Source organism: Trachurus trachurus (assembly GCF_905171665.1).
Source record: "Trachurus trachurus genome assembly, chromosome: 17".
In the NCBI taxonomy this organism is placed as follows: domain Eukaryota; kingdom Metazoa; phylum Chordata; class Actinopteri; order Carangiformes; family Carangidae; genus Trachurus; species Trachurus trachurus.
In genome coordinates this window covers 27968943-28113121 of record NC_139900.1, presented here as the reverse complement: position 1 = coordinate 28113121, position 144179 = coordinate 27968943, and the positions used below count along the sequence as shown (strand labels likewise).

The 144179-nt window shown below is 41.8% G+C and overlaps 6 protein-coding genes and 1 long non-coding RNA gene across 8 annotated transcripts; 4 read left to right on the top strand and 3 right to left on the bottom strand.

Annotated features, from left to right (window-relative positions):
- Positions 1 to 45203: 45203 nt before the first annotated feature.
- Positions 45204 to 57503, bottom strand: LOC311000498 (WW domain-containing adapter protein with coiled-coil-like). The gene is made up of 13 exons (XM_083991226.1): positions 57200 to 57503; positions 56722 to 56755; positions 55851 to 56040; positions 55394 to 55485; positions 53860 to 53969; positions 53577 to 53674; positions 53161 to 53436; positions 48948 to 49064; positions 48482 to 48630; positions 48166 to 48257; positions 47012 to 47195; positions 46730 to 46857; positions 45204 to 46639 (listed from the first exon to the last, which is right to left on the bottom strand). Exons 1-13 carry the CDS (start codon positions 57238 to 57240, stop codon positions 46570 to 46572), a joined length of 1581 nt encoding a protein of 526 aa, XP_083847352.1. The 5' UTR covers positions 57241 to 57503; the 3' UTR covers positions 45204 to 46569.
- Positions 57504 to 60830: 3327 nt separating this feature from the next.
- LOC311001229 (MAGUK p55 subfamily member 7-like) lies at positions 60831 to 86447 on the top strand (the record flags this gene model as incomplete). The annotated part of the gene is made up of 18 exons (XM_083992256.1): positions 60831 to 60853; positions 61570 to 61595; positions 61929 to 62047; positions 62575 to 62652; positions 64155 to 64235; positions 68712 to 68846; positions 71820 to 71901; positions 72036 to 72121; positions 72988 to 73065; positions 73637 to 73833; positions 73935 to 73993; positions 74677 to 74721; positions 80191 to 80364; positions 82151 to 82231; positions 82345 to 82438; positions 83225 to 83333; positions 84443 to 84586; positions 86217 to 86447. The coding sequence occupies 18 exons, from the start codon at positions 60831 to 60833 to the stop codon at positions 86445 to 86447; spliced, it is 1842 nt and encodes a 613-aa protein (XP_083848382.1).
- Positions 86448 to 90746: 4299 nt separating this feature from the next.
- LOC311000338 (homeobox protein Mohawk-like) lies at positions 90747 to 97611 on the top strand (the record flags this gene model as incomplete). Its single annotated transcript, XM_083991018.1, has 6 exons — positions 90747 to 90976; positions 91596 to 91755; positions 91826 to 91979; positions 92093 to 92431; positions 96919 to 96952; positions 97266 to 97611. 6 exons carry the CDS (start codon positions 90747 to 90749, stop codon positions 97609 to 97611), a joined length of 1263 nt encoding a protein of 420 aa, XP_083847144.1.
- A 2199-nt stretch (positions 97612 to 99810) lies between these two features.
- On the bottom strand, positions 99811 to 104672 carry LOC311000656 (ras-related protein Rab-18-B). Its single transcript, XM_083991396.1, has 7 exons — positions 104468 to 104672; positions 104037 to 104092; positions 103840 to 103901; positions 102882 to 102954; positions 102532 to 102650; positions 102147 to 102213; positions 99811 to 101413 (listed from the first exon to the last, which is right to left on the bottom strand). Exons 1-7 carry the CDS (start codon positions 104533 to 104535, stop codon positions 101241 to 101243), a joined length of 618 nt encoding a protein of 205 aa, XP_083847522.1. The 5' UTR covers positions 104536 to 104672; the 3' UTR covers positions 99811 to 101240.
- Positions 104673 to 105972: 1300 nt separating this feature from the next.
- ptchd3b (patched domain containing 3b) lies at positions 105973 to 111314 on the top strand (the record flags this gene model as incomplete). Its single annotated transcript, XM_083990670.1, has 4 exons — positions 105973 to 106692; positions 106768 to 106889; positions 107038 to 107183; positions 109786 to 111314. 4 exons carry the CDS (start codon positions 105973 to 105975, stop codon positions 111312 to 111314), a joined length of 2517 nt encoding a protein of 838 aa, XP_083846796.1.
- A 539-nt stretch (positions 111315 to 111853) lies between these two features.
- On the bottom strand, positions 111854 to 124034 carry LOC311000952 (ATP-dependent zinc metalloprotease YME1L1-like). 2 transcript variants are annotated; one of them, XM_083991875.1, is made up of 18 exons: positions 123855 to 124034; positions 123183 to 123317; positions 121739 to 121916; positions 118519 to 118617; positions 118205 to 118314; positions 117683 to 117830; positions 117505 to 117588; positions 117012 to 117185; positions 116727 to 116879; positions 116468 to 116600; positions 115970 to 116032; positions 115655 to 115767; positions 115402 to 115557; positions 115094 to 115245; positions 114868 to 114994; positions 114649 to 114722; positions 114450 to 114536; positions 111854 to 114333 (listed from the first exon to the last, which is right to left on the bottom strand). In XM_083991875.1, the coding sequence occupies exons 1-18, from the start codon at positions 123885 to 123887 to the stop codon at positions 114190 to 114192; spliced, it is 2163 nt and encodes a 720-aa protein (XP_083848001.1). In that variant the 5' UTR covers positions 123888 to 124034; the 3' UTR covers positions 111854 to 114189. The 2 variants fall into 2 exon arrangements, with proteins under 2 accessions (XP_083848001.1, XP_083848002.1); XM_083991876.1 differs by having other exon boundaries at positions 117012 to 117164.
- Positions 124035 to 126944: 2910 nt separating this feature from the next.
- LOC311000340 lies at positions 126945 to 132000 on the top strand. Its single transcript, XR_014596082.1, has 3 exons — positions 126945 to 127016; positions 127690 to 127855; positions 131895 to 132000. It is a non-coding gene; the product is annotated as an uncharacterized lncRNA (long non-coding RNA).
- Positions 132001 to 144179: the final 12179 nt, after the last annotated feature.

Genomic DNA, 144179 nt, shown 5'->3' with positions numbered 1-144179 from the left:
GAATCAACTTCCACTGCTCATCATTTAGGCAAAGTGCACAACTGTTCATTTGTGAAAGGAACTTGAGCTGTGATTATAGTTTTGGATTATTCAATCAGTCCACAGTTGTCCGCTGCGCTCTCTCTGAGCTTTACGACAGTGGTGCTTTTTTTTTTTTTTTTAAGAGGTGAGTCACCTGACGTCAGCACTAAGTTCCTGTTGATTGGAGGAAAGTAGCCACACCTGTCCTCTCATCGGTGAATCTGTGATCAATCTCTGTGGTCTACTGATGAGAGATTAAGTTACACCTGGCTTGACAAAGCCTCTGCTCCTCAGCCTGGCTCGGCGTTAGTGCAACCAATTAAGCCAGGATGCTCCGACCAGACTAGGGCCTTATCCACACGAGCCCGGGTATTTTTGAAACCGGAGTTTTGCTCCGCGTCCACACCAGTGGTGTAATAAAAACACTCTGTACACACGCAACCGTGGAATCCGCTACCAAGTGACGCAATGCACGTGTGGAAGGCTGTTTTAACCAATCAAAATACAGTGGAAACCGCTTATGGATCAAAAGGCTTGGGACGGAATCATTTCTATACAAATGCTGTTTAAATAATTTGTTATCAAGAAATCCGCTTATAGTGTTCATTTTTGGTCATTTTATGGATGAAAACATGCGCAAAAACAATTTAAAAACTACGTGTTATTATAGCTTTATGTCACAGACTCCAAGTCCAACAATTAAATATTAATTAATTTAATAAAAATGTAGCCTATTTATTTTATTTTCGGTGGTGTCCCTTTGACGTGCACTGCTGCAGCAGCCTGCACATGTTGCTGCACTGTGTCTTGACTCTTGTGCTGTGTGTTGTTGTGCGCTGTGTTGTTGTGCTGTGTGCGTCACATGGCTGCTGAGCCACATGACTGTCTGTCGGTGCGGCGCAACTCTGGCTGTTGTGTTGTCTGTCAAAACATGGATGAATGAAACATATCCACTTTATACCGACCGCGGACGTCACGGATACATTTTCGGCTTTTGGCTCGTTCGTTCCTCATCTCCGCATAGGCTCTTTATCACTGCATGACAGCAGCGCGACCCCCCCCCCCCCCGTCGTACCCGGGACATAGGCTATTGCCTGTTCATTCATGAAAATCATCCCGAAAAACTCTCAATCAAACAAGGTGGGGAATAAGAAACTGCAGCGCTACTGTAGTAGTTCTGTAATTTTAAAAACAGCTGATCTGTAGCGTCACTTGTTACTGTAAATGATGCTGTGTGGAAAACCAGCTGTGGTCTGTGATTGAGGGTGAGTTTGGAGCTGACAAGAGGATCGCCCTGACGACCGTTTCCTTATATTTTTCTCATCGAAAAACTATACAAATAGTCTATTTAGAAAAAAAAAAAAAAAAGTGATAAAAATCCACTTTGTCACCTCCATTTTTGCGAGCTCACCTGCAAACCGCTGCAAACAGCCTCTGCAGCTGGCAGTGTTTACATCAGCACGTGTGCAGCTATGACGTAAACGAGTAAAACAATCACGGTTGCAGTGTCCACACGCACCCGGTGAAACCAACCCCGGCCCAAAACCCCACCCTGGACTCCGGTTTCAAAAAACCACGGTTTCAGGTTTCCAAAAGCACGGTTGCGTGTGGACAGGACATACAACCGGGAACATATGTTCACGGTTTCAAAAATACCCGGGCTCGTGTGGACTAGGCATCGGTCAAGCTCGCGCTTGCTCAGTTATCCTGGATTTCTTTATTCTACTTTTGTGCAATAGCCCCCAGGGTAGAGGCTATACAGCGCTAGAAGCATGCTGGAAAACAACAACAACATTGTAGTTACTGCACTTTGCCGTAGCATTACCTGTGTATTTATTTAAGGAAATCTGGCAGCAGAGCGCAGTAGTATAGTAAAAATTTAGGGGTCAAATATAAAATCTGTGGTCATATATTTAATTGCATAAATATTACTTCATGAAAACCTGTCAAATCTGTGTATTTTCACTAATCTACCTACAACACATTTGGAAGGCAAATCAAAAAACTTTAAAGCCATTTTTCTCAGTTTCACTGTCGGTCTGGCTTAGCAGGGCAGCATGCTAATCCTGTGTTAATTAGACTCACCTGGCACACGCCCTCAATTTACGAGGAGTTGGCATAAGAACACACCTGCGAACAATTCTGAGGCTTACGAACGCGTTGATGAATCTGACGTAGGGTTTTCTTAAGGAACTTCTTAAGAACAACTTAAGAAAGAATCTAAGAAGATTCTTAAGAAGATATTGGTGAATGAGGCCCAAATTCTCTCCAAGTCAAAAAGGAAATGCAGCGTGTTTGTAGCGGTCACAGTATCTACTTTCTAGATCCTATGGAGTTCGGCGCTCACAGCTCTCAGCACCCTCGGCTGCCATCTGTTCAACTTTTAGAACCGCACGGTGCTCGTCATTGTGGGCGGCTGTGGCTCAGGAGGTAGAGCGGAAGGTCGGTGGTTCGATTCCCGGCTCCCCCAGACTGCATGTCGAAGTGTCCTTGGGCAAGACACTGAACCCACACTTGCCCTCCGATGTATCACTGGATCTATGAATGTGTGTGAATGATTAGTTTCCAAATCAAGAAGGGACATATGTTACCGACAACAACACAACCGGAGACATGGTTTATATTACGACCCACACTCATTTTGAAGGTAGGCCAACCTCAGGGTCCATGTTGAAAGCTGCTGCTAATGCTATTTTGCATTTCTCACACTCACTGTAGTGTTTACATTAGCTAAACAACGAGGCAGGAACACGGAAGTGTCAGAGGTGGTTAGTTTAGTTGGGGGTCTGTGAATTATGTAAGGTTTAGTAAACAGTATTGAAATAGTACTGATCCCACCACATGTGTTCAAATGTAGAGATTGTTTGACAAACATCCAGCCAAATATGTTTTCTCATGAGTCATAGAGTGAAACTGTGATATATAAGAACTGAAAATTAACTACATCAAATAAAAACAAATTTCAAATGAATAATATGAGACTCATTTCCTCATAATTTGTGCAGACAATGTACTGCAATATAGGCTATATGCCAAATGCCAAAAAGTTCAACTTCAACAAACTTCACCTATTAAATAAGTATTGTCTCTGAATTGTATTTATTCGACAACAGCATAAATAAGCAATAAGAAATCTAATTGTTTTCTAAATGTTTTCAGCAGCTGAACAGGTCGGTGAAAGCATGTTTGCTAGTTCCTTCATTTCCCCCGCAGTGATCTCTCTGCCACTGAATTATAATGACTTTTCATTGAAACATTCAACTCCGGTGGCCTTAAATAACAATCAACAGAAAGGAGTGAAGCGTATTGATTGATGTTATTGTAAAACTAACATTGCTCAATCAGAACTAAATTCAGGATTCATGTTGAGTTTTATTATGTAGCTCCAGCAATTTTCAAATCTGTGTTGAACCTGTTTTTCATGCATCGCCCCGGTTGCACCCTGTAGAGTGCACATGAAGGCTGCAGTGACCATGGGTTTAGATCTGACCTGTGGCCCTTTGCTCTCCCTGACTTTTTTGTCTCTTTCCGCTATTGAATAATAATAAAAAGACAAAATATCCTCCCAAAAAAACTTAAAACAAATAAAAGAAATTGCTTTTCATGGCTGCAGACTATGAATGGTAGAGAGCAGCTTTCTCTTGCTGTCTTGTTTCTGTCGGTCTGTTGAGGTTTTAAGATCCCTGGTGGGACACAGCTGTCATGTGCAATTCTGGATGTGAAATAAGTGTCTCTGCTTGTCAGTTAGTATAAAGCTTTCTCCAAGAAGGCTACCTGACTGTATTGTTAATTTTATTTTTTATACCAGTGAGTGAATGAGGTGATGTGAATGATGGTAACAAATGTCCTCTCTATTGTTGTCCTCCTTGCTGTTTTGCCTTTGGTCTTTTGCTTTTCTTTGTTTCTCAAGCTCCTTTTTTTTCATTCTTTTACTGTCGCCATTTGTTTTGCCATAAGCGCTCATAATTCTTCTAGTTTGTCTCTTCAAGCCAGATGGGTGTCTTGCTATTCAGCCCCTCGCTGTTTTCTCCTCTGTTCATTTGTGTGGTTTGTCTCCTGTCTCCAAGTGTTTAGAGAGGAGATTTGCTCTAAGGCTTCTCGGCCGTGACATCCTCTCGATACACACCATGGTTAAAGAGCAATGGGAGCTGTTACACCTTCTGAGTATCAAGTATTTTTATCCCTTTCCTTATTTTTTTTACATTTTGCCCCTTCATCAATCTGTGCTCAATACCCTACAATTCTCACTCAAAAACTGAATTTCAGAAATGTTAGAAACTTCAATTTAAAACTCAAGGCTGTAGTTGCTGCCAATTGCGCTTATGAAATAAAGGGAATCCACAAAAATCTTGAGAGCATCTTGACAGTTTATAGGCAAAAAATGTCTGAACTTTTAAGGAGAAACTTTAAACTGTTTTTGAAGTTGTGTTTTCCCTTTATTTGGACAGCCCACAGAGAGAGAGAGGAAAATAAGGGAGAGAGAGAGAATGGGGACTGCAGGTTGGATTCAAACTGCTGAGTTTATAGGGTTTGGACTGTGTGGTGTATCTCCACCAGGTGAAACACCGGGGCATCGCTTGTTTCAACTTTTTAATCACGATTGATTTTTCAGTTTGTTTCGTCTCTCATTATGTTAGGAACTTCTTTACTGTCCTTTATTGCTCTACAAAGAGTTCCTCTGTTTCATCTCTACTTCAGTGAACTTTCATGGCCCTTTGATTAAAATGCCTGCACCCGAAGAACAGACACAAACACCTCTGGTTGGAGTCTGACTGGGAACCTTTGTTAAATGTTTTCCGCCCTGTTTCCTGCCCTTTTCCGGCCGGCTATAAAGTCTGTAAGGATGCCCAAAAATCGTCTTCCTTCAGAGACTTCACTTTCACTTTGCCTAAAATATAGTGATGCTATTTTACTCAAGGTGATATTTTTAGTCCCAGCAGCAACATATTCTCAGTGTGATCTTTGCAGAAAGCCATCTTGAGCTGTCAGTGACTCAGTCTTTTGGTTCATTGTTAAAACACTGCTGCTGCTCAGTATCAAAGCTCTTAGTCTGCCTCATCCTTTCCCCAATTTACAACTACTCTAACTCCAATTGAAATGAGGTGTTTAGCGGAAAAATATGAAATGCCTTGTTCGCGGAAATTTGATTACTCAGGTGCATTTGTAATCTGTATTTACTACAGTTGAGAATGTATAAGTTTTAGCTAAGTAACCACACACATGGACTGTCAGCGAAAGTGCAACATTTACAGCTCATACCCTACTCGCACAGACCCGTCTTTGCATTATGTCTTCAGTGAAAACTGCAGCTGTTTGTATTTGTAGGTGGCTTTCCAGCCTGTAAATTCATTTATAATTCAACTCACCTTTAATACCCCTAGGCTAAAATCTCTCATCATCACTCTGTCCCAGATGATGCCTCTAGATGGTAAATATCTAGTCTAGACATTCTGTACCGTGTGCTGCCGTCAGACATATTTTCTAACTCCAAATTAATTTGTCCAATCCACTTTGAACTGAAAGGACAAAGTAATAATTTCAAACTTTATCTTCAGACATAAAATTGTGGTCCAAAAGCATACCCACACTTGGCTTCCAAACAAACCCCCAAATCCCCAAGCTGAAAGCATCGCAGAAATCAAACTGAAAACCCCATTCAGCTCCTGAAATAACCTCTCCCACTCAATTCCATATACTAAAGCCAGGGTTTGAACAACAAGAAAAAAGATGAAAACATCTTATAAAGTACCTCCAATCATCTCTGTTTACTTAATAAATAATACATCCAGTTTATATTAGTTTTGCCAATGCATGTAGCCTACTGCGCAATAAAATCAATATCATCCTGCAGTATGGGTGCAAATAAACAGACTCTGTATTTTTGACACAATAGTGAGAGGCTAGATAAGATAAACACACTGGTGCAATCACATTATCTTTATAGCACCTTTAACTCATTGAGTGCCGCGCTCCTTTCCAAAGTTTTAGTCAAGTGTACCGGCAATTTAGACCATTTTTGACTTTTTATGTAGAGCCACAGTGTATTCTATATTATTGCCACCAACACATACTGTGGCTCAATTGAAAGGTTTACCTTAATGCTTCAAGTGGCCACAAACCGTTTGTTTCTACGTGCCTCTGTTCCTGAGAAAAGTCAAGCTAAACATGGCTGGGTTTCACCAAAATCCCTCCTTTTTTTCTAGAAAAGGAGATACAGCGTCTTTTATGAAAGGTGCGCTGTTTGTGTCTGTCGCTCTTCTGACACTCGCATTTCTGGATCAAAGGGCTCGTATAAGATAAATATATACAACAGTTGTTGTTCTATTCACAAAACCACCATCGGGGGCGGGGGGGGCGCCACTAAACAACAATAACACAGACGCACCGTGCCGTGTCACAGCTTCTCCCCGCGGAGCGTGAGGGTCAGTCGGCCACCGCGGCTCGCGAATACCGGTCCCGCCGGTGGTCGCGGTCCTTCTGTGGTACGGGTCGGTGATGCCGGTCTGCTTTGACCCAGAGACCATCAGATTTTACCGCGGGGGGACTTTGGGGAGGACACGGTGTTGCTCCAGCTGAAGACCGGGCGGACTGTCGGCTGAGAGCTTCCTGGTTCAGCTCCGAGCAGCTGGAGCAGCAGCGCGGGTGAGAGCAGAGCAGCTGCGCTGCATCTGCATGCAGAACTCGTTTGCAGAAGCCGAGTTATGATAAAAACTTCCAGATCATGAGCTGTCATGTGACTTTGATCGTCATCTATTTCAGTTCTCCTCGTCGTAGAGTCCCCAAATTTACATATAATGTGTATTAAAGTGTCTATTTTCATAATTTAAAAAAAAAGCAAAAAACGTAAAATTACGTTTTCGGCACAACGCATGGGAACGAAAAACGAGAAATTACGTGGTTGGCACTCAATGAGTTAATGAAATCCTGACATAAATACACAACTAAATACATTGATTAACTGTTAAATATTGATTTTAGATTCATCCATAAGAAGCGTTTCAGGTAGTTGTAGATCTGAAGGTTAGGATTATAACTGTTGGGCAGAAGTGGAGCTAAACAACTTGCTCATTCTGGTCCTATGCTGTCTCTTACAAGGAGTGTTTCAGAACAGGTGGTTAAGAGGATGCGCAGGTTCAACAGTAATCCTTTGGCCTCAGTTCACCCTCAGTCAGCAGCAAGTGTCTGTTGTTAAAGAAAAAGAGTAAAAGTTTGGAGTAATCCTTCTCCATGTTGTTAAAATGAATTCACTCCTGCAGCCATTATCAATTTAATGTAAGAGGAATTATGCAGGATTTTTACCTTAACTGTGCCACATTTTAACCTTAATTAAACAGCTACATAGTTGTGATGGTTAAGTAAATGAACTGTAACTTGTTACGAGGGAGTGTCTCTTGGGCAAAAACCAAAATTGCAAGATCACCACCTCTGCCCGTGTGTGGCACTGCAACTCAAACGTGCCCCGTAACCCGTTATCTCTTGTTTATGACAGATAAGACTACACAAATATACACGTTGTAACATTGTATATGATACATAACGTTATCCACCACTCCATGGATTGATTTCTTGACAGCTTTGTTGAAAACAAATGCACATGGCCTGTAGGAGGGTTAGCAAAACAGAGGAAAAGCGGCTGAACTTGCATAGTTCCTCTTTAACTTCATGAGCAGTGTAGGCTACAAGATATAAGTGGCAGCGCTGAATGGTAATAAAATTGACCAACAATAATTAATACCAACATTAAAAAGGTACCTCCTACCTGAAGGCACATTTGTTGAACATCAGAAAATGTGTGTGTCGTGTTGTTCCCTATCAAATGAATGCTAACTGGCACTTAAAAAGTGACCACACTTGCAAAGTTTCCCTTTAAAAACATACAGAAAAATGTATTATTATTATTAAAGTTATGTATGTTATCATACACATTCCCACGTGCCAGTTTTGAGTGCCCCAACCCTAACCCACATAATATAATAAAAGCAGATTGTAATCCCAGTTCAATTAAATGCAACTCCATTTGCGTGAAAGGATGAACTTGAGGGTGAGGCAAGGCAAGGCAGGCAAGGCAATTTTATTTGTATAGCCAAACAAACAGTTTGTCTCAAAGGGCTTTACATGGCATCGTAACAACATCCTCTGTCCTTAGACCCTCACATCGACTGAGGAAAAACTCCATAGGAAACCCTTTTAACAGGGAAAAATCAGAGAAACCTCAGGGTGAGCAACAGAGGAGGGGTCCCTCACCCAGGACGGACAGACGTGCAATAGATGTTGTTACAGACAAGAAAACAGTTTACAGTTTATGTCACAGAATATGCGAAATATGGAAATGTTAGCAAGAGTTGATGAAGGCAGCCTCTGGTGAGGGGGGGGGCTGGCCAGCAGGATTGGTGATAGGCCTATTTCACAAGATTCTGAAGTGACGTCATACAGGCTAAATCTACATCCGGTCCGGTCAGCTGCGGCTAGAGCGATTGACAGAGTGGCAACACTTTTCATTCAACCAAACTAATACGACCGCCACAAAAGATTTCATCAGTGAGACTAACATTAATCTCCTAAAAAAAGTTTAACCAGTCAGCGGTAAACCTCTAAAAACCTGTGGATAAAGTTACCTGGATGTAGCTACGAGCATCTGCCTACTAGCCCCCGGTCGCTGCTCCCTTTGCATTTCTCCCAAAACAAGCACATTTCCTAACAGGCAATATCTGGATAAACTGACAACAGGCTGCGGATTTAACGGCGATGTTCTCGCATTAAAGAATATTAAAACTTTTAGCAGCTTTACTGCTATGACTGTCAGTTGCTGCTGAACGGCGATAGCGATGCTAATTTGTTAGCCCGTCGTTAGCATTAAGCTAGCGGACTTTATGCTTAGTAGTGGTACTGGCTGTGTGTGGTTTGAAGGTTGTTTCAAATAATGTGGGTTTGAGTGAACATCTTTGATGATTAAATACATATTGCCGCTTAATATGTTTTATGTATGGCATTATTACAGTAGGCTAATGATTAGCCGCTAATCTTCCATTTGGACAGTGACAAATAAAACCTTGAAGCAAGAAGATTTTGTTGGAGAACTGACATTGATATAGGCTACAGTAATTCAGTAACGGTTGTAAACCAGTGTACGGTTTAGTTTTAATATTTTGCCGTTCAAAAGCAAGCTAAACAAAGTCTTTTCCATCATCTCTACCCTGCTAGAAAAACCAGCATGGAAATGATGCTGGTCTATGCTGTTTGTTTGTTTTTTAGCAGTAGCCAAAACCCACTTCTTTCTCAGGTCTTTCTTTCGGAAACTCATGGAAATGCAAGTATGGCTGTTTTTATTTGTACACTGAGGTACGCAGCAGAAGCTTTTATTTTTGGATTCAGCCATTGCGCTTCCGCGACCGGAAGTAGTTTTACCCTGTAACGGAAACCGGAAGTACCTAAACCCGGAAGTCGTGAAATAGGCCTATTGGTTTGCTGAGATTGTGTCTATAGATCTGATTGGTTATGGAACACCTGAAGTCAACTGATTATGAGTTGTGTGTGGTGAGAGAGGGACAAAACGAGTGAATTGTGATTGACAGTGGAATAGACTTGCTGATTGAACACAAGCAATTGTACAGGGAGGTTATTATTTGGCGAGCCTGTCCAATTATCTGCAAGATATCTTTGAAGGCCATGGCGTGTAAGTCTCTGTTACACACACATCTGGTCATCGCCGGTGCTTTACCCTGAATAAACAGGAGAAGAAAAGGGAAGAGAGGATGTTTCTGTTCAGTTTTTATATTGTGGATTAACCAAGGGGAAATGAGCTGAGGGTCTGTGTTGACCATACATCCATCCCAGTGTCTATGTATTGTGTATTGTGTTGTGCATGTTCAAGAACCCATCAAAGAGAGTACACAGAAGACGACATATGACAGCGTAATTATATTTTAGCCTTAAGGCTGAAAGAGTTGCCCATACTCCTCCTTCTTCCAGGTTTGTTGTTTAGTTTATAATTTGATCAATCAAGCACAAATTATGTTGGGATTGGAGACCATGTAAACAAACTAAAATACTGAAGTAAATAACTAAAATATCCATCCATCCCCTCTACGTATTTGGGCCCTGTTCATAGAAGCAGCAGTATAAACCAGGAAGTCTAGACATCCTTAACTCAAGCCACGTCGTCCAGCTCTTCCTGGGGAGTCTCAAGATGTTCCTAGGTCAGCTGTGACCTGTCGTCCTTCCAGTATCCTTTCTAACTGAAAACCCACATCTGGCCTCCTCCTCCTCGATGCTATAGGGAGCAGCAGTTACTTAAATCCTGCAGAGTATGGAGGATTCAAATGCACATAGACATTTTGAACACAAAGCAGGTACAGGCTACAGGCGAAATGGTTAAAGTGTGATGACAAGCTTGGGATTTGAGTGACACTGACAAACAGGCAAGGAGAGGGAAGCAGGCTGGTTACCTGCTGTGGGCCGTCACTGGGGAATGAGGAGCTGCTGGGTGTTGGAGTCAAGTCACTTGTACTGGCAGCAAAGTCTGAGGGCATTGTGTGGATGGATAGAAAATGGCAAGGACTGATGGAAGGACATGAGAGGTTTGAGGACAGGGGGACAAAATGTGTCTCATGACAGCTCCTTTCTGTCTGCGGTTGTCTACAAGGACAACAACAAACACTTAATTTGGCTACATGGATTTAAAGTCTCATTTGGACTCTAAAGCCTCACCTTCAGGTTCAGACTTTCAGACTTGAATGACTTGATGTTACCTTAAAGCTATAGTGTGTAACTCCTATCGCCCCCTAGAGGATTTCTGCGTTATTGATACGGCCGGCACCTCAATATGGCGTATGGCCCCGTGTAACCGCCCCCCACGCCCCCCACACACCTCTACCGTTTGTCACTCTTTTTCTCCGCCAACAGACCTTCTGCCAAACAGGAAGGCCTTTTATTTTTAGTAGGATCCACTTCTGAACCTCTTGTTGCTTCTAGCAGCGCTCTCCTCCCCCCTCCCTTCTCATTGTCAGGTAAAACCGATACTGCGTTCCAGGCAGGCTGTTGAACCCGTAAGTTACAGCTTCAAGTCATGACTTTGTAGCTTTCCAGGTAACCCGTAACTCATGTTTTTCCGACCTGTTACCCGTGAAAGTGCACTTTAAAGGGATAGTTCACCCTAGAATGATATTTCGCTCATTATCTACTCACCCTCATGTTGACTAAGGGCTGGAAGAATTATCAGAGTCCACCGTCCCTTCTCTGAGTTACAGGGGGTCTCGGCGTAGCAGTGCATTTCAATGCAACGGTTGCAAAGGGACACCGGAGCTCTTCGTAAAAAAACACACACAAAAAAACATCCAAATACCTCCATGATGCTCGTATGTAATGTCCGTCTTGTGCTGAAGCCCCAAATTGCGTAATTGTCCCGAAAAAAATTAAATAAGTCTATATTTTAAGCTTGTTTGTAGCGGAAGCTTCTCGAAGCTCCTCTTCCGTCCAAATCTCGCGTGATTCGCAGTAACCACACTGACGCGACGCCGGCGCAAATCACGCGAGATTTGGACGGACCAGGAAGAGGAGCTTCGAGAAGCTTCCGCTACAAACAAGCTTAAAATATAGACTTATTTAATTTTTTTCGGGACAATTACGCAATTTGGGGCTTCAGCACAAGACGGACATACGAGCATCATGGAGGTATTTGGATGTTTTTTTGTGTGTTTTTTTTTACGAAGAGCTCTGGTGTCCCTTTGCAACCGTTGCATTGAAATGCACTGCTACGCCGAGACCCCCTGTAACTCAGAGAAGGGACGGTGGACTCTGATAATTCTTCCAGCCCTTAGTCAACATGAGGGTGAGTAGATAATGAGCGAAATATCATTCTAGGGTGAACTATCCCTTTAACGGCTGTCAAACTCGTAACTTCCGACCTGTGAACTCGTACCAGATCGAACTGGTACAAGTTCACAGGTCGGAAAACACGAGTTACGGGTTGCCTGGAACGCACCATTATTTCCTGTGTGCCAGCGTGGGAATGTCACCAACGTCACCAAATACAAAAATACGGCGAGGTGTTAGAGGAGCAGAACGGCTTAATCAGCGTTGTATCATCTCCTCTTGTAGTGGCTTGGGTGAAACGGATACAGACACGTAGAAGTTACGCACTATAGCTTTAATCTGCTGCACAGCGCTCAATGCAGGGCACATCTGGAGAGACAGCTGCGCTAGTTGAACCATGTTACCAGAGAAAATATACTCTTCACATCTTGATTGTACGTCCATGACAATTACAAACAAAATCTGGGACGAGGCACAATCTCAGGCAGGCTTCAACTCCCACTGGGAACATGCATACAGATGCAAGCGTCTCTCACTGTGGTTAAACGTACACATAAACCAATACATCCTCAAGACTAGGCTGAAACGCATGCAGAGGCAGGAAACTTTTAGCATTGCATTTGCCATCTATCTACAGTAGTACAATTAATTATTCATATATATACACCACACTTATCCTTATAGGGTCACTGGGGACTGGAGCCAATCCCAGCTGACATCTGGTGAGGGCAGACAGGTCTATCTGACAGGCTGCATATTCATAAACAAGTTTACAGTGAATCCCAGCATCAAGTTACAGTAACACACTGAACCTGTAGCTATCAGCGTCTCCTGTGGGTCTATTGATATATAAAATATCCAAAATATTCAACTTAATCTCAACTTAATCTCAACTGTAAGGATTCAGTCTTTGCTTCTGGTGATGCCTCAGGCTGGGTGGTCCTGGAAACCTGCCAGTATTATCAGAAGCTCATGGTATTCTTTGATTTCCCCGACTATTTAATCCCTGCGGCAGTGTAATGTTTTAAAGTTAATACTGCTCTTAAAACTCTATATTAGTTCTACAACTTGTCTTTGTTCAGTGTAGGTCCTTTGGAGGATTCAGAAAACCCACAGAGGTGTCTGTTCTCCACTCCCTAAATAAACCTAAGAGCACAGTGAGAGTATAATAGACTGCTGAGCAGCAATATGAAAGCGTGCGTCCTGATGCAAGGGGACAAGCCGGAGCTGTAGGTGTAACGATGTGCGTCCTTGGAGACTGGGAGAGTGTGTTAGTCATATAGCCTGCATCACAAACAGCCCCATGCCAGTCTGACAGGTGAGACGTGAGATTGATGGCGTCTTTTAACTCTCAAAGAAAGTCACTGAGGGCTTTGGTGATTGGCCCAGAGACTCAAGGCCACAGAGTTCTTTTACAAGTCAAAGGTGAGATGAGGCTGGGAATATAAAGAGAAAATCAATTGGAAATCAACTTTGAACTTGAGCTTCTCCTGCACTGTGTACAAGTACATGCAGGGCATCGCATGATGTTGTTGGTTTTTATCTGACGATGGAGAGGCCAGTTTGCATGAAACAAAGAGCCACTAAAGGGCAGTCCATGTGATGTGGTTACGCAGCGATCAGTGCTGACGCCGCACAGTGAAGACGCTTCTGTGCTCCGTTATGTTTGCATCTGCTCCTCTTCACTTTCCTCCCAAGACGAATAGACAGCCTTGAAAGTGCCCATAGGTACAAGTATGAATGGGAGCGTGACTCATTGTCTGTCCACCTGTATAAGCCCTGTGATGGACATGACCTGTCTCCTGAGGAGGAATAAATATAGATAGATATATTATATAGATATAGATATATATATATATATAGATGGATAGATAGATAGATAGATAGATAGATAGATAGATAGATAGATAGATAGATAGATAGATAGATAGATAGATAGATAGATAGATAGATAGATAGATAGATAGATAGACTTTCTATTCAAAGTGTCTTTGATAACACACATTGCTCTATGCATACACTTTGTAACTTGTGTGGAGTCAGCGTCACAACAGGAAATGACAGAGGACGCCTGGATGAAACATTGTGTCGCTGTGTAATTTGTCAAAGTCTGATACCGTCCTTGTCTGTGGAAGGTATTCGCTGCTGGGCGGCAACAAGGCATCAAAAGATATTAGGCTCTGATGTCTGTAGCCATTCTCTGTGCCTTGAAAATCGAACTCAGAACCAGTGCAGTTCATTTAGAAAAGCTGAACTGGTTTTATTTTGGCTGCTTTTCTCCTTTACTCCTCGATGGTATATCATGAAGATGTTATTAAATGTTTCAGTCACTTTATTGTTGTTTCATGAAACACGAGCGCCGTGCCCTTCAAAGCCCCCCGCTTGAACTGAAACAACCTGAGAGGCAGCGGGAGTCAACAGCCAACTTCCATCAGATTTGCTGGCGCCTTTTTGAAACACAGCTCGTGCCAGGGAATAATGTCTGTGGGCTTTGGCTGTTAGTGAAGGCCTCTCTGGATGTGTGAAGCTCATAGATCCTGCAGCTGATGAGCACATGGGTGTCAGGAGGAGGCAGTTTCCTGGGATTTATACGCCGGCTGTCTGGCAGATGAGGCCTGGCTGAGACTGGGTGAGGGCGGCAGTGTTGTTTCAGATGTCACAGCTGTTTGTTCACACTGGTTCAAGATGGGAATCGCGTGTCCTTCTACCTGTACACACTTAACATTCTGTAAACAAAGATATACATACACGACTACAACGTTACCCATACACCACGACCTCAGAGTGAACAAATTTCACTGCTACAGTACCATGAATAAGTGCAGTTAAAAACATTTTATTTAGTCTTATCAACATTACCCCAACTAAATCTATAGGTTTTCTAATATGTAGAATTAATTATTATTTTATGTATGGATTTTATCTTTACTTCGTCTTGGCTGATGGAGTGTATGCAGTGGCTTTGACGTCAAGCATCCACTGACATTTTATTTGGCTGCAAATATCGGGGCATTTTTCTGTGTCTATGTAGACAGTCGTTCAATCTTTGAAAAATGAAAGAACAAAAAAAGCTGTCTGGCTTTTCTTTCTGGTTTTTGTGTCTGACGTGAGAGCAGTGTTGGCATGAGAATTTTTTTTTTTTTTAATGTTTATTCTGATTGGGTATTGCAAGCTGAATGGAGTCCAAGCGGAGATAGTATTTCTACATTAACAATGGATCTCATGATTGATGAATGTGAAAGTCTGTTTTAGTGACAAACCCATATAAAACCTTTTCACAAACAGTTGCTTATTTACATTTCCAGCAGATGCAGGAACATGAGTTTTCATTTTGCTGTCATGTTTTTGGCTGTCTGACAAATGTAAGACTAATATTCAGTTGTGTTTTTTTTTCTGTCCACCAGCTCCAGAGGGTATTATTTGCTAAATGCTGTGCGACATTCACCAGCTAGTCACTTTGAATTTTACTTAACTTTGCCTGTCTGCCATTTGGTGCTGGGCACGTTGTGTATTCTTCCTTTTATAGTCATCTCTACTGGAAATAGCTGCCTGCTGATGAGAGCACTGAACCAGAGCAGTTACATTTACCGGAGAAGACGGAAAGCTACGAGCTTAAGGACATGATAGATCTCCGAGGAGTTACAGAGATTTGCACAGTTGGGTGATATTTGTCTGCTGCTAAAATTTACATAAAGTAATAACAAGACCCTCTGCTTAAAGGAGCTGTTTCTAAGTTCTATATCTAAGTGATATTGCGACACAACCAGTGTTAGCATTAACAGCTGTACCTCACAGTGTAGAAGAAGTATTCAGATCCATTCCTTAACTCACCAGTTTCCTCATAGGAGAAAAGCATTCACCCAGACTGTATGCATAGCTCTAGTCAGTGTGAAATAACTACTAAAAAGGAGGGTTTTTAGAGGAAAATAATGCAGTGTCATGTCTCATCCTGCTTCTTGAGTCATGGTTCATGTTTGTTCCACTTTCTGTTTTATTTTCCTCTCCCTTGTGTATTTAGTCCGTGTGCTCCCAGTCTCCTATGCCGGTCTTTGTACCACTGTGTCAAATGTTCCAGCCATTTTTCCAAGTCTGTATTGGGAAAAATGGCTTTGCCTGTTCCCTGACGTGATCACCCATGTACCAAAAGTTTTTTGTGTGTGAGTTGTATGTCCCTCTACTCTTTACCAGCCCGGTCATGCTGAAAATAAGGAGATACCACATAAGATATGGTATATGATTGAATAGAAACATAAATAAATTCAATGATTTAAAAGGTCTTGAGTTTAAAAAACTATCAACAATTTCTGCTGCCCTCACATCTGTTCCACAGACGTGAACAGTAATAAAGCTGTTTCACAATGGTTTTTCTTTCTTGTTCAATTAAGTTATTAAGATGAACACTTTTATGACTACAGTGCAGTCTCGGGCCTGGCTGTCATTTATGATCACTGTAATATTAAAAACCAAGGGGAGAGGTGTAGAGAACAGTGTGCAATGATGATGATGGTGGCTGGTGGGAAGAGAAGCTGAGCTGTGGGACCCACGTGATGGATGGGATTCTGTAGCCAGAGGAGAGGAGTCCTGCAGGTCCATGGTGTCATGTTTGTTGTCCAAAGGAAATGAATCCTTCTCCTGCTGCAGTGCTACAATCACTGACCAGAGACCAGGGGTCCTGGTGGGATGGTGTGGAGCTGACAGCGTCTCTGGCTTAGCCCCAAACCATGTCCACGTGTTAGTAGGGGAGGTGAGTGGAGGAGGCATCAGGCTGGGGATGGGAGGCAGCTCAAGCTACTTTAGCATGACAGGGAGCAGTGGCATCAGATATGACTAGTGTAATCTTACCTCTGGCATTTTAATATTACTACACTAGTGCAGGAATCAAAGTGAAAGGAGATGATCCATGCTCGGCCCTGAAGTGCATCTAAATTAGGTGATATTCCTTTTTCTCTCAAAGCCTCATCAGTGCTATTTACAACTCATACATTTAACACTTCAATATTACAGCTCCTTTCATATACTATTTTCTCTATTATCCATCCCCGATCCCGGTTTATGAGCTTGCCATTTAGGGATGCTATAATCTTAAAATAGTATGGCGCTGTCCTGAGGGTGAGATTGGCCTTTTCATCTCCTGGTTATGTCCAATCAAAGCACATATAAAATGTAGTATCATCCTAAGACACTCCTAAGACAGCACACCTTAAAATAAATGCAGTATTGCTAGAGGGATGAATCTCTGTAGAATAGCATTGCTGATATATAAAATAATAGGTGAGTTCACATAAAGGTTCAGTTTACCTCAGTTATCAGTTGTAAAGTTTCTTCTGTGACTCCACACTGAGTTTTCCAAAGTTTGTTGATGTCATTAAAGGGATAGTTCACCCAAAATTGAAATTGCACTCATTATCTACTCACCCTCATGTGGACTAAGGGCTGGGAGAAGTTTCAGAGTCCTCCGTGGCTTCTCTGAGTTACAGGGGGTCTCGGCGTAGCAGTGCATGTCCATATAACGGTTGCAAATGGATACCAACTGTCTTTGTAACAAAAATACACACCAAAAAACATCCAAATACCTCCATGCTGCTCATATGTAATGTCCGTCTTGTATTGAAGCCCCGAAATGCGAAATTGTCCCGGAAAAAATTAAATAAGTCTATATTTCAAGCTTATTTTGTAGAAGCCACAGAGGACTCTGAAACTTCTCCCAGCCCTTAGTCCACATGAGGGTGAGTAGATAATGAGTGTAATTTCAATTTTGGGTGAACTATCCCTTTAAGGTTATCAGGGCAGTGTCGTTCTTACATCTTGTGCATATAACTACAATGAAGAAACATGCCTCCAGTAATAAATGAATCCATGGTTACGTTTTGTTGCCAGGCGACATCTAGTGGCCGTAGTAATTATGACAGAGCGGAGGAGGAAGTGTGGTGACGTAGTAAAGAACGAATGTTTATGTTGTTCTGCAAAGTTAACAGTAATTTATTGTAACCATTACAACAATGGTCATTTAATGTTGTGGAAGTAGTTTTCTTTGTAACCCAAATCATTTTTCCACATATTATATATATATACCCAAACCTAACAAATCAATACAATTATTATAAGCATGATAATGAAGGTAGAAATCTGCATGCTTGTTATTGTGACCATGGCGATGTCTGATACGTGCTGCCGTAGGGCCACTTTTTCAGGAGACACTTCTGTGAGTAATGGCTAAAAACAGCCTCTGGTTGTTGAGGCTGGAGCTCTTGTTGACTCCAAGAGAGTGACCTACACTTCAATCCTGTGTCCTGTGTAGTCATTATGTTCCTGCACTACTAAACTATTTCCCAAGTTACATTTATGGTGCCAGCATAACTGCTGGCAAGGTCATGTTCAGAGGCAAGATTTTATTTTTTATATTTCTGAATGACTTGATGAGTGAACGAGTTCACTTCCACAGTCCTGGGATTAGTTGCGAGCAGCAAAGCAGTTTGACTCATTTTAGAGAAAAATGGCGGTTTTGATCAAATGTAAATAAAGTTGTGTATGCCACTGCATGTGGACTTTTTCTGCATTACGTAACTCCAGCATATAACAAATGTTTTAGATGTGTTCAGAACAAATTTGTTTATCTAATATATTCATAATGACATTTGCATGTTGCAAAATATGAATGAATGAATGAATGAATGAATGAATGAATTATTTTTATTATTGTGTCATGCATGCTTTATTATGCCCAGCCCGCATGGGCTTATAAGACACCAAGAAAACAAACAGGCACAGAGCACATTATCAACACATCAAAAAAAAAAAAAAAAAAAGAGGTTCAAAACCATTATCTGAAAAATGAAAGAAATGAGGCGCGGTGCGTGGCGCAGTGGTTAGAGTGGCCGCCCCATGTAGAGGCTGCAGTCCTCAACGCAGTCGTCCCCGGTTCGAATCCCGCGTTGGGTGGACATTCCCCCTCTCTGCTTCCCCCTTTCCTGTCTATCTCACTGTGCTGTCAAATAAAGGCAAAAAGGCCAAAAAATATATATATATACTTTTAAAAAAAAGAAAGAAAGAAATGGAAAACAATGCCAAGGTTCAAGGGAAATCATCAAAAATTAATTAAACACATTTTCCTGTCTTCTTTTCCAGGCTTTAGAAATAAAACTAGCAGTCTGGAATTAAACAACCACTCCAGCTTCTGCTCATCAGAGCACCAAAACATTTCAGGGTTTTGTCCACAGATTTCATGAAATAATACCTCTCAAATCATACTTTGTACAATATAAAAGGAAATGAGACTCACTTTCTACTTTATCTAACTCACACATTTCACATATTCTATTCTCCTCTGGAATGATTTTTAAATCGATCAACCTCAATGGCCAGAGGAAGAATACCAGATCTCAGCTGTGCAACTAAAGATCTTTGACTTCTCTATAAACGTATGTAAATGACCATTACCCTCTCTCTCCCTGAACCTGTACCATATTAATTCCCTTTAAAATGTTTATGTTGAAACACCGCGGCAGATTTGTCGGTGCTGATGCTCCTGAATGCAACTTGGCACAGAGCGAGGACTGAAGCTGCTGCTGCTCGGCAGACATGCTGCTCACGTTACAACTCCTGTGTAGACACTTCTTCCTCTAATTTGGCAATTTCAGTGCTCTCACTGAGCTGATGAGATTTGTTCAGGATGTTCTTTCTTCTAATGTCACAGTGACAACAAAAGCAGCTTACTCCACCACCGGATGACACTCCCACATGTAGATGACAAAACAATCACCGTAATCATCACAGTCTGAGAGGTTCGGCATTAATGAAGTTTGTGAGAAGACCTTTCCATAAAAAGTGGGCTGCACTTTATTTCTGAGTGAAGTTTAGCTTTATTTACACAAATTATTCTCTTTTATTCTTCATTTAAAAGGCAGAATCACTGTCACTTGAGATGGTGAAGGGATTACACCGTGATCCACTGAGTTTTTGATGGCATACTAGAAAACTGAACAATCTGTAGCCACTCCCTTGGCTGGACAAATTGGGGTTTAAACTAGTTTAATAGTCAGAGAGGTTCTGCAGGTCAATCTATGACAAACACTGAAACAGTGAAAAAGAAAAAAAACACACACACTGTATGTTTTGGGGAACTCACAAGGATGCTACAGAGATTTTATTTCAAGTGGGTTGATGGAAGGTCTTGAAAATCAATGTGAGGTGGTTAAATTTCCCCTGGGTGGAGCAGGGGAGTGCTGCTCATCAAGTAACTAACAACCACAGGGCCCAAATGAATACCACAGAATTACTTGGAGAAAATGAGAGCTTCTCCAACTGTGCATGCCGCCCAAATGTGAGCCAGTAATGACTACACACAGGAAAAGTGTGAACCACATTCGCATCTCTGGCCTGCAGGGCTTCCAGCGATGGAGGTAAATGAGATGCTTGATGCCTGAGTCAAATGAAGGTCAGGGGAGTGGATTCCAAATTCAGCAGCTGCTGTGGTGTAGTTGCTATAGGTGAAGAAAATGGCACTTCATTTGCACGCAGAGCTCTCATTCCTGAAACATAAAAAAAAAAAAAACACATTTTTAGCTGCTCCAGGACTGTTTCTGGGGTCACTTTCCAGTTGTCCGGCTGCCTCTCTAGCTCCCTCTCTCTTTCTCTCTCTTTGATTGACTCTCGTTCTTACTCCCCTCCTTCCTTCCTGTCCTGTCCGGTCTGTACTGGATAAATGAAAGCCCATCAAGAAGATATCAAGATAAACATAAAAGTAGTCTGAGGTTGACAAGAAAATAAGAGTCATCCATCATGGGCCTTGGCTACTTACACAACATGTCAGAGGAGCCCATGGGTTCTCAACACCCTGCCTGGCTTGCTTTAATTCAGGACACTGAACCGGATCACCACATCAGACAGCTGGACAGCAAGCAAGATAGAACCAAAAAAAAAATCTTATGTGTGGTGTTTTTTGTAAACATTTTTGACCAGTTTGGGATGCAGGAGAGCATCTCAAGTTTCATTATTTTAGAGACAACAGAGAAGAAAGTCTTCATCTTCATATCAGACATCTGGAATCTTCACCATCCGTCTTCCTCCAGGTTTCCCCTGACACCTGTGACGTCAGGTTGAAAACTCAGCCCTAATGACCCATTTGACATGCACGGGTGAATAAAAATCGCAGGACTACATCATTCTGTGTCCATTCCTTTGTCATAGATAAGCTAATGTTTATACAGTTTTGTCCTCTTTTGTAATGGACACCACCGTCCTGATAAATGCCACACCACTGAAGCCCTGTTCATGACTTAATCTCACTTTTTAACCGGTTATAAATCATTCTCTATAACATTACCACATGGTTCTGTTCTGTTGCAGTATGAGTCAATAGAAACAAAAGACAATTACACCATTTCAGACAAATCAATTTAGGGTCAATGACACAAATCCATTAAGAAGGTAATGATGCAGTATATAGGGTTTGGCTACCTGTGAGTTTGCGTTGATATGCAGAGGCCATTAAAAAGGGGGATGACTTTGCCCCAAGCATCGCAAAGTCACGTTTATGAATTATTTCCATTAAGTCGATACTTCATTATGTTAACGCTGCCACTGTGGACATGGTCAGCACGTATGGCTCCAGTGAGTGGTGTTGAGCCTCAGATCATGAATTAAAGTAGATATAAGAAAGAGGTGGATGCAGCACAGAGTCAGCTGCTTTATATTCTGACTAAACAAAAATAGCTTCATCTGCACAGGGACGGTCACCAGTCCAGATCCAAACATCTGGCTGTGACTTAAAAATATCTCCAAATGAAGTATCTTAGTGTGTACTAAAGGAAGACGGTGGACAGGGACAAAATTAAAGGCTCCTATAAAAAGAGGCTGAAAAAGAGTGGGAACAATTGCTAATTAATACTAAACACAGCATGCAGGTACATGGTGGCAGCTATAATCCTATTATATCCTCTGTCAGGGTTGTGGGAAACTGGACCCAAAGGCAAAGAACTCAAAGTAACAGGCAACAAAAGATATTTATTAAAAGATGAACAAAAGGTCTTCTTAGTATAAAATAACAAAGTACCAACAAAAAGGGTCAACGGGCCTTTAATTCTTCATTCACATGGTTGCAGACAGCAAACCAGATGTCATTTTCGTGGCCAAGACGGTAAAACTTGGGGGAGGCTGGATCAAATGTTTTAACTTTTACTGTTCACCGTAAAAGTAAACAATCCGCCATCCATCCCCATAGCAACATATTGTCACGTGTGCTATTGCTGTTGTGCCGTTCTGCTGGACCTTTTGTTTGTTTTTCGCATTCCGTCCTGTGGTTGCAGTCTGTTTACTGTCTCCCATGTAAACGCAGCATGTCCCGGACATAGACTGTAAAAAGAATGGACGTAGCACCCGTGACGTCACCCATTGGTTTTGGGGAGTCGTTTTTGTGACTCAAATATGGCGGCCTGAACAGTGCCATGTTGGATTTACCGGCCGAGAACCCGCCCACTGGCCTCCAAGCAGCTGTCTCCGGACCGCTCCGGACCTGTCATTCAACGTTTCCGCGCCCTAATTGGCCAGAGTTTTAACCTAATAACAGTAAAACGGTAGAGTTTAAAAAAAATTCACCCCCCTCAGAGTGTGTGCGGGGGTAGAAACTATCGATTGGGACCAAAAAACGTTCTGACACCAGGCTTTGATCATGTTTATTGAGGATGTAAAGTTGGCGATTTTAACATGGGGGTCTAGGAGAATGCTGCCTTCTGACACCAGCCCCCAGAAGTGAGCTTCACTTCTCAGACCGACAACTGCCCCCTTGGTCCCGGACTGACACAAAGTACATCAGAAAAATCCTGCATCAGCCCACTACTGATTGGTCAGCCTGTGGGCTGAATGAAGTTAGCCCAAACGGTCAGCAAATGATGAGGGTGGGACATGGTCCCTGTCAATCATCTACACTCAGAAAATGAGTGAAAGCAGACTCGGCGCACTCAGGATGCATAAAATTAGCCCATGAGATATCATGTGTTTTTCTTGAAACTATTTAGTGCTGTTGCCACTTCAGGTTTCACTAAAACTTCTAACATTTTTTGTATGTTATTTAGACAATAACTTTCTCATATTTTGTTGTGTAATGCAGGGAGGGCATTTATACCAGCCATCACTAGACAAAACCCAACACATGGACGATAGACGATCCAACAAAGACAAAGGGAGAACACTGAGGCTAAAACAGAAGTATGCGATCCGGTGATTTTGGCTAACTTCTGGTCAGCAGATGGAGTTAGCAGTCCCCGCCCTCGTCCATACGTCACCACATTCACATGCATCCCTTGGCTGCACACACAGAGAGGACCGCCCCTTTATGCCGTTCTCTCTCCTCATTGGATAAAGGTTGTAGGATACAAGGAAAGTTTTCTCCTCGGCTTACAGCAGAGCAGAGTGACTGACAGACCCTCTGACTTTAATTATTGATGAATGAAAACATGAGTCTGTCTTGCGCCGGTCAAAGAATTTCACGGTGTGCGCGGAGGCTCATAAATGTAGTGTGAAAACAACGCTTTTCCAAAACTCCTCGTTGTCCCTTTAAGCCTATGGTGCATGTTCTACTAAAATAACCAGAACTTGCCAGTTTTCAAAGGTTTTGGTTTGTTATAAACTTCAGATAATTTTGATCATGTACTTTTCTATGAAAGTGACATTTTGCAAATAGTTAAAGTTAAAGCTATGATCAAAATATGTTGAAATTTGTTCAATTTGACTGCATCACCCACCTTACTTCGGCCAGAGTCAGAGCGGGTGGGCCGTCACAAGATGGCCGCCTGTGAGTCACGTCTGCACGTAGTCCAATCCACTGCCTTGGTCCTGGCTGCAATACTGTTAAACACAAGGTAGCAGCCTGGGTCACGGCACTTTGAGCAAAGTTGATTCAGATTAATTACATAATCAACTTCCTACACCCACACCGCGATCCCAAATATCAGGTATTTTATTATCTGCCCAGACTGCTGTAACTTTGGTCATTATTTCCACACAGTCAGTTTTCTAATGGACCTTCACCATGGTGCCAGATGTGGTTACTACAGCGATTTGTGACATAGGCTATTTGTGAGTCTCATATTTCCTCTTTGCAAAAGAAATATCCAACAAATGAATATGCTATGGTATGTGATTCACTCAGGGTCTGAGGTAACATAAGGGTATGTGCTCTAAGTTTTTGGGCTGTAGAAGTGATTCAGCAGACACATAGCTGTAGAGAGACCTTAGGCAGTCAGGAGATAATGGCAGATGAGAGCTGAAATGCAATATGGGTCATTTGTTTGACAGTAAATTAAGCCCTTAAAGCCCCTTAGGGTTTCATTAGTGAGTTCAACAAACCACTTTATCCAGTTATTCAGGAAACTTTGGTATCCTTTACTTCAGCTAGAGAGCAAGGTAACAGTTTTAAAACACTCCATTAAGGTTTACTCAAGTATACAAATGTGTAAGTTGGACCTCTACAGAACTACACTGCCCAGGTCAGACTGTAGAACCTTTACTTGGGACCTCTGGAGAAGCTGGTAGAACGAGCACAATGGGGTCTGCAGCAGCTCAATAACGTTAAATGAAAATCTCATCCTCACTCCTAATATTGACACTGGTGACATCCACTATTTGCTTTTCAGTCTGAATACACACAAGCTAGCAGCTTTGATGCCGGTCTCTGATGGCTTTTGGGCACCTGGAGATTACTCCACAGGGAACAGAAAGTCCTCGAGCTGCAGCCCAGGAACAGACAGAACGTTGAAGAACATGATTAAAATGCAGGTAAACACAGTGTCTGAAACTTGAAAAGTTCCTATAATTGGAAAAGGTCAGGAGGTAAGGATCTAAGGAAAGCCTAAGCATGAACCATATCCATCTCTGTTCATCTACGAGTCTAAGGAATCATAGTAATTAAAGTTCCTCTCTAATTGGACTACTTAAGTTTACAAATCCTGTGATGGACAGGTCAGGATAATGAGCCCAAATAAAAAGTAGAGGCAGAGGAAGGTTACTCCCATCGTGATTCTTTGGCAGTGGACAAAAGACTTCTCGCCACTGGCACTAAAGGATCTTGGCAGAGATACACTGTCACCTTTTAACCCCAGCTCTGTTCTACCCTCAAAACATTAAGCATTTGTCTTGTCTCCCCAATTCACAAATACTTACAGTCCTGTTAGGTAACAACAAGATCAGTCACATTTGCCATCACAACGCACCCTGAGAACTGATAATAATGACATTGCCTCCAGGGACACGGAGCAGCAGTCCTGCTTGACAGTCATGTGAAGATAACCTGGCTTGTTGCCACATTTGTCCAGCCCATCACACATGGGCTGAGAAAAAGCCTTAAGGACTAACACCGAGTTCATGGGGTGAGCACATGCTTGAGTACAGCTCGGCTCACTCCAACCCTGCAGTTCAGCTACAACCATGATAATCCTAAAACCACAGCAAGGGCCTACAGTGCCATTCATCACTGCCAGGTTGCCGGCCACAACACATTAGTTAGGAATCGTTCGCCCTTCCACACCAATACTCACCACTAAGGACAACACAAGCAGTGGTCTATAGTAGTCCAACTGCACTGTACACACTCACAAACTATGGTGTAAAGGGGGCACAGGTAACACACTGCTTTCTCTATTAGTGTTCCGCTTAAAGCTGATATGTCCTCATCACGATAAAAACTAGAGTTACTCATATTGTTTCCACACCGGCATGCAAATCACCTGACCGCATCCTGTCAGGAGAAACAATTGATGACTAAGCAAGCCATGCATTCATGTGTAATTAAAAATCCAACATAATTAGTTAAGAGGCAGGTTTGAATTAATCAGGCCTAATTAATCAACCTTTTTCCTTATTTGTCTGTTTGCTCCAAAAGAGATTTTGGTGTGTAAGCTTATTCAGCGGGCCAAGCAAATGAAAGGATGAAGATATATGACTTTTATTATCTATTGTGATTTCAAATAATGCATCACAAAGGAGCACGTGGCACTTTAAATAAAGGCGGGTTAAAGGTGATGCTGTGTAATTACAGTGATCATTAAATGAGGTGGAAGCTACACTTCTTTTTTCTTCGCGCCTGCATGGGCAGTGATCTGAGCGAAAGGAGAGAAAGGGTAGAAAACCTGCAGCACTCGCATTTTCACTTGATATCATTTCAAGTTCTTTTCTTCTTTTTTCCCGTTGTAATTAATTATCTTCAGTAAATTAGGTGGAGGATGGCGTGTGAGACTGAAACAGCATGTTTGGGACCTTCCTGTCTGTCTGCAGGAGGAAGCTTGAGGTCCATCAACTGTAACTGTGCTGATTAAAACAAAACCCAACCAATTACAGCAGAGAAAATGACTCTGACAATAAAATCTGATTTGCTGTCATTAACTGGTGCAGAGTTGGCGTGAAGCAAACATACACTGAATTCATCTAAATCTCCGCATCCAGCAGGCCACGTACATACAGTGTGAGTAATTACCCACGATGCACTGCTTACCAGCTAATAAAGTTTTAAGTTCAATCATCAGAAGGAAAATAAATCTGAGAATAGCAATAAAACAAATGGCATGTGTGTAATAAAAGCGGGTCACTGTGATAATAATTTATCGTAAATTAGTCCCACCGAGCGTGTTGGCTTTCAGTGTTTTCAGCCAACAACGAATGAATGAACAAACGGGACAAATTAATTAACTGTTTCAATTATAAATATGTGATGTGGCAATGTGCCAGCAAAGATTCTTGTGCAGCAAATTCAGATTTCCATTGCATCAAATGAGACGACTAAGGATATGTGGACTGAGGCTGTTGGAAAAACAGGTTAAACAATAGTGGCTTATAATTGACTCCATTTTTGCAACAGTGCCAAATGACTGCACGGGAGTCAAAACATGGGCCTAGACTGGAAACAACATCTTGGCTTTATCTGTGAATTTTTTAAACCCTGTCTCCTACCATCATGTTTCTATGCAACAGCAATGGCTTCAGACACATGTTTATTTACATTTCACCAAAGTGCTTTTGTTCCAGCTCGCCCTCTCCCTGTTGAATACGCTGCCAGTCACTCATTCTAAAGAACAGTTTCATCTGCACATAATTGAGCCGGTGATTATGTTTGCTGTTACAGTTTAGTTTCATTTTTTTAGTGTATAGCCTAAAAGAAATTTCAAGGAGACAGATCTGGAAGTGTTGTATGCCCGCAGAAGCTAAATTACATTTAGTATGAGGATACAAGACAGCTTCCAGCTTATTTCACACTGGTTTTTGTGTACCGACTTTCTGCTTTGCAGATACAGTAGAGAATGCTGAATCGCATCTTGCCACTGGCTCTAAAGGGTTTTTTTTGTTTGTGTAATTAAAGCTCTTCTAGGTGTTTAAAATCTCAGCCTCTAATCTGTGATACTGTAATTACAAACAAACCATATCTCTTTATGTTCCCTTTATACCATTCCAGGTGTGGAACAGCCTTGTTAGCCTTGTAAGAAAATGTGTGATGCATTCAGTTGCATAATAGCATTTAATATGTATGTCAGTTTAAAAGCTGCAGTGGGCCCAACTCAGTGGGTGGCATCCTACTCTGAACCTGGAGCTGCAAGTCCTCCATAAATGAAATAGTTTATGGAGCATCTAGACGCTCCATGAGTCATTATTATGTTTAACACATGACTGTCAACTATTTCATGGGATTGGTGGCAAGTATAATAATGTTTCATGTATAATGCCCTGTGATTTACAACATGTCCAGGCTGCTAATAAGAACAGCTAGCAACTGACTCTCATTATTACCCTGCAGAGGCTTTTTCATTAGTTTGGCTCAAGTGAGACATTTACAAGAGACTGACGTCCAATTAAAACAAATACCTGGTTAATCTGCGGTGATATTTTCTAAACTTGACAAGGATTGATTTGTCCCACTGATGATGCTTTAGGGACCATTGCTTGTTTACTGCCCTTAAACTTGCATTGTGGGAGCATTTGAGTCATTTCTACGCAATATTTTTCACAAAATAAATCGACACTAAACTTGAATTGCCTCCTGGCTGTGGTAGAAAATATTAATATTAGAGCTCAGCATGAAAACAACAAATCGAGTGTCTGCCTGGAGAACATGGACGTGGACCACTTAGCAGCTACACCCATATGCTTTTAACATGAGTTGCTGCATGGATTTATATTCAACATGTGGACACAAACACAGCTTGAAATGATGCTCAAGTTTCTCTGTCTCTGTTAGAAATATACAGTAACACAACCGCAGGTGGACAAAAATCACTTCAGTGCTAATCATTAATTAACACCCATTATTCTTATAGTTTTTTTTCCCTTCACTGTTACTTTGATATGCACTGTAATTATTGCTTCACCATACAGCACAATCAAAAGCACTACTCAGTCTGATCAATATGCATTCAATTGCTCTTATTATGCTCAGACATGTTGCTCACTACAAATGACTTTCCTGTGTGCATGGGCATTTATTTTTATTGATGCACATTTGGCAGAAACACACAGAAGTGGCCTCAGCGCCAGTCGTAGCACAACTAGGATTGTCTTCCATGGGCAGCCACAGACAGGATTAGTTATAATGAGGACCTGTAGGGATACGTTACAGAGGTGGACAGAGTAAATCACTCCTCGCGGTGATGCCCTTTTTATTTATTCAGCACCACAGTGTTGAGGCTGAGGAGATGAGCTGTATTACTCCTCAGGTCTCTGAGTAAAGAATGAAGAGTCTTGGGCAGGGGATATGAAGATGCTGTTTAGCACAGTTGTCTTTTCACTGTTGTACAAATCCAGGGTCTTAGCCCTGCAGTGTCTCTCGGGTTGTTCACAGTTTGTAAGTCGCTACAACTCACTGTAAGAGAAGATTGTGAGTGAATATTTTAAGAAATGACAATATGGTTGTTGTTTTTTTGCACATATGGTGTGTTCATATATTGAAGGCATTTATTTTAGTCCCAGATTCTCCTATGTTGTTATTGGTATTTCTATCAAATGAACACACAGAGCTGGAGAAGCCAACATCTGCAGGCAGGGGATGGTGGGATCTTATGAGTAAGTGCTGCAATTGAGCAACCAGACCATTTTTTATGTGTTGGGTGTACGTTCTAAGGCTATAAGGTAGATTTAGAAGAGCATCCATCCAGGATTTACCTTGAGCCTTTGATTCATTTTGGGAGGAAGGTTTGTTACACGACATGAATACAGAACTAAAAACAGGCTGTCATTGGTTGCCAGACAGATTTACAGTGTTATTTACACTCTCTGGCTTTTCAAGAGACGGGGACACTGATGTTTCTTTCATATCATCAAAATGGATTAGGAAATTACACTGAAATGGAAATTCCTTTTCAGCTGTTTCCAGACAATTTAGGCCCAGTGTGCATCAGGGGAAGTGATCTGCTAAACAAGGGGAAATAGAAAAGAAAGCAAAACTAAACAGAAGGGACAGGCAACCACTTCTCCTTCTCTTTCCTCTTCACTTCCGTTCACATGTGCACATTTGTTTTACAGGGCTCCAAGCTGAAGGGAGATCAATACTTAATTTAGTTCCACATCCGGCCATCTTTACAAACTTCTTTTGATTATCGGTGTATTATTCCAACAGTGCAATTCCTCTCCTCCGAAATTACAGCTGCAGAAAACTTTTTGTTTTGTTTTGTCTAGCCCAATTTTTGATCTTCTGTCATCTTTATCTCTGTGCCCAACAGACTGAAGGGTTGTTTTCAGCTGTGTCAGTGTGGTCAGATCTCTTTGTGAGTGCAAGCAGGTGTCCTGTGGCTGCAGTATTTCATTTCACACTATATTGTCAATCGTTTCTAGAGGTGCAGAACAGTTGAAGGGAATCGTATTTAAACACTGGCATATTCTTGAGTCAGATCCTCAGCTCAGAGATGTATTTAAAGAGCAACCCCTCACAGTTTTCAAAAGGGGCAGAAACCTGAGAGACCGCCTTGTACATTCTTATTTAGGCCTATGTCCCTCTCAAGCAAGACCAGCTCAAACTGTGTTAGCTTAGCACCCATTTCAGATGGATGTAAATGCAAATATCCAGAGCGCTGTGACAGCTTTAAACATCCTCACACAGGCAAATAGATCCCTATCAAAGGTATTATATCATGCAATACAAACTCAGTTATCTACTTGATTACTTGTGCATGTGGTAAATCACATGTGGTTAAAACAAGTAGAGCACTAATTGACTTGTATTGCAGAACACATACGTAAGCACAATCAGGTGTAGGAATATGAATAATCCAGTAGCAGCTGAGGCCAACCACCCTATCTCCTCTTTTAAATACTTTAGTATTGAACATGTATCCCTGCCACCTAGAGGAGGTAACCTTGATCTCTTACATTCTTGACTTGAGATGCTACCTGTGTGTCTCTGTAAAAGTGTGCTTTTCAGATAAATATTTATTGGATATTTGGATTGTTATTTATGATGACTCTTCCAAGAGCCGATGTTTTAACTTCTCTAAATATCTATGAGTAATTTGTAGATATATTTTTTGTATTGCACTTGTACCAATTAGCTGATTGCCAGTAATGGGCTGATTACCTTCACTTACTTCACACCTGGGTGTGTATGTGATGATTGTAACCACCCTCAGGTGCCTTGTTATGAGAGCCAGCCCTATATAAACACCACATGGCATAGAGTCTGTAAAATCTGAAGAAGGCCTCAGGGCCGAAACGTCATTTTCATATTAAAAGATTCTTGCATATGGAGCCAAGAGTGTGCTACACTTATTTATTTTTCAGTTTACACTTTCAGTGTTTCAAAAGAACCATTGGTGTGTGTTACCTCCCTCTCCACACTATATCGTCAAAACAAAAAAGATGAAGGCAGGTTGTGTATAAGTGATCAGATCTTCACAAAGCCTCCTAGCACAGTAACACACAAACACTTTTATACCAGCAGACCACTCACACTTTGTTGTTCAAATGTCCATAGAGTGACAAGAACGACCGGTGAGGAAGTGCAGTCTCTCCTCTGTCCCGTCAGTCACAGAGACTCCAACAATAGACCCAACAAAAGTCCTCTTTCTTTTTAAAATTGCCTTAAAGCTTCCCTCTCATTCACTGAGATTTATTTTGTCCAGTCACGCTGATGTCGGCAGGTCAAAGGTCAACCACAACTTCAGAAGTAACTCCACACTGTGATAAGTGTTTTGTTGTTCTGCTAAGTGTTCCTCGCAATCAAACTGACTTCGCCTGGCTATTGTTGTGCGAGCCTGTAATTTGGCATCAGGACTGGATGCTAATTCCACTCTGAATGAGACTGCTGGTGTGGCAGCTCCACAGACACATCACAGTGAATCAGCATTTAGCATTGTGTTGTGAAAGCACATGCATCCACACAGACACACAAAAAGCAAAAATTGAGAGATAATTATTGAGCCCTTCACTTTTATTTCCACCTGTGCCCTCGGTGCAGCTTTGCCAGAGTATGAATCACCAATCTAATTCAAATCTAAAGGGACACAAGCCAGCAGGGCCAGCGACTCTCATGAGTCTGTCATCAATACAGCCTGCACAGGCTCCTGGCTGGCTAACCCAAACCAGCTGCCAAGACTTTTTAGAGATATATTTATCCTTAACAGTTTTGGGCTGTTTCTCCAAGAATTACATTTTACAAACCAGGAGAGAAAGAGGAAGTAAAGAGGAGGTAAAGTGAGGGCAGGGGTAAAGATGGAGGACAAGAACTTGAACAAAGAAGAGGAAAAGTAAAGCACAGCTGCTCCATGTAGTATGGTCAAAACTTTTGATTGAGGCTTAAAACAAGCCATCTGTTCAGAGAACTTTCAACCAAACCGTTTATGTTTGACGATCTCTCACCGCTAAACTCTCTTCAATCACATTGAACTGCACTCAATCCCAAATCCAGGATACAAGAAATCAGCTGTAGGACTTCAATCATCCCAGAGAGAGATGGAAATCAAACTAGTGTAAAGTGGGAGGGAAGCTGCTGATTGGACAGCTCATTGATATTTATTTATGTGGTGACATAATAATTCTAAATGATCAACATTTTTAAAATTTTCAGCATTAATAAAGTGTTTATAAAAGTAGGCTGTGTAATATTTGAGAAAGAAGATCACACTCACTTGCAGATTAAAAAAAAGAAGAAAATTTCAACAGTAAATCACAACCCCATAGTTACTGTTGTCATGTTTAGCCTCTGTTCTTGTGTTGCAGTTTATAGTGACAGATTCATTACTCAAAACATGTAACCATTTTGAAAATAGTGGTTTGGTGATTTCAGAAAAGGAAACACAAAACTGATTTTCCATTCCTGGCAAGTTGCTGTTGATTTTAAACACTCATAAGTTTCATTAGCTGCCGTTTAATGTTTCCAGTTCACTGTTTAAAACAAGGATCTCAATGTGCACAATACTGTGGAAAGCTAGATGTAAACAGAGCTTACATAACCTTATAGAATTAGTTGTTTATTACTTTCTACTCTTGGCCCTTTGTGAGAAACTTGAACCTAAAAATTGAGTCTGTCCACTATACTATCTAAATTAGCTGGATATGCCAATGATTACTTATTCAAAAGCACAATATTTAATCCTCTCCCTGTACTTCAGCCAGAAATAAGTTTAACCCATAGAGCCATCCAAACTCTCTGAATGGGTTATAGCTCTTTGCACAGCAGCAACACTGATTCAGCTATAGAAATCCAAAGCTCAGCAGCGTCACTGTGCAATGCAATGCAAACACATTGGTCCCAGTTCATGCTTTATAGTAGAAAAGGAGCCATTAGTGAGGCAGCATAGTCTTGACTGTTTTAGCATCCTCCCAACAAAGTAAAACCATTCTTAGTTACACTAAGCAACTTTCGAGCCCCATGAGCTGCGCAAAAGTGCTGTTACTATTTAAAACAATAACAATTTCGCTATGCAATTATCCCCGAGCTAATTGGCCATTGTTCTCAGAGGGCTAATTGATCTGGTCTAATGGTGCTCCAAGCTGTCTGAGAATTTCTCAGCTATTTATTGTTATTAAGCATTAACATTTACAGTCCAGCTGAGGGGACAATGTCACACCATTTCCAGATCCATTAATGCACCTCTGCCGAATATTGTCAGCTCAGGGCATTTTTTAAATGACTTAAAACTGTAATTAGTTTATTGCTCCTCATTGAGTATTGGATGGGTCAGCTGTTATTGAAAACAGGTCTTACAGTACATTTAAAGCACTTACATAGTGAACTAATACAGGGAATAAGTTAGATATTATTTAGTACCAACAGGAATATACAGGAGCCATTTGAAGAGGTTAATCCATGAAGAGTAAGATAAAGCACAATCATTAAAAACCAAATGCACATGACCTTACCACAGCTTTGATGGTTAGGAAAATGCCACACATCTCTCCTACAATAAATCACACCCACTATTTTTCACTGAGGTGGTCAAAGCCTCCTCTGGTCAGAGAGACCACCCAGCAGCTGTCCACAGGCCCGTCCTCTTTAAGGTTCAACGGTCTGAGGGCACTTTTCTATTCCATGGGAAGCAGTTGCTCTTCTTTTAATGTTAGACAAGTAGATTAGAATATGCAAATGTAAATGTGAAGGTTGGCTCATGTAGGCTGGAGGAAAACACATCTTTATAAATCTCTATAAACAAATGTATAAATACTCATCTCCTTCCTTCCAATCCTATTCACACACTAACATGATAGATAGTCAGGGGAAGTGAACACGCTTTGTTTTTCCTGCCTTGTGTTGGAGACCTTGTGTTGGAGGAAAGACCAAGAGGAGGAATATCATTAGGTTTGTAAAACAGGCCTATCCTGTGAGCAGAGGAGACAAATGGGTCAGAGGATTACATTGTTCATTTTAATGCTCTCATCTAAACTCACACACCCCCAACAGTTCAAGCCCGTACATCTAGACTAATGTGACTTACCCCTATTTTGTTTCTCCAGCTTCCTCCAGCAGAGCAGAGGTGATGCCACCCTCTGACTTGTACTCTGCTGTATGGAAGCCTGACTCAGGACCCAAATGTGCATTCCTTGCATCCTTTTCTTTTTATTAAATCCAAGCCACTGGTGGCTGTGTTTGGCAGCCTCACTAACTTCCATAATGTTCTTAATTTGTACATTTTGATGAGCTGCTGCCAGAAGCCCAGACCGCGAATCCTCCAGCGTGAGCGAGGTGCTAATGGGTGTGATCCATATCCACAGCACATGCAGCACCAGCCTTTCCAGCCCCACTGTTCAGCTTTCTTTAAAACACTATACCTCTTTCTATTCACTGGGATGTCCTTGGAGATTTGTGCAGCAAACCAAAGAACATAAAAAAGCAACAATATTCTCATGATGACCTTTTAATGTATTTTATCTCCTATCTAGAAAACCCATAAGGATTATCATTCTACCCTAAGAAAAAGATTTCAAAAATAATTCCACATTCATTGCTCCTTTATAATGTCATTTAAGCCTGAATTTCTTCTCTGGATTCAAGCCAGACATCACTTTTGCCAATGAGTATGTGTTGGATTCACACTTGAGCCACAGCAGCCCATGAGGGATGGAACCTCTTCAGTAGGTTTGACCACTGACTAACAGCACTCCCCTGTGGTGAGTCTGTATTGTTACAGTTTCCAAGAGTCATAATACGACTGAAAAGTTGGATATCATACACAATTATATACTTTACCCATTTCCAGTGTATGTATTATAGATTTGTATTTATGTGTGGATGATATGTATTCTGTACCTGCAGACAACCAAGACTGCGACAGATGTCTAAGTGAGGTTTATATCAGGTCACATTTGCCTTTTTTTTGCAAATGCATCTCACCTCTGTGATTTCATGCGCTCCAGGTAATGCAACACAACACAACGCAATCATTCTGTGCAATTTTGGTTTGGGACAAAAAGTCATCAATTCTCAAACGATGAGCCGTCAGTGTTTAGACAGACAGATATCAGATGTCCTTGGGCTGGAAAACATGGTCTAGATTAGTCTGGGAAATAGAAGGAAACAAATAAAAAAGATGCAGGGAGGCAATACCAACAAACTGTTACTGCACCCGTTGTAATTTGGAGGTGCTTCACCTCTGCAGAGTTGTGATTTGAATAGTTTTCACTGGGAAATGATACCTCCATCATGATCCTGCAGCGATCGTTCACTGATTTGAGTGCGTTTCTCTTGAGACTCTGCTGTGAAATATGGCCTCACAAAACCCTCTCACCTCTACATGTATTTACAAGTAATCATTGTGATCTCAAAGTCAGAATAAACATGGTGTCCAATCTTAGTGATGTGACTATTCAAACCACCGCACCACTGTGCTGCTGCCCAGAATAACAATTCAGCAACCTTGATATAAATCATTTCTCATTAGTGCTCAGTAATGAATCATGAACTTAATGACAGCTTCCAACTCAAACCAATGAGAGGAGCACGGACAGAAAATCCATCCATTGTCTACACTGCTTATTCGGCCAGGGTCCTGGTGGGGCTGGAGCCAATCCCAGCTGACATACAGTAGGCATGGGGGGGTTACACCGTGGACAGATCTCCATAAAGAGATGTGCAACACACACACACACACACACATCCTACACACACCCACACAGACACTAGTCTGGCTAACACCAGACCTCATCTCAATGTAGATAAATTGCGTGCAAGGCAGCATGGGTATACCCAGGCTACACAGACACAGGGAAAACAAGCAAACTCCACTCCAGGCCCAGGAATCAAACCCAGAACCTTCTTGCTGGGCGGTGAGGGTGCTAATCACCTTTCTACCATGCCGCCCCCCAGACAAAAACCTCTCTTATCCCTCCTGTTGTCCACCTGGGTCAAGGAAGGAAGGAAGGAAGGCAGGAAGGACAAAGGAAAAGAAGGAAGGAAGGAAGGAAGGAAGGAAGGAAGAAAGGAAGGAAGGAAGGAAGGAAGGAAGGAAGGAAGGAAGGAAGGAAGGAAGGAAGGAAGGAAGGAAGGAAGGAAGGAAGGAAGGAAGGAAGGAAAGATGGTAGGACAGAAGGAAGGGGAAAAGGAGGGAAAGATAGATGGAGGGAGGGAAAAGATTGGGTCAAAAAGGAAGGAAGAAGGATGGAAGGAAGGGAGGGAGGGAAAAGGGATTGTGGAAAGAAGGAAGGGGAAAAGGAAGGAAAGAAAGATGGAGGGAGGGGACAGATTTGTTCAAAGAAGGAAGGAAAGAAAGATGGGGGGTCAATTGGATCAAAAGAGGAAGGAAGAAGAAGTAAGGACGAAGGGAAGGAAGGAAGGAAGGAAGGGGAAAAGGATTGTGTAAAGAAGGAAGGGAGAAAGGAAGGAAAGAAGGAAGGATGGAGGAAGGGAACAAATTGGGTCAATTTGACCTAGAAAGACAACATGACTGTTGTAACTTTGACAGAAAACTCAGGGGGTTGAAAACAAGAGAACATGCTCAGCGCCTTTTAGTAAACTCTTCATAGTATTGATACATCCCATCTTACTGTAATACAAGACCATGAGGCTTATGTGAACACATTTTCAATAAGTTTCACTGTCAATGCCTCTGTTATATATGGAGGCTAAGGTGGCCTCTGGGCTTTGAGGGGGCCTGTGACATTAAATCACAAGATAGGATTTATGGCTTAGCAACATACTGTATTTGCAACAGGACTCCCAACCCCCCCACCTGCAACCATCAATCCAACAAGTGTCGGCCTAACCATTCTGATATGATTTTTTTTTTTTTTTTTTTAAACCTTTATTTTACCAGGCAAGAATTGCTAAGAATACATTCTTATTAAGGCAATGGCCTGGTAGGAGGTGAAAGACCTCCTAAGGGGAAGGGAGAGGGGGAGTATAACATATGATGCTGATATAATGTAGAAATGGACATCAAAGCTGTTGTTAAAGCAGAAGTAAGCGGAATATTTGTGTTAATATAAGTCTTAAATAGTTCTATCTTCCGAAAGCAATCACTTATATAGAGTGTCTGGTCTGAAACACGGGTCTGTCAGTCACTCTGCTCTGCTGTAAGCCGAGGAGAAAACTTTCCTTGTATCCTACAACCTTTATCCAATGAGGAGAGAGAACGGCATAAAGGGGCGGTCCTCTCTGTGTGTGCAGCCAAGGGATGCGCGTGAATGTGGTGACGTAGGGACGAGGGCGGGGACTGCTAACTCCATCTGCTGACAGGAAGTTAGCCAAAACGACCGGATCACTTACTTCTGCTTTAAGTGCTAAAGCCTTTACAGCAAGGGTGCTTCATTTAGAGATCCGGCATAATGAGACATGTCCCAGTCACACATCACACATCAGCGACAGGCTAAATGATGCAAACTTGAAAAGGCACTGGCCACCAGCTCTCTCATTTATCAAAAGTTTTACAAAGTCAACCAAAGCTAACCCTCCCTCCATGTTGAGTTGGGTTTGAGAGGAGATTGGTCACTCTAATGTAAGCCCTCTGGCTGTGATGATGAGAGAGGAGTGGTAGGGAGTCAATGATGTCGGGGGGTGTAAATGGTCAGTGGAGGGGTGAAGAGGATGACAAGGACGGAGGGGAAAGAGTGGGCAACGGATAGAGGGAGAACAGGATGAGGAAAAAATAGGTGTTGGGTGGAGGGTGGGGGGGTGATTAAAGGCAGAGTGGAGTAAAGGTGGGGTGGAGAGGGAGCAGGGCTAATTGAAGATGGGTAAATAGAGAAACTGGGCTAATGGTTGGGCCGTCGGCTGGTTCACTTGAATCGGGTGGTGGTGGAAGTTGGGGGGGGGGGGGGGGGGGGCACTATAAATAAATGGGTGACAGCAATAAATATAGTATGACAGGTAATCAGCGCAGTTACCCATGTCCCCCAAGGACACTGCTAGCAAAAGGGGTCATAGGACATGTTGGCATGCCCGACGTCTCACACACTCCCTGAGTGATGAGCAGCTGATTGAGGATCAGCGTGTGAGGAGACGTTACAAAAAATCCCCAGAAGGGAACAAAGTGAGCCGAGAGGAAGGTAAGAGCAGATGAAGATGACCTAACCTGTGTTGTATGCTGCAAGCGCAGAGGGATCGAAGGTAGCAGCCGTGGGATCTATCAATCACCTGCTGAGGAGATATATTGGTTGTTATATAAGGTGACAGTGATCAAGCCTATCAGGCTGTAAGGGATGATATAAAGTGCGATGTTTCCAAGCTGCCTCAAGGGCAAAGAGGGCAATATCTTGTCCAGAGTCCCTGTGACAGAATTTCAAATCCCTGCTGATGTGTAAAAAAAAAAAAAAAAAAAACTTTTTTTTCTATATGAAATATTAATATAACATAAGAGCTCCATTTAACAAAAGTGAAAATGAAAAGTCTCATATCAGTAAGTGCTCATTGCTTCTGTAGTAACAAGCTTCTCCACATATCATCAAACACAGTTAACATGATCAGGGTAACTTTAATTACTGTAAACACTGGGGTCATTTTAATCATAAATTCATTGTATCAATTTGTGTTCCTTATCAACTGCAAGATTTTTTAATTATTGTATTATTATTCAGTGTTACGTAATTGAGTATGTTACATACTCTCATATTCATTTGCAACGCTTTATTGTTTTACATACATGGTGTATGTTGTGTAGGTGTATCTCCTCGAGTACTGCTTTTGTGTGACACAAGTAGTATGAACTGTCCTGCTGTCAGTGGTGATTATAGGAAAGAAACTGAATTGTGGTCTGTTTTGTCGCCCACAGACCAAAGAGCCTGGAGAAGAGGACTGAACAAGAAATCACGTGTAAGCGCTGCTGTTGCCGAGAGGGAGAGCCAGTAAAACCCCAGGAGGATGAAAAAAAGGAGGAGGCCATGGAAGCTACGGAGGGAGATGAACAAGCAGTCAAAGAGATTGTGTCTAGGAGGTAAAAGGGGACGTAGGAGCAGCTGAACTATTCCCCCTGAACAGAGGTATGCTGTCACCCAAGGTGCTTTGTGGGACACTTTCAGGAATCACTCATAAATGCTAGTACTAAGCAGAACTCAACAATGCACATGCAGCGTGTCCAGGTCCACTTCTCTCGTACTGGAAAAGTCTGAGTCTCTCCTGACAGACTCTCTGCTAGGAATTCTAGGCCCCCTGAAAGAATACTAAAGTGGACCCCTACCTGCTGACTTTTCCAGTTTGTTTTCTTAGACTATGTATGTATTATCATTTTTTATTTAGTCTACTTTGTTTTGATGCTAATGCAGCATTACTATGAGTATCAGTCAGGGTCTTATGCAGAATAAATCAGTCATACAAAGATTAGACTACTGGGGTTTTTTGTGGGCCCTACTGGGCGCTGGGCCCCTAGAATTATCACCACCTTTCTCCCCTATACAACGGCCCTGGTTAAAGGAGACATATTATGCCCCTTTTCCAAAAAGTTAAAATAGTTCCCAGGTGTCTTTAAGACATGTCTGTGACATGCTTTGGTCAAAATCCCCCAAGGATCAAACATCACAGCTCTTTTCATCCTCTCAAAACAGAGCTGTTCAGAACGGCTGCTTTCAGTGCCTGTCCCTTTAAATGCAAATTAACCATTGCTTGCCCCGCCCCACCCCTTCTACCGGTACCGATTAGAGGCTGACATTTTCTCGGGACTCCCGCGGGACACGGGATTCACACGGGAATCCCGTGATTCGGGAGTCAATTTATTTTTAATCACGTGATTGGGACGTGACGGGAAAAAATTTAAACGGGAATGAACGGGACCGGGAGTCAAAGCGCGACATTCAAAGAAGCACAGGCCAGGCAGTAGGCTACGTTAAGAACCCGGATTGTGCACTCAAAATGGTCCAAAAGTTAAGTGTATGGACTGATGTAGGCTCCGTGTCTGTCAACACAATCGTTTACATGACGACTGTGTTCTAAAATATAAAAAAATGGGAACAGGACCGGATAAGGAGTGATTTATTCAGGATTTGAACGGGACAGGATTATTTTTTGACTTTGTCACGGGACCAGTACGGGACGGGAATTTTTTTTGTGGGACAGGACGGGATTGAAAAAACACTCCCGTGTCAGCCTCTAGTACCGATACCCGCAGGTAGGAGTGGTGTTATGCAAATTCGAAAGGTAATGACACCATTGTATGCCAACCGAGGGAACAGCTCAAAAAACCACGTGGATTTCAAGGGAGCCTGCAAATGACAGAAATACAAGACAAAAAGGAAGAGGATGCATAAACCTCCCCTCCTAGTCTGAGATGAACTAGATAACAGAGCAGCAGAATGCACAGAGTTCAGAGACAGAAAGACCAACACAGTCATGTGGCTTCACCGCATGAGAAATTATGATTTATAATTTATTTCAAGGATGGGAGCATGTCCACATGGTTTTCTAGAGAACCTTTGAAAGTTGTGCTGTGCATTGGGTTTCCTCCTGTAACTGTTGCTATCGATATACATGCCCACCTCTGCAACGACTCAACAATGAGAATGTAAATTGTTGAGGAATGGCAGATCAGACTTGGCATCAGGGATACATGCACACTGTGGGTGAGGTTTGGCTGCAGATCTGTGAATGTATCACACCGACTGAGATTCGTAATCAGCAAAAGGAGGAATATATCTGACTCCATTTAGCCTACATACACAGTGGGAGGGTTCAAAAACATCTATGACTCAATAATCAACAACTGACTCTCTCAATTATACTTTTTGGAAACCCTGTTTTCTTACTACCTCATGTAAGACCTACCTCTTAAAACGAATGGCCCCATTCACTAAGGTCCGATCAGATGAGTCACAGATGATATTAAGAAATGAGGAGAATGTTTGACTGTATTTACTCCTTTGCTAGCGACACAGCTAAAAAGAGAACTGTTGGAAATTGGTTAATGGGAGCAGCACAGTGCGATTTCTAGTACAATCTGTGCCTTCTGGAAATACTGTAGAATCTATGAGGGAAAATGAAGCTGTTCTACATTTTGTAAGCTCTGCACAAAAGCAGAAGACTAGAAGAAAGTCCAGGTGCAGGCTCCTGTATGCAAATTGTAGTAAAAGAAAACAGGGGAAATTATGATTACACAAGGGTGTATAAAAAAAGATTTATTGTCTTAAAATCTCTTCAAATCGCACTTACTGACCAGTGCAAAAGTAGAGAAACTTTCTTTTCTTTGATAGGAGCTGTACCTTGCAGTCAGATCTAATCATCATGACATAAAACATGAATCTTTCAAGTGACATTGCTGATGCTCACTCTTCCAGTTCATTGAAATTAAAAAGATCCAAGATGACAACATAGGATGCACATGAAACACTTTCAACAAGTGGAACCATTAAAGCTATCAACCACAGAGCAATACCTCTCATGTGAAGAACTGAGTTTCCTTGATACATGGAAAACAAACACTTCATTGCACATACTTTATGTTGAAAACATACGTTAACTGTATGCAAGAATGTATAGAGAAGTAGTTTTAAATAAAAGTATAGTAGTAGACGTGATCTTAAAGTATTATTTTGTCAGTCAGTTCACTGAATTTGTTAGAATTTCCAGAAACAGTAGTGATATTGAATTATTTAATCCTTGAAAGACTTTTCATAGGGATTTCTTCAAATCATAGAAGTCCTTAGGAAAACACAGCCGCTTATTTCAGGATAGCACTGCTTATTGAAAGTGATGCTAATGCTCTTAACCCCTCAAAATGGAACTCCATTTAATTCCATTGTATTACCATAATGACCAAAACCTCAGAGGCCAGTGTCTTCAAAACTGGACACAAGATATAAGATTCAATTTAATTATTACAATGTGCACAGAAAAAAATACAACTATAGTGTGACTTCATGCTCTTTACTTTATGCTACTTAAAAAAAAAAAAGTTATATAAATGAATTAATAAATAATCAAGTCATAAAAATTAACTAATTTCAGTGATGTATTTAATAAAGTGGCTACTGAGTGGATGTTGCTTGTGCTTACGATCACTTGTACTAAGTTGAATCTAAGTTCACAGTGCACACAACAGGTTTTGGATTACAGCTTCCTGATTTTATTTTTTTATATAAACTGGGAATGCCACTATTACTACCATGTAATATATCAGGAGTTGTGGACGCAGCTGGATAAACTGAGGCTCTAACACAACAGCTCCACACAGTGGCAAAATGAAGACTTCACTGATCCATCCACTGCCCATAGCGCTCATTTGTGCAGGGTGATAGGGGGCTTTATACGGTGAGGGCAGGAACACCCTGTGCCAACATATAAGGCCTCTCTTTCTGAGTTGTATTATATTTGTGTTAATAATCTGCAATGTAATGTATTAGACAAAAGCTATAATCTATATGAGAAACAATGGATAGGAGATTAGGAGCAAACCTACATTTAGAAAAGTTGGTCAAATTAAAGAAGATTATTGTACGGAACCATATTTGATGTTAAAGGGATAGTTCACCCAAAATTAAAATTTCACTCATTATCTACTCACCCTCATGTCTACTAAGGGCTGGGAGAAGTTTCAGAGTCCTCTGTGGCTTCTCTGAGTTACAGGGGGTCTCGGCATAGCAGTGCATGTCAATATGACGGTTGCAAATGGATACCAACTGTCTTCGTAACAAAAAGACACACCAAAAAACATCCAAATACCTCCATGCTGCTCCTATGTAATGTCCGTCTTGTATTGAAGCCCCGAAATGCAAAATTGTCCCGGAAAAAATTAAATAAGTCTATATTTCAAGCTTGTTTTGTAGCGGAAGCTTCTCGAAGCTCCTCTTCCCGGTTCGTCAAATTTGGACAAACTGGGAAGAGGACAGATCCTGGTTCGTCCAAATTTGACGAACCAGGAAGAGGAGCTTCCGCTACAAACAAGCTTGAAATATAGACTTATTTAATTTTTTTCGGGACAATTTTGCATTTCGGGGCTTCAATACAAGACGGACATTACATACGAGCAGCATGGAGGTATTTGGATGTTTTTTGGTGTGTCTTTTTGTTAACCACGGATAACTCTGAAACTTCTCCCAGCCCTTAGTCGACATGAGGGTGAGTAGATAATGAGTGAAATTTCAATTTTGGGTGAACTATCCCTTTAAATTTGAGGAGGGGACGGAGGTCCCTGCGTGCACAGCTGAGATCTGGCACCTTGCTTTTAGCAATTGAAGTAGGGAGGTTTTACCAGAAGAGCAGTGTTATTATTGCTGAAGATGAGTTACATTTCCTGTTTCACTGTCCTTTGATGAACTGAGACAGCTCAGATGAAGAACCCAGATTTATTCTGGATGTTTGAGCATGATGTATTGGGGAGTGTATCTATGATCCTCGGGTCCTATGTTCCCCGATCGGGGAATTAAAGACCCTCTTTTTGAAAAAGGGTCCTATGTTCCCCGGTCGCAATACATACTGGGGAACAAAGGACCTTTTTTCTGAAAAAGGGTCCTATGTTCCCCGCTGTTGCTGGTTGATGGACTCTCTCTATCTGGCCTGTCTAGCCTCCACCTGGGGCCTGTTGTTCGAAAGTAGAATAAAGATATCCAGGATAAGTGTAAAAGCCAGGTTGGACAAAGTCTCATAAGTCCATCCTGGCTTAGTTGGTTGTTGGAACGCCGAGCCAGGCTGAGGAGCAGCGGCTTTGTCAAGCCAGGTGTAACTTATTCTCTCGTCAGTAGACCACAGAGATTGATCACAGATTCACTGATGAGAGGACAGGTGTGGCCACTTTCCTCCAATCAACAGCGGATCTTGACGTAAGTTGACACACCTCTTAGAAAAAAAAAAAAAAAGCACCGCTGCTGTTGTAAAGCTCAGAGAGAGCGCAGCGGACAACTGTGGACTGATTGAATGTGGAAGTAGCCTAATCCAAAATTATAATCACAATTTAAGTTCCTTTCACAAATTAACAGCTGTGCACTTTGCCTTAGTGATGAGCAGTGGAAGTTGATACATTGCACAAATCTCTTATCATCTAAAGTAAAGTTCATACAGCACAAATACAAGTGGCCAAAAGTGCAACAGGTGAAAATTAATTAAATATAAGAACATTATGCAGTCAGATGCTTCAATAAATTGCCGATAACAATGTTCAGATGAGGTGTATAAATTATTTGGAAGGTGCCTGCTCAAACAATTGTATTCTTGTTTTCTTCCCTCAACCAATATTCGGCCAATATACTGTATTTTGTAACATATTTTATAATAATAAAATAAATCTATTGCTATTTTTGCTCCATTGCTTTTTATGAGAAGCCATGTAGTACTAGTGGTCATAGAAAATATCATAGATGGTTTGTATTGTCTCAAGAACAGTGTGCACAATTCTGTGCTAATGTGTTTTACAGATTTCACAAACCGTCAGACATCTTTATGCCCTGCATTTGAAGAAGCAGGCAGCGCTGGCAGATGCAATGATTCAGTGTGAGAAGCACATGAATAGCCCTAATTATGAAAAAAAGAAAAGAAAAAAAAACCTAATACATATTGTAAATGTTTCATTTTATTTGATTATTGTAAATGTATTTAGTTTGTTTAGAAATCAGGCCAATATGTAGGGTACATAAGAACATAACTGTATGAAACACATTGATTTCTGATCAGAGTGGCTGCTGACTTCACAGATAAAGACAACAGAATCAACTTAGCCTGGCTGTTAGCCTGGTCTGGAGCAGGCTAGCTGCAGAGAATAAATCACCATAGTAACTTGACCAGGATAAAGGTATCCAGCTTTCGAACAACCGACTTGAGGCTAAATTCAGCCAGGATAACCAACATATCCCGGCTTAATCCCTTATCTAGGTTTCGAACAACAGGCCCCTGGTCTTTTTACTAAACTTAACCAATTCCTTTCTTTATTGCCTAAACCTAACCAATGGGACAATTCCACTTCTCACTCAAAGTCACAACTCAACTTCTCACTCAAAAATAGGCAAAAATATGCCAAGTCACAACTCCATTTCCAGGTATGGGTACAAAAATTGCATGTTCCACGGGTCCTTTTGGGGAAAAGCGGGGAACATAGGGTCCTACGCATACCACATGGACCTATTAGATTTATATAACACAGGTCCACTTGACTCAAGTTTCATTCAGCCTTCTGCTTTTGTTCAGGCTGCATTTTCCATGTGTCCTGAGCAGCAACAGGGTTTTAAATCAGAGCCAGAGTTTAGACAACTGTTACCATCTTGTGGACATAGAAGGAACTGTACTCCAGCATCTAAATCTAAATCTACAGATACTGCCTCAATTCTTCTTCATGATTGAAAACATTCAAGTCATACAGTAGTGTCACAGAATATGGGCCCCAATCCATGAGGCCCTTGGAGACACAAATAAAAAGAAAATGAATAATTCATAATCTAGTCAAGGCACAGCTCACATAAAACTTTAAATAAAAGTCAAGCGGGGGGGTGGTATAATATTTTATTTTCATATTTTATGGAATACAAAGCCCCCGTCCCCACCCCCACCCCCAAAAAGTGTGCACATCAGATCTGGTGGAAACTATTTAAGGACGAGGAAAAGAATAGCAGAGAGACAAAGGAACTGACTTACTGAGTGTGGAGGTGTACGACTGCAGTTTAATGTGATGTTTTCATATAAAAAGTATACCCTCTCATCATACTTTAAAAAAGTAGTCTGGTTGAAAGAAGGGCTGCAGCCACGTCAGCTAAACATAAACAAAAACAAAAGTGAATTTCCTTGTTGAAAAAATAAAACATCTTTCCATCGATCTTTTTGTCATTATGACTACCAGGACGTAATCAACAATGTGCAACAATAATTTAGCCATACATGACTGTTAATTCAGTCAGTTTTCTATTCTTTTACACAATCTCTTGCTAAGCTGCACAAAAAAGGAATGAAATATTTCCCCAATCGGAATTGGGAGAGAAACAAAATGCTGACAATTATACAAAAGAAAAAAGACAAATAGAAGGGATAAGAAAATGGCCAGCAGGGCTACGAGTGAATACAACCTCATATGTACTAGCAGCCAACCTAGGTCCAATAATGTAGGCTTTTTCAAGATGGCTTTGAAACACCTGGAGTGTGTTTGTCATAACTAACCATGACTCCCCAGTGAATTTCTATCACTGGAATGAAGGTTCTTGTCGACTGGGACGAAATAACTGAAGCACATTTGAGTAAAGGTCTTGTCAAAGGGTCTTCGCTAATCTCATGACATGATGTGTAAAACCAACCAGCTCGAAGACACACTGGGATGGCGAAACCACTGACGAGTATAGTGAATAAAAAATAACATCAGTAACATCACTGCCATTGAATCCATACATTTCATTGCATGACAAAGTCTGTTTCAGAAATCGGGGAACCGAACAAGTTTGTTGGCCCCTCCCCCTCCCACCCCCGAGAACTGTCTCACGTTGATTATGAGATGAATTATTTTTAGTTCACTTTTCCGAGAATGAATCTTTTCCTGACTACTACACATCAAAACACACCAGAAAACAAGTTAACCCAATACAATACACACAATCCAAGGTTCACAGTCCATAAAAGGTGCTGTTTGAAAAGAGCCTCAGGTCCTTTAAGTCCACTTGGTTAAAGTGTCCAACTCAGTGAACTGTCAGTTTCACCATTCAGCGAGAGGATGTCATGTGGTGGACATTGGAAAAACAAGTTTTAAAAAAAAAAGTAAAGAAAAGAAAAAGACACGTTCAGGATGATGGAGCTTCACCTTGTCAGCCGCTGTCTTCTAACAGCTTTTCTCTGTTGCTATTACAGGGAGAAATAAACAGGCTGTAGCAGCTTGCTGTCCATGTCTATTCCTCTTTAATATCAATATTTTAATCCATCCATCTAAATCATTTCGTCTCTGCTCAGGTTGTTCACACCATGTAGGAGTTCTGATTCTTCAGCTTGTCCAGCTCTTTGCTCTGCTGCCTCAGAAACAGGATTCTATGGATGGGGAGGAAGAAAAAGTATGAATGAATGCGTGTGTGTTGTTATCAGTTGATGTGTATGCAAAAGTGTGAACATTTGCCTCACCTCTGTTCCCTCAGCGTGGCCTGGATTTCACACACTCGGACCAGGGAGCGCAGGTTTTTCATCTCGGTACAGATCTCGGACATGTACAAGCTGCCCATGTTGTGGATGTCCTCGTGTAACCGAGCCGCCTGACGGGAAGACATGAGAGCTTTTTGATGAGTCACAAGCACAGATTTTCAACTTCCTTCATTGTATCATTAACACCAACTTGACTGTGAATCTGTGACTTTGATATAAACAAAACTCAACCACGATTCATAGTGCTCCTGTACTGAGCTGTACCTGTTTCTCCGTGTTCTCTGAAGGCCATCCTTGGATATGTCTGATGAGCGTCTCATCAAAATGAGCTGCCAAGGTGGGAGTGAAGGAGCCGGGGGTTTCAGCCTGGGACTGGCTGCTGCTGTTGGAGGGGGCATGGGGCAAGGCAGCACCGGACATGTTTGATCCCGCGCATAGAATCTCCTGGCTGTTGGAGCAAGACAACGATTTAAACTGTGTTGAAGGTGGAAATAAAATCCAGTAGCATTTTTTCTTGACAGTGGGACACATTATTCTGTCAACACCACTCATTTGTTCTCATTTATCAATAGCTCTGAAAAATACTAACACTTCCCATTCTTATTTATCATGCGTAATTAAAGGATAATTACCGTTTTCTACAATCTGGACCTTATTTTTTAGCATAAAATACGACCATTTACTCACCCAGATAACTTTGGTGTCATTACAAGTCGTTCCGACGAAATTAGATCCAACTCATTGATTTCACCAAGATTTTGTTATGATACACTAGTGCTATTCCCCTCTGAGTCCGGGGTTAGCTGTTATCAACATCCTGGGTCTGTAGGTTGACCTACTGACCTGGATGATGTCATCTCTGAGCGCTGCCCGGCTCATTCTGATAATAATCATTCTGCTTCGGCATTCAGGTCCATTTTTATCTCAACTAGCCGGAGCCTTAGTGAGTCCAGGTTGAGGAGAGGAAGCCTGTGGAAGCTGAACTTCATCCAGCTGCTCATTTTGTTCTGACAAGTCAGAAACACGCAGAAACGAACTGTAGCATTAGTGGTAGCAACAAGCGGTCGGAGATGACATCATCCAGGTCAGAGGTCAGTAGGTCAACCTACAGACCCCGGATGTTGATAACAGCTAACCCCGGACTCAGAGGGGAATAGCACTAGCCTATCATCACAAAATATTGGTGAAATGAACGAGTTTCGTGGCAGATAATGTGTTATTTAGAGGCTGCATTCTGCTGCCCTGTAGACTCACATTATACGGATATACACGGCTCTCGGCTGGAGCTAATTTCGTCGGAACGACTTTTAAGACTTGAAAGGTGATACAAAATATTTTTGGACGAATGATGTACCAAGTTCAAAAATCAATAAAGATATGCGTAAAAAAGTGGATTTCAAGTGATTTTGAATTCGAACCTTCTCTGCTGGAGAGTTCTGGGGTCTTCTGGTCGCTTCTCTGCGCTCTGAGACAAGGAGACGGATCCTTGTTTCCCTGAAGACATACTGCCCTGAAGAGAGAAGGAACAACAGCAGGGCATGAGGGAGGGCAACGGCTCGTGTTTGAAAGTTGGAAAGATAAGATGTCACAGACGAGGGCCGCCATAACAAAGTGCAGAAGATAGAGAGAAAAGAGAAAAAAGAGGCCATGAGTCATGGGCAACAGGAAGCGCCCCCCCCCCCCCCCCCCCCCCCCTCCACTTTTCAAAGCTGACTTTTTGATTGCGCTGCTCACCCTGGTTTGTGAGGATGTGATGCTGCCAGGATGCACGCCCAGAAGAGATTTCTGGTTGCTCTGGGGCGTGCCGTTCCGTGGTGAGACGTATGGCCGTGGTGATGACGCATCAGATGTCAGAGAGACGGGAGACTGACTGGAGTGCTGGGCTACAGAGACACAGGGATGAAGACATCAGTGATATGAAGGAATCAGCTTACACACATGTATAAAGTGTGGCCTCAATTCCAGCAATTAACTTTTTGCAAATAGCTAGAGGTGATCTAAAAACCATTAGAACCACACACGCAGTTAACTTGTACAAAGTGCTGAATTTTAAGCGAGGCGAGGTCAAGGTTAGGTTCAAAACTGTTGTTTGTTTGTTTTTTAAGAACTTGGTGGGGGCATGGGGGAGAGCAGGACCCTTAATAACAAACAGAAAATTAGTTTGTGTAGCAGATGGTGAGAAACAGCGAGGAGGCCATACCTTGGTTGGAGTGCTGAGCAGCTGAGAGCAGAGCAGTGACGTTGAAAGCAGGTCCAGCAGTGAGGAGTTTATGAAGCACAGATCGCAAGGAAGCTTGGGTGACAGCAGCTGCCAAGACTGGAGGAGGAGGGGGGGAGGGGGGAGGAAATGTACACACACACACACACACACACACACACACAAGTGAGCAAAGACACGAAACAGGTGAATTGATGAACACAAACACACACACACAGTTAAGTGAGAAAACACAGTTGCGATAAGAATCAATTTGGTGGAAAGAAAAATCATTTCATGTAAAAGTCATTTTTACCAGTGATCAACAGGAAGAAGTTGGGAGGTTAAACAACGAGCAAACACTCATGTCAGGTTCACAGAGAAAGAACAGCAAGAGAATCACCACAGATGACAGCTGCGTGCCCGGTTACCAGCAGGAGAACGCCCCAGAGATAAAGGGATGGAGAGAGACATAGTAATCAACATAATCAATAATCAAAACTCCCATACAGAGAGATGAAGCCCTGACATTATGGGCCCTATTTTCCTGGCGCAACTCAGGGGGGCGCAGCGAGGCGAGCCCTGGCGCAGCTGGCGCAGTGGCATTTTCCTCCAGTCCATCAACGTGTGCAGCGGATTCGGTAAATTGGCAGACTGCTGTGCGCCGAGATGGGAGTGGTCGCGCAGCAGGGGGAGGTGTCGACAGATTCACCTTGGCGCAGTGACAATTTGTTGCCGATAGACCGCGCGGAGAGTGCGCCGAAAGCTCGCCAGCTCCAACCTGGTCTAATCTCAGCGCAAGGCGCAGCGCAGCCAGCGGACTGGTATTTTGACTGTCCAGCTCGCAGTGCGCACACATCACCAAGACCTCACAGGCAGGTTTCCACAGTTCCAGGCACATTTAAATGCAATTAATAATAATAATTAATAATAATAATAATAATCACAATAACCCTATCTGAATCAGCACATACAAGTATATCTATATCGATTGTCCCGTCACACTGATGACAGATCAAAGGCTGTCGACACGCGTAATGGAAACTCAACCTGACTGAATTAACACAGATGAAACCAGGGAGGGACTGCATGGGACAAAAAAGCAGCCGTGGATGTCCCAAGAGCAGGTGTTGACACTACTTCTCTCCTCCCTCTATGCCATTTGCGCCGGTGGGAGGGAAGTAGGCGGGATGCGCCCCACTGCGCTTCGAAGGAAAATTGCAAACTGCTCCTGGACACGCCTCGTTGGCAAAGCGAAGGCGAGGCGCAGGCCTGATCCGCTGCACCTGCGCTAGTTTACGAAAATAGAGCCCTATGTCCCAGCTAGCCTCTGGTAACTAACTACATTACTTAGCATTCCTTTCATTAGCCCTGATGAAAACCATGAAGCATGATCCTGGAGTAAATGGTCCACGTTCAATCACAAACCACAATCCACTACAGCAGCTTCTACAGGAAACTGAACCCTTTGTCATTTCAACGATCCTTCCATAAAATTATGTGCGTACATGGGTGTGCGTGTTTAGATGACTTGATTTTGTCCACATGTATAGTCTTTTTTTAACGTTAAAGTCATAATCTTTGGCTGATGTGCTCCTCATGACATACTGCGGCACTTTTTCTTTTAGCTTCAGGTTTAGTCATCAGGACATTGTTGAATAAAGCAGAATCCAGAGGTTCTGGTTTCACTTCACTGACTCTCTATTGGTACAACTATGAAATTAAACTTCCATCTTCCAACACCCGTTTTTAGATAATAAAAATAAAAACTTAATGTTGAAGATGATACAACAGACTCTGAGTCTCCCTGAGATACCACTGACCTAGAGAAAACAGAAAGCTCATCTTTAAGCATTTTCTCTTGTAAAACTGAAAAATGACATGATCTACTGCAAAAACCAGGCAAATCCCATTTTTATGCAGTTTGTCAGTCACATCCTGTCAAGGCTTCATGTCAGCAGAAAAATATGGACTTTTTTAGTTGGCGCAACATGTATCTTAGCCATGATGCTGATGTTGCCGGCAGCAGGCTGCTTCAAATAACAAATCTGGTAGCTGATGCTGCATACTCATATTTTGCTACACAATTGGTTTTTGTCTGGTTTCAATATGAGGCTAGTTTATTATTGTACTGTCCTAGAAATTGAGAATCGCAGAAAGCTTTTTGTCCATCTTTCAATTCAAGCAGGGTCTAAAAGGGCCCAAAAGAAAGTGCAGTGAATTTCAATGTTATTTGGACAAAGCCATCACAGCTCACTACATCAAGAATAATGAAGGAGAGTTTAGGATCATTAGGGTTTTCTCAGATTGGCATCAATCAGACTGTTGTCTATTGAATCCCTCATTATCTGTGGCAGCAGTATCTCTCTGCTGCTTGGGACGCCTCTGTGTCTTGCTTGGCAAGAGCGCATACCACATGGACCTAGACCTAATTACAGTTGCCATGGGTTCAGGTCCAACCCACAGCCCTTTGCTGCATGTCAGCCCCTCTCTCTGCCTGACTTTCCTGTCCATCTCTCACTGCTATATCTGAATAAAAGCAAAAAGGCCCCTAGAAATTATCTTATAAGGAAAGAACTCTTCATTGCTTGACAGATGATTCAGTCCACAGCCCCTTTGCACTTTAGAATCTCCTCAAGTTTAAATTGGCATGACAAACCTTTTGCCAAAAAGATAAAGCTTTATATGGATTTGAAGATACTCTCTAGCATACAAACAATCCCTAAAGGAACCGGTGCTACACTATGACCCTTTCCATCCAAAAAAATGACCGAGATTGTGAACATTGATCAGTGTTTCCCCCAGAAAATGTGTTAGTTAAGGTGGTGTCTGTCCTGTTGGCGGGGGGTGGGGGGGGGGTCGGTGCGCCGTATTAAGTTTCGCTTTCACCATGCGCGCTGCTGTTATGCATGTGTGCTTCTCTGTGGTGTGTAGAGCAGGGGTCTTCAACGTTTTCCAGGCCAAGGACCCCCAAACTGATGGAGAGATGGAGCGGGGACCCCCTACTTATTGTATAAAATTGTGTTTTATATTTAACTGGTCCTGTAGTGCCATACAGGGCCGTTGTATAGGGGAGAAAGGTGATGATCATTATAGGGGCCCAGCGCCCAGTAGGGCCCACAAAAACCCCAGTAGTCTAATCTTTGTATGACTGAATTATTCTGCATAAGACCCTGACTGATACTCATAGTAATGCTGCATTAGCATCAAAACAAAGTAGGCTAAATAAGAAATGATAATAGATACGTAAAAGTGGAAAAGTCAGGGGGCAGGGTCCCACTTTAGTATACTTTCAGGGGGCCCAGGATTCCTAGCAACGGCCCTGGTGCCATATGCCAAAAGTACCATGTTATGAACTATAAATCACGCTTTTTTTAGGAGTTTGGCTGGTCATGGGACTTTTCGCAGGGACTTACATAAAAAACATATGCCATGCCATCTATGATCACAACAGGTCACAACTACGCTCGTGGTAACTGAACGCTGCTACTACACCAATGAAAGAATTACTAAACCATAAAAAGACAGAGAAAACAAAGCAGTGTTTCCCCTACTTAGTTTTTTTCTCTGGCTTTTTATGCATTTATTTTGAAAGGGCAGCTGGAGAGAGACGGGGACGCGGAGAGAAAGTGAGAGGGGGGATTGACACGCAGCGATGGGACTGTCGGAGGGTCGCTGCAGCGGCCGTGCTCTACCAAGACATATGACGCTCGCGACTCACCCCAATCGTCAGCACCGCGGTCACCGGGGCTGATTCTGAGAACTTTTACACCGGGCGCGCCGTGTCATGTCTCGGTTCCACGGAGCGTTTCAGTGACGGCCTGACGCTGCTGCATTGTTGCTGCGCTATGAGCAGACGTGACGGCGCGCGTTAATGTCACCGTCCTGTGTGTGTGTGCTGTGAATATCGCTACATTTTTATTTTTTTAAGACGTTAGTTTAGGCGGCAGCTCTTTGTTGTTAAGGCGGCCGCCTTAACAAGAAAGCGCTGCGGGAAACCCTGATTGATTATAGAAACACAAGTGTGAGGTGGAACCACCAACTAGCAGCATTAGTGCAATGCAGCAGCCTCTTCTGTGTTGTTTTGTTATACAGGAGCGCACATTGTACTAAAAAGCTCCACAAAACCATTATAAAAGGAAAGACACCATAGAAGAAAACAGTATGTGTGGAAGTGGAGGAAATTTCAAGCTCATGTCGTCTATTGCCTTCTCACCCTCATTGAGCTTAGCCATGTCCATGCTGCCGTTATTCATCTGCAGAGTTGCCTGCAGGGCTGGGAGGAGCTGATGTAGGAGGGCCGGGTCCTGCAGCAGTGCTGGGGACGGGGACTGGACAGACTGGAGCAACTGCCCCGTAGAGGAGGAAGAGGAGGACATGGAGGAGGGCGTGGAACCTAAAGCGCCAGAGGCAGAATTTAGGTTCTGAGCAGAAGAGGAAGAGGAGGAATGGCCAGCGTTGGATGCTGTGGACTGGTCCCCTGATGTGGTCTCTGAAGAGAAACAGACCAGAAGAACACAGTATTATTCTGAGCGTGTACGATCAGAGAACCTTCTCTGGGTCAGAGGTTAAATAACCTTACAGGCTACGTAAACCTTGACGACAACGCTTTCACAGCTGAGTCTTATTTACTTGTCGTGGCTTTGTCCTGCAAGGCCTCTTGTCTGTAGTCCATGTCCCTTGGGAAACTGTTTGCCGGCATCTTGACTGAGTCTTTCTGTCGTTGTTCCCTGAAGGAGATTAAACAGAATATGTAAAAGTGAAAAATGTGCTGGAGGCAAACTGCAGTTGAACTTGCTACATCCAGATACAACTGGTGATCTTGAAATACAAGAGAATGCTCTGCATGAGAATGAGGCCCTCCATTAGTTTTTCCAGTGCACATATGGTGTAATGTCATTTCAAGTAAGCTTGCCTCTCCAACAGGTCCTTGGGCTTCTCCCACTGGGAGACCTCCGTCCTACAGTTGTAGTAGTACTTCTTGCCGGAGGAGCTGATGTGCTCTGTCCAGTCATCAGCTGGGTCCTGGTGGTGGACAGGGGACAGGGTGTGAGACGTAAGGTTAAGGAATCAGCAACACTTCACTGAAGGCAGATCACGCAGCTCAAGCTAATTTTGTTTCCAAATATAATTACAACTTGAGAGTAAAAGAGTTCATATGGATAGTAGAGTACACAAGCCCATGTTCCTCTTTGTGGAAAATATTCCATACTGGAAGTGTTTTTCAGTCCATATGGGAACTGGCATGTTTAATATTAATGGTCATTGCAACGACTGCAGGAAGGGTACAGTTTGCCTTATTCATTTTCTCCTCATCGACAATTGTACAGATCTCTCTTGACTAAAAAAATATCCAAACTTAATAAACATAGAAGATTAAAACAACTTCTACTACTGCAAGCAGAAAATGGATGTGATTAGACACTTTACAGACCAACAATAAGGTTTTTAACTGCATGAATTACAGCTAAACAATTTTACATGACCCCATACAAAAGCAATTGTGGCTCTACATATTGTAATTAAGGAAACAATATTATATTTTGAGTTAGTAACTCAAATGTTATAAATCGAAGTATCCATCCTTTGTGGTTAACACTGATTCATGTCAATAATGATACGTGTGGTTCACCGCCCTCAGTTTGTATGAATGTACAGAATTGCTTAGTTAACAAAAGAGGCTGTAGGTTTGACTGTGCACAACTCAAAAAAACCCTCTGCAACTAAACAGGAACAAATTGGAACAATTACGACAACGTGAAGCATAGCAGAGATGGATACCAAAGTATCATTAGCTGGCTCATGTGTGCAAAGTATAAAACAAACATGAGGACTTAAGAGGAAACATAGCTGTGATGTGGTTGTGCCTCAGAGTCTCTTCCTGTGTTCCTCTGTGGATTAATATTCCTCACATCTCTCACACAGTGCACAAAAGTAACCACAGAAAATATTCCATCTGGCTACATATTTCTAATTAAACCAAGTTGTGTAGACATAAGTTTATATGAATGAACATTTTTGTTTTGTTAATCAGTCAGGACTTACCACTCTTCGCCGTCTACTGACATCAAAATAATAACAGCAGATAAAGGTATAAATCAGAAACAGCATCTGTTTACAATAACATGTTGATCCCAGATGTAGTGTCAGTCAGTGTCAAACTACACAATCCTAAATGTTGTGTATTGGCTTTATTGCTCAGGACCGAGTACTCAGTGTCTCCCTCAGCAGTGCAAATGACAAATCCTTTTACAAAAAAAGTCTAAAATCTAATCAGATCATTTACTCTATAGAGGGAGCCTGTTACAGTTCTATCATGCATTGTTGTCGAGTAACAAGAACAAGAGTTGCCTCTACATAATGTCCCTCACCATGCTCCACAGCATGATGCCAAATTCTACAGGAAATGCAAAGGGTATATCATCAGATAATGCTGGACACCATCTTACCCTGTCTGCAGGTTTGTTCTGGGTTGGATGTGAGTCAGAGCCATGGTGGGAGCTGTTGTTGTGAGAGTTCTCCTGAGGAGAGCTGCTGGTCCCTGCAAAAACATCCATTATCAGGTAACTGAAAATACACAATGTTCTGCAGAGAAGTAAAATCTCAGTGACAATCACAGCCACACAATGATAAACATTTTTCATTGCCCCTTATTGCTTTGGGTTTGCATTGTTTACATTTGTGCATAAATAGTTATATTGTGGTATTCAGACAGTCACATGAGAAAACAATACAAGTCAAAAGAGTGCACAGGAGACCAACACAAAAGGAATGTCAAAATTAATCTTTGAAAGTGCTTGGAAAGGTTTCACAGAACCAAGATACCAAGATATTTTCCTAATCATAGCCCCTTTTGATAAAACTTCAAACTGCATGCATACATAAGACCACCAAATCCAGGCATACCATTTTTTCCTCTAATTGTGTGAGAGGTCTTTGCCTTGCCATGCCCAGCACTGTCCCCATGTCTGCTGACAGGACTTTCGTCAGAGCGTCGCAGCATCTTGTAAGGGGGCGTGGGGTCCGATGAGCCATCACGCACCTTGTCGTAGCGGTGAAGGCTGCTGGACTGGCTCTTTGGTTGAGATTTATGGGTCTGCAAAGAATTGACACAATCATTAATCTGGAAGATATATTGCATTACGGTAAACAGGCCTCATCAAAGAAATGCTAGGCCACAAACTAACAGCACAGTGAAAACAAAGCTTATCTCCTCAAAAATCATGTGGTTGGAGTAGCTGAATTTAACATCCTGAGAGTCATGTAGCAGGAGATGTTAAGATGTCAACAAGATTAGGTATTTTAAGATTATGTGACCAGAAGAAAAACCAATAATAGCTGGCTGTCCCTGGCTTCTTTAGAGGAAAGGATTTGCTTTGTAAAACAAACGTACATTTCTGTTAGGACAGTTTACACAAACTTCTAAACTTCAAATATCATTACACGTAAGGGCTGGATGTGGTGGGCTACTTGTTGTGTGCTGCTCTTTATTGTTTAGTTTTAAATAATAATAATAATAATAATAATAATAATAATAATAATAATATAAATTATTCAAGTTAATTTCAAGGCCAAGCTTACCCAACATTTCTAGCACATAACATAACTGTTACAACGTAACTTATGAGTGGGTTTTAATCACAGCGTTATTAAGTGACAATATGGACAATCTGCAGATGTCGGCTTGGTACTTTACCAGAATAACCAGAAACCCTGAAAGGCGACGTTAATTAAGAGTATTGACAGCTCGCCGTTAACTAATCATGACATAGCCTACCTGATAGGATTGTGAATCCCTTCTGTCGTTGCACCTGTGGAGAACAAATGGCATTGTTAGACAATTTGAACTTTCAGAGTTGGCGAAGGTTAGTTTTCCAACCTTAGCAACGCACTTTGTGGTGTATTTTAACGTTAGTTAGCCTATTAGCTGCCGTTAGCTACGTTAGCTTGATTTGGCACCTTAGCAACAGCTGTCTTGCTCTTCGCGTCACTTGCTAAACAATATCTTTTATTTTTTTGTAACCTAAATTATCTGCCGTGTGTACACAGGGTTTGTCATTTAGCTAATATTACGTTGACGTTGGGTAATCTAACTACTGAAGACATCCGGAACAGCTAATTGCAACCAAATTGCTAGCCGGTAGCGCTAATTGCTAACGGCTACAAGAAGCCACGGATAACCTCATCTACGGATAAATAAACCCGTTAAAACGTGAGCGGTATTTCTAAAATGTTAACGCCTGTGCTTGATTTACCCATCGCTGACTCTTGTTGGTTTCCTTGCATACATCACCATCAAGGCCGTGGTGATGTGTGTGTGTGTGTGTGAGGGGGAACCGTGGCCTCCTGTCTCTCACAGTTCTCTTTTCTTCAGCTTCCTGATGCCTGGACCCGGTCTGCCCGACAACACTGATACCTACAAGCCGTGCACCGAGCACCAGCACTGCATAGCGGGTGGTCTTTACTAAAAACCACCCTCAGTGCATCACCTGGCATGTAGTTACAGTATATGCTTGGCTCAGCCGATGTAGCTCGGCAGAAAGCAGCGAAGGCAGGAGGAAGCGGAGACGACGGAATCGTAGATAATGTTTAGCTAGAAAAGTGACTTCCGTTTTGACCTTTCAAATTAAAGGTACAATTCTCGACTACGCCTCGATGTACAGAGTAAAGAAATGAACCACAAAGAAGGAAAAACTCGACATATGAGTAAATATATCACGAAATTGGAAGGACAATTGTGTCAGGTAGTCATGTGCCAGAAAACAGGTTGACCGTCGTTGGAGAATATTAAATAGTACTGAAAGTTACAAGTTACAAGGCGTATCTATTTGAACAGTTACAAAAAATGTCAAATTACCAATTATTCCAGTGAAACTTAGATCATATTGAAGGTGATTTATATGATGACATTATATATCATCTCCCTTCTGTTGTTATGAGTGAAATAATTTCAAGGAAAAGCATAACGAAAACAATTCACTGTCTTAGCTCGGCATTTCGGCTATTGTTTTGAAACAAGAAAGCTTTATTTCCGGTATTAGCCTAGCTGTCTCTGGATAACGTGACGCAGCTGGAAACGAAGCTAGTTGGTGCTGAGGACTCCTCCTCCGACTTCACATCTCGTTGGCTGGCCTTTTTCTGAGACACACCCACGATCTGTCCGCTCCGGTGCTGCACCCTACACCAGTCTATGACCCTACATCAATGGCATGAGCACTTTGCCCTCCGTTAACAGCATGTCTGAAACCAGATAATTCCCTCGAGACAATCACTGTAACCAGTGGCGAAAGTTGTCTGCTACGGGCCCTAATGCAAAAAAAAAAATTGCGGGCCCTATAATAATAACGGGGGGGGGGGGGGGGGGGGGGTTAGGCTGTAGTATAGGCTACTCCAGGCCTGTGTGGAGCGCTACAGCGCCACACACATAAACACTAAAGACAGAGAAGAAGACGGGAAGTCCCCCGCTGTATTCAAACTCAGACATGGGATTAAATGTTGACAGGGAGTTGTGTCAGAGTAAATATCACTGATGATTAAACAGGTGTGATTCAGCCGGCAGTCGGCCGTTGTTGTTACGTCCAGAGACTGTGCAGCTGCTGCAGCAGTGTGTGTGTGTCTCACGGTGCGTTCATCAGGTTACATGACATCGTTTCAGAAAAAAAATCAATTTTGGGCGTCCGGACGGATACGCTGAGGCGGCGTTTTCAGATTTTCCCACTCTGGGACATGTTTTAAAAAATACCGTTTTCACCCCCTGAAAACGCCGTCCGCCTGGACGCGATGCCGATCTGATAGAAGTATTTATCCAGATTCAAAAAAGCCGAATCCATCTGGACCGGGGCCCTGAGTGAGTGACAGCGCTGTCCGCTGTCTCGGTGCTGAACATGTCACTGCTCGTCAGAGAGAAAGAGACAGGGAGAGACGGTCAGGGACGGCGCTGCGCCGCCGCGCTGCCGACAACAGGAGAACTGTCCTGTCACGCGCGCATGTTCATAATCCAGAATAACGTTAACGAATTACAGTAATGATGTAAAAGCCAAGATGATTTAATACAGTAGCCTATACCATCAATTAAAACTTTTTTTTATTTTTTTTTATGTTTTATTATTATTATTATTTTTTTTTTACCGTTCACCGCGGGCCTTTTTTGGCCACGGGCCCTAATGCAACGGCATTACTTGCATTAATGGTACTTTCGCCACTGACTGTAACGTAGATAATTCCCTCGAGACACTGTAACGTTATTGTACCGTGTGCTGTAACTTACTGTGTTGGTGTGTGAACTATAAATGGCACCTGGAAGAGATGCTCAGTGGTATGGTGGAGCAGGTTTGTTGCAGGACATTATAGTAGATGTTCTCACTCACGTAAACCGATAGCGAGTGGAGGACATGGCTGCCTGCCATGAGTCATGTTTCAGTGTTGAACTCATGATTATAAAATGATAGGCTAATCAGTAACATTTCATATACTAGCACCACCACCACCCTTCATGCTGCAGTGCATCCTGTACACATTGCCTTTTTGCCAGTGGAACTTTCCAGTAATATATAATAACCATGAATGATGATAGCTTTATTTATCTGTGTGTGTGTTTAACAGCAAATATATCTCAGGAGTCTCTTATTAATGAATTGGCCTCAGCTGTGGCTCTGCTGAAGGCCAGAGGTTGCCACAGTAACTTGAGGGGTTACTACTACGACTGACAGAACCAAGTCAGAGAGAGAAAGCAAAAAAAGCAGGGAAAGAGTGATTTTTTTGCTCCAGCAATGGTCTCACATTTAGGCTTCTGTGTGAGAGATGTTGTTTGTCTACAACTGTGGGAAAATTCACATATGTAGAGTATAATTTGTGGCCAGGGGCAGTGTGTAAAGAAAAATGTCAGACAGTTTCAGACAAATTTGAACACTCTAGCCAATGATGTTACGCTTACTCTAGCCTTAACATTCCTTGCAATGCCCGCCCCATCATAATAAATATTATAATGAAATTCTCTAAAAATGATCATAATGATTGATCAGAAAATGAATTAATTGAAACATTGATAACCACATGCATCTAGACTTTTGCCTTCATTTTAAAGTTTCAGTTCAGGCTCTATAGGTGAAAGTATGCTGAAGCAGAAGACATTTGAAAATGTCCCTTTTTTTCCTTCTTTTCACCTCCTCCCATTCATTCTCTATGGGAAATTTTGTGCAACATAAATGCAAACATTTTTTCATACTGGCTCAGTTCAGAACACATGCTTCTCTGGCCAGTGTACATGGAACAACACAAACATTTCCACAGCACATGATAGCACATTGTTCCCTAAATATTAGGGTTAGTTACAGGGGCCAGAGGTCAGACTGATACTTCAAAGCTCCTGTGTGTATTGCTTTGCACAGGGTCATGTCCCTGATCAATCCAATAAACATGGCAGGCCTAACTGTATTTCTATTGCATCAGGCATTTGCATTAGTCCAACTATCACTTCCTGTGATTTTTGAGGACAGTGCACCCCCTCAACAAACATTTTGATCTTACAACACAAAATACCCGAACCACCATCAAAAGATGTGCTTTGGTCTTTTAAACAAAGAAAAGACAGACTAAAAGAAAATGTACTGAAACAATGCAACAGCACTGGATCAAATCAGCGTGAATAATTATGCCGTGACATTCATACATGGAAAGTGAACTGCTATTGGCTAACATCATGCCCCATGCTCTTTGATTGCTGTATTGATTACCTGCTGGCTTGATTTAGGTCAGACCTGACATATATTGACTGAATAAGAGACGGTCTCTTTTACCATCCGGCCAGTCGAACACTAAATAACTTCTCTCTACAAGTGGATGTTCAAATGCAGCTCTTACTCTAAGCAATATGGTCTGCTGGGCCTAATGGAATGGACTGTCTCTGGTGAGTGCAGTTTAACTTGCATGGTTCATTGTTTTCCCAAAACATTTGCATTAATTCTTTATCATATTTTTTTTCTTATTTCACCAACAACTGAAACACTGAAGTAATGTCAGTGAAACACAAATATCAGCGTGCATGTCGTCCTCTAGCTGTGCTACAGGAGGGATACTGGACAGTAGTTATTTACAGACCTTCATTCAACAAGGGCATTTATTTTAAACAGCATGAGCTTTACTAATATTACTAAAACAAATTTGCATATTTGCACAAAGTGGCTGCATTATCTTATACCAATCAAAATATTTATATCTCAGTGCTTAAGATTAAGAGATATCCAGAATTTATCCTGGAGAAGTTATGATTTTAACTTTTGTTTGATGTGATACTATGTAATGACCAATCAAGAAGATTCTTTGTGTCATTAAGAAAGTGATCTCTGAATTCTATTGATTAAACATTGCCTGATTTTCATAATTTACTACCCTGACCAGGCACAGTGGAACATGGATTACTGTAATGTTGAAATATCTCATACCAGCATTAGGGGGCAGTAATATCTCACATACTATTCTTATATACTAAAAACACTAATAATTTCTGTCACTTTGCCACACTCCAGTCTCTCTCACAACTCATAAAGCAAAGGCAATCTGAGGCATGAATGTGCAAGTACGAATTTATTGAACTGTAACTGTTTGTTTCTTTTTTCAGAGTGAGTAGGATGCTGAGTCGAACCGAACACAGAGGTACAGTTTGTCCAAGGTCACAGGTCTGATTCACAACATACTGTATGTGAATGTCATAGTCGATACAAAGAACACAATAGTTTTTTATTTGTCTTATCCTGCTCTAAGGGATAAGATGTCTGAAAAAAACAACTCAGATGACTGGAAGAAAGTCTCCCCCAAGGGAGTTTTTTTCATCGGATCCTCATTTTAACCATATACCTCTCTCTTTGGATTCTCAACCTCACTTCACAACCTTTGAAATGAGTTCTATAGCTCAGATACAGAGTAGGTGAGCCACTCACTGATGTGGTGTACTGTATGTGTGGGTGTGTTCTCCTCCTCCCCCTCCAGGCGTGTGCAGGCTGCTTTCATCAGTGATGTCTGGAACAGAGTCTCATACAGACAGAGAGGAGGACTACAGGTTCCTCCACAGCATGTTGATGGAGAAGAAGCTTCACCTGCTCTTCAAGGTGAATAGACAGTACTTCCACTCCAGGTTACATCCTTGTCCCTTTTTGCTAAGTATAAGTCTTCCATTTAAACTGTGGGTAAGAGAAAAACATCAAAAGTAATAGTTCATTGTTACAATATTGGGTGATACAGGCAAAGGCTGTACTGGGAATTTAGATAACATAATAAAAATAAGCAAAATTTCTCAAGATATAACACATGACAATTATAAAAAAAAAAGTATAACACATAGAATTGAAATGCAGTAATGTCAAAATATCAGAGTAAAAGAAAATGTAAATATTCAAATTAAAGTACAAGTATTTCAAATTGTCTGATCACACATGAAAATATGAATCTATTTTCAGCCCTGGTGTAATCTTCTAACTAAGATTCTATTTTCTCATTATAAACAAAGATATTTCTCCTGATTAGCAGTAGTAGTAGTAGTAACACTATTTGGATCAGCACTAGAAGTAGAAGCTGCATTAACTGACTTTTTTGCCATGGAGAGAGCCTTTATTATGATTCTTTACTGACATGACAGATCCACGAGCGACTGAAGCGTTTTGAGAAGCGAAGCCCCATCCCCGTCCAAGAACACGCAGCAAGTCTGGCCTCAGATGTAAGCCACTCTCCAAACAGCTTTTGCAGATAGACACACCGCAGAGGATGACAGTTTGACAGCAGAGGGAACAGGGAAGATTTTTCACTGTTTAAACTGTTTCCTCTGTTATACAGATGACTTTCCTGTCACACAGAAGCACGAGTACATCATACGTTCCTACTCATGTGTCCTGAGTTATGAAATGTTATCTCAAGCTCTGTCACCTCAGATATCATCACTTAAAAGGGAGTTTTCTTAAGCAGATATCATTGTATGACTGTTTGCCAGGAGTTAGGTCACTAAGGACAGTTCTAAGCAAAAGGCTGCTAAAACCATTTTTGTGTGTAGTCTAATGTTTCAGGCTGGAGGAATACAATTAATTTCAGTTTTAAGATGAAGTGACAGAGAGTACTGTCACTAGAGTTCTATGACTCCCAATGATATGACCAGTGTCTACTCCCCCCAGATATGATTCATATTTCATATACAAGTCTTCTTCATTCGTGCCACCAACCAATAGCTCTTTTACTTTCCCTCATCCCCCTAACTCCTTTGTTCCATTTAAATCATCTCCCACCTTCATTTCCTGGTTTTTCCCTATGTTGTTCCTGGACAAAGTGCAAAACAAGGATGTTCTTTTTACACTTTTCCCTTACTCTGTGCTTCCATCTCCCCTCCATCAACAAACCGCACTCCCCTTTCATTATCTTTATTCTTCCTGCGCTCTGTCTTCATTCTTCTCCATTTGCTTTCCTTTATCTTCTCCCTATACCCTTCATACTTTAATTCCTGCCATGTTTCCATAATGTCTATCTACCCCTATCCCTTTCCCCATACTTCTCTTCATCTCCCTCCCTTCACTAGCTTTGCTTCAGATTCGGTTCGACAGCCACTCTCCGCCTGGCTTAAATCATCAGGACCTACTGGAAGGGCCAAACCATGGGTCTGTTTCCCCTCAGAGAGGCTTCTGTTTGCTCACAGTGGAAACTAATGACCTTCATGCATTGTGTCTCTGGAGTGTGCCGCGACATCTTGAAGCAGTAGAAGTCATTACAGTAATATGCTTGACAAGACGGGCGACTGCACACAGTCATTCGCCGCCTCTCCACTTGCTGCTGACGGTCAAGGCTGCTCTGTTTTAGCTGTCGCCGCAGCTGTCGTGTAGCCTTGAACATTCGGGAGCTTTTCTTTTTTTTCCAGCGGTGACTAAAAGACACGCAACCAGAACAGACAAATAGTTAACAGCAAGTTAAGGAAAAGCAAGTTGGAGGTGAACAGGGCCATGTGAAAGTGCAGGCCATAAGAAATAATAACAGTACCGATGATGATGTGTCACTGGAGTCTGAATCAAGATAAGTTTTACTAACCAGTTTCACAACCACTGTCTCTGTTCTTTCTTTGCCTCTCTTGGCTACTGCAGCGTAGACTAGAACCAACCTCACTCAGGCCATGATATAAATGTATACCTCTAATTATAAAAAATATATCCTGCCTCTCTTTCTCCTTTTGTCTGCCTCCAGTTGGCGGAAGAGCTGATATATCAAGGCTGGAGAGATGAAATCAAAGAACTGGTTGCCCTCTTTTCCAAACCCCACTTTAAGGTAAGGAGCATGTGTGTAGCGACCTACAACTTTTCCTTACCACATAATTTGTTCAGTCAGCTCACATTATTCATACTGAGGAAACAAACTAAAAGAAAATAGATTAACATGGTGGAAAATACACTTGTTTGCTTTTTTGGCAGCGTTAGTAGAGGAAGACTGATGGAATATGAAGCTAACTCACTTGCCAGTTAGCTTAGCTCAGAACAAAGGGTGGGAGGAAGCAGTTACAGTATAGCCTAGCTTATCACCCAGTCTTTGTATTAGGTAAAACCATAGACTCTAAAGGTCAAATAATCAAATCTTTTTACTAAACTTAACCAACTCCTTTCTTTTTTTTTTCTTTTCATTGTCTAAACCCAACCAATGGGACAATTACAACTCTCACTCAAAGTCACAACTCAACTTCTCACTCAAGAATAGGCAAAAATTTGCCAAGTCACTAGTGCCCTGCACAGGCCTGGAATCTGGGCCCGAGTCCGGCCCTGGCCCGAGGGGGTGGAGCCTCGGCCCGGCTCGGCCTGACAGGTTTTCAGAATTCTCAGGCCCGAACCAGAATCAAGCCTGACTTTTTTTTTTTTTTTTTTTTAAACCTCCCCTCCCATAACAAACTCTAGGCTATTAATGTTGCAGCCATTAAAATAGTTTAACTGGACATTTCAGCGTGGCATATTTTGATTGAAAGGATTAAAGCAGAAGTAAGCGGAATGTTTGTGTTAATATAAGTCTTAAATAGTTATATCTTCCGACAGCAATCACTTACATAGAGTGTTTGGTCTGAAACACGGGTCTGTCAGTCACTCTGCTCTGCTGTAAGCCGAGGAGAAAACTTTCCTTGTATCCTACAACCTTTATCCAATGAGGAGAGAGAACGGCATGAAGGGCTGTGTGTGCAGCCAAGGGATGCGCGTGAATGTGGTGACGTAGGGACGAGGACCAATAGATCCATGACGAGGGCGGGGGCTGCTAACTCCATCTGCTGACAAGAAGTTAGCCAAAACGACCGGATCGCTTACTTCTGCTTTAAGTTCAATATGGATTTATTGAATTATTGAAGTGACTGAGCGCGATGCAGCTGCAGCAGCGTCGGCTCGTCTTCAGTGGTTGTGATGAGTTTAATCTTACTCCAGTACTGAGCCTTTCCCCTGGTGTTGTCCACTGTCTGTAAATCTTTTTATTTATGTTGTCCATGTTGGTGTCGGGACGCGGGAGTGGGATCGGTGTATTGTGATGCGAGACGAGTGACAGTGATGTGAGTGACGTGCAGCGGGGAGGGAGGGGGCAGCGTGGCGTGCTGCGTTCAAGTGTCGCCGTTTAAATTGGTTTAAGTTTAAAACAAAAACACATCTTTCATATTGGCAGGTTTAAAAAAAAAAAAAAAAACGAGCCCGGCCCGTGTCCGAGGACCAAGGTAATGATGTGTTAATTGGCCCGAGCCCGGCCCTCGGGCTTCGGGCTGCAGTGCAGGGCTCTACAAGTCACTCACAACTCCACTTCCAGGTATGGGTGCAAAAATTGTATGTTCCCCGGGTCCTTTTGGGGAAAAGTGGGGAACAACAACCCTTTTTCTAAAAAAGGGTTCTATGTTTGTTCCCCGCTTCCATACAAAGTGGGGAACATAGGGATGATCCCGATGGACTCTCTCTACTTATCTGGACTCTCTCTCTATCTGGCCTGTCTAGCCTCTACCTGGTCTTTTTTACTAAACTTAAAGGGATAGTTCACCCAAAATTCAAATTTCACTCATTATCTACTCACCCTCATGTCGACTAAGGACTGGGAGAAGTTTCAGAGTCCTCCGTGCCTTCTCGGAGTTACGGGGGGGGTCCGCGCAGCAGTATTTGTTCATATAATGGTGGGGCTTCAATACAAGACGGACATTACATACGAGCAGCATGGAGGTATATGGATGTTTTTTGGTGTGTCTTTTTGGACGAAGAAAAGTGAGCACCATTCACAACCATTATATGGACAAATACTGCTGCGCGGACCCCCCCCGTAACTCCGGGAAGGCACGGAGGACTCTGAAAATTCTCCCAGCCCTTAGTCAACATGAAGGTGAGTAGATAACTATCCCTTTAACCAACTCCTTTCTTCATTGTCTAAACCCAACCAATGGGACAATTCCACTTCTCGCTCAAAGTCAACTTCTCATTCAAAAATAGGCAAAAATATGCCAAGTCACAACTCCACTTCCAGGTATGGGTACAACAATTGCATGTTCCCTGGGTCCTTTTGGGGAAAAGCGGGGAACATAGGACCCTTTTTCTAAAAAAGGGTTCTACTGTATGTTCCCCGGTCCCATACAAAGTGTGGAATATAGGACCCAGGGAACATACTGTAGGGATGATCCCAACCTGCCTTAGCTTAGCTTCTTTTAGCATAAAGACAGGGAGAGAGGGGGAGGCAATTAGCTCCTCTCTGTCTAAAAGTAAACACCGGAGAAAAACACAATCTATTACCAGATGCAGTGTTATGTATACAGTAAGTTTTAGAGGTGTCTGTTACCTTGGGAGCTGTTTCCCATGAACAAACATGATGAACTCTGAGAAAGCAATTAAAGAGTGTTTCTTGACATGTTGAACTATTCCCTTAAGTGACTTCTTCATCTTACAGTACTGACACACGCACACATAAACAATCTCTAAAATATATTTTCTTTCATCACTGAAGCATGTTCTATAATTGCCGTTCACATGGACCACTTCTGAAGCAAGAACGTAATCCAGTCAGAAGATATTGTTTCGCCGCCTTCTACTCTAGTGCCTCATTCTAAAAGGATCATTAACAATCAGATAAACCCACTTATGAATAATGTGGATGCATGTTCAGTCATTTTTCTTAACACTGAACCAACACTGGGAGTGTAATCTGAGAGCCTAATTTCCATGCAGTCATGCTTCACCTCACCTATTCTGAAGCTGTTCAGCAGTTCAAGTGAACACCGAGCTTACTCACACATCAAAAGGCTTACAACATTTGTTTCCTACAGTCGCCTCTTATATGGGTCAGACAAAGTGACAAATTAATCCAACTGTAAATTTTATTTAATTAGATTTCACCTCATCACTCTGCTCACTGAGAGGTGCTGACATCTATTAACCACACTGGCATGGCAGCTAATCTACTCCCTAGTCATGTTTATTAGTGTTCACTCATGTAGAGGCCCAGACTACTCAAATGCATGTTTCCTTATTTCAGATCTGCTGACAGTCGTATTTCAGACACACACACACAGTCTATGGTTTTCCAACGAGCTGCAGAATTTGTGGCTATTCTTAATGAGGAGCCGAAGCCAGATGAGAACTAACAGGTTTGTTTAAACAGTTGTAATGACCTGTTTGTTCTTGGCCCCAACGCAGGAGCTCACACATACTTATGAGAGACACTGGGTATAATATTCTGTAAATGAATGTTTGTTTTTTGAAAACCTGTCTCTGAAAGTGGCCAGAGACACATTGCTCACGCGCTGGCAGCTTCTGAGCAGAGCAACTGTTGATGTACGATGGGATAACAAGTAGACTAACTGACAGATGGATTGGCTGATTGTTAAAATTAAGTTGATGAACAGATGTTTCCCCTCTTCTCATTCTTTCTTATTACAGTAAATTCTCTATTTTCGGACCTGCACTTTGTGAGGGCCCACAGCAAGAGATTAACATTTATCCAGAATATTGTTTTTCTGCAAACAAACCTCGGCTTTTCACACTGCCAGCATTAACAAAAAATGGACTTGAATGAACTCTCTGGCCATTGATAGTGACTCATAGATCAATTCACAGTCTGGCGCAGGAAAGGGAGGATTTTTTTTTTTCAAAGACATTTGTGATGCTTGATCTGAACCAGTGTAAGTGCAGGCAGAGCGGCTGTAAGTGATGTGGGGGGTTGCTCTCAGGTGGCCCGCCGGCTGGCAACGTGTTTCACACTGAATCAAATTTGGCAAGTTGGCACGGGCAGAACTGAAGGTTCAACCATGAGGAAAGTGCTGTATTTGGATGCAGTCACTGTAGTGAGTGCAGGCAGGCCAGACTGACTCGTTGGAATTTTTGCACCGCCTCATTCACAACCAAGTCACCTTTAATGAGTCAACAGGGACCGGTTGCATTTTTGTTTGAGTGTAGACCCTTAAACTACCTCTAACCAAACACATTTAAAAATGCTGGACTAACTTGTGTCAGTAAAACTGTAGTGACAGTGGTTAGCATTCATCTAGAGTTGAGGACATGAAACATATGCACACATGACATGTGAAGTGATTACACTGGCATGTGTTCACTGTGCTTGACAGCCAACAAGCCAATTTCCATTTTGTTTGGAGTACATCCTGGTCTTCCTCACCCACTGCTGTTCTCTCCATTCAAAATAAGATGTATTAAATGAGACTAGTCGGGCGCACCGCATCCGCTCACAGCAACTACAATTCACAATGACATACCTGGATCCAGAGCAGCCACTGTGTTTGTGTTTCCCTCACAGAGCCTCCTGTGTGTCCACGACGCTGTAGCTCAGAGAGACTTTGAACCGACTCTGCCGCCAATACCTAATGATGTCCTGGAGGAGGAGGAGGATTCAGTCAAAATTGTCAGTCTGGTCAAAACCAAAGAACCACTGGTCAGTAAACAAGTCTTTGTGCTTCAAAGAAAAAGGTGAAATATGTTTTACATCCATTCATTGCCTTGTTCTGGGTGTGTTGCTTGCTCAGTGTTTGGTTTAGCTTAGTTTAGCTTACTTAAGATGTTCAGCTGTAGAGATGTAGGCTACTTAAACATGTTATTAAATAAACTTCAGATGTGTTGGTGGACCATCTTTTCCTCAGATCTTTTGACAGACATGCTAACTGTTCCCCTTTTGTTTCGATCATGCTAATCTACAGGGGCGGGTCCAGAGTAGTTTCTGGTGGGGGGCACAAGGGGTAACAACAGTGAATCTGGGGGGGCCGCCCAAAAGTAACAAAAATGAAGGCTGCCATTGACCGCTCTCTTGAATGTTTATATTGTACAGTTACACACTGTTTACATGTCTTCATCTTGCTTTTATTGGCCACATTGAATCTTTCACCTTGTAAGGAAGATGCCTATGACCTTTCCATTTTCCACTTGTAAATATTAAAATTATAACCAATCAATAATCAACTCTATCTTGTAAATAAGAAGTCTTAGCAGAATAAGCAACACAATAAATTCTCAAAGTGAACATCAATATCTTATACTCTTAACCAGTAGTTAGAGCTCAGCTCTGTACAAACATCTCAGTGTTTTGTGTAAGAGTCAGTCAGTTATGCAGATTAACAGGACAAGCATTACTCAAATGGTCAAATTGAGAACAATAACAATCTTACACAATTGTCTTTATTTCCTACACAGAACACTGGGATGTTTGCTGTACAGTGTTGAGCCTTAGTCAGAAGTTAGTGCTTATAGCTCTTTACAGTGAACATAGCAGTGGGAAAGAGCTTTACACAATGACTGACATTGCCACAAGTCAATGACCATTGGGGGGGGGCACACGGGGTGGCCAATCAGATTGCGGGGGGGGGGGGCAGGAATAAAAATGACAGTGGTATTATTCTTCTCAGCCCACACTCTCATCAAGAGAGCAAATTCACATCTTTACCACAACCTTTTATTTCACAAAAGATATTTAAAGAAAAAATAGTTGCATTATACACTAAAATGTTATGTTGTTAACCCCTGTTAAATCTGTTGTCACACATAATGACCCAGAAATAGCAGTTGTCCTGACTGTAAACATTAGACTATAAACTTTTCTTGTAAAGGCTCTGAGGAGACAGCTGTACTTGGCTTTATGTAAACCTGTTTCTACTTTGGTCTACCTGGCCTCACAATGCACATGAAACAAACATCAGCATTTAACTTAAGACAACCATGTAACAGGGTAAATGCCCCTAAAAAATTGTAATTTGTACAATCACAACAAGTGACATACATGAGCAGTTCAAAGGAATACACCAAACATAGCAAAGCTGAACATATATCTGCGGGCTGAATTTATGACATGTTGACGTATAGTGAGCCCACAAAAGCCGTGTATGCCAAGGCGTAGCAGAGGGAAAGCTCCTGGAATGACAGGAAACATAAGGAAAGGTTCCTGCAGCCGCCTGGATCACCTTTGCCTCTGGGCTGCTGCTCACTTTCTTCAACCAGGAATTTACAGAGTCAATTCTTCCACATCTTTGTTGCCATATATCTGCTGTGACGCACAACATAGTTTCTGCATTATTGTGTTTGAGTGTGTGTGTGTGTGTGTGTGTGTGTGTGTGTGTGTGTGTGTGTGTGTGTGTGTGTGTGTGTGTGTGTGTGTGTGTGTGTGTGTGTGTGTGTGTGTGTGTGTGTGTGTGTGTGTGTGTTTGCTGCATGTACAACGTATGCACTGCAAAATGTATTTTCTCTTAATGGGGTCCTTTTGAATTTAAAGGGATTGGGATAATTTCTTTTCCGTTTCTGATGTAAATCAGCTCGTTTCAAGGTCTTTAATCATGACTCACTTTCTTTATACCACCAGAATGATCTGTCTAAATCCACCTTGGTCCAAGCCATTGTCACTTATTTGTGGAAATTTCCTGGATCAAGTGAAACTGCACTTAAAGCTCATGAAACTACAAAGAGCCTATACCTCCGCCAAGGCTGCAAAATCCTCTAAATTTGTTATTTTAACAATACATTTTTTTCAGATTTGCATTTGGATGAAGATCCACTGTAAAATACATATAGTGATGGACAGCTGAGGGCTACATGTGCCAGAGTTTGTCTGTTCAAGTAGGCCTGGTGTTTCATTAGAAAATACCTGGAATACAAAAAAAAATGCTTTCACATGGAAAGTTAAAATTCCTTTTAGGAAATTCTGGATCCACATAAAAAACAAACGAGCATTTGTTTCTTAACCTGTGTGCTTTTACCAAATTTCAGTGAAATCTGTTGACAGGTTTTTGAGAAGTCCCACAAACTAAAAGACAAAAACCAAAAAACAGTTGGAAGAAGTCAGCCAATATTTTTTATGAAAAATATGATTTTAGGGCAAAATATGAGAACAATTAACTTAATGATGACATTTCTTTGCAGCGTGTGTGTGCTTGTGTATTTGTGGTTGCGCATTCTTAAAAGAGAATGTGCTTATGACCAATAATAAAGAACATACTTTTGTATTGATCCCAAAACTAGATTGGAAGGGGACTGACCTTTTTCTGACTTGGTCTCTTTGATCGATCCAGCATGTTCCTGTTTTCCAGACAACAGGGTTACACCCGAGCGTGAGCTGATTGTAGTCAGCTACATAAGATGCTCTTTCCATTGCGATTTGCACCACATCAGTAACATCTGTTGAAAATAATGCTGATTTGGATAACCTTTTCCAGCGCTTTGTGTGTTACATGAAGGCAGCTGGCTAAATGGTCCCGTCTCAATACAAATAACCCTCGCTGGAATGAAGGGACTCTGAATAAGAAGCTTGTCTGGGCTGTAATAAAAGCAACATGTTGTTTTCACTCTCCATCGCTTGACCTCTTTGCCTCTGTGCATCTCTTCTGTTTCTCCATCACTCTTTCTGTCACTAATCACCATCCGCAAGGGGGCAACAATTAAGAGGGATAAAGCCACTGGAGCTATTGTGGTAGCGAGGATCATGAGGGGAGGTGCAGCTGATAAAAGTGGTAAGCTGATGAACTCATCACAGTTGTGCCCTCTACGCCCAATCCCCTACATCTGTGTTACAGTCATGTGATGTTGGTCTGTAGTGAATGGATGTCACAGAGAAGAGTATGGTATGATTTTCCATGTGTTGAAGGGCTGATCCATGAAGGAGATGAGCTGAAAGAGGTGAATGGGATCTCACTGGAGCACAGGAAGCCAAAGGAGATCCTTCCTCTACTGGTTAGTTTCACCTCTGCTGCTCAGTCCTCTTGTTGTTGTTTTCTTCAGCATAAATTGTTCTGTTTCATTCTGCCCTGTAGCTCTCATCATCTTCTCTTTTATTTTCAGCAGTGTTACTGAAAGGATAAGACTGGTCCTGTTTTATATTTACTGCTATTGTTAACAAATCTCACGCAAAGACAAAAAAAAAAAAAAACCGCTCCATCTCTGTGGCCCTAAGCTAGGTCCTAGTTGTTACTACTTAGGAAGGAAATCGGAGGCGGGGGTCCCAAATATCTTGTTTCATTTTTATTTTTAATCCACATTTGGTGTGTTGTTAAGCACCCACAGGATAGCATATTTGGAGACAAGTCAAATGAAGCTGTATTCCCCATGTTCATACTGTAGTGATGCATAGTTCAGCCGTGAGGCTCAGTGACAACAATGGGCCTCTTTACACAGAGGAATGAGCTGCATCAGGCTTTAGTTACAAAGGCAAATCTTCCTTACTGGAATCAGATGATTGTTGGTCTCAGTTTTGTTCACTGGCTTGTTGACAGTGAGAAAAACAAACTGCCCGTCCCTCTCCTCCAAACCAACATGAAGGTACACACAGGAGAGAGCTACCATAGTTATTCTTTAAATTATTTCTAGGGCAATTTCTCCTCTGTTGGACACCAAGAAGAACAAGATGAGAGACAGCTCTAAAACTGCTATAGTTGTCTATTTAAACAGGCTAGCAATTTCCCATATTTCCATAACTCTTTATGCTGAGATAAATTAAGATAACTTGGTAATTGTAGCTTCATATTTATTGTACAGACAAGAAAAAGACAGAAAATTGTGGTATTTCCTTATTAATCTTTAATGTCACTGCTTTTGCGCAGGCCTGTTCTCAGGGTGACATTACATTCAAGATCGTTCCCGCCTCCTCAAAGGATGAAATGTCAAGTCATAAGAAGAAGGTAGAGTAAATATTAACTAAACTGTGTGTTTTTATGTTTGCATGCAGCCCAGCTGCATGGGGAACGCTCCACCTGTTTTCAGTAAGAAGGGATGAAATCAGTGTATTCTAGTGTATTTGGTTATTTTTTTGAGTTTTGGCCACAGTGCTGTCACTACATCAGTGTGATTGTCCAGAAGTACAGATCAGGCAGTCAAGGATAAGATTTTTATCATATAAAGACTTTATCTATCATTTTATACTCAAGCCATCTGCTCGGCTGGATCCACTCGATTACAATAAATCTATACACCTTACATAGAAACTTTCAAGTTCTACCTTCTGTACTTAGAAAGATGGGGCGGGTGTCCAAGCTGGAAACTGTTTAGAGTGAGTGACTATTATGTAATGGATTAAGACAAATTATGTCCAGTGATTGTGGTCATTTGTCAGAAGTGACACCAACATAATTTGAAGACACAACAGAGAATGATGTCCTTATGTACAGGATTCATAAAGCTGCAGTAGAAAAAAGAGTAGAATATGCATTTTCTGTAATATGCATTACACATTTAATGATTTTCTCACCTCAGCTCTTTGTACGGGCTCTTTTTGCCTACGACCCGAGTGAGGATCCCGCTGTCCCATGCAAGGATGCAGCAGTTTCCTTCAAAAGGGGCGACGTCCTCCAGATCGTCAGCCTGGAGGATGACACCTGGTGGCAGGCCTGTCACCTCGGAGACGGCAGCAGTCGGGCCGGCCTCATCCCCTCACAGCAGCTACATGAGAGGTGCTCCTTTTACGACACTTTCACAACAACACTCTCATGTAGTATGAAGTCATTCTGATGAAATCCTGTGACGATGCCTTGTTTTATCTGGTTTCTTACAGGAGAGTTGCACTACAGCGACCCAAAGCTCTGTTCAAGCCTCGACGAGTTAAACCACCAGGTGCTGAGCCAACATTTATCCATAAACTCACCACACCTGAAAAGAATAAAAACCCTTTTAACACTTTCCAATAAACACATTAGAGCTGGTTCAGTGTTAAGCGGAGAGGTGACAGGTCAAGGTCAGGGGTCAGCTCTGCCGTCCTCCTGTAGTACTCACACCCTTTGTTTTCTCCACATGCTCCACAGATGAGGGGGAAGGTACTGTCTGTTTAAATTTGCGTTTGAAAACTTACCATCACAATGATTGACATAATATAATATGCATGTATATTTAAGGTTTTGGTTTTGGTTTTCTAAAGATTTAAAGAGGTCTTTTAGCCAAAGATAATAATCACGTAATTCTCCCCACATCATATTTCCAAAATGGAGAGGATTTCTGTGAAATGTTCCTTTGTTGTAACCAAGCAGGTTTAAAGTGTCTGGCCTCCTACAATGTGATTTAGTTTTTCACTAGCAATCACTTTGTATGGGTAAAGTAGTTATTAATACTTCTAAATTGTGGATATCATATCTAAATAAAACTATTATTAGAATTTCCAAAGAAAAATATTAGGACATTTGGGTCAGAACATATGTTAATACTTTGAGTCTGAAATTTCAGAGCCATGCACATGTCATCTCCGTGTGGTTTGAATCCACAATTTCCTCACTCTTTCCTCTTCTCTCTTCCTGTTTTTCCAGTCGTGGAGGATGTAGACTACGGAGCTATAACAGGGATCCACATTGGTGAGATGTTTGACTTCTTTCACTCATATTCCACAGACACTAGAAAAGGGACCAGTATGATACAAGACAATACACCTCGAATAGCAATCTACAGCTCGCAACAATATGCATTGAATATGTATTTTAAAACAGATGGAGAAAAATCAGCAAGAACGGACACCCCAGATATATTTATCCTACAGACCGGTTCATGTGATGATGTAGTTTTGTGGTTTGGAGATTTAGGGGGAAGGACTAGAACAGCAAATGTGGTTTTAGCTTTCCCATTTATCCCATTTGTCTTGATCTCATGGATTGGACATGATGTGCTCGTGTGTATTTGCCTGTGTGCATTTGAGCAGTGCAGGATGTTCATACGGGGGTGTGCACTTATGGCTGATTGTAAAAGGGCTCCTTGGGTCTATACAAGGCAAGGTAATTACAGATGTTGCATTATATCAGTTCTAAGAGTCATGTGCATTTAATAATGTGCATTTCATCTTATCTCAGGCCAGGTTCCACCTGAGGACGTGGTTCAGACTCTGTTTCCTCTTTGTCTGCCATGTAAAGCCTTATTGATGCTGCATGACCGCATGACTGCATGCAGTGTAATCAGAGAGAGTGAAAGAGAAGCAACACAGAGGAGTATCACAGACACACAAGTGAAGACATGGTAAAGAGGGTAAACCCAAGTTAACTCACTTGTCCTTAGCTAACACCATTTTGGGAAATGTGTTTTCTCAAGAGCCACACTGCTATCATACTGTATGTCCTTTACATATAAAGTTCAGTGAAGAGAAGCTGAGTAAAACCTGCTTGGAAAGATGCTAAATGTTGCTAGATGACATCATACGCAAATACTGCTACAACTCAGTACTTCACACTCGTGACTCATTTTTATGGAAGTATACTGTAGCTAAGGTCATCCAAGAAGTCACTAGATTTCTGTCACTGGGTCTGCTAAATCTAGCAACAAAGTCACTACGTTGGCAACACTGAGTCAGTTGGCTTAGATTAGCATAGCAAGGCTGGAAGCACCTAATGTCCTGTAAATCCCAACTTCTTGTCTTTTGGACTTTGGTTTTATATGGATTAAACTAAGGTCCAGTGGTTAGCACTGTTGCCTCACAGAGAGAGGCCTTTCTGTGTGGAGCTTGTATGTTCCCCTCTGTGTGTGTGTGTGTGTGTGTGTGTGTGTGTGTGTGTGTGTGTGTGTGTGTGTGTGTGTGTGTGTGTGTGTGTGTGTGTGTGTGTGTGTGTGTGTGTGTGTGTGTGTGTGTGTGTGTGTTCTCTCCGGCTTCTCCAGCTTCCTCACACAGTTCACCCTGATTAGAGGTGTATTGTATGTACAATGGATGGATGAATGGATGGATTAAACAGGTATGTGATGGCCAAAATAGACTTGGAGGTGCTATGCTATTATTCCCCTTGTTTAGGTTTAGGTTTATTTGTTTAGCACAAAAAAATGCGTATAACGCTGCGCAAGGAGGGAACGAAGTCCTTGCGAACTTGTACAAGGTTCCACCCTTGTCAATAATACAAGCAGACAACATACATGAGCTAAACAAAAACTTAAAGGCCCCATGCTGTGCACTTTTCTCTGCGTTTATTTACCTGCTGATATCCCTAACAAGATGTATCATTGGTTTTGAGTACCTGTGATCTGCTTAATATCGTTTCTATTGCCCCTTTCTGTTGCCTCTTTCTGGAGCTCTAGCAGGCACAGGTCATTTGGCCAATCAGAAGAGAGAATGAGAACCTCTCCTCTGATACAAATTGAAAAAAAAACAACTGGTCACGGTGGGCGGAGTTACCTTGTGTGTGACATCACAGAAAGGAGGAGGTGCTATCTGCTCGTCTTGAAGAGAATGTTCCTACAAATGGGCGGTGTGTGTCTCTCCGTTTATGACCAATTTGATGCATGGGGCAGTATATACGTGGCCCAGAGACCTCCCCAAGCACGAAAAAACAACCAAAATCACATTTTTCATGCCATGGGGCCTTTAAGACAAAAGATCAGTAGCAGCAGGAATCATGGTAGGACTTGAAGCAAATAACAGCAAAAAAAATATGTGACAAAAGCAGAACAATGACAGAAAATATAGTTAAAGAGCGAGTAGGGAAAGATAATTAGGTTCCCGTGGAAAGTAAAACATTTCTTCAGATTCTTTAAAAAAAATGCAATGGGAGGAGATGGACCTCAGTGACAAGTTTAGTTCAGTCCAAAGCTTGGGGCCTCTATAAGTAATGTTGAATTGATGACTTGATGTTCGGGAAGACGGTAAAAATAAGCTGTTATTACTAAGCCTCGTTTGACAGGAATGAATATCTGTAGTCGGAATAAAGAAATTATGAAAAGTAATAGGCAGATCTTGTTTCCTGTTAATAAAGTTATGGATGAAGAGGCATGTTTGATAGGCATTCACCTTATCAATAGATAAGAGTCACATATCTAGTCAAGTGGGAGATCAGTCTCAGATTGTTGTGTTGGGAGTGTACACCTACCTTTATAAACTAGCTAGCTAACTCTGCCAACCACATTACTGTACATAGCTACTGTATAACTACAGTTGACAGTTAGCTTCTGGGTCACAGATGTTTGGATAGAAGCTAGCTAGCTGTGTAGCAAAACTAGTGTCAAAGTTGGAAGTATATCTGGATATGAGTTGGCAAAAAAATATATTTTTACATATCCAAAGAATGTAGTTGAAACCTGATTTGATGTAATTGATTAAAATCCATTGAAGTCCTTGTCATAGTGTCCAAAGGATTGTCATTTAGTTGCTAAAGAAGATGTAAGCTCTGTTTCACATGGCCTTCATGGGACAGATAACAGGGTGGTGTCAATGTTTTTGTCGTCCTCGTGACAAAAGAAGTGAATAGGTGTATTTCTTTAAATGGTCTCTGTGCTTATGAAAGAAAGATGTGGCCACTCTCCACTTATCTCTCCTCTCACCCTTACCTCATGCTGTCTAGTAAGCAGAAATATCTTGTGGCATCTCCAGAAATGGTTTTTCGGCTGAGAGCATTTACAGTAACAGATAAGGATCCCCCTGCCAGAATTAATTGAGATTGTACTTTACAGGATGTTTTCCTCTAGACCTTATTTCACTGTAGGAAAGACGATTTCTCGTTTGCTGCGCAGCATGAAGTATGCATTACCCTTTCACATTTATGAGTGAAATCATCAGTTTAAATCCCATGTAAACAAAACTTTAAATATAGAGGCATGTTTCTTAGAATGAAGCCCATAGAGGAAATGGACAGATATGCTTACAAAGTGAAATTGCAGCTGACGTCAAAGAAAGCCTGGCACCATCACTTAGCTGCAGTTAACATCATGAAAGAGAGCGAGGCTGCCAAGCTGGGCCAGACCACAGCCACATGGCAGACACTGGATGTCAGACGGCCTACAAGCCACACATGACAGACTGAGTTGTTGTCTCTCTACTGAGATTTGTGCTGTTCAGGAAAGTGTTGGACTCCAGACTTTGGGTGGCAGTGTTGATGGCTACTTAAATGGTGTTGCACTCCTCTATTAGTCTCTTATTCCTTTATAGCTCTCCCTTCTGTCGTGTTCCTTGTTGTAATCTGGATATATGATTATTTTTAATAATGTCTAAATGATGCCCATGATCAAATTTGACTGTGATGGGGATAAATATGGGTTTTAGTATTCTTCCTCCTCCTGTCTTTCTCACGGGGTGACAGACAAAACGAATATGTGCTCTTCAAGCTACACTGATCTATGTGGATCAAATGAGGTGAAAGAGGTCTCTGATAGCAGGACCCTGATGTTTTCCTAAATGAACAAACTGTTTTGGTTCACTCTCACTGCTCTAATCATTTTCATTTCCAGCCACTAACTGTTATTTGCCCACAATCCAATGGCAGACAGAGAAAATTAGCAGCTAGCTGGTGAATTTAGCAGAGCCTTAAAGGGATAGTTCACTCAAAATTTAAATTTCACTCATTATCTACTCACCCTCAGTTTAGTTTAGTTTAAGTTTAGTTTAATAAGTTTATTTGTATCAGGGACAATGTACAAAATAACATTAGTCTCGAGATGAGACGAGATGCCTTGTACCGGATTTAGCTTACTAGCTACTTTCCATCCGTAGTCCCTGTTCGACTAAGGGCTGGGAGAAGTTTCAGAGTCCTCCGTGCCTTCTCTGGGTTACAGCGGGGCCGTGCAGCACTGACCAGACGGTGCAGCACGAGATTTGCTGACGCCGGCGCAAATCGTGCGAGATTTGGACGGACCAGGAAGAGGAGCTTCCGCTACAAACAAGCTTGAAATATAGACTTATTTCATTTTTTTCTGAACAATTTTGCATTTCGGGACTTCAATACAAGACGGACATTACATACGAGCACTATGGAGGTATTTGGATGTTTTTTGGTGTGTCTTTTTGTTACAAAGAAAAGTGGTATCCATTCGCAACCGTCATATGGACAAGCACTGCTACGCCGAGACCCCCTGTAACTCAGAGAAGCCACGGAGGACTCTGAAACTTCTCCCAGCCCTTAGACGACATGAAGGTGAGTAAATAATGAGTGCAATTTGAATTTTGGGTGAGCTATTCTTTTAAAGGAGTCATCACCTGTTTGTTTATTTTTTACGTATCTAGTCCCCCTTGAATTGCTTTGAATCAATTCTTAAAACTTAGATTTCAACAATGAGACCAACATTTATCTCCTAAAAAGAATTTTACTAGCCGGCGGTAAACCTCTACAAACTTGCCGTTAAGTTAATTAGCGATCGTTTTCTCCCCCGGCATTACGACATAGTTTGGCCGGCTAACGAGCTCTGCAGACAGGTTGCTGAGGAGCCACTGCTGTGGTGGAGCTTCACTTCTCCCAACGTCGGAGCAAACTTCTAAACAGCCGTCATTTGGATAAACTAACCGCACATTGGGGATCTAAACCCTTACTTTCTCTCGAATTAAAAAATATTAAAACTTAATAAAATATATAAATAAATAAATAAAACAACAAGTAATGGCAGTGGCGTGGAAGTCGGGGTTGTGGAAGAGAGGTGGGTTTATGAAAGCAGGCTCCACGGTGACGTCACCGTAGGAGCAGAATCAAAATCTTGTAATTTTGCGGTGTGCAGCCTCATGAGCTACTCTGGCTTAAACAAAGAGCCCAAACCAAAAAACCCAGCCACTTTCAAACTCCAGATTTTCAGGCAAGTTTCCACTGAGGTCCAACACCAATATACATGTTTTAAAAAAATTTGATGTGATTTCCGGGTGATGACTCCTTTAAACAGCTTACAAACCATGTATTCATTGGTGGAGTCTAAGATACGAGCTAAAAAAGAGTGAACAAAGAGCATATATTGATCAGGTGGCCAGAAGTGTGACCCCAAATGAGTTACATTGTTGTTTTGTACCTTGACATGTACTGTAGATGCTGATCGATGCTTACTAATAACACACAGAGACGTCCACTCAGCAGTCTAAGGCCTCTCTGTCCCTTCCCCAGCTGGGTTAAGAAGGAGTTTCCGACTTGGCAGAAAGAGCAGCAGGGCCAGAGAAGCGGCTCGGTCCAGGAGATGGAGTGCAGGGGTACACGGCTCGCTCCGCCCCCCAACCTACATAGAGGTTGTCCCCTACCACAGAGACGCCAAGGACAGACACCGCCTGGTCGTTCTAGTTGGTATGTATGAGCTAAACATGAGGCTGTATAAACAGACAGGTTCCCATGTTGCTTGGAGGGGTTTTAAATCACAATGCTGACTACTTAGAGATATTTTACTTTGCTGTGAATTAGTCTAACATTGCTCTATACAAAGTAGTTACTGTGGTAACACATACACACAGAGGTCACTTGTCTTCTGCTTTATGTTACCCCGCTGTTTTTTCTTTGTCCATATAAAAAAAAACTCAAAATAAGGTGATACTATTCAGTAACAGGACAGTATTATTAAAGCTGTTGTTGATCAAAAGAAAAAGTAATGCATTGATGAAGATTTATGTTCTTACTCCTGAGTGCAGGAACAATCCTTTCCCATCAGAACCACGTAAACACTGTCAGAAATATCCAAGTCAGAATATATTGTGTTCTCTTAAGTTACCTAGTGGCCCACCCCAGATTCACTTCTCTGCCAACCCTGCAGGCCTGCTCTATGTATTTTTGAGCTATATTTCTCCCCTGGGACGTTCACATTGAGCCCCGCTGTGGGTCTTTTTAATGTCATATTACGATACAACTGTAGGTCATCTGTGACTGAGGGGAACAGAGGAAAGATGAGAAGAGGAGAGATGGAAGAAGAGGGGAAAAAACAGAAGTGGAAGGCAGAGAAAAAAAAGAGAGACACAATGAATTGAAGAGGTGCAAAAACAAAACCAGATAGCAAAGAGATAAATGATAAATGAATGGAGAAAAAGGGATGAGTGGATTGTGAATAAGATCCTTCATAATGTCAGCCAAGTGCTCCATCATCAAACTGGAACAGTTAAGACAGCTTGGATTTAGATTTAGACCTCTTTAATTGAGTTGGACCTTCCCCCAACTCTGGATTACGTTTTACTGTCTGCTGTGTAGGCCCTTCATTGACCGGAGGTCATCATTAAGAATATATAGCTTATTGGCAATGAGAGTTATAGACAGGAAAACCAAAACCTGGATTGCTAAAACAGGACCAGCTGGATAATGTTTGACCAGGTTGGAAATATATCCGTTTTTGTTTGCATTGCATGCGCACTTAGAGTGAAACAATAGACAGTTATGCCCCGGGAAAGTTGGTGAAAGTGACTGTCAGCCACTTTAAGCCCCGCAGAACTGTTGAGAAAAAAAGGTCAGAGGAAAGTATCCACAGAGACTGGTGATGCTCCTCTCCAGTTCTGTGGAGCAGCTGTGGAACACATTAGCAGTGTAAGAGCGGAGAGTCTATAAACTTGATATTTTGTAATGTATCGAGCTCATGCAACGCAGTGATGGAAAAGGCAGGTATGTCAGGAATCCTACTTTCAGACAGCGCTCCATTAGAGTCTGATGCAATCTGGGGCTGGAGAAACCTGCACTAGAAGAAAATCCCAGATGCTGGAGTGTGTGTGTGCGTGTGTGTGTGTGTGTGTGTATGTGTGCGTGCGTGCGCTTCATCCTGTGCATCCTACACTATAGTGACACTGATACTGTGTGGCTTTGCAGATGTCACCTTTAGATGTGATGCTATGGATTTTCCAGAGGGTATAGGTGCGTTAACTGTTCGATAGAGAGACACAGACAGAGAGAGAGCGAGGCTGGTTTTCAAAGTGAAATCAGTCTGAAATCAGAGCTCTGTCTGTCTGACTCTGTCCTCCTCTGATGATAAAGACAGATGTGTCACCAGATCACTAAGCCTATTTAATGCTGGACTTGTCGTGAGGAAAACATTAGTACACAGTGATATTGGAAATGAATATCCACATACAGAACACAGTGTTTTGATCTTTGCCTTCAGGGCCCAGCGGCGTTGGCGTCAATGAGCTGAAGAGGAGGCTCCTGATCTCCGACCCCGACCGCTATGGCGTCACTGTACCGTGTAAGACGGACGACTTCAAGTTTCACAACTGACACCTTTTATCTACCTGCATGTTAAACGTTTCCTCACCTTCTCAAAGCCGACCTCAGCCTCCCAACTCGTTCTTCTTTCAGACACCACCCGTGAGAAGAGGAGCCAGGAGACTGAAGGGATGGATTATCACTTTGTATCAATTCACATGTTTGAAGAGGACATTCTCAACCATAGGTAGTCCACATGCAGGTGTCGCTCTTGAGGTTTTCATTCCCATGATGTCAAAAGGAGCTCCTCCGTGTGTTTCAGTCTCTCTCTGTTCATGAGAGTGATGTCCACCATTTCTACTGCTGTGTCTTTAAAGGGATAGTTCACCCAAAATTCAAATTTCACTCATTATCTACTCACCCTCATGTCGACTTAGAGCTGTGAGAATTTTCAGAGTCCTCTGTGTCTTCTCAGAGTTACGGGGGGGGGGGGGGGCAGTATTTGTCCATATAATGGTTGTGAATGGTGCTCACTTTTCTTTGTCCAAAAAGACACACCAAAAAACATCCAAATACCTCCATATTGCTCGTCTGTAATGTCCCTCTGGTATTGAAGCCCCAACATGATTGTTCCGCCGGTCGCACTGACACAGGAAGAGCAGTGAACCGAGACACTGGGAGCTTCCGCTACAAACAAGCTTAAAACATAGACTTATTTAATTTTTTTCTGATCAATTTCTCATGTCGGGGCTTCAATACAAGAGGGACATTACAGACGAGCAGTATGGAGGTATTTGGACGTTTTTTGGTGTGTCTTTTTGGACAAAGAAAGTTGGTATCCATTGACAACCATTATAAGGACAAATACTGCTGCGTGGACCCCCCTGTAACTCTGAGAAGGAACGGAGGACTCTGAAAATTCTCACAGCTCTTAGTTGACATGACGGTGAGTAGATAATGAGTGAAATTTGAATTTTGGGTGAACTATCCCTTTAACATGTTGTCCCTTCTGTCAATGTCCTCCTGCCTCTAGGTTTATGGAGTATGGGAGATACCGAGGTCATTACTATGGAACAAGTCTAGACTCTGTGCACAGAGTGATGGCTGAAGGCAAGGTGTGCCTCCTGGATGTACATCCCAGTGTGAGTATTATGCCAGTTTGTGTTTACATAGTCAACTGAATTTGGTTTGTGACCCAAAATCATTCACACTGGCGATTCATACCAACGCTAGAAACAATCGCCTGTTCAGTAATGAAAATTTACAGCTTTTCCTCACATGACCTGTTGATGTTTTAATACGTTTCCAAAGTCCCATGTGTCGCCACCACGGGGTTTTAGTTCCTGGCAGTGATGCTTCCTGCTTGGCCTCCAGTGAACACAGTGGTGGGAAGCCAGTGAGGGATCACGTGATACTGCTTTGTCACAGTGTCTGTGCTGTGGCTGATGGAGAATTAGGACACATGTGGACATAGGAGACAAAATTGGAATTAAAGTGAGATTCCCACTGGAGGCTGTTGATATGCTACATGTTGTTGCCTGTGCACCATTTATACAATCTGGAATATAATCCCTCATGATTCAGACCGTGAAGGCTGACATCAATTTTGCTGCAATCTACAGCGCAAAACTCTGATATCCAGTTGCACCATTTACGGTAATACAACATTTTACCACATTTACACCATATGCGAACCAGGGCTTTCCTGCCAAAAGGCCAATCTTCTATATTATTTTATTCTTTCAAAGGTCCCATTTTGTATAAAGTGAACTTTTTTGATTATACAGCAGGTCAGGGTTCTGTATTAATATAGTTGATATTGACAAAGTGTCCATCTTTACGATTTCGTCACCCTCAATTGTGCCCCCAGCATGGCCTGTCTGGACTCAGTGTTCTTCAGGATTTGGTTTCTTTGAGTATTTACTCGAGATCTGTTATATTTCATAAGAAAACAGCCAGCCAATGGCAGGACAGTCTTGGAGCCTCAGCCTCCTCTCTGATTGGCTCACTGACCTGTTGCTGCTTGAGCTCCAGAGAGAAGCCTGAGAGAGGAGATGTGCTGGACGATGGTTTTTGTTACTAAAAATCACAAATATATCTTGTAAATTATATCAAAACTTCAAACAAAATGGTGGAGAAGTATAACATATGGGGCATTTAATGTGTGTCTGTAATGTTTAGACAGCTCATCATGTTACTATGAATAACTGTCTTCATCTATTCCCCTCCCTTTCCATTTGTGTCATTACAGAAAATAAAGCACGTGTACACATCTGAATTCAAACCATACGTGGTGTTTGTGAAACCCCCGTGTATCGAGGAGCTGCGTCTCACCAGGCGGAGAGCGAAATTCATCTCAGATGAAGAGGACACAAACGCAGTGAGGATATTTTCAGTAAGAGAAACCACAACACAAACACACACATTCCACCTGGCACCATGTGAAAAGTCTGATGCTGGATCCATGTCTTGTAACACACAGGGCGGTGTGAGGTCAAACGCCCAACCCACAGACATGCACACACCTACACTCACTTACTCATGCACACACCTTGCCTTACACGTGGCTGGTTTGTATTTAAAGGGATAGTTCACCCAAAATTGAAATTTCACTCATTATCTGCTCACCCTCATGTGGACTAAGGGCTGGGAGAAGTTTCAGAGTCCTCCGTGCCTTCTCTGAGTTACAGGGGGTCTCGGCGTAGCAGTGCATGTCCATATAACGGTTGCAAATGGATACCAACTGTCTTCGTAACAAAAAGACACACCAAAAAACATCCAAATACCTCCATGCTGCTCGTATGTAATGTCCGTCTTGTATTGAAGCCCCGAAATGCGAAATTGTTCAGAAAAAAATTAAATGAGTCTATTTTTCAAGCTTCTCGAAGCTCCTCTTCCCGGTTCGTCAAATTTGGACGAACTGGGAAGAGAACAGACCCTGGTTCGTCCAAATTTGAACTAGACTTATTTAATTTTTTTCGGGACAATTTCACATTTCGGGGCTTCAATACAAGACGGACATTACATACGAGCAGCATGGAGGTATTTGGATGTTTTTTGGTGTTTCCTTTTGTTACGAAGACAGTTGGTATCCATTTGCAACCGTTATATGGACATGCACTGCTACGCCGAGACCCCCTGTAACTCAGAGAAGGCACGGAGGACTCTGAAACTTCTCCCAGCCCTTAGTCGACATGAGGGTGAGTAGATAATGAAATTTCAATTTTGGGTGAACTATCCCTTTAAGAGACATTTAAGAGACAGGAGAAGTTGCAGTGCTACTCGGTGGGTGGCTTTTTGTTCCACAACTTCTGAACAGGTGAGTACGTTTTGTCAAAGAGGCGAAGGGATACTTGTTGTGTGTCCAGTTACTGGATGGAAGGGGTTACATCTCAGAACAGGAGTTAGGTATATTTAAGAGTACATGTGTTTTATGCAGGACAAAAAAAATATGCTTGGTCACTTTCACAATCCCCATCTGGCTCCTTACTCGCTGTTCGCTGCCTACGTTGCCCTTATTAAAGCCAGCGGGTCACACACCTGTGCTGCAGAGCGGCTGGACGTTGCCTAGCAGCGAGCAGCGAAGGCCTGTAGAGCACACATCTCACAGGCCTACGCGTACAACTTGTACTGCAGCTGGTGTGAAAAGGCCTCTTATCCTTTACTCTCAGCGTGTAACGATGTGTTACGCCTCGGTCAGTAGAGCTGATGGTCACGGGGATCCTTCCGTATCCATGTTATGTTACAGTATGTGCAGATTATTGTAAAACAACACTTGTTGGAGAATGTTTTTGTTACCATATGGTCGGACTCTAGTTGTTCTGTTAGCCCTCCATCGCCAGGATTTGTCATATTAACAATGATATCATCATTAATCATTACTCCCAGTTTTTATTACTTACACTGTGCAGGCTCTTTTCTTCTTTTGCTTGATAGCTAATGAAAGGACACACAAATCAAACTGGGAGCTGAGTAGCAGAGCAATTATTGTACCCTGTGCTTACAAAGCTACTCCCTTTGTACAGGAGGAGGATTTTGAAGAGATGATCGAATCGGCTGAAACCATGGAGAACCAGTACGGTCACCTGTTTGACAAAGTGATCATAAACGGAGATGTGGCCCTGGCATTCAGGGAGCTGAGGGCAGAGCTGGAGAAGATCATGGAGGCAGAAGTTCAGTGGATTCCTGCAGAGTGGATCTGCACCTCCCCAACAGCAGCACGGAGAAGCTGTAGTCATCTGAGAAGCTGGATTTAAACGCTAAGCCCTTTAGAACCACAGGAAACTATTATTAGTTAAGTTTCTCCTGGTAAACAGTGCATTTGTCTTATTAATGACTTTTGACAGAACTGTGCCTGAGGAAAAGGAGCATGTCAACCAGATGGTTTTTGTTATTTTTTCCCTAGGACACCCAAAAACCCCAAAATTAATTTATTAAGTCTATGTAAGATATAAAGATTAAATTCATCACCTTCAACTTCTGATATTGAATTTCTTTCATATTTTAAATAGTGTTCCATTTGTAAACAAGTGCTGTGATTACCTCAGTTTTCCACAGTGTCCCTCAGTGTGTATCTAATTAGGCAAACAGAATCCATCTCTCTCTCCCTCTCTCTCGTTCTCCCGCCGTCTGTCTCAGAGCCAGTTTTTCTGTTGGCATTTGGCTGAAATAATGTCGGCTCGCAGGACGAAGAAGAAAAAAAAAAGAAAGAGGAAACTCTCCAGAGCTTGTGGCTGAGTGTAATCCTTCCCTGCCAAGTCGCAAACATCAGCATGTAATTATTCTGACAGCTGCTGCACTTCAATTAACTGTAATGTACACCAGAGAAATATTATTAGTAGCAGTTGGGGAGACATTTTGCCAAGAATATGCTGTAGAAAATAGGGACACAAACAAGAAAACAGTCAATCAAAAGCATAGATAAAGCAGAAAACATTGCTTCTGCATGTAGACAAAAGAATGTTGTATAACTGTGTGTATATTGTTTATATTCCATAGATGAGGACTATAAACGTTGGCTCTAGTTACAATCACTAATCTGTATTGTAGTTTCTTTGCTGTTGTGAATTTCAAAGGCTTGAAATTGTGTATTTTCACCTTCAAACTTCATTCCCAATAATAAAGGTGAAAAGGTATTTTTCATACTAAGGACAATTAAACACAGTTGGCATTGACTTCAATTAGAGGCACTCCATTAACAAACACCCATATCTGAACATCACAGAGTCTGCTGTTCTCCTTCACACAAGCTGCTTCTTCTAATTCTTTTTAATGGCTGCATTCCTCTACATTTGTGGTGTTTCCTCCCTCTTTTTGGTCGCTGTGCTCAATTGGGTGTAAAGGAGTGTTAATGTGTCTATCATGTTGTGTTTGGGAGGAAGAGGGAGCAGCGTGATGTGGAGAGACGGTAATGGCTTTCAAGGGACTCGGGCCTTTGCAGACACAGACGGAGAAAGTTATGACCGCACAAAGCTTACTGTAAAAGCAGACTGAGGCTCGACGCAGTGGATCAGGCTGCAGGGATAAAGAGCACACCAAGTCTCAGGTATTTGTTTTACCTTAGCTGCTTATTGTCTCTGTCAAACACAACTAAGCACACGGGGGAAGACAGTGCTACAGATGGAGCGCTTGGATGTCTGCATGTCACCACAACCTTCAAACCAGTCTGTCAGGTCAACAGTCGCCCCTCTGCCAGGCCTGAGGCCGGGCCTCAGCCAAAGCGTGGCAGTATAATTTCATCACTCCACTGAGAATCTGCAGGCACCCTCTGAGATCATAACGATGCCATTAAAGACACCCGGGTGATCCAATGAAAACGCACCGTTTTATGTTCACTGCAGCTCCCACTTCAAACATTACACAGAGGTATGATGTCAATTGGTCTCGGATAATTTGGCAAGATCGTGCCACTGTCTATTGGAAGTATGTAAAAATAAATACGACTGATGTTAAACAACATCTTTAAGTTTGCATGGGATATTCATAACTTTTAAACAACCAGCAAACTCAACCGCAGCATTAGAGTACATGGCAGTAAATTAAACAAACCTACAGCAATGATCGGGAGAGGAATCTGGTTTTACTAACGTACTTTAAACTTAAATTGTTGTCTACTACTATTACTTTGCTACAGCCAAAACATGAAGCTTTTAGAAAAGAAAAAGAGAGAAACACAATATTCACAATAGACTCCATATTATGGAGAATACGTCAGTCCGACCGCCCAAAAGTCTGACCGCCCATTCTCCGACTACCCATTAATCCGACTTATTCTAGAGGGTTATGGTTAGGTTTAGGGTTAGGGTTACGAGAAATGGGAGGTCGGACTAATGGACCCAAAAGTAAAATGGGAAGTCGGACAGACGCCATGTGCCCCTCCGTATTTGCTTAGTTGCTAGAGTGTTGCTAAATGTTGTTAGCAAAGTAAAGATATTAATCGATAATTAACAATTAACTGTTTTGCCATTTGGGGGCGGCACAACAAACTGTAAACACACTTACGTATATATTAAATGCTTGTAAAGTTGTTATAGTGAAGCTAATTAGCAACCAGTAGGCCTATGCTTATTTTAATCTCCATCTGTAACATTAGCAACATTTAAAGTTGTGTTTCTGACCACATGACAAATGTATTCACTATCCTTTTTCATTCTGTTTATGCTTTTAACAAACCTCTGAGGCAAATGTCTGTTTTTTTTTCACCAGAGTAACTAACTAGTAATACAGCTCCCAGTGAGCATGAATCAAAACATTAGTTGCAGGCTGTAAACCCAGAACAAAGATGTAAAAACACTGACATCTGAGCAAATTGTGAAAGTTACAATTCTCTGTCACTATGAGCGGCAAGTTTCACGGTCATTTGATCCATTGTTGAAAATTTTGAGCAATTATGGCTATCACACTTTAATTATCACCTCTGGCCTTGGTTAAATTCCTTAGTTAAAATTACAAAATTATATTTCATGCAATAATTCAATGTGACTGACTTCTTCAGTTGCTTTACATACTTTGTCTGATGTTTGGCCTTTTTGATAGCCGAAGAGGTTGTGAACCTGCAAGACACACACACAGATGTACACGTACACACACATACAAGTGCCAAACTATCCAAACACAAACAGATATATCTCCTTCCACTGCGTTTTTTCAAGGTCTCCCGGCTGCCCAGTGTAGGTGTGTTCCCAGCTAATATCAACAATTGAGCCGGTGAACACATCACAGAGGGATGGGACTAAATGGTGCATGATAGCATGTAGCATTCTCCGACCGCTGCAGAGGAATGTGAGCGAGGAATTTACTGCACCTTACGGGGATGCTTCTGGTCCATGTGTTTTTCAGCTTTGAAACCACTGAAACTGAGCCTCCCCTCTGATACTGCTGGATTATGAGCAGGGATGAGAGTTATGAAATCCTCTAATATGTTTAATGATTGAACAAGTGCTGCCTGGATTTTGGCCATCACCGTCATCAGAATAAAGTGTGGGCAAGAGAAGCACATTTTATCACAAATGTTTGCTTTAAAGGTTATTAAGTCATGATAGTGCATGGTAAAGTCATTACTGTGTTTGCAAACACTCTTACATAAGAGTGTTTAGATGTGAAGAGGAAAAACATACAGAGATGACAGCTAAAGTTGAACCGTCAAGTCTTTGAGCAGCAGGCTGAGTGCCAGCAGTGTAAACATGTTAGATGTTATAATTAGTGACACTCCACCCCGGTTGTGTAAGTGTTATCACTTGGTTAAGCCTGTTTACACAGCACACAGAGTAAAAGATGCACCAGTGTCTAACACACTTCCAGACAAAGCGCTATAATCCGTCTATCACACATGCTACACGCTTATAAAGGCAAATATCAGTCTCAGTTTCCACTGGTTCGGTTGATCACTCTTCATTATGAGCCAATTTGTACTCAGCAGGATTCACTGCCGAACACGAGGCACAGTTTGGTGGGTTTTGCTGGTTATTAGCAACCGTGTAATTACACCCACAGATTTCCAGAATCCCCTGGTAAAACATGTATTATTATCTGCTGACACGATTTTTGGTAAAACCACAAGCTCCCCGAGAATCATATGCCTCATGTAGGAAATATGAGAGCATGTCGAACTGGTTAATGTAGGCTGCAGTCACACCAGACAGAATCTCACTTGTAAATCTGACGACCGCATTCGCTGATATTCTTACATGTGGAATATCTCTCATACTGTGAGGTGCTGCTGCTGCTGCTCCTGCTGCTGCTGCTCTGCGAGCTATTCCTCACAGAGCTCAAAGCGATTGGACGGTGGGGGAGCCAATGGGCGGTGGTGCAGCAGGTTATTTGAACTCTCCACACGCAGCTCAACTAAACCAGACAACATCCTCTGACTTTTCAAACATTATTCTCCCATAAGAGTCCGTCATCGTCCCTCCTCTCAGCCACAGCCCCCGTGGGCTCAGAAAGAAGCACAGAGGACACCTTTAACCTTTATTTTTTTTTATATAGATTTCAATTTTTACATCAAGTGCATCAAGGATGGGAACTTACGGCTTCTCTTTACATCTGGAGATCTACTGATGCACCTGTTGACTGAGGGAAATTCTGTGTGTTTGAGAATGAACAAAGTTGCTGTGATGAAGTCCGATACTCTGCTTCATTTGGACGACACCAGGAGAGTGGAGGAGAGCAGCAGGTTGAGCTGTGTAGACTTACCTCAGACCAGTTTAACAGACGGACAGAACACAGACCTGCTGCAGTGCCAGGACGCCACTGAAAACAGCTCTATGATCAAGTACAGGAGATATGGGTATGACCATATTTGTCTCTCTTACAAATGTAGCTGTACAGTTTGTCTTATTGCATTTTGTCTTGCTGTTAACATGAAAATACTCTATAAAGATGAAGTTAGTTTAATAACTTGACATTATGGATATAAAATGCTTCTTAGCCTACTCTGCCCTAACTAACATGGTTGAATATGGTTTAGAAGAATTTTCATAATCAATAATAGTTTTGATGAATTAATTGCATGATATTGTGTAAACATTAAATATGCGGTGATAGGAGGCTTTACCAAGCGCCCTGTAACCTAAGCAGAGGGGATTGTGGGTAGATTTAGTGAATCTCTTAGCTAATTCCTTCACTTGTTTTACCCTCTTTATTTTATTCTTTTTATGTTATTTTATTTTATAGCTGCTGTACATCGGAGTTATCTTACACATGTTCTTTGATGTAGATGACAATCTGATTGTACAGATTTAATGTAAGATTTCGTTGACTTGTCTTTTTCATGTTGTGATTGCAGATTTATGTTTAAATGTCCTGGTTTTAAATGTGGACCCCAGGAAGACTAGCGGCGTTCTAGAGCGCAGCTAATGGGGATACAAATAAAACAAAACAAATAAAACAATTCCTGACTCCTCCAGGTCTCGTCTGGGTGGGGTCAAGGTTCGCCACAAGAGACAGGTGCTGCAGGACATGGCCCGACCGCTGAAACATTGGCTGTATAAACACAGAGACAACCCTTACCCCACCAAGACCGAGAAGGTTCTGCTGGCTCTGGGTTCACACATGACACTAGTGCAGGTGAGACCAGTTTGTTGTCTAATGTTCAATATTGTGGCCCGCTGTTGTGTAACGAGGTGCGCCTGTGTAGGTTTCCAACTGGTTTGCAAATGCCCGGCGGAGGCTGAAAAACACAGTGAGGCAGCCAGACCTGAGCTGGGCCCTGAGGATCAAACTTTATAATAAATACATCCAGGGAAACGCTGAAAGGCTGAGTGTATGCAGCGATGACACCGACTCAGATGGTGAGGGTGACCTACTTTTGTGTCCTTCAAAAAACAGTAACATTTATCATAGTTTGTAATACTTTGGATCTTTAAAATCTGATACAGGTTGTGTTTTGTTTCCTTTCATGCAGATGAGGATTGTCCTTTACAAACCCCTATCAGCCAGTCAAACTTTGGCAGGTCATCTTCCCACAAGAGCGTGCTAGAGAAGCAGGCCGGTGTCCTCGCCGTGGCCGACTCTGCCAACAGTGACGACAGCACGTCGCCTCCATCCAAATACAAGAGCAGTTTACTGAATCGGTATCTGAACGACACTCTGCGGCACATGATGGTGGCGAAGGGCGATGGAGTCTCGTCGTCCCGCAAGAGGAGGAGTCACTCCGAGTCGTTCAGCTCCAACGAGTGCGATCGAGATGTTGTCTCTCCGGCGTCGTCCTACGAAACAGAGACCAACTTTGTCTACCACATGGGTGAGCGATAACAGCTGTGACTTTGTAGTGGAAAACAGTTCAACACCCAATCTGCACTGATGTGTGAAAACAGTCTCAACACTTTTATAACAGCGCATTATGGCAGCCAAGCATTATAACAGAAAATCATGATGGTTAAAGCAATTCAAAATAAGAGAGACAGTAAATGAGGAGGAAATAAATGAATGTATCCCCTGTCCATGGAGATCATTAAAGCGTCTTCCTTGTTAATTGCAGATTTATGTTTAAATCAACTAAAATGACAGTTTTACTACCCTTCCTTCCCTCAGTTCATTTTTAACACACCTCGGTGTACGGTAAAATAAGAAGAGAATGAACAGAAACTTCCACATGGCTCCTAAGAGCTCCCTGACATTAATAAATCTCTGGCATTGCTCCCAAAGTCAGAAGCTCAGCAAGATTTGATTATAAAGTTACAGTGAAAGTGGGATGGAGTTTGACACCTGGGTGCCCTCTTAGACCTATAGGGAGCTCAGCACACTGACAACCCTCAAATCCACGAAGGTACAGGAGCCAAAGCCTCTACAAACATCCCTAATAAAGACTCATGCAGACGCTGAAATCCCTCATTTTAAAATTGGATGGAGCTCGTGCTGGCTGCCGCTGCGCACCGCAAATATCATTTCCATATACTAGAATGTGCCATTTGTTCCGCCTCAGCTTCTTGCCATGGTGGAAATGTCCAGTCCAGTCTCAAGGACAATTACAGAATGTCTGAGACTTTATTCTTCCCAGGGTGAGAAGTGGAAAACTCAGCCAAAATGTAGAAAGAAACGTCATGAAAGCACAGAAGACGTCTCGTAGAGCGACTGTCAGAGCTGCCACTCACCTGTGAGAGGCAACACAAAGCGACATCACTGAGATCCATTTGGCTCTTCCATCAGGATTTGAGGGTGTAGCTCTGTTTCCTCGACTCATGTGCTCATTGGCGGTCTGCTTCTCCCAAGTGTTACTTTACTACTCAAAATCAATCTAAATCTACATCACATTACAAGAGTTGTGAAAAGATTTTTGAAACCATTCCTTAGCAAATCTCATGCTTTCACCCTAGAATTAAACAAGGCATTATTTAAGCTCCTTTTCAATTTGGGGTACTGGCTAAAAACAGACATCTTATTCCCAGTCTGAAGCAAAACTATTTCATGGATATTTTTCTTGTCTGTGGCATTGCTTAATTGGCATCCAATAAATTCAGTTTTGATTCAAACTGGCCCACTGACAATTGAGTTGAATATCTGGCAAATAGGCCTAATTGACATATGGCCTACAGGAATGGTTCACCAGTGAACTTTATACAGGATGGGCCTATTGTTTAAACTTTAAAAACAAGTATAATATTACAAACCTTTTACTTATGTTTATGAATTTAACCGTGTTAATAGTGTTAATGATTAATTTATAAAGAGAGCAGTGTGCTAATTAGCACCTCGCCTGGCTTAGTCCAAATGTAATAGAAAATCACCTCAGCACCTCTAAACCTTACTGTATGTTTGTTTAATCTGTACAATCAGTGAATGTAATTTAAATGACAGATGTCAGTGTTGTAAGATGTTATGCAGTAGCAACTTTAGCAAGACTAATTCTTAGCTTTGAGCAGTAACTTCGTCAATAATCCGTCAAAATGTGCAGCAGTGATTTCTCCGTTTTACGTTCATTTCTACAAAACCAAAGCAGTGACTGTCTTTGACTAGACTGTGATATATTAAAAATATAAAAACTGTCTTAGTTACGAGTCTAGCTCTCTAAGCTAGGCTAGTTGTCCCAGTATTTCCAATCAATATACTGCGCTACAATAAGAGTCTGCTGGATTCGGTTTTTATTTGCTATGGAGTGCTAGGGCCTATAACTTTTCTCATCCAACAACAAGAAAGTATAGAGTAAATCCCAAAATGTTGAACTATTAGCCCAAACGTTTCATTCCTCTTTTACTTCCACTCATATTTCTTTTGGAGTGACCATACACATTTATTTTTAAATGTTTGTACAAACTTTTAATTAATCCCTGCTGCTGGTGTTAAAAGGTGTTTGCAACCCTGTGCGGCTCCTCTGCGGAGGTGAAGTGGAAAGTCAACCTGCCAGATTCATTACAGGCACCAACATCGTAAACACGTTTCTACTCCGCCCACGAGACAGCTGAGGCCGTCACTAAGCCTCAGTGATCGGCTAACAAGTGACGCCATGACACGGTGGACACTTTTAAGTAGGCCTATACTTTCCCATCAGACTTCCCATTGATATGTTTGATACTTCTAATAACTATACTATATGTTTACTCTACATAATGTGGTACTCACATCAAGTTGAGTATTTCCCTTAAAAAGGCTAGAGAGCCATAAATGTGACTAGAATCGTGTTTTATTGGACACAGAGTGGTGAAAACATATCTGGACAAACGCCTCGCTGCGTTTTCCATCCATTTTGTTTCAAATGAAAACATGCACACTGAGACGGGAGTCTCTTGTTCGCAAATAGATATCCGCATTGAGGAAATAAGGTGTTACATTATTTTTTCAGCTAGGTTGTTTTCCAGTGTGTATCCCAATGACACACCTGTGAGAATGACTGAAAGTCATTGACTTTGGGTTATGAGGGGATTTAAACTTGTATTGTAGTTGATCACCGGAGACCGGAGACATTATTTCACTGTGAGATGGATACATGAGACAGGATTTATTGTAGTAATAGAAAGCTCGAGCTCTTAATATACACAAAATACTTTTCATGGGAATTCAAACTTAATGACGTTCATGCTGTGAGTTCAACAAGGATTAATACCTCCCTCTGTCCATTAACCGTCAAGCTGCAGCTGGGAGTCGGTTGGCTGAGTGTAACAAAAACTGGCTAGCCTGAGGGTGAAAATTGAACTCTACCAGCACCTCTAAATCTGACTAATTTATCTTGTTTGTTTAGTCTATACAATACCGCCAGTTGCAGTTTTATGGAACATTATTTCTCTGAAACTGCAATTTGATGTTTTTACCCTTCAGTTTTTACAGGAATTAAAATTTGACAAATGAGCGTCAGAGGTGTTATTAGGCCTAACCTTCTCACAGAGACATGCTAGCCACTTGTTTCCCATCTCCAGCCTTTTCTCTCCTCCCATAAGCTTCAACCAGCATCATATCTGCTGTAAAGACCTAAAACAATAAGGGTCTTTTCTCAAGATGTTCATCATTTGCAAATAAAGTCAGATGTGAGTTCTCACATTTAAAGTACAGTATCCTGCACCTCTACAGCACAATGTAATATCAAGCAGCGAGCAACTTCATCACCCCTTGTAAAACAAAATTGTTGTAACTGATCCATGTTATAAATTTGAAGCTCACCAGAGGTAAAACGGTGCTTTTTCATTGTCATAAATACAACAGAAGTACAGAAGTACTTTCTTGGCAAACACATGTTATGGCTAAAGAGAGAAATGCTCAGGGACAGTCAGTAGCAAAAAAGCATAAAACAGCAAAATGATTTACTATCAACAAGTAGTTGCTTTTGGCTCCGGGGCTGGCCGAAGAAATCAGAGACGGGGATGTTTTGGGCTGTTAGCATTGAAAGACTATGTTTCACAGTGGGCCTCTAATTTCCCTGTCTATTGCTCTCTGAAGAAAAATTGGTTTTGACCAGTTTCTATCTGCTCCGAAGAGAAAAAGGCAATACTCCAAAAATGAGACGGAAAATATGCTCTACATATAATGCACACTTATGCACTGACCACAAACAAAAATTGTGCAAGCAATATAATATTACACCAAAGTCCTATTTATCCCGCTCCTCCATCTGAGAGAGCCGGAGATACTGGAGTTTGATTTCAGCTTATTGTTGAGAGACACTGACCTTTCTCAGCGTTTTGCACAGATGTAACAGGTTAGGTTTTCCTTCATAACACATATCTTTTCCTGCTGGTATAAATTAATTTTCGTGCTCAGGCTTTCGTCAAAAGAAAGATAGAGAAGTGCAGGCGCAGTTTTGGAAAAGAAAGACTAACTTTTACAGGTGCGAGCAGATCTTTCAAGACCTCAAAACAGAGCGTGTGTCCTCTAGGTTCAGTGCAGATATCAGATTTTTTCCCTCCCCAAACCTCAAGAGAAACACCACATTGCATTTGTTTTGGCCGGTGGAGCTGAGCTCAGGCAGACTGGTGCACTTCACTGTGTCAAACCTATTTTTCACATCCAGACACAAACAGGAGAAGTAAGTGTAGACATAATAGTCGACCCTACTAGTTTTCAGAGATGTAGCCTATATGCTTTTATGTATAGTCACCTATGGATGCAGACATAAAAACTTAACACATATGCTGTAAATTAAAATCATTTGCACATTAATTTTACGTATCACTGACATACAGTCATGTAAACCTAATCCAAACACTGATTGTCTTGTAAATACTCTATTTGTAGTTTTACTGCCATCAAGCCATAAATTGATCCGTGGAATACTTACAAGTGTGTTTTTCTTTTCCTCTGCAGATACAGTGGACTATACTTCAACTAAATGTGACAGGTAAGTGCAATTACTCACCACTCAATCCACATTAAAATCAGATTTCTGCACTTTTCAACTTGAAAAATAACACGACCCATAATCTCGCTTGGCCGTTATTCTTGAAATTGAACCACTGCCCCCCCCCCCCCCCCCCCCCCTAATTCATCTGTATTATTCTGGCTTGGCAACAAGAGGAAGTATCCAAACAAATTGACAATATCTGTTCTGGATTTCTATAAGTGGTCTTTAGATAATTTTTTCAGGTTAATTTTGAAAAGAGGCGGGTTGATATTCCACTTTCCACACAGCTGTTTCCCTAATATATTCGCAGGGACCAGCAGCAGCAGGACCGAGGCCAGCAGAGAAGAGACAAGCAGGGCTGGAGGGAGATCCACGCCGCTGTGGCTCTGACCAATCTGGCCCAGGGTCAGAGCCACATGGGGGACCAGAGCAGTGTCATGATGAAGCCGGTCTCAGCCACGGGGCAGAGCTGCACCCGAGAGCCCTTCTCCATAACGCGAACCACTATCATAGACAGGATGTGCGTTTCGGGACCCTCCGCTGCTCTGAGGCAGAGCTGCACCACAGGGCCCACTCTCACCAGCCGCATCATCCAGAAGTCCTCTCATATCGCTGAGGTCCAGACTGTCAAAGTGGCCCTGGCAAACAGTGTGTAGGCATTAAACATGAGTGCCTGGTCTAGGAACATCGTCCCATATGGGAATACCAGATGCTTAAGTGCCTAGAAATATATGTACAGCCCCTGATTTTTTTGTAATGCTAATAAACTTTGTCATTTTCAATCATTTTTACATTGTAAGATAGGAAAACTAACCTAACAACTTTGAATTTTTCTAATGTTTGCTATGTTCCTAATGTGCTCCTATTGCCCTTTGTTGCAGTAAGTTATATTAACTTCAGTGAGACCGGATTATCATCCAATGCTTAATTTGACAGCAGCTATTTGAATAAAAACCAATGTGAAATCTTTTGACCAGTCGTTCGCTTTGAATCATTGCTCTGCAGCGGCTGAGGCTGCAGTTACGTTTTACTGAACTGTACTTAGTGGTAGTTTTCATGTGTGCAGCCGTGGCTTTCAGTCCCATCGCATCCTTTCGAATAGCTTTTTAAAAGGTTGTTATATGGACAGACGGGTGGCACGCTGAACGGAGCAGGAAGGTAGTTTTCAAGCAGAGAGCTGGTCCACTGTGATACTTGGACAGGAGCTAACATCTGTTCAAACACGTCATTAACTACACAAGAGACCAATGAAACACAACGGACGAGGCTCAAGACTCAGTGAACCTATTACCTACAAGTTTCTTTATCCAAAGTCAGAGCAGCTTTTTAGTTTCTGTAGAAATAATAGATCAGATAGATATTATATATAATGCTTGTAGAGATGAATCAGTTGACTCTTATCATTCCTCTCACCTTTGCAGCACCTTTTCATCTAGTTTCAGTTTTCTAGCAGGAAGTTGTAACAGTTTTCACTGTAAACGCCCTAAAAATCCATCTGGAGGTGAAGTTTCCAGTACCAGACAGCAGACAGACAAAGTTAGCAACAAGTTGATCGATTTTTAGCCACAGCTCGACATTTCCCTCTGGAGCGAGCCAATGGAGACACATATAAAACTAAGAGGACTGTTTATGTATTTCTCCAGAGACACACTCCAACTGAGTACTAATGTTGCTTTGTGTCTTCTGAAATTCTAAGGCAGCTTTTGTCAAAAAAAAGTTTCTTATCAACTTCAAAGATCATTTTACAGCCCAGAAGAAGCAGTTCCATCAACTTCATACTGGTAACTATCTTTCTTTTTTTGTTGTTGTCAGTTGATGACGCAGCCACATGTAAGTGACAGAGGCTGCATGTATTAGTGAACCACAGAGAACGATCATCTTACTCTGCTTTTCCATTCAGCTCTACGTAGCTTCATAGCATCTTTTTGTCATTATCTTGCAGGCATAACCTGCTCCTTCGCTTTTTTGTTCTTTCACCCCTTTGCATCATTTTTGGCCACAGCAGGCGACTGTGGACCACCATGCACCAGTCAGCGCCTCGCTGGACGTAGTGGAGCATATAGAAGCTAAAGGACAGGTTAGAGGAGACTCAACACAGAGCTGACAGGATAGGCAGATGTACAGCTACACATTAATGTTTTAACTTGATGTGTAAATTGGTTGCCAGCGAGGTCCTTATATCAACTCTAAAGGTTAAGGGTTAATGTTGATATCACTGCTGTCTCTCAATTTGTTTCTTGGTAAAAAAAAGAAGAAAAAAAAGAGGGAGGGATAAGGCGCTCATTTAGGAAAAATTGGATTTCTCTCCCTCATTTTCCTCTTCAACCACCAAACATAATTATGATTTGTGAAACACCCAAGTGTTTTGTTTTTCAAGTTAAGACATTACTTTAACGCCAAATAAGCTCTCAGGAATTTCCTGACCTCAATATGAGGTCAAGTGCCAAAAAACTTCAAATACTGGAAATGTGGAGGACACGTTGAGCCTCAGAAGAATGTCTGGTACTCGCCGTCTGTAGGGAGATTTGTGGGGAGCGTCCTGTTCCATCTAGGCACATCCTGACACCAAACATAAGCTTGTAATCACACATAGCCCTCTGGGACTCTTTTACAAAACATGTTTAACAGGATTTTTCCACTTGTGTCCTGGTTTTGGTCTGTTTTTTTTTTTTGACATTTTGCGCAAAGAATGTTTTCAGTCTTGCATGTATGACAGGCTAGTCATCAATTAAGTATTATGGAAAGTGCACCTCACTCCCGTTTCCATTTAAAAGCTGTTTTTGATTAGGTGGGCTTTTTACACAACACGGAAACTAAATGGCAGCTCTCAAACGGCAATTAAACAATAGTTAGTCTTGAGTGACGGCATCTTGGGGCTGTCATTTATTTCACTTTGAAACAATACAAATGTTACTTTACCATAACTCTAGCAAATGTCATTCAATGTTAAGGCAGATATCAGGTTAACATATTGCTGTATATGATTCAAACAGATGCACAGCAAAAGCCACGGGGAAAAGCACAGAGTGTAAGGGTAAATGGTCAATCAGCATCATTTTAAACATCAGAAAATTTCAAACAAACAGCAATAACGCAGCAAATATGTGATAAAGATAGAAAGGAACAAAGCTCTTAGGAATGGTCTCATATTATAATGAATGAGAAATGCCTTCAGTAAATCAGTGGGACATTATATGGACCACAACAACACACAGAAACTGCCAAATAAATGTAAATGAGAAAAAACAAGCTCACAGGACAGGTTTGTGACCTAATGCATACAGGCAAGGTGACGGTGAGCTCAAGAGAATAAAAGAGCATGTTTTATTGCAAGAGCTCTACCGCAATACTGTAAACCTCACACGTATACCACTGGAAGGTATCGTCCAGATCAGCCATGCAGAGACAAAGACAGAAAACCTTAAGAGACAAAGATGATTTGTTTGATTATTTCCACATTAAAAGAAAAAACAGCCAATTCAATTGAAAGCATCTATAAATTAGGCAAATAATAATAATAATAATAATAATTGGGCTAAGAGTGTCAGCAGCTGGGGTCCAATGTGACATGTCTTCTTTGGGAGCATTCACAGTCCTCTGGTGCGTAATGAGACGTTGAATGGAGGGACAACACACCACATAACAAGTCTCCTGTCCTCCAGCCACTATCCTTGATAAAAGTGACGTGGAAGCCTGCAAATACATTATATGTGACTTGGAGAACATTGTGTTGATAAACTTTGCAGCTACACAAAGGTGGACGTCTACAGCTCACATAGCACAAGCAGGACAAACGTTTTCCTGGCGAAGAAGCTTCCACAGTGATTATAATTTATCATTTTTCAATACAATTTGACAAGCTATGTACTGTAACCTACAAATCGGTTCATGTTATAGGCACTACACTATTAACCTGATGCCTTAATGCACAACAGAACCACTGTTGCCAGTAAGATCAATTCAAACCAGACATGTACATGTATGACATTATGTACACTTGGCATGGTGAAGTTACTTTAAAATACTAGACGTCGTTCGACAAGAGGCTATTCTTGCGTGATACCTTCATTAAGGTTTAGGAAACAGAAAGTAGTGACATGTGATAAATGATGGTTGAAAAGGAAGTGTGCAAACAGCAAAGTCCATTTGACCAACAGAACTACTCCCGACAGTTAACTTTTTTTCTAAGTACTCTTCCACCACTCGCGCTCTCTCTTTGTTTTGCTCTCTGGTTCTGGTCCGTAGTCATTCCTGTCAGGTTTGTGCTTTTTCGACGGGATCAGTTTCAGGGTATGGAGCAGTATCCTCCACATGCCTTGCCACCGGCCGGCTCCTGTTCCCCCAGACGGACCTTCTGACCCTGGCCTTCACTCTCCCAAAGCCCTGGAGTCTGGAGGATCTTCTCTACAAGCTCCTCGAAGGCACACTGGACACCATCTTTGGTCTTTGCACTGGCCTCTGTACAAAGGAAAAGGGGGGAGCACCAAGACTTATGAGATCAGTAGAAATCCAGCAGAGCACTCTCCAGAACGTTACCAAAGCATCAGCAGAGGAGCACGTCAAGCTTTTAAAACCGAAACAGATCACAGCATCTCTCTTTTAAAAAAAAAAAAAAAACAGTGACATCAATGACAAAGATTTTAAAAATATCCATGTGTTGATTGAAATATGAAGTATGAAATGACTTCATTTAACAATCAGGAGACATCCAGTGAGATGAAGACGTCGTGACAGCGGATTAAATCCATGACATCTTCTTGCCCAGCCCTCCTCAAAACCCCTTAATTTAGCCGTTCTAAAATGGAAACTCCACTGAAACGTTAACCTAATTTCCCAGAGAGGGACAGATTGGAGATGAGAATCAGGAACACGTGTAGACATGGATTCGATAAATGAAAGCCGGCTAGATTTTAATCATAATGCAGTTCTTCTGCAGTGGCTGCATCTTTCAGTGCAGCGCTGACAGTTAGAGACTCAGAAATCCCAATGCAGTATAAACAACGCAACAAACCCAAACTAAACACACGACTTGCTTAGTGATGTCCTGACTTGTTCCAACTGTGCAATTACAGTTCTGACTTTTAAGTGCAGTACTGTAAGTTTTAATATCTTTGACTTAAATTTTATGCTTCTATTAGTTTAAATAGCCATGTCTGACCATGTTTGACTTTACTCTGTCATGGATACTTACCAATAAAAAGCATAGAGTGTTTTCGAGCAAATTTCAAGCCTTCATTTCTGTCCACCTCATGGTCGTCCTGAAAACCAAACAGACATCCTATGTAATTTTCTCCATGTGGAACACACATAGTAAAGGATCCAAAGGGTTTAAACATCACATACTAAAAAAATATGAAGGCACATCCATGGCTGGTGAGCACATACACAATTTTTTGTTTTTTTGTGTTGTATACTTTACTTTTTAATGCTAATAATGTAAGAAACGCTATGGTTTTATACATTCATAAACCCAAAGTTCAACATAAAGAGATGTTGCACTTACACTACATATTGCTGTAAATTAATAGCATTGATTTATGGCCTTAAAAGGAAGATGTGCTTATGGAGTGACTCACCCTATCAATTTTGTTCCCGACCAGCATCTTAACAATGTCGTTGCGTGTAGTGTAGGTTTCCAGTTCGTTCAGCCAGTTTTCGAGCTTTGTGAATGTGTCACGCTTTGTGACATCATACACTGTCGAACAAGGCAGAGAGGAGTTGGAGGAAATATAAAATGGTTGTGTATGAATATCTTCAAAGATATTTGACAGTCGTTAATCCAGTTTGGGTACTTAAGCTTGCATTAGTTTCGAAATCACTAAGATAATTAGCAAGCAATAAACAAATAATGACTTGAAATGTTCCTGTGATGTTAGAGGGACACGTATGAGTGTGGGATCATTTATTTAGCTTTTATATTGTTTACCAAGTATGACTCCTTGTGCGCCGCGGTAATAGCTGGGTGTCAGGGTGCGAAACCTTTCCTGTCCAGCTGTGTCCTGCAGAAGTGAAGACAGCGAAAGATTCCATGACAACAAACTTTTGAGATCAACATGCACGGCGGCCAAGTCCCTGCGTCCACACTCGCAGACTGTGACTTAAACATGTGTTCCTTATAAGTCTGCAGGTCTCAGGGCCGTCCCACTGTGAACTGGCCGTTGCCCCCAAGGATCCTTCAAGACTTTGGGGGCTTTCAGGCCAGTTGTTTGAAGTAACCATCCACAGTTCATATTGTTATAATGTTAAAAACAGGTTGACCAGAGCAGTCATTCAAAAAGGACACAGGTTGAAATAGCTGACAAAAATCTAATTAAATGTTGTTGTGTTTTTTTTAATGGACATAATTGTATTGATTTGCCCAATTTGACTGAACATTACTAATAATTAGTAAACACTTTTGTATTTAACTACATTGCAATTTCAACCTTACACTTTTCTTACTTCATCCCACGTAATGTGACATTACTAAGGAGTGTCTGATTATACCTTATACCTTTTGTTAAGCTGTAAAATAGTGCTGAGCAATATCACTTATTTGTTTTTATTGTTTTGTGTTTTGTAATCAAATGGCTGATAATATACATAATATAATATTATAGTAAATGAGTGATTCTTTTTCATTAACTATTTGACATTGCACTGTTTTCTTTCTTTCTCGTCTCATTTGCAGCTGTAGCCTAACTCTGCTAATTTGCCAACTGTGGGACAAATAAAGAAATATGTTTGTTATATAATATGTATGTTACTTTATCTCTTCCTGAACAGCCTCTCAGTTTAAACCTGTGAAATTGGCTGAGCAATGTCGCCATCTCGTGGAGAAACCCTGCACTTCACCATGTTTTTCCTAACAGACTAAGACAATAGCATAAAGACTTGTGTCTTACCCATATGGCGAGCTTTGCTTTGTTCCCATCTATTGCGAGCGTTTTTACTTTGAAGTCCACACCTGATCAGTCGGGAGACAGAGAGAGACAGTGAGCAAGGACTTTAAATGATCAATATTACATTGTCTGTAGCACCCAAAAGCACATGTAAAGTATGTGTGTGTTGTTGTTGTTGTTGTTGCTGTTGTGGTTATTACCTATTGTGGCTGACTGATCAGGATCGAAAGTATCGTCTGTGAACCTCAGGAGGAGACTATCAGGGAAACAAAGACAACATGGAAGTGAGCAGGACATACAGTACAATAGGCTTCTGTGAGTTTATTTTGGTCAACACACAATCAGCTGTGTGTCCTGTGTCAGTTTTGTGTAGATCTCAGTCAATAACAACCACACAGTTTAGATGTTGACCATGACTACAGATAAACAGTGTACAGAGAACATGATAACATGTCTCAGCTTGACTAAACATTAGCTGACCACCGGCAGCAACAGGAGCAGCTAGCCGTAGCAGCAGCTGCTGAGCGCTGAGGACTTAACTTTGCTCAACAAGAAGGATGTCAACATGCACAACAGGCTAGCCGAGGAGCTAGCTGCACACACACACACACACACACACACACACACAAACCTGGACTTCCCGACTCCACTTTCACCGATTATCAACAGTTTCAGAGTCGTTAACACGTCGTCGTCCATGTTCCCACGGCAGGAACTTTAATTTCAACTTGGCGACGGTTTAAACTTCAACTTTTCCTTGTTTTTAACGCAGCGGATAGCTAGCAGCTGCGGTGACAGCCTGCTCTGCTCTTCGTCTTTACTTCCGCCTAACCTGCGTCGCGTGACGTAACCGAGGTTCACGCGCTGCCGAAAAATAATAACTATGTTAAACAAAAAATAAATAATAATAATAACTGTGTTAAACTTTGTAAATAACATTTGCTTTTTGGTATTGCACAGTTGTATTTTTTTTTTTTTTCAAAATGTCCAAAACAATTAGCCTGCACAGAATGGAAAATGTGATAATGAAATATATCTTATAACAGGCTATGGAAATAAAATAAACAAATGTTGTAGGTACAGCTATGTATTATTAACAGACTACTGCACATCAAAACTGTATTTTAGTTTGAATATCTAATAAAAATTGTTTTGTATTGAAAATAATAAATAAAAGTGACAGAGAGATCATAGTGGTCTTCAGGAGCACCCTCAAAGAGATCAGATTTTGATGATGTTGAAACCAACACTGAGCAAAAAGGAAAATGTTGTTCACACTGAAGAAATTCCAACAAGATGATGGCAACTCACAGTTTGATCTAAAAAAAAAAAAAACATTTAAAACTCTTGAAATCTATAGAATACATGTATCAATATTGACATGTTATTTGTTAATTAATCTCATTTCATCTTATGCAATTCCATCAGCCTTGATTCCAGCCAATTACACTTGTGATAATGGCTATCTATTCTTAATATTGTCAGTGTTTTGTCAAGAGGTTACCCTAGACCCTTTTTTATGAATCTGCTTTCAACAACAGTTTTTATAGGCTATATTTCAACAAAATTGTGGATTAGTTTGAGTTCAGGTATTGAAATAAAACATTGGTTATAACATAAGGGGAAATCCACCATAGAAATGACTGTCCGTGAACTGATAAGAAAACCTTTCAATAGTCTAAATGAAGGGGCCACATTATAAAGCACAACCCATCTTTATCCTGTTTCTTTTCTACACTGTAATTATCCACAATGGCCCTAAACATTAGCCGGTGTCACCCAACCATGAAAAGGAATCACCTGGGGGATAAGCAAAAAGAAACCAGTGACTGTACCTAGAAGTGGGATGGAACCAGTGAGCCATACTACACCTTCTGATCTTCAATAGGCTCTTTAAATGAACTGGTCCTCAGTCCTCATCTGCCTCTGTTCATTACAGGGAGGGTTGACCCTGTTATTATGCAAATCTCAGCACATGTAGGAGCTAAAAAGACTCTGCAGCACAATAGCAAATGGTTGTGAATACAGTTTCCTCTAATGTTGGTCAGACACTGTGAGAATAGGAGCAGCTCTTGTCGGTTTTATTCTAAATGCCCATCTGACATCAAGCTTTTGAAGGAGCAAGTTTCTGCAAATATGGCCAAATGTCGCACAGACTGTCTGGAGAGACGCCTGCGGATCTGCTTTGAGGTGTTGGGCTGTTTTATTGGATCCCATCCCTGGTGGTTCCTGCTCGTCCCCGTGGTTCTCTCTGCAGGTCTGGGGAGTGGGTTTTATTTTCTCACCGACAGGATGTCCAACGATATCGAAGAGCAGTTCACACCTGTTGATGGGAAAGCCAAGATGGAGAGGAAATACATCCAAGAGACTTTCCCAGCAAATGAGTCAGTGTTTTCAAGCTTAAGGCTGAGCACAAGTGGGAATTATGCAACTCTCATTGCTACAAGTGACAAGGACATCCTGACAGAGGATTCACTACAGGACATCCTACAACTGGACCATAACATTAGGAGTATGTCAGTGCAGTTTGACAACCAGTCATTCATGTATGTGGATGTCTGTGCTGAGGTGTTGGGATCCTGCACGTCTAATGACATTCTAGATATTATCAAAGGCAATGCCAGCAACATAAATGCTGTCAACTTAACATTTCCTTGGTATCAGGCTGGTTTTAGGAGAGTTCCCCTGTATTTAAGTCTGGGGAGTGTTGAACTGGATGAGGAAAGCTCACATGTTGAGAGTGCTGAAGCCATACAGCTCTATTACTATTTACGAGAAGACACCAAAGAAAGAACAGATCTGTGGCTGGAAGGTTTCATAAATTTGGTCTCAAATGAATCATCCACATCTATTCAGGTAAGCAGACCTGCACCAGTACCTGTGTTTTCTCAATTGATACCTTTATGTTAAGTTTATTAACATTTTTTCCAGGTGTCATACTCCACCTCCATGTCAATACAGTGGGAGTTTGAGAAATCTCCAGCCTCTGTCATCTATTTATTCTCCATCACCTACGCCATTGCCATCACATTTTCCATTATATCATGTTGGAGGTTGGTAACACTTTTTCTTATATAATGATTTCTCAAGACAGTAATTTCAACACCTCGATTCCAAAGCCTAAAGTTTATGATAGAAAAGTCTACAATTAAAAAAAAAAATCACATGTTAGGTGTTAAATGACATGTCTGATTCCCTCAGGTTGGACAATGTACGGACAAAGGTGTGGGTGGCATCTTGTGGGGTGCTGTCCACAGGTCTGGCAGTCCTGAGTGGTTTTGGTGCACTGCTGTTGCTGGGCCAACCTTTTGTCATGACAGCTGCTTCCTGTCCTTTCATGATATTAGGTAGGTATGCCAGTGGAACCAAGCTAAGTACACCAACAGACCTTAAAGGGATAGTTCAACATTTTGGCAAATTCGCCTATTGCCATAATCCCTATAGCCACCTTTAATTATCGGTGCATGTTGTTTTGAGATCTGCGGGGCAGAGCTGCTCAGTTAACACAATGGAGGTGAATGGTACAGGTCCCCTGTCCTTCAAGACTCATCAAATACACAATCCAACAACTCCAAAACATATGTTCACATGCATATTCACCACGCTATGAAATAATAACATCACGAGTCAGCGTTGTTTTCGAGGCAAATGCTTGGCTGGAAGTACATTCCAGACATTTCTGCTGGGCAGATTGATTTCAAAAGTGAAAGTAGTTCCGAGTATTTGCTACACTGTTAAAAAAAAAGAGCTGTTCCAATGTAAAATCTTTCAGTAACTAATTCCCTAGCTATTGTTAATTTACTCAATTTCTCTGTTCAAGTAATTCTCTCAATTAAAAAATCTTAGTTGGCTCAATTTGATTTGTTTGCTTGCCCAACCATCAGAAAAATTCACTCAATTAAAGTTTATCCATTATCCCAACCATTAAATAATCCACTCAATTAAAGTTTATCCATTATCTTATCATGCTTTCAATTAGAAATTATTCATTGGACATCCCAATGAAAAATAGCTAGGGAATTAGTTTCTATACAATTGTTCATTAAAGCAATCAACATAAAATTCTTAATTGGATGTAAAACTAGAAATACTGAATCAACAGAATGAAAGCAGCAATGTTTTTTCAACACAACTTTATTAAAAATGCAAATAGTGCAACTTTGCAGGAACTGGCACCAACTCAAGGATGTCGACCTTAACTCCGTCAGTCGCAGTCTCCACATCAGCTGTCTAAATTGAAGTACATACAAGACTCGTTAAAATCTTTCAAGATATTTATAGCAGAAGCATTTCCCCCTGATGCCTGAAATGTTGATTTACCTGACATGTCTTCATGATAGTGTAGGTTCTTTGAAAAAGTACTGCAGGCCTTGGATTGCAACCGATCTTCGATGCATGGTAATGTTGTGTTCTGTATAGAAAGAACAGGAAATTGCATCACACAATGTTCAACACTGCATTATTACTTGCACCAATATGCCACATGTGGGAGATAATATTTACTAACATTAAAATTGTTTCACATTAATAAATCATAAAACAATATACAGTGGGTCCTGCATATATCATATGAAAAAAAATATCGCTTACAGCAGGCGAAAACAGTGAAAACACAAGCGCGTCACAAAGAATTTCCCTATGTTGTATTTTGATTAGATTAAATTTAATGTAGACCAATCAGTTAGGCTAATTGTGAAACATGAATTTATTGATATGAATGTGGTGATTTCTGTACAACCAGAGCCCCGGGGCAGCGCTGCTCTTCTGACCTGGAGCCTCACTTTTCATTTAACAAACCATTCAATGAGATCATGAATTAACCAGCTGCTGACTCCTTGACGACCCTCTACTCTCTGTGGCTGCTCCCCAGGTGGAGCTTCACTTCTCCAAAAATGTAGGAGCAAATTTCCAAACAGGCGTCATTTGGATTAACTGTCCGCAGATTGGGACTCTAAACGATTTCTTTCTCGCATGAAAAAATATTAAAACTAAGCGTTAGTTTAGCTGATCTATAAGCAGAATGGCCGGGGCTCCTCCAGCCAACATTAACATTAGCTAGTCAGTCTGTCAGCTAGCTAATGTTAGCTAACTAGCTAGCATATCAAAGCCAAAGAAATATTAAGACGGTTATTTAACTTGTTCGCTAGGAACATGTCGACCATGATGAGTTAAGATACAACTACCAACAAAGTAGAGTTTATTATTTAGCAACTTGATGTGAATCAACTCACCGTGTCTGGTCTCTGAAGATGCTGCTCCTCGAATGGCACATTTGCACTGGCCTTGTGAACAAGTTTCGACTTCATTCACTTAATGAATCATTTGTCATTGATTGAACGAGTCACTCATATGAAATGTCACATGACAGCCAGCATCTCTTTGACTGGATTTATGTCTTTTAATTGAGCCAACAGCTAACTGTGGGTGTTCACTGTATTTGAATATGTTAGTTCTTTCAACAATTTCCAAAGAATGATCGGTCCAACATAGATTAACAGGTTCAGTCAATTGATACCACACCAAGAAATTGATTCAGCAATATATTTTTGGTTAGCTCAAAATGTCATTCATTGGGTTTTTTACAGTGTACATGTGTCATAATGTTACATAATTATACATGATTATTTCATAGCATGTTGAATGTGCAGGTCACAACTCCATGAGAGTGTTTTGGAGTTGTTGGATTGTGTAGGCTATTTGATGAGTTTGATGAAGGACAGGGGACCAGTAGCGTTCACCTCCATTGTGTTTGCTGAGCAGCTCGCGTCTCTGCCCCGTGGATCTCAAAACAACATGCACCAATAATTCAAGGTAATGAACCTAAAATAACCCAATGACTATAGGGATTATGGCAATAGGCGAATTCGCCAAAATGTTGAACTATCCCTTTAAAAAGCAAACCAAAAAAACCCTTTTGAAATTCCCTCTCCTCATTGTCTTGACCTGCAGGTGTTGGACTTGATGATATGTTCATCATGATCTCCTGCTGGCAGAGGAGCCGTGTTCTGGACAGCGTCCCCGACCGGCTCGCTCACACCTACAGGGATGCTGGCGTCTCCATCACCATCACCACCCTGACTGACGCTCTGGCTCTCTTCCTGGGCTGCAGCTCGCCCTTCGGCTCGGTCCAGTCCTTCTGCCTCTACGCTGGGGTTTCTGTCTGCTTCTGCTACCTGTACAACATCACCTTCCTGGGGGCCTGCATGGCCTTGAACGGACAGAGGGAAGCAGAGAACAGGCACTGGTTCACCTGTGCCAAAGTCCCGGAGGACTTACCACACAGGACTTCAAAAGCCTTCGGTGTGTGCTGTGTTGGGGGGAGCTACGATTTGATGACTGAAAAGGAGGAAACTGAGCCCATGAGCCACATTTTTAAGAAGTTTTATGGTCCATTTCTGACCCACAAACTCATTAAAGCACATGTATTTGTCATCTATGCAGCCTATCTGGCTGTTAGCATCTATGGTTGTTGGATCTTAAAGGAGGGACTCGACATCAGGAATCTGGCTTTGGATGATTCCTACATTATTGATTACTACAACAATCAAAGACAATACTTTTCTGAATATAGCTGCAATGTGATGGTAGCGGTGAAACAACCCTTCCAATACTGGGACGAGGAAGGACAGAAGGAACTGCAGTCATGCATCTCAAACTTTGAACGTTTAAACTACGTCAATAGCACATCTGCTTGGTTTCTTTCTTTTCAGCATTTTGCAAATGCAACCAACCTCAACATCAGCTCTCAGGAGGCTTTCCAATCCCATCTGCCCCGTTTCTTAGAACTCAGCTCAGTGTTCAGACAAGACATCAACACAACTGAGGACAACGAGATTCAGGCCTCTCGCTTCTTCATTCAGACACTGAACAAAACCACGATGAAGGACGTGATGACTGGACTCAGGGAAACAGCGGAGGAATGTCCAGTGCAGCTGCTGGTGTACCACCCTGCCTTCATTTACTATGACCAGTATACTGTCATCATGGACAGCACCATTCAAACTGTCCTGGTGGCCGTGACTGTGATGCTGGTCGTCTCATTCATCCTCATACCCAGCCTGCTTTGCTCCGTGTGGGTGGCTTTCGCAATTTGTTCCACCATGGTCGGTGTGACGGGATTCATGGGGCTGTGGGGGGTAAACCTGGACTCCATCTCCATGATCAACCTCGTCATGTGTGTCGGTTTCGCTGTGGATTTCTCAGCGCATATCTCTTACTCTTTTGTCTCCAGTTCCGAGCATGATGTCAATGAGAAGACCATTGATGCTTTGGCCCATTTAGGGTATCCTGTCCTGCAGGGAGCCCTGTCCACTGTTTTAGGAGTGGTGGTGCTGTCCGTGTCGGAAAGCTACATCTTCAGGACGTTCTTCAAGGTTGTGTTCCTTGTGGTTACATTTGGTCTGCTCCATGGCCTAGTCTTCATCCCAGTGTTTCTGACACTGTTTGGGACCTGTGAAGAATTTACTCTGAGATTCTGAAAGTCTTCACACTTCATGTGACCTATTGACAGGGCCATTGCTAGGAATTCTGGGCCCCTTGAAAGAATACTAAAGGGGCCCCTACCCCCTGACTTATCCCCTTTTTTTCTTAGACTACATATGTATTGTCATTTTATTTACTTTGTTTTGATGCCAATGCAGCATTACTATGAGTATTAGTCAGGGTCTTATGCAGAATAATTCAGACTACTGGAGGTTTTTGTGGGCCCTACTGGGCACTGGGCCCCTGGAATTATCATCACCTTTCTTCCCTATACAACGGCCCTGCCTATTGACCCCAACAAACCAAGTAGTTCTGGACCACACAGTCTACAAATGACATCATTCCCCCAACCAGCCGTCAGCCCCTATATTAACCTATCAAGGAACAGAGAATTATTCCACATCTATTCCGGTTTGACACATCAAAGCAATCCTTGTGCCATTTATCTAGTGTTTTTGTAACCTGACCTAATGAGTGAAATACACACACAAGTTAACAAAAAAATAAATCTTTGGGTTTCCTTTTATTTCTTTATTTCAGCTGCACTAACATTCATTAAGCGCTGCTGTTGTCACATTGCTGAGAGATTTTTTTTTTGTCAATCAACAGCAGAGAGCAATTCAGCATTAAAAGCATTACTATACAACTATATACAATGTTCCCATCACATCCCAAACATATATACAGCTAAACATGAGTAAAAGGCTGAGAGACAGAATAGTGTCAAAGTGAATTACACTATTATATAACATATGCTGGTGGCAACATTGACAAGACTTTTACCATCTGCTCTGTAATGCTAAAATAAGGATTATGACGGCTTCAACTGATTTTAAATGAAGACATTCAACTGACAGATAACTACAAGTTACTACTTACAAATGTGTTGAATAATACTTAGTCACATTCAGAATCAAGGATGCCTCTTTACAATTAGACTCTGTGAACTGTTAGCGCTTAAACTTTCTGTCCGACTCTCGTCTTTCCCGGATACCAGTGGACAATAAACTGAAGGAACTGACCGAATCTACTCCTTTGAAGATAGAAAACCTGACTTGATTTGCAGAGAGGCTTTTCAAAAGCCAAACTCAGAGTATTTTAATAAATAAGACCAACGATGCAAATGTCACAGATCCTGATATCTATCACACCATGAATTCGACTGTCTTTCTAACGTGTTTTGAAGATGAGCAGCAGGTTTGTAGGTCTGTACACGCAGCATAAATGAAATAAATTACATGAAGAGTGCAAAAGTGCATTTTAAAATGTGTTCACTCATCCAAAGTGCTGACATGAAGTTTAAATTTTTACACTTATTTATGTCAAAAGGAAAGAAATATACACTTAGAGTACATTCCCCAGAAGGCCACCTTAACACACAAGCAACAGTGACAGAAGCAGATAAGTAGATCATATGAATGATCTTTTTAAACCTTCTACACACAAAAGGACGCAATGGAGAGACTTAACAATTGTATGTCCTGATTTAAAGAGGAACTATAATTTTACCTGTATTAAACAGTTTTTGAATAAGGTGATGGTTAAATGACATGTTATGGGGAGAATTGAGGCTCTCTGCCTTCCGCCTAGCGTCTCTTGGACGAAAAACCAACCTTGCAAGATCAGGGGGATGAGCAAAAGTGTGTAGTTCAACACAAGCTGAAGTATATAGTACAGCAGCCTCACCTTGGGGATATACTCGACACGTAACCGGTATGAACACAAGCAGAGAGGTTGAGTTAAATTCTGGTTGCCACGACTACGCAGCAACTCTCTGGGTTAAAGGGATAGTTCAACATTTTGGCAAATTGTCCCATTGCCATAGCAGTAGGTTTGTTACCTTTAATTGTCGGTGCAAGCTATTTTTAGAACGGCGGAAGAGAGCTGTGAGCTGCTCAGAGCTACGCTACGGAGGCTCATGGAATTTCTTATTTCCCTACAACAACTCCAAAACGCTCTCGTAGACAAGTTGTGACCTGCTCATTCACCACGCTATGAGATACAGTAATAACAGAATGTTATGACACAGAGTTGTTTTGATGTGCGTTCCCGTTGGTGGCAGTTTTTCAGCAAGCAGTCTCTGAATTTACCTCTAAAACAACTCTGTCTCGTAACGTTCCATTATTTTCTCATAGCGTGGTGAATGTGCAGGTCACAACTTGTCCACCAGAGCGTTTTGGAGTTGATGGATTGCGTATTTGATGAGCTTGATGAGGGAAACCAAGAAATCCCATGAGCCTCTGTAGCGTAGCTCTGAGCAGCTCACGGCTCTGCTCCGCCGATCTAAAAATAGCTTGCGCCGACAAATAAAAGTAACGAACCTACTGCTATGACTATAGGGATTATGGCAATGGGACAATTTGCCAAAATGTTGAACTAACCATTTAATGGTATTCATAGCTCAGCATTTCTCACTGACAGGGAAGGAATTTGTATGGAGCTGAACAGGCTGAACTGAACATGACTAAGTTGAAAAAAAAAGAATCTCATCCACATGTTTTTTTTTTTTCACTTAAGTTGTGTATTAACATTCATGTATCATCTCCCAACACCAGCTGATAAAGTGCACTGAGCAACATCCTTCATATCAAACACACAATGAACCAGGGAACCATACATCAGCTCACCTTTGAACACAGGGGGGGTTGGGTCATATTTAAGTTTCAAATAACAAAGCTACCTGTCTGGGAGTATCGATTAGATTCCATGAAGGTGACAGCATGAAGATGTGACATCGTCCCACGTGAGCACACGTCAGTTTACTCCTCTGATTCACTGCTCAACACCTGAGTCCGTTCCTCCTTCCCTTATGCCTGAGCTCTTCAAATCTGACCCACTCCCCCGTTGCTTCCCTGAGATCGTTGTCGGTTTTCATCTCGTCTCCAGGTTCTTTCCTTCCAAGACCAGCTTAATCTCTTTGGCATCCAGTGTCTCATACATGAGCAGAGCGTCCGCCAGGTTCTTGTGCTCCTTGCTGTGAGACTTCAGCAGGGCTTTAGCACGCTCGTAGGACTCCTGGTGACAGAGAGAGAAATGCTGCTATGGATATGTACTGCTATAGAGCTATACATAGAGCTGGGTGTTTTTCTTTTGTTTTTTTTACATGAGTCATTTCAACAGGTGACACAGACCTTCAGTAACAGCCTGACTTCATGCTCCACAGCAGCTTGCGTCTCTGGGCTCTGTGCTGTCAAGTCGGTGTAGGTCATAACACCCAGCTGGGACACAAAGAGTAATGTCATATATACATACACAGATATTAATTTAAAACAAAAACTGCATACATTACAATCAGATTTTCTTTCCTATGACCCTGTCAGGTCTGCCTACCTTCTCACACATTCCAAATCTGGTCACCATCATCTTAGCGATCTTGGTAGCGCTGTCAAAATCACTTGATGCTCCTATAGAGGAATAAAATGACGATGATGTAACCTCTTATGCTGCTTTTTGATGTTCCTGGTGACATAAATAAAAGTCTTTCCTATATCCTTCCCTCTGAGGTGAAACGTTTTATGACTGACATGCCTTTTTGGAACTATTTCCTACCAGTTGTGATGTACTCAGGGCCAAATATCATCTCCTCTGCCACACGGCCGCCCATACTGACGTCCATCTGGGCCAATAACTGAGAGCGGGTTTCACTCCAGCGATCATTCTCAGGAAGCATGGACACCTGGGAAGGGGGAGGAAGACGGAGGAGTGTCTGCATCACAACTGATGTCAAAGGTGGATAAGCACATTTAAAGGTGTCCAGACCATTAGTTGTTCTTACATGTCCCAGACTAGGGCCCCTGGGCATGATGGTAGCCTTGTTGATGGGCATGGAGTCTTTGGTGTAGTAAGCTACGATTGCATGTCCTGACTCGTGGTACGCTGTGATGAGCTTGTTTTTATCGTCTATTTCTGCGCTCCTCCTTTCAGGACCTAGGAAAAGAGGGAATAATTATTGATTTGGTTTCATCCAGAGGAAGAATAGAAGAGTTCAGATTAAAAAAAAAAAAAGGCAACAAAAGAGAATGGTGGAAAAATGTAATTCAGTGTGGGTGGTATGTCGGAATCAACCAGCTGAGCTTTTCTCACCCATGAGGATTTTGTCTTTAGCAAACTCCAGCTCCTTCATAGAGACCATGTCTTTTCCATCTACTGCTGCCTTCAGGGCTGCCTGGTTGACCAGATTTTCCAGGTCAGCGCCGGAGAAGCCCACTGTGCCCCGGGCAATGATATTGGCCTCAATAGCTGCTCAGCAAAGAAAAGCAAAACGCAGATAAGTCAGATAAGATTTCACTTGCAATTAAAATACTCTTTCTTACAATTATTATACATTATTCCAGACCTGGATCCACTTTGATCTTCTTCAGGTACCAGTTGAGGATCTCTGTGCGTCCTTTCACGTCAGGTTTGGGGACAGTCACCTGCATGTCAAAACGTCCAGGTCGGATCAGGGCACTGAAAGGGTCGATGAGTTTGTTAGTAAAATGCTGTTACTGGACCTGCATATAACTCTTGAGTCACAGCCTCAAAGCTGTAGTCTATAGTTTGTCATTGAAAAGGAGGGACAGCTGTGAGTGTGGAGGTCGTAAACCTTGGCATTTCTAAATGTGCACCGTAAGCTCTGACATTTTACAGGAGACACAGAGGTTGAACATACTTATCCAAAGCCTCTGGGAAGTTTGTTGCTCCGATGATGATCACACCTTCATTTGGTTTGAACCTACAAAACAATTTCAAAAGGTGCCAGTCAGTGTCTGGGATGCAGCAACTTTCCTTTTATGGTTGGTTTGTTTTTTGCAACATTTTCTCATGACAGAAAATTCTCCTTGCATTAAGTTTTACACAGTATTTCATGTATTATTGTGTTGACCAACACTGAACTGTGCATGAATAAATACTGTTCTTTGTTTGCAATTGGACATAAATAAAATGCAGGAATTAGCAATTGGACATAAATAAAATGCAGGAATTAGGGATTAGATTAACATGGTTTCTGGATCAATGTGATGAAATAGCTTGACATTAACCAAGGACGTTTCTTTATGAATATCACATTTGTATATATCATAAATACCTCAAATTTACTTGAAGGTACCTGCTCAAGCTAACATGTAAACATGTAACTGATCACTATACTATATACTATAGAGATTACCCATCCATCTCAGCAAGCAGCTGGTTGATAGTCTGTCTGGAGTAAGGATGCATGGGAGACTCGATCCTTTTCCCGCCCACACTGTCCAGCTCGTCGATGAAGATCACACATGGAGCATTGGCTTTCCCCTCCCCTAGAGAAACAGCAGGGCAAAAATATTTAAGTACAATTATAATTAGTGTTCTTGTAGTTATGTACTATATCTTAGCTAACAGGAAGATGATATTTGATTTGTTTTTTTAAATTAAAAGAAACATACTGAAAAGGTTCCTGATGCGACTGGCTCCAACACCAACAAACATCTCATCGAACTCCGAACCAGAGGCATAGTAGAACGGCACATCAGCCTCTCCAGCCACCGCTCTGGCCAGCAAGGTCTTACCGGTCCCCGGTGGACCGACCAGGAGAACACCTACAGAACGGACAGGTAAGAGGAGGAGATGAGGAAAACATAGAGTGATTTAAAATAAAAACCGTTAAGTGGTACTGTATCTTCTGCATATCAGATGAAAAAGCTTCATCTAGGCTTAAATACACTTCCAACCTTTTGGCAGCTTTCCTCCCAGTGCTGTGAACTTCTGTGGGTTCTTCAGGAACTCCACCACATCCTGCAGCTCGTTCTTAGCTTCTTCTACTCCTTTGACGTGCTCAAATGTCACGTTTTTCATCTGGACAGGATCCACTGCAGAGTCCAGCCCTGATGTGGTTCGGAACCGCACTGTCCAGAATGGTTAGATTAAAGTTCGAAATCACACTGCATGGCATGGTTAATGAACACACACACAGCCTGTTATTAGGGGTTATGTAATAGCTACATCTAATATCAGTGCTTTGGTAGTGCAAGTTAGAATTTAGTGTTGTCAGCAAAAATGCAAAAAAAAATCCTTTCTTCTTTTCTTCTAAGGCTTCATGAAAATATTCAATAAGCATAAATTAGTAAAGCGGGCAAATGCTGAGGTATAGATAAGATATAGGAGATGATTTTCATGTGAGACACGAAATAAAAAGCATCTCTAGAATTAAAAAGGAGCCTTTACCCGATAGGAAAGGGGTCTTGGAGATACCATAGAGCCCAAGAAGAAGCAGCACCAGCAAGATGAGACGGGTCCTCCTCAGAGAGTCTAAACAGTCAGAAACATCACAGGAAAATAATATATTACATAGTACTATTTAATAATGTTAACTTGTGTGGGCTGTTGTTCCATTGACACTTGCCTTGTGTGCGTTGTGTCAGTGCTTGAGCCTTCAGGAAACCCTCAGCGAAGCCTCTTTTGAAGGCGTCCTGTTGTCCATCGGGTATGTTCTTGTTCTTCAACATGCTGTCGAGACTTTCCACTTCACCTTTGTCACGTGAGAGGAAACCCTGTAGCATGAGGCAAGACTGGTCAGTAGTTGTCATAAGCCAGAATGCTACTTCACTTTTATCAAACCTTTACTATGAGGGTAATTATACTGCACTTTGTAATCTTGAAAACACCTGCTTTATATTTTCAAACACACAGGAGAGCTTTATAATCTGTCATGGAACATTACAGTCAATTGTTAATCTAAGTGATTTTGCTAATCCATCTGATAACACAATTCAACTAAATCCAAAAAGAGTACTGTTTATCTCAGTCATGACATTGTGTAGGCCTTTTGCTGACACGGGCTAGGCAGAAAACCAATTTCCAACAAAAGTGCTGAGGGATTTGGCTGAGCAGCAGGTTAAGCTTGTGATTATCTCTAAGTACCTACTTTCATAAAAGATGGTGTGAACCCTTCAGATTCCACGGGGCGGTCGAAGGCCGACTGCATCCGTCTGGTTTTGCTCCTTAAAGTTTTAAAGCCTCTGTTCTGGATCAACACTTGAAACAAACAACAAGCAGAGGATGTTTATTGTGTTTATTTTAAAAATATATTTATTTCCACAGTTTGAATAACTTTGGGAGGTTAGCCTTGACTTACATATACTGCTGCAGGTAAATATACCATGTCGATATTAAATTGAAGATGATGCTGACAGTTAACTGTGAGATTTGTCCTTATCTCAGCATCTAATCTATATTTACCAGGCCACTGCTGCAGCTCTGTGCAGACAGACTGAAGAGGTGAAGGATGCTGCCTGGAAAAAACCTGGGCTGACAAGGGTACAGGACCACACGAAAACCCTGGCAAATGAGGAAAAACTGCAGTTTATTACACATATAGAACAAATTAATATATAGTTAACTGAGATAACTTCAGGAAAAAGTGGTGCCATGGATGCTTGGCTTTATTTAAAGGGATGGTTCAACATTTTGGCAAATTGGCACAAACAACAACAACAACTCAAAACAACATTAAAGAGGTATCCAGTGATACAGTTAAAAAGATTATTGCAAATATGAACAACTCAATGTCAAAGGATATTAATGATTTAAATGCGGGTTTAATTAAGAAATATCAGAAAGACTTGTTGTTGCCTATTACTTATTTAGTGAACCTCTCAATAAGAACAAGCACATTTCCAGAAAGCTGGAAAACAGCAATAATTGCTCCTATTTACAAGTCGGGAGACAAAGACATGGCGAGTAACTATAGGCCTATTGCTATTCTCCCTGTAGTCTCAAAAGTCCTGGAGAAGATTGTTGCGATACAACTGACGGATTATTTGGAGACCAACCAACTGCTCCATCCACAGCAATTTGGATTCAGGCCTAAATATTCCACAGAATTAGCCAACTGCTATCTTATTGAGAGGGTCAAGGGTCTAATGGTCAAGGGACATGTTGTGGGGACAGTGTTTTTGGACCTCAAAAAGGCTTTCGACACTGTCGACCACAGTGTCCTCTTGGCCAAGTTAAAACGTTTTAAAATGTCTACAGATGCCACTCAGTGGTTTAAATCATATCTGGGGGAAAGACAACAATGTGTCAAGGTAAATGGGGAAAAATCCCAACTTCTCACCAACAACATGGGAGTACCACAGGGGTCCATACTTGGACCACTGTTGTTCACTATGTACATCAATGACCTGCCACTAAGTTGTCCAGGTGTCAGCTGCCAGATGTACGCTGACGATACAGTCATCTATGCATCTGCTAAAACAGCTAGCAAAGCAGCTGACCACCTCACGCAAGCACTTAAGAGAGTCACTCACTGGCTTGAAATGTCTCACTTAACCCTGAATGTCAAGAAAACTGTTTCTATGTGTATTTCTATTCGCAATAGGCCTGTGAACGATCTGTTTGAGGTGAAGATAAAAAATGAAATAATTACTGTGGTGAATGAGGTTAAATACCTGGGGATTATACTAGACAAAAATTTAAAATTTGATAAACAAGTACATCACATCTGCAAGAAGGTTAAACCAAATCTCAATTGTTTTCGTTTTATTCGAAGAGACCTATCATGTAAAGCTGCACAACTCTACATGCATGCTATGATTCTTTCTCATTTGTCATATTGTATCACGTCATGGTCTCAAGCCTCTCAAGTTACTTTGAAACCCATAATATCAATATATAAGCAAGCAATAAAAATTATGGATCAAAAACCAATGAGATGGCACCACTGCGGCATCCTGAGAAAACACAACCTTCTTGCATTTGAAAACTTTATAATTTACTGTAATATCAGACTTGTTTTTAAATGTCTTCATAACTGTGTATCATCCCTGTTTTCTGCACTGATAAAAAGACGCTGTAGCTCAAGCCGAGTAAACACACGAGCCTCCCACAATGGCGACTGCATTGTTCCCAAGTGTACAACATCATTTGGACAGTCTGCCTTTTCAATAAAAGGGGTTAACCTATGGAACACTTTACCCACTCACCTGAAACTGGAGACTGACACAAACTCGTTTAATAGAGGACTAAAAGCATGGTTAAAAGCAAAACAACAATGCTCACATGTATAAATATGGACTTTTTTATTGTTACTATTTTTACTGTTACGATCATGATTCTGTTTACTCAATCTCCTCTCGCTGATCTTGTGCTCTGTATTTTTTAGTATGTTACTATCATGATGTAGTGTCATGCACTTGGTTTTATCTCATACTGTTGATAATATGTTCTGTATTTTTAGATTAGCCGCCTATGGACTGGTGTTGAAAATTAGCACTTGTGCTAAACACACTCAAGCAAAGCATCTGGTCTGTCCACTGGAACAGTCTTAATGTATTTGTGATGTCCATATCAAATAAATAAACATAACATAACACTGTCTCCTAACGTCCCATTATTATCTCATAGCGTGGTGAATGTGCAGGTCACAACTTGTCCACCAGAGCGTTGTGGAGTTGTTGGATTGTGTATTTGATGAGTTTGATGAGGGAAGCCAAGAAATCCCATGAGCCTCCGTAGCGTAGCTCTGAGCAGCTCAGGGCTCTGCTCCGCCGTTCTGAAAATAGCTTGCACCGACAATTAAAGGTAATGAACCTACTCCTAAAACTATAGGGATTATGACAATGGGGCAGTTTGCCAAAATGTTGAACTATCCCTTTAACCTAAAAGCTACATTAATGAATAATGTAGCTTTTAGGTTAAAGGGATAGTGCTGGTCTGATGAACTCCTTTATGAGTGATGACAAGGAGCATTATGGGTTTGGAGTTTTCATTGAGTCTGTGTATGAGAAATGTGAGAGATGGCAAGTCTCACCATACCTATTGTGTTTAGTGATCAATAAGCCTCCAGCATTCGGTGATACCATGTAAGAGCGAGGTACCAGTAGGGTTTCAAAGGGGCGGACATTTTCCAGTAAATTTCCAGAAACTTTCCTTGGAAAGTTAAGCTAGGGAATTTTGGAAATATTCCAAATTGGAAACTTTCCATGGGAATTAACTGGAAATTGGGGGTAATTTAAACAAACTGTATCATATCCAAACATACATGTAAATTGTTTTGTCATAAGCAGACATTCATGCAAAATAATACAATTAAAAAACATGACATTTCAACAGATTTATTTGTGAGTAGAGTATGAACAATCAATTATTTTACTGAACAACAAAAACATGAATGTTGAGTAAAATATTACTAGTAATTAGCCTACTTATTAAGGGCCAACCTTCAATTTTGTAAATTTCGGATTTAGTCCTGTTGATTCCCATATATTCCCATGGAAAGTTTACAACATTGAAAATTCCTGGAATTTTGCAACCCTAGGTACCAGTGAGATAAAAAACAAAAAAACTTAAACCAAACTTGACCAAAGTGAGCGCCATGCTGAGGCACATTTACATACAATATAAAAAGAATAGGGTAAAGTAAAGGACTCTTTCTTCTAGCTGTTATATTATTCCTCACCATGCTTGTTGCGGAAGAAGGAGTGTGTAGAAAGATGGGATGTCCTCCAGGCCGTCTGACCGCCCAGTGGAGGCTGCGTGTCCTGTGTGCTCAGGCGTGGTAACATACAGTTCACAAGCTCATCCAGCTGCTGTGTTCCCAGGATTGATAATCCAAGCTCCCGTAGGTTCCACACAGACTACACACAAATACATTTACATAAGTATACATATTATTGTTCCCTGGCTGCAAAGTTATTGTCAGTAACCACTCCATTACATGTGTGTAACTGCAATCTAATACAACCGTTTGTTAGATCTTAAAATATTAAACTAACACTAAGGTGTGAGGTTGGGACTTTATTTAAACACTTTCTTACAAGCAATGCAAGACAATGTTCTTTGTGTTGTATTAGTATTTGACATACTGGACTGCATTATGGTCAGAGAGGTGCATCTAATATTGTTGTCTTTGTGTATGTAAATCAACAGTGATAGGATAAGAAGATAAGCCTTTATTGTCTACTAAGGTGGTGGAGAAATTTGTCCTGGGCATTCTCGAGATACAGATACACACAATCGATAAATAGTTGCTGCCATGCACAATAAAAAACATGTGGCCAAAACACATAAAATGGGATGCCCCCTGCTACACACACACCCACACCTCTATGCATGGTATCCCTCACTCACACAGCTTGCATGCATAATATTGCCCATTCAAGTAAAAAAGCACTATATAACACTTAAACTGTAAAACATCTCACTAGACCGTAGTTCAGTACAGCACCATATTCGAGTATGACCTCAGCAACAAACACATAGCCTAACACTTAGGCCTAAGTAGAATTTACTGTTGAGTCCTTGTATTTAATTGTAACAGACTGTGCAGGTGAACTCATTAAAAGTCCACTACATGGTTTTAACAACAGGCTTCTGTTTCAGGCACGGCTCCAGTCTGACCCTAAATGGGGGCATTTGAAATTTGTGACAGCGCAAGTAAATTTTACATCTATTGTGCATGTGCAACCAGTAAATTTATCTTCCTTCTTTTTTTTTACACTGGTGAAATGTGTAAGGGGCAACTCAAAAAATCTGTAATCTGTTATTACAGGTGGTAGGTCAATGTGTGTGAGGATCATGAATGAAAAGAAAATGTGAAAATTTGCCTTTCAAGTCGATTTCTGCCCCTAGATTTCTTGTGCGGGGTCTTATGTCTTATGTTTTATGTTCTTATGTCTCTATGTATTGTGGTGTATGAAATGTGGGAATGTATGTAAATGAATGTAATTTGCACTTCTCGAGGCCGTCTGTACGCAATGGTGAAAACAAATTTCCTTGTAAAGGACAAATAAATTCATCTATCTATCTCAAATCTTAAATTAGGGGCCACTGTGCTGTGCTCTTAGTGAAAACAGTTAGTCTGGAGCCCTGTGTTTGCAGATTAGACACATACTGACACATACCTCTGTACAGTGCAGCTCTGAGTCGGAGCCATGCTCCTTGTGCTTTCTAGACTTGCTGCTGGCACTGCTGCCGATTCCCACTGAGCTCTTCAGAGAGTGGAGGACGTTGATGAGGTGGCTGAGAGGCACAGTCACCTGCGGTCAAACAGAGAGTGAATTAGTATTATTATATTATTTTTTGAAATATCGATACATGAAACAGACTCAGTCAAAGTCGCAAAGGCAGCTGGCAGGGTGCACCCTCTGGCTGCTATGGTTACTGTAGGTCTTTGTGGTCTTATAATAGATAAGTGGGCAGTCAAAAACAGGTAATCACCGTGTCGCCACAGAGCAGCTGGTTAAAGTGTTAAAAACAGACAAGGTATGAGCAGTCAGACATGTCTCTCATTGACGCAGTTTCCCTCTGACAGCTAAGGGCACACTGATAATCTAAACCATAACAGCTCACACGCAGGGCTGGACCTTACCTAAAACACGAGTAGGATGTAATTAAGTTATACATTTGTTTGTAACTGTTTAACCGAAACGAAAGGAGGAGACCAGCCTCGCCGACAACAGAACAAGCTAAGGTTAACTTAGCCTGCTAGCGGGCTCAGCTGAGCGGGGCAGGACCAAAACAACAACACCGCTGCTAACGTTAGCTCGGCCTTAGCCTTAGCTCTCCTGTCCTACCTGGGGTTGGACCGTCGTCGACAAGGAAAACATGTTGAATCCTCTCGAGGAGCGACGCGAGTCACAGCACTGACCGCTGGCAGGTAAAGGTCCGTGTTTGTTTCACTCTGACTTTGTGTCGTAGGCGCAGCGAACTTGTAACGTGACGGTCTGCGCCTTGACAGCTGGACATAAACCGGATATGACCTTCTTCTGCTTGTACTTCTTTTGTCTTTTTGGTAGTTGACAACCCACTACAGGGAGCATTACCGCCACCTACTGAGCTGTATGGATCAAGAGATTGGCAGTTACAGAGTATTTTAGAAACAGTAAAATAATAATATTCTTCTGTTCGACCATTTTCTTCCGCCTTTTTACGGTCTTCTTCTAGTCCTTCATACTTTGTGCTATTTTAACAATTCATATATCAAAACGTGCAGCTTTTTTTTTTTTTTTTTACTTTATCGGCATTACTTTTCTCTTTTTAACTATTTATACTTTTTAAAATATTTAACTTTTTCTGCAAATTAAACTCTAGACAAATTATTTTCTCCAGTTTTGTAGCCACACTTGTCTTCTGGCTAAAATTCTCGTCAAAAATGCAAAGAGACTTAGATAATAATTTAAAATATTTTTTAAATGCAGCCAGGGAGCTCTCTGCTCTCATTCAGCCCAATGCATTTTTTTTCACAGCAGCTTAACTTGCTGTTAAGTGCTTTTTAATTCATTTTAATTCACCAAAAAATAGTCACAGGTCACAAAAAAGTCCTCTTCTTGCTTGGTATGGCTAATTTCTGCACTTTCCTTACTTTTTTTTTTAAGCATCATTGAAAAATCTCACATTCATCAAAGTCTCAACCTCTTCCCCACAACTCCACTGTAGTGTAGGTGGTAGGGTGGCCGCTTGTCAACCCCAAGGTCACTGGTTTGAATTCAAGGGAAGAACTCTTGTTATGTTATGTTGAATTCTGCTCTCCTCCCCCGCCTTCAATTGGTTACAGGTGTTTGTTATCTCCTTGATTACTCATACCAGTTTGCAGCACATCATCACATTACAATGAATGACAACAGTCTTGAAAGCAGTGTGCTCTCTGTAGCCGAGTGGCAGAGTAAAGACTTAATGATCATAAGGTCATGGGTTCGATTCCTGCCTTAGTCATTTCACATCATTGCTTGACTTTTGATTCCAATTATTCAGCTGTCATTGGACAGTCTTTGATTCCTCATAGTATAGACCCTTTCAGAGAGTATAAACAAAGACAGGTGTGGCTCATTAGAAAACGCTCTGCTACACTAAATTGAATGGAGCCTTAATTAGTATCCTTGGTAACACCTGTATTTGTTTATACTCTCTGAAACGGTCTATAAAGCTCATTGTAACTCAGGTTCTCTGTGGCTATATGGTTAGTGTGTTAGGTTACCACTCATGAAGTTGTGGGTTCAATTCCTTCCATGGACATGTTTCTTGTATGCCATTCCGCATGTCTTTGTCAATTTATTCTGCTAATTCAGCATGGTTCAGCATTGGGTTTCAGCATTCACACGCATGTTCCGTTAGGAAATGCTGTTTCTAGTTATAGCTGCTGCGCAACGATGGGTCGGGTCCGGGCTACTTTTGGGCAAATTTAGGCAATTCTGAGCAACAAACAGGAGAATAGGAAGACAAGACAGTTGACCTTACAATGTTCAATTTGTATCAGTTGAGGATTGAACCCACAACCTCGGGAACCACACACCATTGTCTATCGCACTGAGCTAATTGACAAGTGGCATTCACCAGTGGCTTCACAAATTGAGTAAGCCATTCACTGTCGTGTAGGCAGATTTGAAACCACAGTAAAAAGAAAAATCAGTTTTTGAGGTACCCACATAGCAGTGACATTTGGCCCAGATCTGGCATGAAGCTGGCACAGGTGGCATTCAGTCGGCAATGGCATAAGGCATATGAACCGAACATGGCCCAGGTGTGGCAAAGGTGGCACTGTCTTGACTCTGGCAGACAAGATATGGGCCAGTTGTTGAGTGTAGTATCTGGCCCATATATCAAATCAGATCTCTGGGCCACATTATGTGAGGCTAAGTTGAGCGAATGGTTGTTTATTACAGATTTGATAAAAAATAAATGAATAAAAATTATGTGCAGCTATAATAATGATAATGATAATAACAACAATAATAATAATAATAATAATAATAATAATAATAATAATAATAATAATAGGAGACCTCTTTTTTTATACAGTCTATGTAGGAGACTGAAAAATCATAGAGAATTAAAAAAAAAATCGATTTATTTTTTTTTTTTTGAATTTTTTGAATTTTTTCAAATTCATAACGGTCCAGTTGACTAACGTCACCGGAAAAGCAATCCCGCCTAGTGGTTGTCGAGGGTTTGCCAGCCAGTGCTGATTGCTGCATTCTGGTGAGGCATCCAACAAAGACAAGTGGTGAGTGAAATACATAAATGTTTTGTTAATGATAACATTCGTTTTTGAGACAGTGCGTTGGCAGTTAGCATACAAAGATAATTTCTGTCTAGAGTCTAGCCTGAATGTTAACAAGGGCGCTAATGTCTAGCTCGACTAACGTTAGCTATGTGGCTAACGATTAGCGTTAGCCTAAAATGCGGCTCAGGAGAGGATGGACTGCACTGTTTTGCTGTTAAACCTGCTTATTAATTTTGAGTAAGTGATAGACTAAGTATAATGTTAGCAGACATTTTGTTGTGGGCGCTATAGTAACCGAGTTAAGGAGTAGTGTGATTCCACTTGCCATAAAAACTCATCACACAACACTGAAACTTATTTGTCCTATGGTAATTAAATGCAGCACCCCTGCAGCAGTCGGACCTCGTTGTCTCCCTGGTAGGTGCATCATGAGCTATGAGCTCCGCCATTGTTTCATATTAATTACTTTAATTTCGATAGTAAGGATTGGTTTAAGTTGTATTTTTTAAAACATATAGCTCCCGAACAGGCGAGCACGTCCTTTAGCATAAAAGGCTGACAGTGTTTTCCTCTTTTTGTTTATAAAATGGCTAGTGCCACATGTTGTTAGCTAACCTGCACTTTCTTTTCATTTTTCAGGTGTGTGTGTGTGTGTGTGTGTGCGCGTGTGTGCGCGTGTGTGCACGCGCGCGCATGTGGAAACCGGGACTGACCGTAATATTAATCCTTCTGCCAGGTAGGCTGTATGCTATTTCATGTTCATAAAGAAACTGGGCACTCGGTCAGATTGTCCCGCGCGTTTTTAAACATAAAAATGAGAGTGGCGCAATAAATCTTTCTGTGCTTTCAAAGCTCAGGCTATATAAACTGTTGAATGGATGAATAGGGTGATTTTAGCTGTATGATCCAGATTCACACTGAATTGTTTAAATCACACATTTCACAAGGTTGCTGTAGTGTGTGTTGTATTAACTCTGATTTGTATACATACAAATCAGAGTTAATACAACACACACTACAGCAACCTTAGCAAATTGTGTATACATAATACTATGTAGTTTTTGACTGTTTGAGGTCTGCGCAGCCATGTACAGAGTGGAAAAAAGCAGACAAGCCACTTTGAAGTAGAGAAAATGCCTGTGTAGAAATTATTTTAAAAAAGAATGATGTTTTGATAGCTAAGCCAAGAAATATGTCATGTCATTCCTTATTAATTCTCAATTCAAAGGTTGAATATGGAGAATGCTTATTAAAAGCTTTATTTTTTCAAGTATTGCTTTTCCATAAAAATATATATTTAGTCTGAATTAATTAATTTAAGAACTCCACCTTTTAGTGTCAGCTAATGTTATGTTGTGTATTACTTAAAATATCTCTGTTTTTTTTTTTCCTTTTTTCCTTTTCTCCAGATAACTACAATGAAGCTATAGGCTCTCAACAAGGTGCACCAGCAGTGAGATCTGTGCTCCTCCAACGCACACCAGCAGTGAGATCTGTACAACGAGGTGCACCAGCAGTGCTCCAACGACAACCAGCAGTGAGACACAGCAGACATCCAGCTTGTACAGTAAACCTGTGAGTATTCACACATGTTTTCTCTGCTAAGATTAGATAAATAGATTATCAGGTCATCTGTAAGAATGGTGACTAGGGCTGTCAGTTTTTAGAAAAATGAGGTTCGAACGATTATTGAATGACCCGTAATTCGTTCGGATATATTCGAATATTACAACCCCCCCCCCCCCCCGCGCCGCACACAGTCGCGGTGTTTTATTTTGAAAATTGACCGGATACTCTCGTTGTTTCATGTTTGACTTCCTGCCCAGCTTGACGCGATTGCTCGCGGCTCTCACACAAAATAGACCAGACGCTGCACGGCGCGAGCCGGCCGCGGAGGTGCACGCCGCGACACCACACCAGCGATTAATATGGGCACAGAAAGTAAACTGGCTCCGTTTCTCGGCTGTTCGCGGCCCTTCCGCGTCCGGTGGACGCTCCGGGGCGCTATGCAGGCACCGGGCACTGCAGCCAAAGACGGTAAATAGAGTATCTTTGCTGCAGCCTGCATATCGAGCAGGTCATTACTGCTCGAATACGAACTTTTCCCCCCACATTCGAACGAATATTCGAATGTCGAATAAAAAGTGACAGCCCTAATGGTGACGCTTTTATCTTTTGTACTATACAGTAGATTGCATTAGATTAAACATGGATTTTATACTCGGTCAGTTTATTAACGGGGAGAGTTGTGAGTTGAACTGCAGTGAAACAATGCAGCCACAGTCTCACACACACCTGGGCCCAGTATTTCAAACGTGATCTGACAGGATTATCCTGGTCGGATTGGATTAAATCTAGATCTGATCTGAAAACTGGGTATTTCAACACAGATCAGGAGAATCCTGATCCTGAAGATCAGGGTTTCAGCTCTGGTAATCCAATCCTCCCTTGAATCCAGATAAAAGGCTGATTTGGGTATTTCAAAAGTTAAGTCAGATATCAGGATCAACTTGATACCAAAATTTCAGGATCATTCTGATCCCACCTCAGAGGTGGATTTGACTTGGATTGACAATGTCTCAGCTCCACTTTCCTTGATTTTGTTACTCAATATGTTCATTACACTTAATCTAAATTGTTAGTTTTTAGGTTTTAACAAATAATTGAAGTAATTGAAGAAATTTAAAACATGGCAAAAAAATATTGTTTGGCCATACATCTTGAAACTGCTGTATTTATTAATTTAAATCACATTCAAGCACTTTCCAAGCATTTACAAGGCATATTTTCATGCTTCTGATTTAATGAAGACAAATTTGACTTCAAAATAAACTTGAAAATGCATTTTTACAATGCTTGTAAAGTGAATGATATTTTTAAACATGCAGTAATGTATTTCAAAACGTGTTTGTATACAAACTGATTATTTTACTTCATCAAATCAAATGTTATTGTGCGATAAATGAACATACGGTAATCATGTTTAGTGAGAGGCTTCTAGGCTACATAAGGAAGACAAATTAAGAGGAAAGTGTTTCTAATCGGGTCACTGACCAAGCTATAGGCTTATGCTATGAAAAATAATGCAATCACAATTTCAAGCAGTTTCAATGGCTTTATTTCAAGTACAGTTTCAAGCACTTCATTCAAAATCCAAACACCAAGGTTTCCAAGGATTTCCAAGACTCTTGTTGCACTGTTGTCCTTATTAGCAGTGGTATTGCTGAGTGGTCTATGGCTGTGAGTGGGCTCTGAAAGTAAAAAGAGACGGTGTATGAGTATATCTTTGTCATAGTCAGAAATAAACAATAGTCACAGAAATGGTCAAAAACATGATATCACCATCATTACTGACACTTCTGAATGAACTGTATTGTTCACGTGCTGTGTAAGTTAATGTTACTCCTAATTACTGCAGCAGTGTGGTCTGCAGTGCACACAGCACAGGTAGCCTGCTTTAAAAAGAAAAAAAGTCCCCTGCATAACGTTAATAAACTCTGAACAGATTGGTGTAAGTGTAAAACAGTTAAAGTATGATGTACGTCAGATTAATTCCCTTGTAAATTAAACCAAAGTCCGCAAAATTGATCAACACAGCAGCTACGTCGCTAGCCCGCTAGCTGCTTAACACACAAGTCAATGGAGCCGAGTTAGCTCCCGTTAGCACGGCTGTGGATCAATTAGGGATCGTTACGCTCTCGTTTCAAGTAGGTGACAAATCAAATAGTTGGCTTGCATGATGTGTTGGTTGGCGTTCGTATGGTCTTAAAACCGCTACACATTAGACGGCAGTAAACTTACACTTTTGAGGTGAAAGTCGCGCTCCCAGCTGCTCCTTTGGTGAAGTAGTCCGCCATGTTTCAGATCCGGAGGCGGAGACTTGAGATTTGGAAATCCATATCCGGCCAGGTAGGGATCACGGTGATCCACCCTGCCAGTGTTTTGAAATACTCAGATAAAGCCAGCAGGATCACCGTGATCCAAGACTGAGAAAAGGAGGATTTCATTATCCGGATTATTCTGATCCAGATTACAAGTTTTGAAATACTGGGCCCTGGTGACATAGACAATCGTCTCTTGCATTGAAACTACAGTTTTTGCCGGAAGCACCATCATTTCATACCGTACATGTCCACAATAAGTTACGAAATGTTGTTATTGGTAAGTTGGCCTTGATACCTGTAGTGTAATACTTATGTTTAAATCGAAAAAATACATATTGATATTATATTGATTTATCTATACAATTTGGACTTGATATCATTAGGAGTGTGCTCACTTTTTCTTTGAACGAAACACTTGAGATCTAACACCAGAATGTTGTCATCAGGATCAGTTTTAATAGAATAACAGTAGCCTTATTACCCAATAGGGCTGCAACGATTAGTCGACTAGTCACGATTATGTCGACTATTAAAATCGTCGACAACTAATTTAATAGTCGATGCGCCGTTTTTTTTTTTTTTTTTTTTACTTTGTTTTTCACTCAAAACTGCTGCAGCACCTTTAGCCGCCCACAAAACACACGCGCGCTCGTTCACTCAAGATGAGTTAGTACAGGTGTTCTCTCTCTACCCTCTCTTGTCCGTCATCAAGTGGCACCGGTGTAGCCCCCCCCGCCGCTCTCTCTCTCTCTCTCTCTCTCTCGTCTGTCATTTTAAATGAGAAGCGATACTAGCGGTACCGCCGGTCCATCGTTTTAAATCATGGACTGAATAACAGCCGTTCGTCACTTAAAAATAAAATCGCGGACTTTGAGAGTCGGTGTTGGAGAATAATGTAAGCTTCTGGTCACAGCGGTCCTGGTCACGTAATGAGCGCTCATCTTAACGAAGAAGTCTTCTCTCCCGGCGTAAAACTACGTCAATAGCTTCCCATCACAGTCCGCACCTTGCAGAGTTTGAGCTGCGCCTCAGTTTCACTTGTTTTCACTTGACAGAGTTTCACACAGAACTTTCTGGTGGAGTCTTTCCATGTTTCTCCTTCTGTGACAGTAAAAAGGACATTTACATTTTTTCAGACAAGACGATTGTCTCAAACTATTCGATTTTTTTTTTTTAACAGAACGACAATTATTTACACTGAGCACAAAATGTAGGCTACTTCTGTTATATTTTTATATATTTGAGTGAGACCAAAACATTATATTGTGAATAATTCCTTAGTTTCAGGTGTCTACCTCATTTTATTCATATATGTTTGATGCCAGAGACAAATGAAGGAAAGACAAACCAAAACTTAAGTATTCATTTTGGTGTTGTTTAGGCCAGTGCCTTATCCTTATTTTACTCAGCTGTTTGCACTTTATGCTACAGTTAAATAATTGTTTGTTGCTACAAGCTGCATATTTCATTAAAAGTTTAATGAACTATCATCTTAATTGTCCTTTTAGTTAGCATATACCTTAAACACTTCAAGCTGAAAGGTAATTATGGTTATATAAGAGTGCGATAAGATGTATGTTTTACATTCAATTTACGTATGATCTGATTAGTCGACTAATCGAAAAAAATAGTCGGTGACTAGTCGACTATCAAAATAATCGTTTGTGGCAGCCCTATTACCCAATGATACAAAATGTTAATTTCAAACCATTTGTGCATGTATGTTTCAGCTTCAGTAAGGCGCTCAACATCTGAGGCGACGGATCAAGAAATAGAGATGGATGGCCAGTCAGAGATGGTGCCAGGATGACAAGGAAAGAAAGCAGGGAATGTAAAGCACAACAAATTGAGAATGTGGAGTATCCTGGTTCATGCGCTGCCCGGACCCTAATAATAATAATAATAACTAGAAAATTTCCTCTGGGGAAATTTTGAAAGGCCCACGGGGCTACTGCCGGTTTTGCCATCTCTGTCAACATGGGAATCAAACCCACGATCTTAAGGTCAAGACAGAGCTGATCAGACAGACACATGATCATCTTTCTAAAAGCACTGATATAGAGGAGCTGTAACCACGTTAGGTTAAGTGTGTGTGTGTGTGTGTGTGTGTGTGTGTGTGTGTGTGTGTGTGTGTGTGTGTGTGTGTGTGTGTGTGTGTGTGTGTGTGGAACTGCCCACTGGTCCGACCTCCCATTGGTTCGACCTCCCGTTACTCCGACAAAATCAACCACAAGTCGGACCAATAGGAGGTCGAACCAATGGGTGGTCCCGTTAGTTCGAACTGTCATCGCTACTTTGTGACAAGCTCTTCCATTGATAGGAGCATGCAGCTTTCTCTCTCTCTCTCTCTCTCTCTATACGAGCAAAATAACGAGAATTACTGAAAGAGAGAGCTCTCATAACAGAAACGCACATCACACACATACACGCACGGCCCAGAATATCACCATATTCAGTCAGAGAGCCAGATCATGTCAGATCGCGCACAACCATCATAAATGCTGATCAAGATATGTAAACTGATAATCAAAGCCCCCCCTCCCAGAGTACAGAGTAAAAGAAATACACTTTTTTTCCTCTCCCCCCCTCCGCTCGAGCGTGGCTGAACCTGGCCGGCTTGAGCTCACTTCACGGGCGCAAGCCTGCTGCAGCCGTCGCTCCTGCTGACAGCAGACTGAGAGGAAAAAAAAGAAGTAAATTTAGCTTTGGTTGGGTTCAGGCAATGAAGAAAGGAGTTGGTTAAGTAAAAACACCAGGTAGAGGCTAGACAGGCTGGAAGCATAATGAGCGTTATATGTTATTAATATGAAGTGCTTGTTTTGCAGTTAATTATGCACATGATCCGTTTGATCCCAGAAAGGAAAAAAGGATCAATGCGCAGCCTCCGTTTCCTTTCTGATTGCGTCCGTCTGTCTGTTCGGAGTGGGAGAGAGAGAGAGAGAACCCAATCCACCTGTCTGTATACCTGTCTGTAATGTAAGTTTGATTTGATGAGTGTCAAGGTTTAATTACGGACACTAATGAGCGCGCAATGAAGTCGTGCGTAATGACAGCTCCTCGTTGGTGAAACACAATAAACTGCACCTCTTCTTCCACGTGTGTCTCAGGCATGAAAATCACTCACCTTTCGGCGAAATTCGCCGTTTTGAAACCAAAATAGATGACCTACGTGAATCGTGCAGATCCGATGAGAAAATATTTTTGAGGGGGGGGGGGGGGGGGGGGGGGGTCAAGTGACAAGTGATCGGGATTTGGATGTATAGATTACAAGAGCCTTGAATTGAGAAGAGAAAAAAAGTAGAAGAAGAGGAAAACACCCACAAGCGCGAGAGCACCTGATTGGGTTGTGGTTGTGAATTGTACGGTGCAGTCCAGAGCGGCGGCAGCGGTGACGCCGCTGCGTGAAGTCGCCACATTGTAATTTGAGCCGTTACAGCGCGACCTGTCCATGTGCCTGCGTTTGTGTGTGTGTGACTGTGCACCAGCGCGCTAGAGAGAGACGGGCCACCACAGACTCGTTAATTAATGCAAGTTGGTTGATAAGTTTCGTTTTTACCACCACTAACATGCATGCACGCTTCTCTCTCTCTCTCTCTCTCAGCGAAGGAGCGCTATGCAGAGATGAATTAACGGAACGATATTGCGTTGATGAAAAAAAAAAAAGCAGAGTCAATTTGTGGCTTGGTCTTGATTCTGTGGCGCTGCACCACATTGGTCTACGTATGGGAAACAATAGGTGTGTGTTTGAGTAAAATGGTCGTTTGTGTTTCATTCTATAAAATACTGATAACAATTTCCCCCAAAAATTACAACTGGTCAAAATAACAAAAAAAGATGCAGTGTTTTCAGACCTCAAATAATGCAAAGAGAACAAGTTGATATTCATTTTTAAACAGACCACTAATGTTTTAATTTAGGAAGAGTTCAAATTGATATTGATGGAAATTTCAATTTTAATCCTGCAGCAGCAGTGATTGATTATTTACTGATGCATAATAGTTCTAAGATTTTCTATTAAAGTAAAGTCAATAATGACATTTTTTGTGTTCTCTTTGTATTTGGAAAAGTATCAAAAAACATGTTGGTACCAATACCAGTACCAACATGTTGGTATCGTGACAACACTAATAACGTTATATAGCATAATGTGACCATACTTTATCATACACTCATACTGTCTTGTACTTTTTCTTGAATTTCTTCTCAAAATGCATCAGATTAATGCTTTCAAATATGAAATATTCAAATTTTTCTTCCGGGGGAGCATGCCCCCCGACCCCCCTAGAGGAGTCGGATCCTTCTCACCTTTTTCACCCATGACCTGTTTTCATGTCTGGTGTCTTATTGACAGGTGGAGCCTATATGAATAATGATATAAATGCATAGTGAACGGTAAGAATGGAGAGTTGGACTAATAACTAGTCCAGTTCGAACTAATGAGGACCTCCCATTAGTTCGAACTCTCATTACTCCGATTGTCGGACCAATGGGAGTTCGAACCAATGGGAGGTCGAACTAATGGGAGGTCGGACCAGTGCCATGGACCCGTGTGTGTGTGTGTGTAATCACATGAAGTTACCTGTGTGTGTTAGAGTGTGGGAGAGGAGTGCGCGCTTCCGCGCGCATTTGTATGTTACCTGTGTGTTTTGATGTGTGTGTGTGTGTGTGTGTGTGTGTGTGTGTTGTCATGGTTTTTGTTTGATTTGGATTTTGTGTTGGCCTGTGTTTGTGTTTCTCTTTTTTTCTTCCCTCCGTTTAGGTGTGTGGTGACAGGGGGCGGAGCTGACCCACTTCCAGGTTGCACACCTGCATCCAATTCCACCTTCATCAAGCTCCTCAAAAACTCCTTCACCAGTGCACCCAGCTGCCAGATTATTCCGTTCCATGCGGTAGTCACCACGGCCTCTCATTCAGTAAGTCTTGCCTGTTCTGCCAGCACCTTTTTAGTAATTCCTCCGTTTTGTTTCCCTGTTTTCAGACAGCCACGTTTGGAGTCCACCGTGCCTTGGGTCAGCTCGTCCCCTGCCGCCACCACCTTTTCAGTTCTCGCCCCTCAGTTGGTGGTTGTTTTTTGTTTGTACTTTGGACTTACCATTTTTGTTAATAAACTCTTTTCATTACTTGCACCCCTGAGTCCGGCTCCAAACTCTGGTCCAAAAACCTCCCACCTGACAGAATAATCTGGCCAAGATGGACCAAGAGGAGTCGGACCGCTTCAACAAGGCGATAACAGCTCATGGTGTTTTGCTCGGACAGCACGAGTCTGCGTTTGCTCACATAATTGAGACTCTACAACAATTAACCACGAACGTGGCGGAAATCGGCGGACGTTTGGACAACGTGGCAGCACAAGTCTCGTACCTCGCTGGAGCTGCCCATGGACTGGGTTCGCCATCTGATGCGCCAGCTGCGGCCGGCACCAGGGCCGCATCCCCCAGGTCCGGGGCCACCCTGCCTCCTCAGCCTCGAGAGCCTTACATCCCCATCCCCAACAGGTACACAGGAGATTTAGGGACATGTGCTACTTTTTTGCAGTCAAATTTCCCCCGCAAATTACCTACTATATTTCACCAAAGACCGACGTCCCGTGGTAAAACTAGTCCCGTGCAAATCTGCATCTCAGTAATTGAGGGGCATTTTTTGTTGTATCTGTGTTTTTAAGAGCCAAGTCACCACCACACACACCTTCACTGCTGCCGATAACTGCTGCATTTCGATTTGAATTCGTGAGTCTATCAAGTGCATTATTTATCAATACGTCATGCCTGTGAATCTGTGAGCGCGCGCGTATAAAAGGCGGATTCAAGGCGGCAGACAAATCACAACCAGAGCACCGCAGAGAGTAGCGAGGTGAGCGCAGCGCACGCCTTATTTCTCCTGTGATGAAGAAAAATAAAAAGAAGCCTGCGGTCCGACCTGACCCGAGTTATTGAATGTTTACGTTTATTTAGAAGAAGTTTAATTGGTGCTGATTAAACTTGTAAATGATGCTGCTCTGGATACGATTCTTTCCTTATATTCTGACTCTTTTAAACAGTGGCCAAACAACAGAACCATTTTATTATATTAGACTATAGCCTATATTTTCCATCTTTGCTGAGCATATAAAGGTTTGTTCTAAATTAAATAAAAGCCTGTCCCATATAGACGCGTGTCTCTCTAGACGTGTCCGCTCAGCGCGCGCACACACACACACACCCTCCAAAGTTGAGCTCCTTCTACTGCTGCTGTGAAAAAAATGCATTGGGGTGAATGAGAGCAGAGAGCTCCCTGGCTGCATTTAAAAAATATTTTAAATTATTATCTAAGTCTCTTTGCATTTTTGACCAGAATTTTAGCCAGAAGACAAGTGTGGCTAGCAAAATTGAGAAAATTATGTGTCTAGAGTTTAATTTGTGGCCGTGCTGACAGTTTAGCCAGAAAAACTCTAGAATGTTTTTTTGCCTCTCTCCACTCTGGCTGACGATGTCACCACTCTAGCTGTGCTCGTTAGACGCAACACACACCCATTATAAAGCTGGATTTTGTCAAAAAACGTAATGATTTTAAGTAACCTACACCCCACAGCCCCCGCATACTGTAGGGGCCGCCGGGTATCCTCCGAATCAACAATCTTTTTTTTTTTTTTTTTTTTTTTTACAGCAAAGACGTATTTTTGTTTACAGCAACATGGGTTCACGTCATGACAACGTCTGTATTTTGTCATGACAACGTCTGTATTTTGACTATTAAAAACTTCCATAGTTAGGGCCACGGGCAATCGCACCGGGCACTGGTCCCAACAGCTATGAAATAGCCCGGGCACTACTGTTATTGTGTGGATTTTTTCCTAGTTATTTTTTTTTTCATCTTCCGGACGATTTTCGATTCACTACTAGTTCACTACTACAAATTATATATCAAAACGTGCGGTTTGATCGGGATCGGTATGCTATTACTTTTCTCAACAGTTTACGAATTTTTTTTTCAAGACCAATCATTGGAGTTTAACAAACGTCTACTGCTCAGGCATACTTTCACCTAGAGACTCCATTTAAACTTTAAACAGTAGGCACAAGTCTTGTGTATTGGCGTATTACTCCACGTTTTGATAGGTCATATAGTTTTTGATCAATCCCTGTTCAATGACCATGATCATTTTTGGAGAAATTATGAGATTATAATGGGTGTGTATTGGACGGAATCTTCGTGTTAGAGTGCGTGACATCATCGGTTAGAGTGGGAGAGATGCCAGAAAAACTCCAGATTTTTTCTCTTTCCAAACTCGGCCCGGCCACAATTTACACTCTACACACATAATTTTTTCAGAATTTGTAAGACAAACTTGTCCTGTCACTCATCATCTGCTCAAAATATCAGAGAGACTTACAGAATTTAAACTTGGAGCCTCTAAGTGCGGCCACGTCTGTCTCTGCTCCTCATTGACTCCAATTGATAGCTTTCACTGACGTCACTTCCCAGGGCCCTGGCGGTCAAAAAGCAACATTCCAAAGTGGCCCCGCAATGGACTTTCTATGGACAAACAACCGAGTAATGACTTAAATCATCTGTCAGCGGCCGAGAAAGAAAGATATAAAAACAACTTTGAAGTTTTGGGCACTTGTGACCCATATTCAACACCAGCTGCTGTATACGAGCTGTTTAAAATGACCAGTTCCCTGCCGAAGCTCCAGTTGGGCGATGTTTATTACCTGGTGGAGAATCCATCATCCTCCACCGCTTGCAACCAATACCTCCGGTGTTATGGCTCAACTGGTTTCTGATTAAAAGCCCCATTTTGTAGTTTTTTTTAATCTTAAAATAATGTTTCTGAACTCATTGAAGTGGTAGAAATGTACCTGTAACTTTCCTGTACGGGAACACCGTCCTGGTACCGCAGCTCCGCTGAGCTCCACAGTCTGAGCTCCAGCCCACTGAGCCCAGGCTCCCTGCTCCTCTCACCCACAAACCAGAGCCCTTAGCTGGGCTGCACGGTGACCAGCTGCCCCCTCTTTACCCCCCGGAGCTTTGCTACGCACCGCTACCGACGGCAACGATGACGGCGGTCCGATAGCAGCAGGGGCGGCGGCGGCGATGGTAACCCGGCGGGACCGCCCGCCACCGGACACCGGCAACAGCACCGCCCGCGGCGGCAGTGACACGGTAACGAGGGTCGGGACCGACCGCGGCGCGGCGAGGACGATGACCGGTGTTGTTTAGCGTATTTTCAGAGTGTTTTCCATTAGTTCGTAACTTTAACATGACAGGCTTTGTCATACTGTGCAGTATTGTGCAGAGTGAGAGTAGTGTGGCGCTGACTGTCCGTAGATTGGAGGAACAGGTTCACTCACAGACGCATATTGGCTGCAGTAACATGTGAACTGCGGCTTTATTTGTGAATTTGTGACAAATCTGCGGACGGAAGTGCAGCACAGCTGTTGTTCGGTTCGGTAACCAGTTAAATCAGACACCAGTTGGGCCATAACACCGGTATTTTTGAAGCAGCAGGGAGCAGTGTGTGTTTTTCTGCCTTGTCCTAATCCGCGGACAGCGGGGAAGTGGATTGTTTTGACCGCCAGGGGGGCGTTCCATACGGGCCGTGACGTCACATGAAAGCTATCAATAGAGGGTATGCGTTTACGTCACGTTGCCCTCGGCAACGCCCCGTTCGATCGGACTGAGTGGCAAAACGAGCGTCCCTCAACATGCTGGCGGATAGCGGTGGACTCATAAACTGGATAAAATGTCTTATCAAAACAAATTGATGTCAAAAGGAATCGACAACCAGCTCCCCAAAACCGTCTGCTCCACGGACACTTCCTGTAACACGCAGTGTGACCGCGGTACCTGCAGATTGACTGACAGGCTCACTGTTATTGTGCAGAGGGACGAGATTACAGCTGTTACTGTTGTCCTGACCGTGACTCCCGACACTAAAACACGAACTGCTTTTATTCTGAAAAACTCTGACCAGTCAAACTGTAGGATGTGTCAGAGGACTAATTTATCTGTCTAAACATCATAACTATGACACCTGAAACTGTAAACACAGCTGATCGATCGAAAAAAATGACCGCTCCAGTGAATTTACTTTCCGTCATTGAGAACAGGTTCTTGAATGTAACTCGGTCAAAGTGAGACGTATCCTCAAGATTTTTAGCAGCTCTGTTAGGTCATGCATGCTTTACATGCTGGCAAAGCTAGACATGTCAGACTTGTATGGGCTTGGAGAAAATCGCTTCGTTACTTGCTCGTTTTTAAACTTTGGCGGCTCTGCCACTCGTCTTTTTGCCACTCAGTGGACGTTCCACAGCAGCTTCCGAGTACCGTGACGTCATGTGCATACCCTCTATACAAATATTTTCTGAGAGAAGCAGAACGGCCTGATGTTTTAAAACTGCCACCGTCGCCAAAATATTTACTGTAGAAACACCAAATCGTACCAAAATTTTCAGTAAGTCCTTAGAGCAACGTTGATCTGTGTTTTGTTCTGATAGGAGTTACCGTTTTGTCATGCTAAGCCTAAATGTGAGACCGGTGCAGAGGCAGAAAATGGCTCTTTTTCTCCACGTTTCTGTCTGTCTCAGCCTGCGGGGGCCCCTATCGGCGTGGTAACCTCTGATCCTCAGGCCAGAGCTCGTTAACTTCATAAACAATCCACCTGGCGCTCGTTTAAATGTTTATAAACAGAGACACAGCTAAATCAGACTGACACAGGATGCTGCTACTAACTAACTATGTGTCAAGTCAGTCACACACACACACACAGACTCTAGAGCCAGCTTCATGTGATTACAGTCACACACACACACACACACACACCTTCATGTGATTAAAACACAGTTAACGTGCAACAGAATTTAAACTTAAACCATGGTTTAATCTGGTTTTAAAGTTAAACCTTGTTGGTGTCAAATGCGTCAAATGCCTCTCGTGGGAGCAGCTGATAGAGTCCCCCCCAGCTGAAAGCAGCCCACCCCACCAGCCAGAGGGTCCAGGACCATAGGGACTGCAGTGGAGGAAGGCTGCCTTAACACCCTGCACAATGGCACCCAGTACACAGAAGTTAGACAGGACCAGTCAGCCCATCACCTGGTCCGTTCAACAAATCAGTTTATGCTACTGTGATTTATGTAGCCTAGTTAAATACTACAGTAATCATCATAGTGTATTGGCAGGAAAGACCATTTAAATCTGTATCAAATATCGATTAATGAATTAATCGATAATTTGCATGTTGGTCTTGGTTAAGTACCACCTTGAAAAAAAAAACCCAATGTTTTGTTGCTTAAAGGTGTACAGAAAAGAAAATTGAATTTGAGCCCACTTTGGGTCATAAAATTAATGTGATAACTCATCTTTCAGACGTTGTAGGCCAAACTTTGTGCAAAATTCTATTTTTGAGTAAATCCGGGATGAAAGTGTGTATTTTTTTTTTCGCATTGGATAATGCAGGCGCACGGATTATACGTCAGCCTGTACACGATTCACCAGCCACTGATATTGGATCCGTCATCCGTCATTCAAACGTCTGAGACACGCACACACACACGGAGCTCGGGCTCGCCCCAAGCTTTGAATATCCCGCCCGCTCGATAACGACCAATCAAATTCGTTTTCCTCACTCGGGTAAACTCGTGTTGCAGCTCGTGACAACTCGGCGCGACAAACAGGACAAACGGCCATTTCTGTACACCTTTAAGCTATTCAGTCATTCAATGGTATACTAAAATCCATGTGAAAAAAATGCTTCTCACTGTTCTCAGGTCAAATATTTATATGCGATTAAAATGCAATTAATTGCGATTAATTAATTACAAAGCCTCTAATTAATTCGATTAATAGTTTTAATTGAGTCCTGGCCCTATTACACAAGATAAACACACACACACACACACACACACACACACACACACACACACACACACACACACACACAGTTAACCTAATGTGGTTACAGCTCCTCCATATCAGTGCTTATAGAAAGATGATCATGTGTCTGTCTGATCAGCTCTGTCTTGACCTTAAGATCGTGGGTTTGATTCCCATGTTGACAGAGATGGCAAAATCAATCGGCATTAGCCGTGGCCCATTCAAAATTTCCAGAGAGGAAATTTTCTAGTTGTCTTTGTTTAACATGTCAAGAGACTTTTGGTCAAGTAACCATGGACAGACTACATCATTACCGTCGAGGCCCCCCCCCACGACGCACACACACAGAGACAGACACACACGCAACTCAGTGATGTTCTCTTTTTTTGTTGGTTGGTATTTCAAGACAGAAACCATCAGTTTTTTTTTTTTATGTGGATTTATAGTGTTTTGAAAAAAATAAACTTTGAGTTTTTAATCAACAATATTGTTGTTTGATTTAATAATCATTGTTCAACATGTTCAGACTGAGCCAACAATCATTTTAACAGGATAAATTGAATATTAACAAAATGGGTGGGTCTAGGTAAAAAATGTCATTTTCTGGAAAACTATTAAAATGGATTTATAGCGTTTTGGAAAAGAGCTCTTCATATATAGAAAAAGATCACCATAGATAATCAAAAAGTATGAAAACAAAACAAATGAATGACTTCTGTCTCTTCAAAAAATATAGACTTGAGTCCTACCCCTTCTAATTTCTTATATTATAATAATAATAATGATAGTAGTCATTAAATTACATATCTACATTCTATAAGTCCCTATGAAAATATATTGCTAATTTTTAATGTCATGAAGTGCTATAGGAAATTAATCTTATCATTAATATATCATTATTTTTGTGTTACAGATATCTAGCTACAGGTGACGGCTTCAGGACCATTGCTGACAGCTTCCATGTTGGAGTCTCCACTGTCTCCAAAATAGTGGAAGATGTGGTCAGCGCTACTTGGGACTGCCTGGTGGATGACTTCATGCCTGTGCCAACAACAGATGAGTGGAGGTCCATTGCTGGGACGTTTGAGGAGCGGTGGAACTTCCCTCTCTGCTGCGGAGCAGTTGATGGCAAGCATGTGGTGCTGAAGGCCTCAGACGACTCAGGCTCTCAGTTCTATAACTATAAGGGAACTCACTCCATAGTTCTCTTGGCGGTTGCTGAGTACCGGTTCCAGGTTGTTGATGTCGGAGGCTATGGGAGGAGTAGTGATGGCGGCATTCTGGCCAGCTCAGCCTTCGGTCAAGCACTGAGATCTGGAACCCTCCATTTACCTGCTGCCCTGCCCCTACCAGGAGCTGAGGACCGAGGACCACAGCCGCATGTTTTTGTTGCAGATGAAGCCTTTCCCCTGCGCAGAAACATGATGAGGCCTTTCCCCAGGCGCCTTCTTCCCAGAGAACGCCGCGTCTTCAATTACCGTTTATCCAGAACACGGATGGTTGTTGAGGGCCTTTGGAATCCTGGCATCACAGTGGAGATTGTACCGGCGTGCTGTGGAGGTCCAGTCAGAAGTCGCAGAGAGGTGTGTGAAGGCAACCTGTCTTCTCCACAACTTCCTGGCAGTACCATGTCTTATTTTTTTATTACAATATAATTAACCTTACCGTGACCACGTGACGTGCGGCACAGTCAATATGTCAATCAAACAGTCAGTCAGTTTTCTTATATGATATACAACAAGATAAATGAGGAAAGATCAAGTTATACAGGTTCATTTAAGCAGGTTTCAAAATAAAATGCATAGCTTAAGTGTATGACTTGGTTGGTTTACTTCTGTTGTCAAGACGACCGAAACAGACGATGACGTTTCACGGCCAAATCAAATAACCAATCGGACGAGAGCCCTTCTAGCCAATCAGAGACGAAGAAGGCGGGACCCTCCCCTACCATCCTGGGGAAAAAGATACCCTCTGTCAATCTCATTCAGTGACCAGCTTAGCAACTCCATCGTGGACCAATTGTTTCTCCTTAGTGTCTCGATTTACAGGACACAGCTGAGTTCTTCAGTTCTCTGATCTTCTGATCTCTCACAATAGTGTCCCAGCTTGATTTAGTACCCTCATTTGTCTCCACCTTGTTTTTACACATTAGAACAACATCCTGCTTTGGCACACTGAGGAAGTAGATGGTCACGTTGGTGTGCTTGAACAGTGACTGTGTCAAGGGGGTAGATCGGACTACACGCAGGCGTAGCTCACAGTCGGCCATATTTGAACGGGCAACTTGCTCTGACTCTGGCTGCAGTTACAGTGCAGTAGATAGGTGATCCAGTCACACAAAAAAAACGATTCATAACTGTGAAAAATAAATCAGTATGTAGCTATTACTTTAACTATTTGCATAATGTCACTATAATGTTACTTTTACAAAAAAAAGTACATGTTTAAAATGATCCGTGATTTTAAGTATGCTGCATCATAACTGCATAGACGTTCATAAAAAATCAAACCGTTTTGAAATCGGACAAAAACTGAGCAAGTTATGGTCATTATAGCAGAACATGCACCATAGGCTTAATGCTCTGAGGGAGAGAGTTGCCCGTCCCACGATGGCCGCCGTGTGGCTACGCCGTGTCATTGGGCAGCAGCGGCGGGTGAGTCATCTAGTCTTCTTATATATATATCTATATGGACTGTGTTTGTATAATGCATCGATACAGGAATAAAGTTGCTTAACATGAATCCCGGTTTCTTCATTGGAATAAGGTACAGAATGATGGTATTTGTTTTTCTCCCATACCGTCTCAACACAGTGTCTGCTGATTCCTGCCTCTGACCTTTATCAACCCTCATGTATCATTCTGTACCGGTCAATGGTCAGATTTACATACTTCTTTTTGAAGACACTTAGTTTTGCTGATTTTTTGACCTTCTCATCTAGGTCATTCCATTGTCTAACACCTGTGACCGATATGGAAAAGGATTTTAGTGTAGTCCGTACCTTTCTTTGCCTGAAAATCATGTTCCCTCTCAGATTGTGTATCTTCTCTCTGTCTAGGAATAGTATTTGCAGGTTGTGCGGGAGGCTTTTGTTGGCAGCCTTGTACATCATCTGTACTGTGCGATAGTTTATTAAATCATATAATTTGAGTATTTTTGATTTG

Bases quoted from the DNA above. Each gene is read 5' to 3' on its own strand.
- LOC311000498 (XM_083991226.1), bottom strand. From the start codon at position 57,240: ATGGTGATGTATGCAAGGAAACCAACAAGAGTCAGCGATGG. The intron at 53,675-53,859 runs GCAAGCTTACTT...AATCTCCTTCAG, and splicing joins CCCAAGGACCTGTTGGAGAG to GGAACAACGACAGAAAGACT. The intron at 48,258-48,481 runs GTGAGCAGCGCA...TTCTCTCTTCAG, and splicing joins TCACATCCTCACAAACCAGG to GGCAGTATGTCTTCAGGGAA.
- LOC311000656 (XM_083991396.1), bottom strand. From the start codon at position 104,535: ATGGACGACGACGTGTTAACGACTCTGAAACTGTTGATAATCGGTGAA. The intron at 103,902-104,036 runs GTAATAACCACA...CCGACTGATCAG, and splicing joins TGATCAGTCAGCCACAATAG to GTGTGGACTTCAAAGTAAAA. The intron at 102,214-102,531 runs GTGAGTCACTCC...TTTGGTTTTCAG, and splicing joins TCGGGAACAAAATTGATAGG to GACGACCATGAGGTGGACAG.
- LOC311000952 (XM_083991875.1), bottom strand. From the start codon at position 123,887: ATGTTTTCCTTGTCGACGACGGTCCAACCCCAG. The intron at 121,917-123,182 runs GTATGTGTCAGT...ATTTGTGTGTAG, and splicing joins CAGAGCTGCACTGTACAGAG to TCTGTGTGGAACCTACGGGA. The intron at 118,315-118,518 runs GTAAATATAGAT...GTTTGTTTCAAG, and splicing joins AGAGCTGCAGCAGTGGCCTG to TGTTGATCCAGAACAGAGGC.